The sequence below is a fragment of the Nuphar pumila genome, chromosome 6 (genome assembly GCF_984573655.1).
Source record: "Nuphar pumila chromosome 6, dmNupPumi1.hap1.1, whole genome shotgun sequence".
Lineage (NCBI taxonomy): Eukaryota > Viridiplantae > Streptophyta > Magnoliopsida > Nymphaeales > Nymphaeaceae > Nuphar > Nuphar pumila.
The window spans coordinates 48,879,524-49,023,702 of NC_143254.1; the positions used below are offsets into that span (position 1 = coordinate 48,879,524).

General features: G+C 37.0%; 3 protein-coding genes across 4 annotated transcripts in view; 2 read left to right on the plus strand and 1 right to left on the minus strand.

Annotated features, from left to right (window-relative positions):
- Positions 1-24,976: 24,976 nt before the first annotated feature.
- LOC149834800 (classical AGP protein) lies at positions 24,977-97,258 on the plus strand. The gene is made up of 5 exons (XM_090011564.1): positions 24,977-25,271; positions 47,656-47,767; positions 95,810-95,881; positions 96,393-96,613; positions 96,725-97,258. The coding sequence occupies exons 1-5, from the start codon at positions 25,162-25,164 to the stop codon at positions 96,831-96,833; spliced, it is 624 nt and encodes a 207-aa protein (XP_089867690.1). The 5' UTR covers positions 24,977-25,161; the 3' UTR covers positions 96,834-97,258.
- Positions 97,259-133,166: 35,908 nt separating this feature from the next.
- On the plus strand, positions 133,167-135,039 carry LOC149834801 (arabinosyltransferase RRA3-like). Its single transcript, XM_090010298.1, has 2 exons — positions 133,167-133,331; positions 133,756-135,039. The coding sequence occupies exons 1-2, from the start codon at positions 133,197-133,199 to the stop codon at positions 134,872-134,874; spliced, it is 1,254 nt and encodes a 417-aa protein (XP_089866424.1). The 5' UTR covers positions 133,167-133,196; the 3' UTR covers positions 134,875-135,039.
- Positions 135,040-136,119: 1,080 nt separating this feature from the next.
- LOC149834802 (G-box-binding factor 1-like) overlaps positions 136,120-144,179 on the minus strand; it is a 10,709-nt gene continuing 2,649 nt past the window's right edge. Inside the window, exons 3-12 of one of the 2 annotated variants that reach the window (XM_090011566.1) lie at positions 144,081-144,128; positions 143,873-143,965; positions 142,763-142,849; positions 141,809-141,978; positions 141,646-141,703; positions 141,234-141,273; positions 140,854-141,134; positions 140,595-140,672; positions 136,999-137,124; positions 136,120-136,491 (exon numbers count right to left, since the gene is read on the minus strand). In XM_090011566.1, the coding sequence (XP_089867692.1) occupies positions 136,291-136,491; positions 136,999-137,124; positions 140,595-140,672; positions 140,854-141,134; positions 141,234-141,273; positions 141,646-141,703; positions 141,809-141,978; positions 142,763-142,849; positions 143,873-143,965; positions 144,081-144,128 (1,182 nt within the window). In that variant the 3' untranslated portion in view covers positions 136,120-136,290. Of the gene's footprint in view, positions 136,492-136,998; positions 137,125-140,594; positions 140,673-140,853; positions 141,135-141,233; positions 141,283-141,645; positions 141,704-141,808; positions 141,979-142,762; positions 142,850-143,872; positions 143,966-144,080; positions 144,129-144,179 lie in introns of both variants that reach the window. The other variant, XM_090011565.1, reaches the window with a different exon arrangement.

Sequence of the window (144,179 nt, forward strand, 5' to 3'; positions counted from 1 at the left end):
GGATATTGGATGAAAGAAATATCACATCTACAAGTTATACTTGAATCTGAACAACGATTTTAATCAACAAAAATCTTGATTCGACTTTGTATTTTTCTGACAAGGTTCCCGAATCCCAAAGCTTCTGATTTTTTTACAGTAACTCACTAACACATCCATGGATCACATTTAAAAAATTCAAAAAAAATTAGCAAATATTCAAATAGGAAATAACATGAGTTTTACAGAACTAAAATCCAAACACACGAAAATCTAAGAAAGCCTAAAAAAACACGATTTAACCATGAAAAACAATAAAAAATACCTAAACAGCAAAATGAAGTCGATTTTAATATTTAAACACATGAAATAAAATACTAATATGCTAAAAAAGAAAAAAGAAAACAGGGAATTCATGGCTGGAATTAATTTTACCTTTGAAATCATGGATTTAACCCATTTAACGCGTAAATCGCATATTTCATTGGTTAAGAACGTAGAAAACATACCTCTCATCTATTCTAACGGATTAGAATCCTGGAAAACATCCCCAAATTGAGTCAGATCACTTTCTTCAGTCGATTTTAAGGTTCTTGGAAGAGAATCCATGGTTAAAACTATGAAAGAGGGAGCACCAATGCAAAAATCTATTGAAAAACACCAAAAACATAATAAAAACTATAAAAAATCACTAAGGAATTCTACCTTGGATGGTGCAACAATGGAGGGAGCATCTGGGAGGAGAGAGAAGATCCAAGAACTGCTAAAAAAACCTTAGGGGTCGACCTCCCCTCTAGCCTCTTTAAATAGGAAAAATTAGGTCTTGATTAGGGCTTTTACTTAATTCCAGATTTACCCCCTTTTAAAACCTATCTCAAGTAATTAGTGGGGGTGATTTTTCCTAATTTGATTTGACTCTTGACCTTCCTAATTAGACCCCTAACTAACCTAAAACCCCTAATCCTATTAAAATGACTCCAAATGTGGTGCCACCCTCTATGGGCCCACATCATTTTTTTTTTAGTTTTAATTAAAACTTTTAAAAACTAATAGTTAAAAGCCAAAGTTAAAATGGATTTTCAAAATGGATTTTGACTCTTATAAACCCCTAATATAACTAGAACTATGACTAACCCTAGTCTAACCCTGACTTTATCAAATGTGGCGTCACCCAGAGTGGGCCCCACTTGAATTTTCAAAAACGATTTTAAAACTTGAAAATGAGAAGTTTTTCAAAGGAGATTCAAAAGTGAACTTGATATTGAAGGTTTTGAAATGATACAGAGTTCTGACTGGGTCAAAACTCCTCCAGATATGGCACCAACTGGGTGGGCCCTACATCGAAGTTTTGAAAATTTTGAAATAAAGACTGAAAATGACTTTAAAAAGGGGTTAAAATCAATAAATAAAATTCAAAGGCTTGAAAATAGGATCCCAATCAAAATGGTACTCTGGACTAGAGTTCTGGAATTTTAGGATTTTAAAAGCCAGATAAAAAAGGTTTTTGAAAGATTTCATCAAACTGGTAAAAACAAGTCGAAAAATACAGTCAGGGTTAGAGTCCTAACTCGATTGAAACTCTAAAATAGAGTCCTGAATTAACTGGACTCTACAAAATGACCTAATTTTTTAAAAACAAATGAAAAAGAATGAAAATGGAAGTAAAAATAGACTTCAAACTAGACTCCTGACTGGATTAGGACTCTGGGATAGAGTCCTGATCGGACTAAAACTCTAAAAAAAATTGGTATTTTCTAAAAAACAGATAAAAGAACTTGTGAAAACAATAACAAATATTGAAATCAGAATAGAGTCTTGATCCAACTGGGACTCTGGGGACAGAGTCCTAATTAAACTAGGACTCTCAGATTTTTGGATTTTCTGATAAACAACTGAGGGTATCTTGAAAAACAGATGAAAACAGGATAAAATTGAAGTTTGATTTAGAGTCCTGATCTGACTAGGACTCTGAAAAAGAGTCCTAATTTGACTAGAAATCTGAAATTTTTTTGGTTTTCTGAGAAGTAAATCATGAGATTTAAACAAAGATTTTGAAAACCAGTGAAAATAAAGTGAGAAAACAAACTTTGGATAGAGTCCTGATTCGATCAGGACTCTGGGATAAAATCCCAGAATTTTGAAATTCCATGATAAAGGTATAACAATTTTGATTTCTGAAGAGATAAATAGAAGGATTTTTGAAAGATTCTCTCAAAATTGAAATAAGAGTCAGAGTCTTGATCCAACTGGGACTCTTCAAACAGAGTCTTGGTTCAACTAAAACTCTGAGTTTTTGTTATTCCTTTAATTTCTTTTATTTAATCACTGCTGAAATCTCAGAAATTGAAATTCTTATTCCAAAGTTTACATTTAATTTACATCACTAATTGAATTTAAATAAAGGAAATTAAAGGAAAGTAAAGTCTTCAATATTCCTGCAAAACTAGAAAACTTGTTAGTGAAAATATGTTGGCTTTTCTAGATTTATCCAATAATATCTGGAAATTACTAGATTTTGCTATATATAAGCCTTTTTCCATGATTTCCTTAGATAAACATAATGAAATAGGGAATAAAATTAAAGAAACATGAAAATGAGATTTGAAAATTTGAAATTAGGGTCAAAATGACAAAAATACTCTTGATAACAAGACTATGGCCTTGAAACCAGGGTTTTTCAGAAAGATATTTTGTAAAAATGAGGTTTTGGAATTCAAATAAAAATAAATCAAACATAAGGTGATGTGTTATGATTGAAAATAATAAAAACCAAGTTAATAATTTCATAATTGAGGTCAAATAACCAAAATGCTCCCGATAGCAAGACTATGGCCTTGAAATCAGGTTTTTCAGAAAATATTTTGGTAAAAACTTTGGGTTTAGGATTTAAATAAAATCTAATAACAAGAAAATCGACCATAAAGTGTCCTAACATGATTCTAAACATTAACAAACCCTAAAAACATGAACTTATACACGAAAAACCAAAAATATCACAAAAATCATGATTTTGGCAATGTTTTGGGATCCTACGGGCACCCTGTTTTGCAATTTGGCTCATCCAAGCATTAAATGAGTTCTAAAAATTCATAAAAAAATGGCATATTCACTTATTATCACTCTAAAATTAGATTGGAATCATGAAAATATATTTTGGCCATTATTCTAATTCGAAAATTTCATTAAAACCCTAAAATATGCTATTTTTACCCGCAGGCACATACTAGTTTCAGTGTCAGACCTAAATCAGGGATCAATTCACTATAGAAATTCATAATATTTTATAGAAACAAAATAGACAAAAAAACAAAGAATCTCCTTTTTACAGATCAGAAAAATCATCTTCGGTTGGGGAGATATTGTATAGGCAATCTGGACTTAAATTTAACGATTATAAAATTGATTAAAACAGACATTTCCGGTTGCAAATACAGAACAAAATAGCAGACTTCATCAAAAAATTCTGAGATTTCAGCAGTGATTAATAGACAGATAAATAATTAACGTCCCATTTTACATATCATAAATCGAATCTACGGTTAAGGATCTATGATAAACACAAGTTGGATTAGGGTTTTAGTAAATCATAACGAGTTTTAAAACATGGATCCGACTTTCTGACAGAGGAAAATAATAAAACAGTGACAAAAAATTATGAAAATTTTATAGTAAATATCTGATATTAACACAAAGTCACTTCACTTTACGGATCTCGAATCGGATATTGAATGAAAGAAATATCACATCTACAAGTTATACTTGAATCTGAACAACGATTTTAATCAACAAAAATCTTGATTCGACTTTGTATTTTTCTGACAAGGTTCCCGAATCCCAAAGCTTCTGATTTTTTTACAGTAACTCACTAACACATCCATGGATCACATTTAAAAAATTCAAAAAAAATTAGCAAATATTCAAATAGGAAATAACATGAGTTTTACAGAACTAAAATCCAAACACACGAAAATCTAAGAAAGCCTAAAAAAAACACGATTTAACCATGAAAAACAATAAAAAATACCTAAACAGCAAAATGAAGTCGATTTTAATATTTAAACACATGAAATAAAATACTAATATGCTAAAAAAGAAAAAAGAAAACAGGGAATTCATGGCTGGAATTAATTTTACCTTTGAAATCATGGATTTAACCCATTTAACGCGTAAATCGCATATTTCATTGGTTAAGAACGTAGAAAACATACCTCTCATCTATTCTAACGGATTAGAATCCTGGAAAACATCCCCAAATTGAGTCAGATCACTTTCTTCAGTCGATTTTAAGGTTCTTGGAAGAGAATCCATGGTTAAAACTATGAAAGAGGGAGCACCAATGCAAAAATCTATTGAAAAACACCAAAAACATAATAAAAACTATAAAAAATCACTAAGGAATTCTACCTTGGATGGTGCAACAATGGAGGGAGCATCTGGGAGGAGAGAGAAGATCCAAGAACTGCTAAAAAAACCTTAGGGGTCGACCTCCCCTCTAGCCTCTTTAAATAGGAAAAATTAGGTCTTGATTAGGGCTTTTACTTAATTCCAGATTTACCCCCTTTTAAAACCTATCTCAAGTAATTAGTGGGGGTGATTTTTCCTAATTTGATTTGACTCTTGACCTTCCTAATTAGACCCCTAACTAACCTAAAACCCCTAATCCTATTAAAATGACTCCAAATGTGGTGCCACCCTCTATGGGCCCACATCATTTTTTTTTTAGTTTTAATTAAAACTTTTAAAAACTAATAGTTAAAAGCCAAAGTTAAAATGGATTTTCAAAATGGATTTTGACTCTTATAAACCCCTAATATAACTAGAACTATGACTAACCCTAGTCTAACCCTGACTTTATCAAATGTGGCGTCACCCAGAGTGGGCCCCACTTGAATTTTCAAAAACGATTTTAAAACTTGAAAATGAGAAGTTTTTCAAAGGAGATTCAAAAGTGAACTTGATATTGAAGGTTTTGAAATGATACAGAGTTCTGACTGGGTCAAAACTCCTCCAGATATGGCACCAACTGGGTGGGCCCTACATCGAAGTTTTGAAAATTTTGAAATAAAGACTGAAAATGACTTTAAAAAGGGGTTAAAATCAATAAATAAAATTCAAAGGCTTGAAAATAGGATCCCAATCAAAATGGTACTCTGGACTAGAGTTCTGGAATTTTAGGATTTTAAAAGCCAGATAAAAAAGGTTTTTGAAAGATTTCATCAAACTGGTAAAAACAAGTCGAAAAATACAGTCAGGGTTAGAGTCCTAACTCGATTGAAACTCTAAAATAGAGTCCTGAATTAACTGGACTCTACAAAATGACCTAATTTTTTAAAAACAAATGAAAAAGAATGAAAATGGAAGTAAAAATAGACTTCAAACTAGACTCCTGACTGGATTAGGACTCTGGGATAGAGTCCTGATCGGACTAAAACTCTAAAAAAAATTGGTATTTTCTAAAAAACAGATAAAAGAACTTGTGAAAACAATAACAAATATTGAAATCAAAATAGAGTCTTGATCCAACTGGGACTCTGGGGATAGAGTCCTAATTAAACTAGGACTCTCAGATTTTTGGATTTTCTGATAAACAACTGAGGGTATCTTGAAAAACAGATGAAAACAGGATAAAATTGAAGTTTGATTTAGAGTCCTGATCTGACTAGGACTCTGAAAAAGAGTCCTAATTTGACTAGAAATCTGAAATTTTTTTGGTTTTCTGAGAAGTAAATCATGAGATTTAAACAAAGATTTTGAAAACCAGTGAAAATAAAGTGAGAAAACAAACTTTGGATAGAGTCCTGATTCGATCAGGACTCTGGGATAAAATCCCAGAATTTTGAAATTCCATGATAAAGGTATAACAATTTTGATTTCTGAAGAGATAAATAGAAGGATTTTTGAAAGATTCTCTCAAAATTGAAATAAGAGTCAGAGTCTTTATCCAACTGGGACTCTTCAAACAGAGTCTTGGTTCAACTAAAACTCTGAGTTTTTGTTATTCCTTTAATTTCTTTTATTTAATCACTGCTGAAATCTCAGAAATTGAAATTCTTATTCCAAAGTTTACATTTAATTTACATCACTAATTGAATTTAAATAAAGGAAATTAAAGGAAAGTAAAGTCTTCAATATTCCTGCAAAACTAGAAAACTTGTTAGTGAAAATATGTTGGCTTTTCTAGATTTATCCAATAATATCTGGAAATTACTAGATTTTGCTATATATAAGCCTTTTTCCATGATTTCCTTAGATAAACATAATGAAATAGGGAATAAAATTAAAGAAACATGAAAATGAGATTTGAAAATTTGAAATTAGGGTCAAAATGACAAAAATACTCTTGATAACAAGACTATGGCCTTGAAACCAGGGTTTTTCAGAAAGATATTTTGTAAAAATGAGGTTTTGGAATTCAAATAAAAATAAATCAAACATAAGGTGATGTGTTATGATTGAAAATAATAAAAACCAAGTTAATAATTTCATAATTGATGTCAAATAACCAAAATGCTCCCGATAGCAAGACTATGGCCTTGAAATCAGGTTTTTCAGAAAATATTTTGGTAAAAACTTTGGGTTTAGGATTTAAATAAAATCTAATAACAAGAAAATCGACCATAAAGTGTCCTAACATGATTCTAAACATTAACAAACCCTAAAAACATGAACTTATACACGAAAAACCAAAAATATCACAAAAATCATGATTTTGGCAATGTTTTGGGATCCTACGGGCACCCTGTTTTGCAATTTGGCTCATCCAAGCATTAAATGAGTTCTAAAAATTCATAAAAAAATGGCATATTCACTTATTATCACTCTAAAATTAGATTGGAATCATGAAAATATATTTTGGCCATTATTCTAATTCGAAAATTTCATTAAAACCCTAAAATATGCTATTTTTACCCGCAGGCACATACTAGTTTCAGTGTCAGACCTAAATCAGGGATCAATTCACTATAGAAATTCATAATATTTTATAGAAACAAAATAGACAAAAAAACAAAGAATCTCCTTTTTACAGATCAGAAAAATCATCTTCGGTTGGGGAGATATTGTATAGGCAATCTGGACTTAAATTTAACGATTATAAAATTGATTAAAACAGACATTTCCGGTTGCAAATACAGAACAAAATAGCAGACTTCATCAAAAAATTCTGAGATTTCAGCAGTGATTAATAGACAGATAAATAATTAACGTCCCATTTTACATATCATAAATCGAATCTACGGTTAAGGATCTATGATAAACACAAGTTGGATTAGGGTTTTAGTAAATCATAACGAGTTTTAAAACATGGATCCGACTTTCTGACAGAGGAAAATAATAAAACAGTGACAAAAAATTATGAAAATTTTATAGTAAATATCTGATATTAACACAAAGTCACTTCACTTTACGGATCTCGAATCGGATATTGGATGAAAGAAATATCACATCTACAAGTTATACTTGAATCTGAACAACGATTTTAATCAACAAAAATCTTGATTCGACTTTGTATTTTTCTGACAAGGTTCCCGAATCCCAAAGCTTCTGATTTTTTTACAGTAACTCACTAACACATCCATGGATCACATTTAAAAAATTCAAAAAAAATTAGCAAATATTCAAATAGGAAATAACATGAGTTTTACAGAACTAAAATCCAAACACACGAAAATCTAAGAAAGCCTAAAAAAAACACGATTTAACCATGAAAAACAATAAAAAATACCTAAACAGCAAAATGAAGTCGATTTTAATATTTAAACACATGAAATAAAATACTAATATGCTAAAAAAGAAAAAAGAAAACAGGGAATTCATGGCTGGAATTAATTTTACCTTTGAAATCATGGATTTAACCCATTTAACGCGTAAATCGCATATTTCATTGGTTAAGAACGTAGAAAACATACCTCTCATCTATTCTAACGGATTAGAATCCTGGAAAACATCCCCAAATTGAGTCAGATCACTTTCTTCAGTCGATTTTAAGGTTCTTGGAAGAGAATCCATGGTTAAAACTATGAAAGAGGGAGCACCAATGCAAAAATCTATTGAAAAACACCAAAAACATAATAAAAACTATCAAAAATCACTAAGGAATTCTACCTTGGATGGTGCAACAATGGAGGGAGCATCTGGGAGGAGAGAGAAGATCCAAGAACTGCTAAAAAAACCTTAGGGGTCGACCTCCCCTCTAGCCTCTTTAAATAGGAAAAATTAGGTCTTGATTAGGGCTTTTACTTAATTCCAGATTTACCCCCTTTTAAAACCTATCTCAAGTAATTAGTGGGGGTGATTTTTCCTAATTTGATTTGACTCTTGACCTTCCTAATTAGACCCCTAACTAACCTAAAACCCCTAATCCTATTAAAATGACTCCAAATGTGGTGCCACCCTCTATGGGCCCACATCATTTTTTTTTTAGTTTTAATTAAAACTTTTAAAAACTAATAGTTAAAAGCCAAAGTTAAAATGGATTTTCAAAATGGATTTTGACTCTTATAAACCCCTAATATAACTAGAACTATGACTAACCCTAGTCTAACCCTGACTTTATCAAATGTGGCGTCACCTAGAGTGGGCCCCACTTGAATTTTCAAAAACGATTTTAAAACTTGAAAATGAGAAGTTTTTCAAAGGAGATTCAAAAGTGAACTTGATATTGAAGGTTTTGAAATGATACAGAGTTCTGACTGGGTCAAAACTCCTCCAGATATGGCACCAACTGGGTGGGCCCTACATCGAAGTTTTGAAAATTTTGAAATAAAGACTGAAAATGACTTTAAAAAGGGGTTAAAATCAATAAATAAAATTCAAAGGCTTGAAAATAGGATCCCAATCAAAATGGTACTCTGGACTAGAGTTCTGGAATTTTAGGATTTTAAAAGCCAGATAAAAAAGGTTTTTGAAAGATTTCATCAAACTGGTAAAAACAAGTCGAAAAATACAGTCAGGGTTAGAGTCCTAACTCGATTGAAACTCTAAAATAGAGTCCTGAATTAACTGGACTCTACAAAATGACCTAATTTTTTAAAAACAAATGAAAAAGAATGAAAATGGAAGTAAAAATAGACTTCAAACTAGACTCCTGACTGGATTAGGACTCTGGGATAGAGTCCTGATCGGACTAAAACTCTAAAAAAAATTGGTATTTTCTAAAAAACAGATAAAAGAACTTGTGAAAACAATAACAAATATTGAAATCAAAATAGAGTCTTGATCCAACTGGGACTCTGGGGACAGAGTCCTAATTAAACTAGGACTCTCAGATTTTTGGATTTTCTGATAAACAACTGAGGGTATCTTGAAAAACAGATGAAAACAGGATAAAATTGAAGTTTGATTTAGAGTCCTGATCTGACTAGGACTCTGAAAAAGAGTCCTAATTTGACTAGAAATCTGAAATTTTTTTGGTTTTCTGAGAAGTAAATCATGAGATTTAAACAAAGATTTTGAAAACCAGTGAAAATAAAGTGAGAAAACAAACTTTGGATAGAGTCCTGATTCGATCAGGACTCTAGGATAAAATCCCAGAATTTTGAAATTCCATGATAAAGGTATAACAATTTTGATTCCTGAAGAGATAAATAGAAGGATTTTTGAAAGATTCTCTCAAAATTGAAATCAGAGTCAGAGTCCTGATCCAACTGGGACTCTTCAAACAGAGTCTTGGTTCAACTGAGACTCTTCAAACAGAGTCCTGATCGTTTTCAAAATATTAAATCCAATGAAAGATAGAGTCCTGATTCAATTAGGACTTCGAGAAAGAGACCTAATCCGGTTAGAACTCTAGAATTTTTGGCTAAAATGGAAAATTTTGAAAGTCAGATGAGAAGGTTTTGAAAACAAATGAAGAACAGGAGTAACAGACGAAATCGGGATAGAGTCTTGATTCAATTAGGACTCTGAGAAAGAGTTCTAATTCGACCGCGACTCTGGAATTTTGGCCAAAAACAAAGAATTTTGATAGGTTTTCTCAAAAATAGGTAAAAAGGGTAGTAAAAAGTAGAGTTCTGATCCGACTAGAACTCTGGAAAAAGAGTCCTGGTCCGACTAGAACTCTAAGATTTTGACCAAAATGACAAAAATATGCAAGGATATGACCACAACTGGTTTAAAATCAGAATGAGATTTTAAAAAGATTCAAAAAGATGAAAATACAGAGTCATGATCCAACTAGGACTCTCAAATTTTTAAGATTTTTGATAAATAAAGGAATCCAGAAGCGACACCACCTAAATGGGTCTCATCTGAGAATTGAAATTAATTGAAATTGAGTTTAAAATGAATCCAAATTATTTTCTGAGGAAAACATTTCAAAATATAAGATCCTAGGGGTTGGCAAATGGCAAAAATGTCAATTTAAAACCCAGATTTTGAAAGAAAAGTTTTAAACACTCAAATCTGGATTTAATATTTTGAAAACGATAATTCTGGATCTCGATAATGAGATGAAATGACATGAAATGTTATGCAATGCAATGAAATGATATGTCAAATGTATGCAGTGACACGTGAAATGTAAACACTGGATGAGGGTAAAAATTTGGGGTATTTACAGAACCAAAATGTATTTTATTCTTCAAATGAATTTAAATATGATTATTATATAATATATTTTATGACCATAGTCAGAAATGTATTATATCTTCAATCGTATTTTAATTCATTCAAAGAATGAAATATGATTTTCAAATTCAACTTTCAAAATTCTTTAATTCATTCAACGTTTAGGATAGAATTACATCATATTTTTCAAAAAAAAAAATCAAAATCCAAGTGATTTTTGAGACATGTTTTCAAATATCTTCTTCACTTCTCAAATCAATTTTCAACTCTTATAAATTCAAATTCTTCTTTCTATTCTCAGATTCTATCTTATTTCAAAATTTCAAACTTCAAAGTCCAATTTGACTTTGAAATTTCAAATTCATTTTTACATTCAAAATTCAATTTCCAAATCAAATTAAATTTCAAAGTTCAATTCAACTTTGGAATTCCAAATTCATTTTCAAGATTCAATCTCAAATTCAATTTAATATCTCAGATCAAATTTCAAAGTTCAATTTAACTTTAAAATTTCCAGATTCATCTCCTAATTTCAAAACTCAAGCTTAAAATCAAGCTTATTCTTTATTTTTCAAAATCTCCAAAGTTCTATCTAAAGATTGAGTCTTGATTCTCAATTCAAAATCAAGGTTTTGAGATTGATTTTGAATCTCAAAATTTGATTTTCCCTAAAGTTTAAAGCCCGCTTTTAAATTCAAATCTGGATTTCCAAAATCCAGATCCATCTTCAAAATCCCATTTGGACTCTCAAAATCCAATTCCATTTCAAATTCCATCAGGATTTCTCAAATCCAAATCCATCTTCAGATCTCATCAAGATTTCTCAAAATCCAGATCCACCTTCTAATCCCATTTAGGATTCCAGACTTCGGATCCAATTTCATTTAGGATTCCGGACTCCGGATTTCGGATTCAATTCCATCTTGGATTCCAAACTTCAGATCTAATTCCATTTAGGATTCTAAATTTCGGATTCAATTCTGTTTTGGATTTCGGACTTCAGATCTAATTCTATTTAGGATTCCAGATTTTGGATTCAAATCTATCTTGGATTCTTGACTTCGGATCCAATTTCATCTAGGATTCCAGATTTCAAACCCAATTCCATTTTCAATTCCTATTTCCAAAACCATTTTCAAATCTATTTCTTAAAGTCTAAACCCAAATTCAATTCTTGTTTCAGGTTCTGAAATTAAGAATTTCTTTTTCAGAATCGATCCATCCAAATTCAAAGTCCATTTTGACTTTGAAACTCTATTTTTTTTCAAACTCTATCTCACGTTCCAAAATCTCCTTTTCTTTTTATCAAAAATCTATTTTTTTTCAAACTATGATTATTCCAAAACTTGGAATTTCGAGTCTCTTCTTCCAGATCTATTTCAAATTCTGAGTTAGATTCAAAATCTAACTTTTTCAAATCAATTTCAACCCTTTGAATCATTTCTTCACTACATTAGCAAATTTATTTCAGAATCACTTGGAAAATCTCCAAATTTCTAAACTATTTTCTAAAAAGTATATATTTTCACATTTGCATTGCACAAGCCTGACTCTTTGTGCATTTAAACTTAGAATAAATTCTTAGATGATATTTAGGCAAAGGAAAAGGCATAAATTCGATCATTGGTTCGATTACCCTTGGTAAAGGCACCAGGAACGGTTGAACCTCGTACCGACGAGCGAATCCCGTCTCTCCATTTTCCTGTAAATTTTCAAAATGGAGGCAAGTAATTTCAAAACATTTTTTTTTAAAAGGTCAAGTGAGACCATTGCAAAATAGTTCATCTCTCTTCTTTCTTTTCTCTTCTCCCTTCTTTTTTGTCTTTTATTTCCCCTTCAAAAAGGGAAATAGAGGTTAGAAAGGCTAAGAGAAGGAAAAGAAGGATACAAGAGGAAAAAATTTGCAATGATCATAGGTGTTGGTGATCGAGATGGGACCCGTCTCCGTCCGGTCGAATTTGTGCCTTTTGCTTTGCTTTGATATTTTCTAAGTCTTTATTCTCTAAAATGTCAGTTTCATTTCCATGCAAACCTTAGGAGCCTAGATTTTGTCCTAGCTGACATAATGCATATAGGATTTAAGTATGGTTTGGTAGGACCATATTGAGGAGATCTATGCATGCTCACTTAGACTTAGGTCTGAAATACAACTCTCCTCAATTTTTGGGATTGAGTGTAAACAATGTATACAAGTATATGCTTTTCTTCATTTAAATTCTATCTCTTTAGGACTTGCATTTAGAGTCATCTGGTTTTATTGCATGTTGAACATGTTTTCGAAAACATCCATACCTATATTATCATGGTCTTCACGTTGCTGGGTTGTCTCACTAAACCATAGTTTAGAAGAGAGTCTCACAACAGGAACACTTATTTGGGTTAACACCCCCTACCACGTACCTAAGGGCCATAGTCTGAGGTATATTGATAGATGCTCAAGAATGTTGGGAGCCATTACCTTAGAACCGGAGAATATTTCTATGCCATGTACTTCGAGCCTCGGCTTGAGTATATCGGCATACCTTGATTGGAATCAGATGATTTGAATCATAGAGTTAGGATTAAGGTTCTACAAGCCATTTCAAATATTGCATTTAAAATCAGCCTTTAGGGAGTGCTGTATGCGCATCCTTGTTTGTGAAGCTGTGATTATGCGATGTTTCCTGGTATTCTCCTATATATATCAAACCTTTTCCAAACCTTGGGTATATTATTCAAAATTTCTCCTTATTTTCAGAAACCCAAGTGTATATGTTTCCTCTATCTACATTCTTTTCTCTTTTGTATCAAATTTTCTTCAAAAACCCTGAAAATCCCTTTTCTAAATTCCCTCGATCTTTCAAAATTTTCAGGATTTGTGTCTATTCTTTTTTCTTCAAGTCTATGAGTAAGTCTTGCATTCTATCTGATCTTCATTCCTCTTTGCCTCAGTATTATTCCAATGGCGTTCAATTCCCTCGATGTTGTCTTTCCCAGAGATCATATCTTCTATCAGATAAGGGATGTATCCCCAGATCATCGGGTTATCCAGACTCATTCCTTCTTCTCCCAGTGGTATTATTCTTGGTTTGCCACCTTCTCGCATATGTTCTCAAACTACTTAGATGACTGTGGATTGAATATAGCATTGGCAGTGGGCAAGCGGACGAATTCAATGATATCATGGGATTGCCAGAACCAGCTGGTCAGCCAGATGATCCCGTTGAGCAGCAATTTTTGATCAATATCAAAGGGGTAGATGTTCGAGAAGCTTTAGCTAGAGCAACAGGGAGCAAATCTTGGCATCTCACCGAGATCAGTGGAAATCAGTTCATTGATCTGTTTGGACTCTATTGCAAGTACGAAGCTTATGAGGAAATTGACACCTTGTTCCGAGCAGCAAAAGACAGAATCCAGCATGACATGGTTCTGTGCACAGTGGGATTAACATTCTTTCAGGACAGTCAAAATTGTGTTGATATCTGAACTGTTCAGCTTTTTCGAAGATGGGGAAACAAGCATACCCGTCATCTTTCAGTTTCTATGGCTGCCTTAGCCTTTCTCTACCGAGGCTTGACTCGCTTTGTTCTTGGAGAAACCATTTTGGTAGAAGGATGCACCTATGCCTTACAGACGTGGTTTCTGCAACACGCGCCATAAAAGGCCAGTTCCTTCAGGTTCAACAGTAAGAAGCCAAAGTCTGTCATTCAGTGTCGAGCTTTGATTGAGGGTTTGCACCAGGAGGAGATCATTTGGATTACTTCAACCGGCAGAAATCAAATCCTCGCTACACTCATGCCCGTGACAAACGTTACAGATTGTTGGGGCCCTTCTTCTGTGTCGACTATCAGCCAGAGAGGTGTCTCAGACAATTCTCACAACGACAAGTTCGTGTCAACACTCGATTTCCAGCAGGCAACATGCCAGAATTCGATCTGCAGTCGGATCAGTGGTCTGGGGCATACCATGCGGCCAAATACACTTGGGACTCCTTCATTTCTCTTTCGGTATTTCTTGGACCCAATGTATCTACTGAATATCAAGAGTGGTAGCAAACTGTCTGTCCACCCTCTCTTTGTCTCTAAATCTATTATCAATAAAATTTACTTTTTATTCTACTGAAAAGCATTTTTGGGGCCAAATATTATTTTTAAGCATAAATAGCCGCGATGTTTATGGTGACCTTATCCCCGGCATTGGGGACATTCTTTTAAATATCTTCCTCATTTATCTTCAGTATCTTTTATCATGGTTGATGACCTCGCCTAGGTAACAAGGCACATTTTTTCAGTTGTCATAAGAATGATGATGCAATTGTTACAAATCTTGTGACAACCCAATCCCTGGTAATGGGATAATCCTTTCAATTGTCTACCATGTCCTCCATTTTTTTCTTTCTCAAAATATTATTTTGAAAAAGTCTATTCCTCTCTCTAACCATTCCTTTATTCTGCATAAAGCATTGACATTGTCAAAATGGTTCATACAAGGGCTGGAAAGGAAACGGTTCCTCAGCATAGTGACAATGAAGCGAAAGGAATGGACTCTTTTAAATTAGTCAGAGGATAGAGTCAGAATAAGGGAGATGATATTGATCCCGCTATGTATGGTCTATTTCAGAAGATGATGGCCAAGATGATGTCAGAGCAAGCCGAGGCCAGTCTGAAAAAGGTAGTTTCTAAGAGCAAACTGAAGAAGGTTGTGAAAAAACAAGTCAGGATCATTAGAAAGAAAGTTCAACAAGACAATACTTCTGAAGATACAGAATCAGCAGAAGAAGAGTCAGAGGAGGAAGAACAGTTCGTCTTCAGTCAGAATCCTCTGCGGCAGTTTGTGAAGATAGCAACTGAGGGGCCTGAATCTGTGAACAAGCCTAAGTATGGGACTTCAGCTGAGGATCCAATGCATGAGCAATTGAGGAAAATCACTTGAGCAATCAAAGATATTCAGGCCAAGAGCAAAGGCAAACAGACCTATACTGGCGAAGATTTCTACGATGGCCTTGACAGAGACGATGATCTGGAAAATCTTTATTGTAAATTCCTCAAATTTGATGGAATGAGCAATCCAAAATCTCATTTGGCCACCTTCTATACAGAATGCAGCCACTTCGGAAAGAACAATAGGGCTTTATTCATTTGCTTTCCGCACAGATTGGAAGGAGTAGCAATCAGGTGGTATGCAGACCACATCAACCCTATCGAACTATAAGAGTTCGATAAAGTAGTAAACTTGTTCATTGAGCGCTTCATGTTCAATGGTGAGGCCTCGCCTACTCTCAACCATTTATATAATTTAAAGCAGAATGAGAACGAGAGAGCATGAGAGTTTATCCATAGGTGGAGAAGCACCTGTAACAAAATGAAGATTCTCATTCTAGAGGAGCATGTCTTGCAAATCATCCTCAATAACTTTTCTCAACCTCTAAGGAATCTCATATTCATATCTCCTGTCAAATCCTTCATCAAGCTGATTGAGAGAGCCAAATGGCTCGAAACAGGGTTAGACAATGGCCTTTATGAAGGTTACACTTTTGTTTGAGGTAACTCTGAGCAGAAAAAGAAGGCACATTTCACCTATTCTACAGACATTTCAGGCAGTAGCAGCGGTTCTAGCAGCAAGAAAAATAAAAAAAACCGCAACAAAAACTCAGAAAGCTCTGAGAGAGCAAACTCTGCAGCCCAGAAAGGGAAATTCGTCAAGCCACAACCTGTTTAGCCGATGCCACAGCCTGAAGTGAAGCAGCAACTAAAGCCAAAGCATGATGGCTGGAGTTATGACAAAGAGTTCACAACTCTACAGCAATTTCGGGAAGATGTTCTGGAATATATGTTGTCAAAGAGGATGGTCAAACTCCCTAAGGTGGTCGATCCTCCAGTTGTTATGGGTAAATTGATGAAAAAATTCTGTAAATTCCACCGAACTGTAGGACATGACACAGAACACTATTTTGTCCTTAAAAATACCATCCACGATTGTATCAACAAGAATCTATTGATCGAGGATGAGAACGAAGAGCAGCCTGAGATCTTGTCCAAGCCTTTCTTCAAACATTCAGCTTCAGTTATTTCAGAGCAAGCAGTTTTTCTTCAAAACAGTATTCAGTCATGTTCTAGCCAAAACATTTAGGATCAACATCAGGTCCTAGTGCTGCATCAGGCACAGTCTTCCACCAAGAGGGTGGATATCACTTCAATTCTTAACAATAAGAAACCAGTCAATGAGCCAGCAAAGGTGACAGTAGAAGCCACCAAGCAGATTCCCAGGATTCCAAGATGCTTCATCAAGCCAACTTCAAAGAAGGATGAAGATGCTAAACGATGCTCGACCAGTTTGGGATCTAAGCCTGACATATCCTCATAAGTCCAAGCAAAGACTTCTTGATGTTGCTTGAGAAAATGGATGAGTCTTTCCTTCTCATCTGAACTTAAGCTGGAGCCAACTTTGAGGATCTTCGGATCATTTTCTGAACCAATATTGACATCCTTCGTCGGATCCTGAACCAAAGGCGATGGTTCATCTTGCTTTTGAATACTGGGAAATTCTGGCAACTCTTGAATCACTGAATCAAACTTTGCTAGCTCTTCAATCTGCTCTGCCACTTTGTTGACCCCTGCCCTTGCCTTTGCCTTGTAGATTCTGGCCGATTTGAAATTATTTTGAGAAAAATTGGGATTGATGATGAGCCTTTTGAGAAATTTAGGAGCCATGATTTGACAATCCTGAAAAGCGCAAAGAAAGTTTTTGAGAAAAAGGTAAGAGATTCAAAATAGCTTTTTGTACAGAAAACAAAGAATGATGATATAGACAAAAATGTAAGCAGAAAATGATATACGCCAAGATGTGAAGAGAAGATCAAAATTTCATTAATTGATTAAAGCCAAAAACAACAACTTGATATTTACAGATGATTCGACAAAAAGAAAGAAAAACTGGGATTGAGTTGTTCCTACAAAATGATAGAAGAGTAGGAAAGAGAAAACAGAAAACAAAGACATTATCCTCATTCTACCCCTTTGATGAAGGTAGTTCTTCTGCCTGATGACTGACCCGTAAAACCCAAACCTGCACCGGTAACATGTTGGGTGGGAACGATCGGCTCCAAAATGCCATCCTCATTCTTACCAAGACCCCTGAAGGGTTGATAGTCATGCTTCATCAGAAGATCGAATCCCTTCTTGGCTTTAGAAAACTGAGGGAAAAGAGGGTGACCTTTGAGAGAAACATAATTGAGGCACCCTCCCAGTTTGAAGAAATAAGGTCTCTGCCACTGAACTAATGCTACTACGTTCTTTGTTGGTTGGACTTCCTTCAACTTTAACATGTCCAGACTTTCACTAAGATTGATTTCATCAACTTTTTGGATGCTCGGGATGTCGGCGGTGAAAGTAGGACTGGGAATCATCGGCTGCAGAAGTCTTTCCTCCGGATCTTCTCACAAAATCCTGGTGATCATGCCTTCCTTCGACCATTTGATGCATTGGTGAAGAGTGGAGGGAACAACGTTGGCATTGTGAATCCATGTGGGCCCTAGCAGAAGATTGTATGTGGGCGGCACATTAATCACGTGGAACAACACAGTGTGCACTGAATAATTGATGAAAACCTCGAGGAAGATTTTTCTCTTGGCGGTTTGCCAGTGGTTGTCGAAGTCGTAGATCGTTATGGGATCTGGGGCATACTCTTCTTCTTTCAGGCCCAAGGCCTTATATGTTATCTCCGGGCAGATGTTGAGGTTGTTGCCCCCATCAACGAGCACATGCGAGACTGTCATGTCTCTGGTTTGCACCACTATATACAAAGCATTGTTGTGGAATGTATGAGGCTTTGGCAAGTCCTCAACTGAGAAAGTTATTGGTGCATTTGTCATGACTTGGTTGACTATTTGCGCCATGTCTTGCGGAGTCGTGCTCGGTTTGACCTTGATTTTTCTTAGCAGATCATCCAGGACCTGCTTATGTTCCACGGAAGCAAGGGCCAAATCCAGAATTCTTTATCAGTATTATCAACTTTTTAATCAGTTTTTATCAATTTTATCATTTTTTATCAATTTTCATCAAATTCTCATCAATCTTTATCAATTTCTATCAATATTTATTGATTCTTTATCGATTTTTGTCAATTTTTATCAATTCGTCTTATTTTCCTCTCAGGTTAAGGGATAAACTTGAACCTCGTTCATCGAGTGTGATCATTACAAAAATTTTCCTCTTGTTCCCTCTTTTCTTTCTCTTTTTCCTTTCTAGCCTCTATTCCCTTTTTGAAGGGGAATAAAAGATAGAAAAAAAAGAGAAGAAAAAAGAAGGAGAGAAAGAGAGGAACTCTTTTGCAAATGTCTCACTTGACCTTAATTTTGAAAAATATTTTGAAATTACTCGCCTCCATTTTTGAAAATTTATGGAAAAAAGGGAAAGATGGGATTCGTTCGTCGGTACGAGATTCAACCATTTTTGGTGCCTTTACCAGGGGTAATTGAACAAAGGATCAAATTTATGCCTTTTGCTTTGCCTAAATATTGTTTAAGAACTTATTTTAAGTCTAAAATGCACAATGAATTATGCTTGTGTAATGTGAATGCAAAGATGTATGCTTTTGAGAAGAATAATCCAGAATTTTTTTTGGGGTTTTCAAGTGATTTTGAAATAAGTTTGAAATTACTGTGAAGAAATAGTTTCTGAAAGTTGAAGATTTAACTTGGAAAAAGTTAGATTTTGAATCTAACTTAAGACTTGAAGTAGATCTGAAAAAAGAGACTTGAAGTTCTAGGTCTTGGAGTAATCAGAGATTTTGAAAATAAATCTTGAATTGAAGAAATGAAGAGAAGAGGAGATTTTGAACTGGTATAGAATTTTGAAGTCAAAATGAATTTTCAAAGTCAAAATGAACTTTAAATTTGAATTTGATTCTCAAGAATTGATTTTGAAGAGGGACCTTTGATCTTGAATTTTGAATTCAGAACCTGAAATAGGAATTTGAATTGGAAATTGAGTTTAGACTTGAAAAAATAGACTTGAAAATGGAATTGAGTTTGGAACTTGGAAAACAAATTGGAAAATGGAATTGGATTTAAAAATCTAAATCCAAGATGGAATTGGTTTTGAGATCTGGAATTCCAGATGAAATTGGATTTGAGAAATCCAGAATTCAAGATGAAATTAGATTTGAGATCTGGAATTCAAGATGAAATTGGTTTTGAGAAATCCAAAATTTAAGATAAAATTGAATTTGAGATCTAAAATTCAAGACAAAATTGGATTTGAGAAATTCAGATGGAATTTAAAGATGGATCGGATCCAGATAGAACTTTGAAAATGGATATTGAGAAATCTAGATTAGATTGAAAAATGAGATTAGATCTGAGAAATCCTAAATCAATTTTGAATTTGGGAGAAATTGATTTTCAGAATGAATACCAAGTTCTGATTTTTAAAGTCTGATTTAGGATTTAAGAGATAAGACTTGGAATTTTGGATTTTTGAGAAAAGAACAATGCTTGAATTCAGAAATTGGAAGATGATTTGAAAGATTTGGGAATTTGAAGTAAAGAATAAAGAATAAAACTTGATTTTTGAAATCAGGAAATGAGCTTGGAATTCCAAAGTTGAATTGAACTTTGAAATTTGATCTGGAATAATGAATTGAATTTGAAATTGAATCTTGATCCTGAAAATGAATTTAGAATTTCAAAGTCAAATTGAACTTTGAAATTTGATTTGAGTTGAAAATTGAATTTTGAATCTAGAAATGAATTTGAAATTTCAAAGTTGAATTGAACTTTGAAATTGGGATATTGAAGTCTGAACTTTGAAAATAAGATAAAATTGGAAATAGAAAGATGATTTTGAATTTACAGATAAGAATTAAAGATTGATTTAAGGAGTGAGAAAAATATTTGAAAATATATCTCAAAATCTCTTGGATTTTGGAGATAGCTTGAAATAATTTGAAAGAATAATACAATTCTATCTTAAATGATGAATGAATTACAAGAATGTTGAAAATTGAATATTTGAAAAAGCATATTTCATTCTTTAGGAGAATTAAAATAAGATTGAAGATATAATACATTCATGACTATGGCCACAAATGTATTATAAAATAATCTGTATTTAAATTTAGATAAATAATAAAATACATTTTGGTGTCTTTATAGAGTTTAAAATGAAATTAACTTTCAATATATCCTTACTATGGCCATTGATATATATTTTAAGTTAATTTCAAGTTAAATTTTGATAAAGAAAGAGAAATTCAGAAAATATGATGATTTTTTGAAAGAGATCCAGTGTGGATCTAATGTTATTCCATAAAAGATAAAAATCTTAAGCATTGTCCACATTTTGACTATGGCCATCAATGTTGGTTATTTGCTTAGGATTAATTACCTCTTATTAGAATGGTGCACGTGTCATTCGTGTTTCACCATTGTGGATTTTTAGAAATAAAAGAAGAATGATACGAAACAAGTAATTTTATGAAAAATGCATGCTCATACATTCTAATCTAGTACATGAATGTAAAGTTTCTCATTGATCTAGCTATTACAAGTTTTGAAATGAAATTGAGATTCAAATTCCTAAACTAAGAAGGAGAATAGCCTTTTCTGCCTAATTCTTGCAAAACTCAAGTTAGCATAAGGTAAAAGATGCACATACAAAGAAAAATCATATTGTATGCAAATGATGGAATGAATGCTAAGATGCACACTAAGCTAATGAGAACACGAGTTTTATGATGCACACGATTGTATCTATCCATGATACTTATACTAAATGAGAAAGGTTTATGAGTTTGCTTAAAATGCCTATGGAAAACAAATATGTGTGCTTAATGGGAAATGCTTCATGTATGCCTAAAGAACTACAACAGCCTTGAGAATTGTTATGAAGGCAAGTCACAACCTGTTATGAATGCATGAGGTGGTTTTATGGAGATGCAAAGGAGATGTGTTGGTATGTGCTGAAGCTTGTGCACAAGTGATTGTGATAGTGCTAGCCATTGCCAAGTGAAGGCAGCTGGAGTGCAGGGATTCAGTGCAACATGGGTTACAACAATGTACATACAGCAAGGTGGAGTATTGACATGCTGGGAGTTGTGTAGTAGTGAAGGCTAAGTGCAAGGCATGAGTGGTGTTGAGAGATACTGTGAGCTACAACAAGTGTTGTGAGAAGTGTGGGCAGTTACATTGATGTTACACAGGGTGCTATGTAAGTGCTGAGGGGTGCTAATGTAGAAGAAGTAGTAATGTGCTAGGAAATGGTGGCAGCAGTGTTGTTGTAGTGTGGAATGAAAGTGGAGTAGGTGCAGCAATACTATCAATGAGCTATATATAAGTGAAGGCACAAAGGTATTGTGCAGGAGATACTGTTGGTGAAGGGACGAATGAAGTGGGGCAGTGAACAGGTGGGCAGCTAGGAATGACAGTGATGTAGATAAGTGTGTTGTTGTAAGGTAAAAAATACACAAGAAAGTGATATTGGAAAGGCAAGTGTGGTGGAGTGTTACACATGCTGAAGGTGCAGCAGGGTGTGTTGCAAATGGTATGATAGAGATGCCAAGAAAAACAGACTATATACAATCCCTTCCCAGACTCTTGCTAGATCTCAAGGCTTCCTTAGCAACAATCAAAAACTTGAATTCTGATCCAGATCCAGATTCGAGATTCAATCCCATTCTCTGAACTAGATCCAAAATCAAAATCCCAATTTTTATTAAGAATTTGGGGTTTTTCCATTTTTCAATTCTTCAGAAATCCATATTCAGGGTTTGATTTCCATTTGAACCAATTTTCCTTCAAATCAAGATCCAGATCCAATCTTTTTCAAAACTTTGGATCCAGATCCTTTTTAAAATTCGATTTTTATCCTAATTTCAAAATCAATTCTTGAATTTTGAATTCAAAACCACCATTTTGCAAAATTCTTTTGAAAAATACCCTGGATCTAGTTCAAAATTCAGTATGGATTTTGAAATATAAAAATAGATCCAGATTCAGTTTCAAAATCCAATTTTTATTCAAAATCAATTTGGAGATTTCAAAATCAAAACTAAAATCCAATTTTTATCCCCAATTTCAAAAATATCTTTAAATTTTAAAATCCAAAAACAGTATTTTTGCAAAATCTCTCAAAATTCAGTCTGGATCCAATTTTTGCCCAATTTGTATTTCATAAACCAAAATTGGATTTTTGAATCCAGTTATTTTTAAATTTCCTCTTTTCAATTCTAATATTTCATTTCCCTTTTATCTCAATTTCAAAATAAAAAAAAATGTTGTTTTCAAAGAGGGGCGCCATTTGGCATTTTCAAGATTCGAAATCAAAATTGTTTTTTAGTAAGCTTTTAAAAACCCCTTTACTTTTAAAATCACAGATGAGCATCACTCACAAGCTGATGCCATGTGTCAAAATTTCAAATAAAGGTCTAGTTTGCCCATCTATAAAATTAAAAATGACACACATAGGCACCCTCTCGCAAGAGGGTGCCATGTGTCAACTTTATTTGGCAAAAGGGTATTTTTGCCCATGTAACAAAGCACAAAACCCACATGGAGTTGGCGCCAAACCCTTTCCCATGTGAGCCTTGCCACATTAGCCCTAAGGAGCCTAAAAATATCTTAATTTCCTATCCCCTTTTTGCCCCCACCTTGGTTATAAAAAGCCCCCATGTGGGTGGGGGGGGGGGGGCGAGTTTTACAAGAAGAAATTTGGTGGAAATCCCTCTCTCATCTCAAGTACTCCTCCTCACCTCTCTTGGTGGCTGAAAGGAAGAAGAAGAAGCCAAGGTAGGTCTCTCTCTCCTCTTTTTTTATTTTTTTTCTTTTCTCTCTTTTTCTCCAATTTCTCAAAATCGCCCCTCCTTTCTTCTCTTTCTTTTGTAATTTCTTTTCAATATCATATAATAGCAATGTAGATCTAGCTTAATTCCATGTTAATTTCTATTTTCTATAATTTAATCTATTCAAATTGCTATTTACTTTGTGAATTTTCATTTTGGCCATTTAGAATTGAGATTTGATCTTCAATAGATCAAATCTCACATTCAAAAGGTAAAGTCAATTTTAATTTATGTCCCAATGCCTTTGATTTCATGTTTAGATGGTTTATTTTTGAATCATTTTTATCATCATTTATGATGTAGAATGATAGATCTCATGTTTGATCATGGGATTAATTCATTTATGAGATTCTATTCTATTCAATTATGTTGATATGATATTTTTTATTACATCATTTCACATATAATTAGGCATCATTTTTATCTGAAAATTTTACTGCATCTTTATGCATATGTTGTCAAGATCTCCACCAAAAATTAGATCAATCTGAGTTGATTTTGTTCCTCAAAAAAATCAGGATTTGGACCCTATCATTTGGCCTAGCCTGAATTTGTCTCGAAATTAGACCAACTTGTTTGAGTGATTTCTCCTTAACCAGAGATGATCTTTTAAATCCGTAAAAAAGGATGTTTCTAGCATTAAATCTAGTTTCTTCATGTAATTTTTCATCAATTTCTATGATATTTTCATATCTGATTTTAGTAAAAAACTATGACCATTGAAGACTTAGATATTGATGATGACGAGACACATGAAGAGCCTATACCCAAATTCATATCATAGGGCTATGGGCATTTATACGTTTTTTTGTGTCTTTCATTTGTACTTGTGAATGTTAACACTCTTATTTTGAAGAGTTTGGACAAATATATTAACATTTGGTTGTTAATGCTAACATGCATTTTCTAATTATGACATGATATTGTTAATGCTAATATGCATTTGGTTTTAGTGTTAAATTTTCATTGAATGAATGCTCATATTTTATTTCTTAGATACTTACATAGATCAAGTTGTTGCATTAATGTTACTTTTACATGTTAATCTCGTATCTTTTTAGTATTTATTTGAGATTTTTTATTTTTTTGGTTGTTGTTTCATCAATAAAGCATTTTTTATTTATTTATAACTTTAGATATTTTTTATAAATTTTTTCAAGTTTTCAAAAAAAAAAAAATGGAAGCTTACTATAAGCCTCACCTCAGATTTTGGTGAAGCACCTCGCTAGGCTTCAACCCTTTTCACACCATTGCTTCGTATCATTTTCAAACCAAGTTTGTGTACTCAAGCTCAACCGATGGTAGCTACACAACACTTTTGCAAGTAGGGATTTCACACTTATCACGGTGGTCACTTTTAAAAGAGAGCTTTAATTCAGGTCACAAGCTAAATTACAACAGTCAACTTTTATCAGGATATTTTTTTATGAGAATGAATTGTATTTTTTAATTTGTAAAGAATACAAGGAATCACATTTTTCAATAGATGTTTTTTAATATTGTCGAAGTCCTAAGGTCGGACCCGAGGTGGGGCCCAGACGGATGTGGGAGAGAGGGTTCGAGGCTCTACGCGAGAGAAACTTGTCATAAATAGGTGAACAGGGTTACGATCCCTTATAGCCGAGTGGACGATCGGTTGAAGACGATCCCGATCTACGAGCGGGGCGGTTTCCTTTTCTCTCTTTTTTCTCTCCCTCACCCCTTGCCTCTCCCACCCTTAGCCTCTCCTCTCTGTTCCACGAAGTCCCTTTGATTCATACATAGAAGAAAGTGAGAGAGACAGAGAGATCCGAGGAGCTAATGGCACTCAACCCTCAGTTGTTCGGAAACTGCGTTCCTGTGCCCTTCGTGAACGAGATGTTTGTCTTATCACGCGACGGAGTGGAGTTTGAGATCGATAAGATCCCATCGTAAGCCCTCAACTCTTTTGGCCACATCGAAATTCTGGACTTTTTGTTTCCCGATGCATCAATCATCATTTTTGGTAGGGTTAATGATTTACTGATCTGTGAAACAATAGTTTCTGCTCTCACGCACCGGTCTTTCTATTTTTCCACGCACTTTCTTTTGCCTCTACGTTGTTGATATGTCTAGGTTTTCCCTGGTCAATTTCTATTTGGGGCTGGGTGCTGCGGGAATAAGGAAAGCGAAAAATCATCCCGAGTTATGGAGTTCTTATCCCCTTTGGCTCTTTTGACAAGTCTTCGTGGAGCAAGGCTAATGGTTAAAGTGCCCAATTTCATAATTGGAAAATTTGTCTATTCAATTCCTGCTGGATGCTCGTGAATTGGAATGTTTAATAATAAAATTGTCTTTGTATCAACAGAATCTCATTACCCATGCTTAACTAATTGGTATATTCATATTATAATAATAAGTTAGAAATGGTAGAAACAATAATAATTGTAATATTGAAAGATACTTTAACTCGTATGGAAGAAAAATGATTTATGCACGGAATCACTTTAGATTGCACATTACTTTTTCATACTAAATGGTCAAACCCGTTGGGGAAACATGCCCGTTCCTGCGGGAGCTCTTCCCCCATCCCACAGCTTAAACAAATGGGCCATAAAGAGTATTTGCTGAAGAATTGATATATTCATATTTTTTTTGCTGAAATCTTTAGGATTTGCGACCATTTTGATCATACACAATGTAACATGAGTGCTACTAGTTCCCCTATACTGGTGTCATACTCGTGTTAGTACTAGTTACTTTCAAACTTAACTCTACCCATTTTATCCAATTTATGATTCAATCAGTGTGTAGTCTACGCTCAACATCAAAATTGTCTAACTGTTAATTTTATATTTGTTGATCATTATATGTTAGTTAACTATATACCTTTGTCATGCTTTAAGCTTTTAGTTCCTAATTGACAGTCTGTAACTTCCATATCTAAATCATTTTGTAAAATTTAGCAATTTTTGCATATGTGCATACACACACACACTCTACTTATAAAGGAGTGATGAGAGGTATTAGGGAGCAAAAAATTAGTTGCATTGTAACCTTGAAATATCGATAATCTCACAAATTTTTTGAAGTGTCAGCAAAATCGGCGACTGTGATTTCATTAAACAAAGATATTAGTAAAGCTACTTGCATGGGATTTTATGTGTGTGTGTGTGTGAGAGAGAGAGAGAGAGAGAGAGAGAGAGAGAGACCTATTTACATGGGATCCTATGTGAGAGAGAGCTCATGCATGTATTTTTACTCATCATGTTTGATCTACCAAAGCTCTGAGATGTAAAATTGCATTGGTAGGGGAGTGTTTCAAATTAGAGTGAAGCATCCACATGAGTAGGTGTGGACAAAGCGGAAGCGAGAATATCAACTTGAGTAATGCAAAAATGTGGCTATGGCTTATGAGTAGAATTTTTTGCCTCGTGGAGCGTGCAATAGCCTCCCGGATTGGATCTCACATTGATCCTACAGAGAAGAAGAAAGTAGAAGAAAAGAAGAAGACGAAGTTGAGAGAAGAAGAAGAAAAAGAAGGGAAATTGGGGATGTGCGTGAACAGGAAAGAGGGGATCAAAGAGAGAGGGGGGCGTGCTGTAGAAAGAAGTTAAAAACCAAAGTTGTCAGTCGAAGAAGCGGGAGCAGGAAGCGATACGGGAAACGAAAGCGGGAAGCGGGAAGCAAGGCACTTTTAAAATTTTAGGAAGCAGGAAGCGTCTTGGAAGCGACCTAGGAAGCGACTCGAAAGCGACCTAGGAAGCGTCTTGAAAGCGACCTAGGGAGCGAACCGGAAGCGACCTAAGAAGCGAAGAAGGAAGCGACATAGGATTCGAGTGAGAAGCGAAAGGGAAACGAATAAGAATTGAAAGAAAAGCGAAAATGTAATTATATATTTTTATTTTATAAAAAAATAAGATTTTTGTCATCATTAACAAAATAAAACATGTATCTAAGACAATAAATAATATAAGTTATAATTATCTAACAAATGCATCATATTGCAACTGTCAAGCATTTAAAAAATCATACATCAAGAGAAGATCATAATTCACATTTTTATTGCAACCATTTAACAAATGTATTCAAACACTAAATAATGATGAAAAATCAATAAACTCAAATATTATATAGAGATATGGTTAAATTTTTAAGCTATAAAGTTCTAAACTGTAAATTATAAGCTACAAAGTTCTAAACTCTAAACTTAAAATTAACATAATCCACTACTTCACTTCATCATGCAAGATTCAAAATAAAAGTATATATCAAACCAACAAAATATTACAAGACCATGACAAAAAAGTAACATAAAAGTTTTTAAGTTGGACTACTCTAACTATATCATCAAAAAAGTAATTAATAATTCAAGAGTTCATTAATCTGTCATCTTTCTCTTCCCCTTCAAGTCAGCAATAGATCGCGAACTTTCTGCATCATCGCGTGCTTCTTGTCCTCCACGACCATGTCTTCTGCTCCTTCCTTCGTTTCCTATAATGAATACGTTAAAAAATTAAAATGTTCAAAAACCATAATTTAAAATATAAAAAACACAATATCAACATACCTTGCCTAGGTCTCCTGCTAAAGAAACGATCAATCTGACCTTGAGGAACTGATGGTCACTCTTGTATATCTGCAGTTCTACTAGCTCTGTAGGATTGATTTGTATCATCTTCAAATTCATTTGTACGTATGATTATTGGAGGTAATAGAGCTTTTGGTTGTGCATCTTTATGTTTGGATTTGGAAATAGTGCTTGATTGTTGTGCACTATCATCCAAATCTCTCAAATACATGTCCTCTAATCTCAACGTATTTTCTTCTACAATAGGAAGTTCTGGATTGATATCCCATTTTCGACTAGGTCCTTCTTTGTAGCGATTGTTGCACCTTTTTATAACAAGAATATAAAATATGAATGATAATAAATAACCAATGATAGAAAAAGAGAAAAAAAAACACCAAAACAAAAATACAACATGATTTAATCATACATATCAATCAATCGAAGATTGGAATGAATATACACCAAGGTATCATCACGATCTTCATTGAGCCTATTTCTTTTAACATTGTGAATGTAACTATAGGTGCTCCACACTCTTTCTGCAGAAGATGTGCTAATAGGTTGAGATAAAACCTTAATGGCTAATGCTCTCAACTCAGGTGTATCACCACCATAAAAACGCTACAAATTAAGCACCGACATTGTAGGATTCAATGCATTTATTCTTGCTGCATTTCGGCTAAATCTTTCACTTCTTGATGCAAAAGCTACAAGTTGTGACCTATAAAGTGTAGAGAGCTCTTCATTTCCAGCAGATATCACTTCAAGCGCGAGCATTGCACCATCTAAGATATTATTATCCTTTTCTGCAAAAAAAATGTTTAGTAACTATAATAAGAAAATGCAAATGAAATAAAAAATAATTAAATCATTAAACTTTAAACTTTATTAAATAGATATAATAAAATTTTTACCAGGAGAAACTCGTTTGACCCCCTCTTGCTGCTAGGATCTTGAGATACTCTCACTCGTAATATTTTGGAGTAAGCATGTGGGCTAGACTGCGGAGAGGCACATTCATTCTATCCCATCTATTTGAGACAAGCTTATGAATCTTTTCATACAAATCTGGTTGTCCTTTTAGATTGTCTTTGATTTCTCCCAACATGTTGTCCATGCCTTCATACACTTCATCAATTATAGGGCCTTTCTGATCACAAAATTTAATCATTTTATAGATGAGTTTTGTAATCAATAATGCTAAACGTACAAAATCTCAATATTCTTCATCAAGAACAATTGTTTCTATTGTAACAACCATTTTTTTCATAGTTTCATCCGTGTATGATTGCTTCCACTCGCTTTATTTATCTGAAATTACTGTGAGCCTCAAGCTCTCCCTCACATCAAGCAAACACTTCAAAGTAGTATGAAGCAAACCTTGTTTTTGCAATCTTTATTAGCTCTAATTTTTCATTGCTTCTAAAGATTGCTAGTGCTTTTGAATGATTTGTGATATACTTCACAATTTCTTTACTCTGCAAATATGTTTCTTTCAACCAATGAAACTCATGTGCTAAATCCTTGAAGATCAAATTAAGTGTGTGCATGATACAAGGTGACCAAAAAATATACTTATACGTTTGTTTTAATTCCTTACCTGCTAACTTGTAATTCGCTGCATTGTCTGTAATCACTTGCACTACATTAGAAGGCCCCACAAGTTTGAATCCCGTCTTAAAAAACTCGGCAATGTTTGCAGCTGACTGTTGCACATTAGAAAAATCGCTTGCATATAAGAACATCGAGCCAAAATAGTTTGATGCTAGTATATTTATCAAGTGTTTGTTCTTGATATTTGTCCAACCGTCCGAGACAATGGAAACTCCAAACTCTTCAAACTTTTCTCGAAATTCATTTAACTCTCTGTAAACACACTCTTTCTCACTGTCAAACAATGTTATTCTCGCTTTTTCATATGTTGGGGGTTTATATCCACGCACTTTACTAACTGCAGATATCATCTCTTCCCAATATGGTGATCGAAGCACATTGAAAAGTATGCCATTTGTATACAAAAATTTGATAATTTTATGATCTACATTATCTCTGTCTACCTTTTTAAAGGTATCACCAATATCAACTGTGTTTCGGCTTCCACTAGATGATGTAGTCATAATAGGCTTCTTTGGTTTATCAACTCTTGATCTCCTCAATTCAAATGCACTTGATGAAATTTTCACTCGTCGAACTTGCCTCTTAATTTTTTTTTGCCAATTCTGCATTTTTTGCAACTACAGGACAAAAGGCAATCCCAACACTTTGTCCCTTTATAGCTCTCATGAGATGTGCAAAAACTCGAGTATATGACCCATGATAAATATTTTTGCAGTGCCTGCACATAAAAACCTGGGTTCCACCTTGCTTTCTTTGCCCACTTTTCTTTTGTTTCAATACATGGCGCCATAGCAGAGTTGTTTTATGCATGCTAGGTGGTTCAACATCTTGGTCATCTTCAGAATAGTAGTCATCCAAGTCATGTTCTTTTTCGTCTTCCTCATCAAAACAATTTTCATTTCTCTCCTCAAACTGATATGGACGATCAGAAAACCCCTTGCCCTTTCTTGCATCGGCACTCCCAACACCACTAGATGATTCATGCTCCAAATTGTACAAAGAATCATCATCGTCATCATAATTGTCGTGATCATAGCTTGTGATGGTCATTAATGAAGCAAAGAACAGGCTAATATACCTTCATCATAAAAGTATAGTAATCATTTTAGAACACTTTAAAAAAGCTATTATTAACAGCAAATGATGGAGAGTGAATAACACAAATCATTATTCTCATAATTTACCAATTAATAAAACAAAAAAATAAACATCATTTAAGGAGGTGAAGATTTATGATTCTATAATATACTATGATAAAGCAGACAAAATTAAAAAGAAAGAAAAAAATATTTTGGACGATTGATTTTTTGAAAGTTTTAAAAACATAATCATGTCTCAGACTTCAACATTTCAAGAGCTTAGAAAATGGTTTTGATTAACCTTTCTGCTATTGATGCTTAGAAAATTCTAGAGGGATGAATGAAGAAGATGAGTTTTGGTAAACGTGGTTTAAAAAAAGACTTGGTCCCAAGTTTGAACTATAGACAGCTTAACCAAGGCCCATCAACTTGTAACACTATTAAGTATGAATTACATAAATAGGTACTATCTTTGACATTCCCAACCATTTAAATTATGAAATCAAATTCTTGTTGACAGGCCTTTACATTGAAAACCAAATAATGGCATGTGTTGAAAATTTAAATAGCTCCTGTTTCCACAAGCTGCTGAGACAATGAGATTACATTTATCTCAATGTCACATGGATATGGCCATATATAAGGGATATAAACATTTTATGCATTTGGTCAAAATTAATATTTACAATGCTGTACAATATTATTGTCTGGCTGCCACACCGAGTTTCACTTGGCCAAAATTGGAGTCAAGATTAACTATATAATTTCCACTACAAAATGTAAAACTACGTTAAATATTCTTGTTATCAGTTACATGAAATAAAAAGGACAAGAGGAAGGGGGTGTCACGGGCTAACTTTCCAAGGCCAAATTTTTCGCATTTCAAGCCAAGGAAGCCCCGTGCGGCACTAGGCCTCACGACCTAGTCAGCCTCACAGCACGTGTTTCCCACACGTAACTTTCTTACCCAGCGGAACGTCAACTTAACAAGCTCTTCTTTTCAAGAGATCCTTCCGAACATGGTCCATCGTGCATCTGATAGCCACTTACGTGCATAGCCGTCCCATACCGGCTAGCACCTTCAACCACCAAGCCAAACGTGCCTTACCACTCCCACAAGCAAGCGCACGTTGACAAGGGCTGAAACGTGCCTTCGCAGTACTACCGACTTAACCAACATCCAACACGGGTCATGGGAGCATAACGCATCCCAAAGCCTTTACCGATGCATGTCATAACTCCAACCATCATTGCAAGCCACCTTTCCTCAAGCCCAACCATCCGAGCCAACAACGCACGGATGCCTTAGCCTCGCGTGCCATGGAGCAGATAGCAGCCCCATGGGCACGCCCCCAACATAACCTCACCATAGAAGGGACAAGATCTTTCGACCCCCAGTCCGCAGACTAGTTGATGATTATCTGCCATAGCGAACAGCACCACCCAAACTCGTTCGCCGGCGTTGTGCACTCTCTTGCACAACCCCATGCCACTTGGCATGGTTGGGACCGCATCGCCGCACCAAGGGCCGCCTGCCTACGCACCCAAGGTCTTTGCCTACGCCCCATGGGGGATTTGAACTACACACGGACACCCCCATGCACTCCCAGTGCTGCCCGTGCGATATAGGGGGTGCCTATGCCAAACTGCTGCAACATGTGCCAAACAGCTCAAACAGGAGGTCCCCTATATAGGTATTTTAGGAGCCAGGCCCTTGCCAGCAAGAGGAACCCGAATAACACTTGGGGAACCATAAATTTCTCAACTTCGGAATTCTTCAAATCCGCCTTCACCCACGTGTTCCCCATAGTTCATTTACACGGTGAATCTTCGATCTTGGCCCCAAGCAACTTTAAATGCTCATTGGATTATCGCCTCAAAGATTGTGCACGCAACTGTGCCCACACTGCGCACATTGCTGCACATGCCAAGCTCTGACCATGCTCACCGCAACTGCGTGCCCACCGCATGCTGTGCTTCGCACGCCACATGCATCATGCATGACAATGATCTGTGCAACACACGACACCACTGTTATGCATGTGCACCAAACTCTGCACACATGGGCAAGGCCTGTTTGCCACGGGGTTGGCCCGACTGTCTCATGCACGCCGCAACCAACCAATCCATCACTCTTGGGGCACTTCCACCGCACTTCACACACATCCATGCATCTGTTGCCGCATCTGCACTGCACCACACCAGGCACATGCCACACTCCTTGCACAGCCCTGTGCCCCACTCCAGCACACGACACCATCTGTGGCATGCTCGTGCCTCTTATGAATGTGCACTGCACCTTGCCAGTGCACATGTCACACACTCCTTCCACTGTCTAGTGCCAAGCTCAGGCACATGACGCAATCAGTGACATGCACACACCTTTTTCAGCACCTGCATTGCACCAACCCGTGCACACGCCACACCCCTTTGCATAGCCCAGTGCCAAGCTCAGGCACACGGCACTATCAGTGGCATGCACACGTCTCTTCAACCCCATGCACCGCACCCAGTCCCATACCTATGGCACGTTGCAAGGCTCTCCGAGATTTTGGGTGCAACATTCTCCCCCACTCAAGCCATCGTCGTCCTCGACGATATCTTTGCTTAACATCTATGGAGTTCCCTTCGACAACGCAATTCATCCGGATGATGTGCATCTTCTCATTCAGTTCCTTTTCTCTTTTCATAATCACGGGACCCCAGCGTAGTCCCCATTCTCAAGCGGATCTCCATGCCCGCACAGCATCTTGCTGTCTCAGCACCTTACACGTGTGCCCTCATTGCTCATTCGATGGCTCGGTCACTTCAGGTCATGCCTCTTTGGCCATACCTGGTCTGCACACCACCAGTCATCCTGACTGTGGTCCGTGGAGAGTGTGCCGGCACACACGAGCAACAATCAAGGCACTCCATATCGTGTTGCCTTCAACACAGAGTAACAGTCGAGCTTCTCCTCGCACTGCCCTCACCACACAAGGCACCCTTGAATCCAAAGGTGTGCCTACACTTTGGTTTCAACCCGCAGTTACTGCAGCTTTCGAACACACTAAGTCCCATACCTTAGCATGTCTCCAGCAACTCCAACAACGGTCCACCACATTCTTCAGCGACCTTCTGCCGTGCATAAGCCCTGATTTATAGGGCACCTTCTTGGTGATTGTTGAGCTCGCAATAAGCAACCACTGCCCTTTCAGTGTCGCATCGACCCAAAGGATTCATTTCTTTTTAAACACACATCTTGTATGCCACTGTGCCTCGCAAGCTTTCGAGGCATGAAGGAAACCAACGATCGTTTTCGTCCACACAGAAACTGCACATTGTTGTCCTGAGCTGACTATATAGTTGGCCTTCCACATAGCCAATCCCACTCCAACAAACCAGCCTTCATGTTAACTCCACCATGAAGCATCACACTCCGACTTCGGTGCTCCGAATATGCTTTGGCAACATGAAGAGAAACCCGGCCAAAGGCTCTCCAACACATCCACCACTTAGGCACTCGGATGCTCCTGCTCTGATACCAGTTGTCACGGGCTAACTTTCCATGGCCAAATTTTTCGCATTTCAAGCCAAGGAAGCCCCGTGCGGCACTAGGCCTCACGACCTAGTCAGCCTCACAACACGTGTTTCCCACACGTAACTTTCTTACCCAGCGGAACGTCAACTTAACAAGCTCTTCTTTTCAAGAGATCCTTCCGAACATGGTCCATCGTGCATCTGATAGCCACTTACGTGCATAGCCGTCCCATACCGGCTAGCACCTTCAACCACCAAGTCAAACGTGCCTTACCACTCCCACAAGCAAGCGCACGTTGACAAGGGCTGAAACGTGCCTTCGCAGCACTACCGACTTAACCAACATCCAACACGGGTCATGGGAGCATAACGCATCCCAAAGCCTTTACCGATGCATGTCATAACTCCAACCATCATTGCAAGCCACCTTTCCTCAAGCCCAACCATCCGAGCCAACAACGCACGGATGCCTTAGCCTCGCATGCCATGGAGCAGATAGCAGCCCCATGGGCACGCCCCCAACATAACCTCACCATAGAAGGGACAAGATCTTTCGACCCCCAGTCCGCAGACTAGTTGATGATTATCTGCCATAGCGAACAGCACCACCCAAACTCGTTCGCCGGCGTTGTGCACTCTCTTGCACAACCCCATGCCACTTGGCATGGTTGGGACCGCATCGCCGCACCAAGGGCCGCCTGCCTACGCACCCAAGGTCTTTGCCTACGCCCCATGGGGGATTTGAACTACACACGGACACCCCCATGCACTCCCAGTGCTGCCCGTGCGATATAGGGGGTGCCTATGCCAAACTGCTGCAACATGTGCCAAACAGCTCAAACAGGAGGTCCCCTATATAGGTGTTTTAGGAGCCAGGCCCTTGCCAGCAAGAGGAACCCGAATAACACTTGGGGAACCATAAATTTCTCAACTTCGGAATTCTTCAAATCCGCCTTCACCCACGTGTTCCCCATAGTTCATTTACACGGTGAATCTTCGATCTTGGCCCCAAACAACTTTAAATGCTCATTGGATTATCGCCTCAAAGATTGTGCACGCAACTGTGCCCACACTGCACACATTGCTGCACATGCCAAGCTCTGACCATGCTCACCGCAACTGCGTGCCCACCGCATGCTGTGCTTCGCACGCCACATGCATGACAATGATCTGTGCAACACACGACACCACTGTTATGCATGTGCACCAAACTCTGCACACATGGGCAAGGCCTGTTTGCCACGGGGTTGGCCCGACTGCCTCATGCACATCGCAACCAACCAATCCATCACTCTTGGGGCACTTCCACCGCACTTCACACACATCCATGCATCTGTTGCCGCATCTGCACTGCACCACACCAGGCACATGCCACACTCCTTGCACAGCCCTGTGCCCCACTCCAGCACACGACACCATCTGTGGCATGCACGTGCCTCTTATGAATGTGCACTGCACCTTGCCAGTGCACATGTCACACACTCCTTCCACTGTCTAGTGCCAAGCTCAGGCACATGACGCAATCAGTGACATGCACACACCTTTTTCAGCACCTGCATTGCACCAACCCGTGCACACGCCACACCCCTTTGCACAGCCCAGTGCCAAGCTCAGGCACACGGCACTATCAGTGGCATGCACACGTCTCTTCAACCCCATGCACCGCACCCAGTCCCATACCTATGGCACGTTGCAAGGCTCTCCGAGATTTTGGGTGCAACAGGGGGAATCTTCTGAGAATGTCAGCAATAAAAATTAACTAAAATGGCATGATTTTCTTGTCCAATATGAGGATCAATATAAATCATGTCTGTGTGTCTTGTTACCTATTCCAACAAAAAAAAATGACCATTAAAAGATCATGAGCAAAATATGAAGCACGACATGGACCTAGGAAGTATAATAAAAAAACTTTGCTGATGGAATATTTAATTATGTGGGATTCTGTGGTGATAATAGGAATAGGAGAAGAGAACTACCTGTCTTAGCAGGGTCATAAGATCTCCACCAACACAATATTCTAATACCAGCCATAAATGTGCCAAAGTTTTATACCGATTACTTCTGGCAGGCCAACAGGGCCATTAGCAAGGTGGGAACTCAATCCCACCTGACCGATTACTGTTGGCATGCCAACACGACCATTAGCAAGGTGGGAATGAGCTTCCCAAAAAGCCAGCCTGGGGTCAACATGAATGAAGGGGAACACATCGGCAAGTCTGATAGAAAACCCATGCCGACCCCTTTTCACCAAGGACCCAGCAGAGAGAGTGAGAGAGCGTGAGAGAGAGGAGAAAGAAGAAATAGAGTGAGAGAAGAGAAGTGTGCGTACCTGAATGGATTCATCGCCAGAAGTAGGGAGGAGGTCGCTGGAACTCGGAACTCGCCGAAAACTCGAGAGAGAGAGAGAGAGAGAGAGAGAGAGAGAGAGAGAGAGAGAGAGATGCGTAAAAAAACAAAACCCTAAGCCCTTAGGGTTTTGTTTTTTCACGGGTTTTGTAAAATGCCGATTTTACCCTTAGTTAAAGGGCATATTCACGTGTTGATTTTTAAAGCACACGTATAATTTTTTTTAAGGGCAAACTAGTCATAACCTTGAAACGCGTCCCCTTTTAAAGGGATACGCGTCCCCCTTTAAAGTGACACACGTACCCCTTTAAGGGGGGACGCCCTTCCCTTTAAAGGGGGACACACTTCCTTAATGAAACATGCGCTTCCCCACGCGTTTCGGAAGCGTCGCGTTTCGCGCTTCCGAAGCGCGTCTTGGGGAATGCAAAAGCAATTATACAACAACAACAACAACAACAACTACGCCTTCATCCCAAAACAATTGGGGTCGACAATATGAACCAAAAAAGAAAATCATTCTGGGTCTTCCACATGAATCCTTCTCCTCCAATCATTTCTATCCAATGCGATGTCCTCGGTGAGGTTCAAAGCATTCATATCCTTTCCTATCACCTCCATCCATGTCTTCCTAGGCCTACCCCGACCTCTTTTAACTAATATATTTTCCCATTTCTCCATCCTTCTAACTGGAGTATCATTAGGCCTTCGCCGAATATGTCCAAACCACCGTAAGTGATTCTCTCTCATCTTATTTTCAATGGGTGCAACGCCTACCTTCTTACATATCTCCTCGTTCCGAATCTTATCTTTTATTGTATTTCCACACATCCATCTCAGCTACACTCATTTTTTGAATATGATGTCTCTTGGCAGCCCAACATTCCGTACCATATAGTAAAGCGGGCCTAATAGTCGTCCTATAAACCTTTCCCTTCAACCGCAATGGCATTCTACGATCGCACAATACTCCAGTTGCACTTTTCTATTTCATCCACCCAACCTTTATCTTATGATTTACATCTCCATCAATTTCTTCATACTTTTGAATGATAGATCCCAAATATTTGAAACAATCATCCACCGGTATTTCTTGCTCACCAAGCTTCACTACACTCTCATCACTACTTCGTTGCTTACTAAACCGACATTCCATGTATTCTGTCTTACACTTACTCAACTTAAAACCTCTTGCTTTCAATGTCTGTTTCCATAATTCTAACTTAGCATTAACCTCAGCTCTAGACTCATCAATCAAAACAATATCATCAGCAAACAACATACACCACGACACATTTTCTTGAATTGAGCTCGTAAGTTCATCCATCACTATAGCAAATAGGAAAGGGCTTAAAGCAGATCCTTGATGTAACCCAACCGTTATAGGAAAATTGGTTGTCACCCCTCCACAAGTGCGAACATTGGTTACTACTCCTTCATACATATCCTTAATTATACTAATGTACTTGAGAGAAACACCTTTCTTCATTATTGTCCACCAGAGAACGTCCCTAGGTACTCTATCGTATGCCTTCTCCAAATCAATAAAAACCATATGCAAATCTTTGTTCCTCTCTCTATTTCTCTCAATAAGTTGTCTAAGAAGATGTATAGCTTCCATAGTTGATCTTCTAGGCATAAAATCAAATTGATTCTTCGATATCATGACAACCTTCCTCAACCTAGACTCAATCACCCTCTCCCAAAGTTTCATAGTATGACTCATGAGTTTTATACCACGATAGTTTAAATGCAAAAACAATTATATATTGTGAAAATTTTGCTTTAAAAATGCCTAATTTTACGAGTTTTAATAAAATTCATACATGGATAGAAATTTTTTGAGGTATACAAATTTAGTGTACGTTTTAGAAAAAATATTTTTTAAGGGATATTTTCAATAAAAACGTTTGTGTAAACCGAACACCCAATAATAATTGCCTTGAAGATCCGAGCCAAACTCAGGGAATGAGACAAAAAATTTATATTCCAAACAAAGCACGCCTTTATTGCCTTGAAGATAAAAGAAAAATAAATGTAAAACCCTATTACAAAGTCTCGAACACAAGGAAAATTAATACAACCCAAAATGTGGCCTAAGACCCTACTTAACTAAAAATAAAAAGAAAAAAAAAGAAAAAAATGACGAAGCCGCCTCCGCTTGCAAACCACGTTCCATACATGGGTGTCGATATCTACGTGCGTCCACTTAAAACCTAACTAATCAGATGAACAAAAAATAAAAATAGATTAATATCCTAATAATCAGAACAAATAAAAAAATTTAAAAAATAAAAACAAAAACTAAAAAAACCGCTATGCTAGATCTATTTGACGGCTTGAATTGAATGATGGTCGATTCAAGTCGTCGATCTATCTTTTTTATTTTTTTTTTCAATAAAAATAAAGAAAGATAAATAAATGAAAAAATGAAGATTAAATGTAGATCACTAAACTTAATCTAATCTGATCCATAAAAAATCAAAAGAAATAATAGCAAAAAATTTAAAACTAAATTTGCAGTAGAGAAGTGGGAGAAGGAGATACCGAATTTGCAGATGCGGTGTCGCCCGACGAATTGGGTTGAGAAGAGAGTGAATTCTTGCCTTGTGGAGGGTGCAACAACCTCCCGGATTGGATCTCACGCTGATCCTGTAGAGAAGAAAATAGAAGAAAAGAAGAAGACAACAACGAAGTTTAGAGAAGAAGAAGAAAAAGAAGGGAAATTGGGGACATGCGTGAATAGGGAAGATGGGATCAAAGAGAGAGTGGGGCGTGCTGTAGAAAGAGGACAAAAACTGCCTCACGCCCCTCTATGGTTAGTTTTTATATTAGTTTTTTAGGTTTTACAAAAATTATAGAAAGAGTTCAAAAATTTAAAACTATTTCAAACCACTACCTAAACCAATTCTAATTTACAAAAAGAGGTGGCGCCAAGTAGGAGGGGTTTGTTTTTGAGATTTTAACAATGGATCTGAGTTGAATGGGCTGCTGATAACGTCTGGATCAGATCCAAGATTCATCAGACGTTATTTGGACTGGATCAGGAGCTGGTTCTCTTTGAAATTCGCTCCAAAACCATAAAATGGCCATAACTTTGTCGTTTTAACTCCGAATTGGATGAAATTTGAACCATAGCTCAATGACACCTGAAACAACATAAGCATAGGCATCAAAACCATAAAAGACTCATAAATGCATGAATTTATTAATGGATATGAATGCATTATCACGTATATAAATACATGCATATATAATAACATATAATATCTATCACCAAAAACACATTAATGCATAATAGGCATCAATTTTCAAACAACATCAATACCATGAAGAAATAACTCACAAAAGAGATTAAATCACAAAATTCCTCAAAAGTGAGTGATGCTGATCCGACAGTGGGTCGATGCACGATCTAAGATCCAATTGGATCTTCACGCGCGGAAGCTAAAAACAAGTAAACTAGGTTTTGGCAGGATTCAGTCTGGGGTTGTTTTGACCCAATTACGTGCTTAACAAGCCAAATGTGGCAACACAAGAATTGTAGGACATGCTTTCGACTTTCTAACGAACCTAGGTTTGCAATTTTTTGACCACAGGAGGTCGAGAAACAAGTCGGTCACCAGGACAATGGATTGGTTTTAAAATCCGGTACCTCTGGAACAACCCAGTTGAGACAGACCAGAACGAGGTTGATTCTTAAGGAATCTATCAAAACTCCGAACACAAAAGTTTTAGAGAATTTGGTTATGGATCTAGGGAAACAAAAATCAGGTTGATCGGAGGTCGTATGATTCAATCAATGGGTCAGACTGGTACAATCCCGAACAGTCATTGCGGGACTGTTCACTCTACAATGGACAACAACTCAAAGGAGATGACAACGAAGGCCGAGACAAATTGGTCACAACAGCAGCATCCCACTTCTGGTAATGTCTTCAGAAAATCTCCTCAACATCGTGAGACACAACAACAGGTAACCCCACTAGTCACGAGCTGTGTCACATGGACTCGACCAACTGGGTGTCACACTCGCGTTGACACAACGCGATGCTGGTGCGACACCCGATGCGGTCAACCTGACCCTGGGTGCGTTGACCTCATCAGGGTCATTTATGTCCAACTTTGAGACTTTATATATATTTGCCGCACCCCCGCACCCAAGTTTTTTGAAAGTGCCACACCCCCGCACCCATGTGACATAGGTCACAAAGCTCTCGGACTAAGGACAATAACTAGGTTTCAACACACACAGACTGGCAGCAAGGACTTGAACAACAACAAGGTTCACACGATCGGGCTGACAACAACAAAACCTTCACTCCTCAGTAGTAGCTATTGTCTGCACTAAGGTCTGGCGGCAACAAAGCTTCAGAAGAAGTCGTCCAAGGTAGGAGATGACTAAGGCACTTCCACCATTGTTGATACTTCACCAATTTTGTTTTTCAAAGAAAACTAAGAGACTACTTGCATGATTTTTCCAGAGGTATTAAAACTCAACCCATGTTGAGTTAACATGAGGAGAAGGTTTCCAAGGCCACCTCCAACGTGGCCAATGAGGTAGCACCATTTGAAATGAGCTTGTATTGTCTTCTTTTAATGATAAAAAAAATCTTTAAGGCTACACGATTTTTTTCAAAGAGCTCTTAACCCATTTCACGATTTTCTTGGAGCCTCATAACTCCCCTTACATGTCTTTTAGGGCTAGTCAAGGGTGACATAAAATAGGTCCATATTGGTCTAGCCCCAAGGGTGCCAATATGGATCCAATGTTTGAGGTTTTGGATCTTTTGCAAGATCAAATACTTCAAAACTGGATCTCAAAAAATTAGGTGACTTTAGATCCGTAAATAAAAACTAAAAAAATAAATAAATATAAAATCTACTCAAATATCTCCATACATCCTCTAGTGCCCAAAATAAATCCTAATGGACACCAAAACTATCCGGATCCGTAGAATCCGGTAGCTAAAAAAATAATAAAAAATAAAATAGAAAAAAAATACTAGAATGATTCCAGCATTCACAAAAATGGAATAACAATATAAAATATATTTTATGAGATGAATGAAGCAAAAATCTCAAAAAATTAAATGCATAAAATGATCAAAATACCCCTCAACCCCGAATGGACCCAAAATGGGCAATTTCGACATGGGGTCACGGGTCTTGCAATCTGGATCGGGTCTTTTGCTCCTCGCTAATATTCAGATGCTCTACGTCATCCCCTTCAAGGTCGAAATGCTTCGTCCTCGGAGCTTGGTTTTTCTCAAGCTAAGCTCCATAATCCCTACAAAAATTCAAAATAAAATCAATGTAGAATCTGTCCCCAGGATTAAAATATGAACTATGCAATGCAAACAAAATTAGATATGTGCAAAAGTAAGTATGTACGCAATGTAAATTTCGCAAAATCCTTTCAATCATGGACCATACAACATACTTTTTAATCTTCAATGCATCAAAATTTTTATAAGATAATGCAAAATTAATTGGATATTCACACAAATATTCATGCACACACATCCAAATATCCAACAGAAATATACGCATCAATATTCTTTCCAAGATTCAATGCATAAAGACTTTCTTCTGGAAGCAAAATTTCATCCAAGACATGATCCTTAATAATTTTGCTTAGAGTTAATGCTCTAACAATTTCATAAAAATTTGGATCAAGCTATAAAATTTGTTTATTTAGCATTTCACATAAAAAAATAAAATATCTTTCTAAGTTTACTATAAGGTGCGCTTTCTTTTTGAGAGCTAGAAATGAAACATATCGTATAAATCAACAATGCGAACTTACTACATGAGTTTTCTCTAGATGCAAAGGCAGTATGAAAATCATTTTCAACCTCAATCACATCTTGATGAGCTCAAAAGAATTTTGGGGTTTTTACGCTTGAAATATTGAATGTGTTTGACTTACATTTATGAATAAAATGGATAATTGTACGCTCTAAAGGCTCAACATGAGAAATTTCTTTATCTAACTCCTAAATGCTCGGCCAAATGATTTTCTTGTTGATCCTCACTATTCTCACAATAAGAAAAAATAGATGGATCCTGAACTTCATGCATAGATTCCTTGCGAACCTCATTAACTAATAGGACCTCTTTAAAAATAGGTAGGGATTCTCCTTGGACTTTCTCATCGCCATAATCGAATATTGGATTGTCAAAGATGACACAAGACGGTTGTTCACGAGTCTCTTCAACTTCCTTATCGATATCATCAAATATTGGATTGTCAAAGATGACATGAACCACATGTATGAATGTAACAACATCCTTAAATTTAGGTGAGGGTTCTTCTTCCTCTTAACTCCTCATCGAATTGGGGATCTACCTTGAGATCAACACCAAACTCGACTCCTTTACCGTTTTCGTTCTTATCGAATAGTGGATCCATGTGGGACACATGTTTCGGCTCCTCTGCCTCAACTTTTTTTAAGACCTTAATTTCCTCATCAAACTGAGGTTCTTCTTCGAGTTTGACTCACTCTCAAGTCACCCTCTAACCTACCCCTAGATGATACAACAGACTCATATGTGGATGGGTTGGGGAATGGATGATGATGGAGATGCATTGGATGATGACGATAGTGGTGGCAAATCCTTAGAAGGTAATAAATGTATCTTCTTTCCCTCGTAACTAAATAAATATGTGTTAGTCCTACCATTATGCATGATAGACCTATCGTACTGCCATGGCTTCCTTAAGATCAAATGGCTCACATTCATGGGAAGTACATCACACCAAACCTGATCAAAATAGGTGTTTCTTATCGAGAACTTGACCAAGCACTATTGGTCGACTCAGACATCTACGCTCTTTTGAAGCCACGACATTTGATAGGGTCTAGGGTGAGTTCTAGTGCCCAACTTCAACTTTGATACGACTTTCATAGAAATAACATTTTCGCAGCACCCTGAATATATGATGAATCTATAAACCTTACCATCAATGATACATGCATACTCAAAGATATTGGTTCTAAGCCATCTATCATTCGTATCCTGATGAGTGTATCCTGATGAGTGGCCAAACACACTCTCCTCTAGATGAGTGCCTCTCCTCTATCAGGCAACAACAAATCCTCCTCTTTGATCTCTTCAATTCTTTCAACTTTTTCATCCTCCATGACATATATAGGATCAGACTCTGGATCAAATCCCGAGTCTTCTTCTTCATAAATACCCTCAGTAAACAGTGTTTTCCCACGACATTCAGTGAATTTATGGCCCGGTTTTCTATAAGTATAATACTTAATGGGGGGCACTCGAACTTGCCGGCCTGAACTGGGATGGACCTATCGTATTCTGGCTCGCTGTCCTAGGTTGAGAAGTGGCATTGGGGTGTCGGTAGGGCAGGACAGTCTTGCTATTCGGGGCCACTGGTGCACAACTAGGGGACTTCACTGGCGGACCAACCCTAACTAAAGCCTTCCTTTGCGAAGACTTCTCCCACTGTCTAGCTCTCTGGTGAGCTTATGACACAGTTCAACATTCAACAAAATTTAACTTATCCTACAGATGAAAACTTAGTCCACCAATGTATTTGGACACTAATTGGTCTTTGCTCTTGCGTATATCGTTCCTAGCAATTAGATCATGGAACTCTTCAGTGTACTGGTCAACTGACTTCATACCCTGCTTCAGGTTCTGGTATTTCTGATATAATTCTTAATGATAATTGAGAGGAAGGAATTGAGCTCAAAGCCTTTGTTCCATATGCTTCCAATGCTCAATAGGTTTTTGGCCTGGATGTCTATGGGTCTGCTTAAGCTGTCTCCACCAAGCTGCAACCCTACCAGTCAACATAAGGGCGATTAAACCAATACGTTTTTTCTTGAAGGACTTCCTTGAATTCAAGTATTTCCTTAACCTCACTTATCCAATCTAAGTATTCTTCAGGGGTACTCCATCCCTTGGCTTAACCAGCCAAAGGTGCCAACACGAGAATTGTAGGACACACTTTTGACTTTCTAACAAACATAGGTTTGTAATTTTCTGACCACAGGAGGTCGAGAAACAAGTCTGACACCAGGACAGAGGTCTGGTTTTAAAATGTGGTACCTCTGAAACAACCTAGTTGGGTCAAACCAGAACAAGGATGATTTTTAGGCATTTTGCCGAAACTCTGAACACAAAAGTTTTAGAGAATTTGGTTATGGATCCAGGAAAACAAAAAGCAGGTTGATCGGAGGTCGTATAACTCAGATATGACTCAATCAATGAGTCAGACTGGTACAGTCCTGAACAGTCATCGCGGGACCGTTCAATCTGTTCCGGGGAGTTCTTGTCGGAATAGACTCTGGAATCAGAAAAAGGGCTGAACACGAAACTTGTAGGCATGTACAATAGCTTTCCAACGAGCTATTACACGCAGAGTTTCGATACTGAAACAAAGAGTTATGATTCAAACAACGATGACTTGTTCTTGTAAATAGAGTTTCGTGAATCAAATACACATTCATACACTTTCTCAAACATCAAATTATTTAGGCCACTTAATTTTCTTTGGTTTACAGTTTGACCTGCACTGACAAACACTTCAATGGTGGATTCTACAATGTGGTTTTTCCCTTCACCCTAGAGCAACTCCGGTTAGTCTAAGCAAAGAATATCAAACACACCACAAGCAAATCTATCTAAGCAAGATTTTTCTAATCAAGAAACAATACTTAGAAATCGTTTTTTCTTCGGACAAGAGATGCACAAACTATAATAAACTGAAACAAGTTCTAGTCAAACCAGATTTGCAAACAAAAGATAAATGGTTCTAGTCGATTGCGTCTAGCAAGGACACAATTTAGTTCAAGAGGATGGATGGCAATGGACAACAACTCAAAGGAGATGACAATGAAGGCTGGGACAAATTGGTCACAGCAACAACACCCCACGTCTGGTAATGTCTTCAGAAAATCTCCTCAACAACGTGAGACACATCAGCAGGTCACACCACTAGTCACAAAGCTCTAGGACCGAGGACATCAACTAGGTTCCAGCACACACAGACTGGCAGCAAGGACTTCAACAACAACAAGGTTCACACGATCAGGCTGGGATCCCACAACAACAAAACCTTCACTCCTCACTCTGCACCAAGGTCTGGCAGCAACAAAGCTTCAGAAGAACTCGTCCAAGGTAGGAGACGACTAAGGCACTTCCACCGTTGTTGATACTTCACCAATTTTTTTTCAAAGAAAACAATGAGACTACTTGCACGATTTTTCCAGAGGTCTTAAAACTCAGCCCATGCCAAGTTAATGTGAGGAGAAGGTTTTCAAGGCCACCTCCAACATGGCCAATAAGGTAGCACCATTTAAAATGAGCTTGTATTATCTTCTTTTAAAAGTCAAAAAAATCTTTAAGGCTATACAATTTTTTTCAAAGAGATCTTAACCCATTTCACGATTTTCTTAGAGCCTCATAACTCCCATTACACGTCTTTTGGGCTGGTCAAAGGTGACATAAAATGGGTCCAGCCCCAAGGGCGCCAATATGGATCCAATGTTTGAGGTATTGGATCTTTTGCAAGATCCAATACTTGCAAACTGGATCTCAAAAAATTAGGTGACTTTAGATCCGAAAATAAAAATTGCAAAAAAATATAAAATCTACCCAAATATCTTCATACACCCTCTAGTGCCCAAAATAAATTATAACGAACACCAGAACTATTCGAATCTATAGAATCCAACACCTAAAAAAAAGAGAAAAAAATACAAGAATGATTCCAACATTCACAAAAATGGAACCATAATATAAAATATATTTTTCTGAGATGAAGCAAAAATCTCAGAAAATTAAATGCATAAAATGACCAAAATACCCCTCAACCCCAAATGGACCCCAAAAAGGCGATTTTGACATGGGGTTGCAGGTCTTGCAATCCGGATCGGGTCTTCTGCTCTTCGCTAATATCTGGACCCTCTGTATCAGAGGGTAAAATACTTGTGGATAGATTTTCTTTCAAGAACAAATCATTTTTAAACAACGGAAGATATAAGAAATGATTCAAGTCATTTAATAAGGATTTAAAAAGATGTAAATAAACATGGATCAATTAGAAACAATATTAACCAGACAACTAATGCATATATGAATGAACCATGCAATAGTTTAAAATGAATGAAAAAGACACTTATGGTGCAAATATAAGAAAACTTTTTAAGAGAAAACAACTTACGGAAGAAATGAGCAGAAGATAAATATGAGCCAAATAAGGGCATACAAAAACACAATTCAATGTGCACAATCACAAGTCCACTAGGGACAACACGAAAAGCCAACAAAGGGCTTACAACACATAAAAATATAGGATTTTATTGATTACAATATGCTTAGAAAAAAACATTAATTATGCAAAACACGCAAGACAATCAACATGGAACAAATTTTAAATATCTTTAATCATACAATTAAAGCCTATTCGATGCAAAAATGCATGAAAATACTTCAATAACCATTTTCCATACAAGGACAAATGAGTAGTAAAATTTAAAAAATTTATGGAGAGATTTAAAAATCCCACATAACATAATGAATGATATTTGCAAATCTCAACAATAGTTTGACCACCGCACACAATCACTTCACTAGACCTCCAAACCTCAAAATTAAAGTGTATAAGCGACTAGAAAAAGAGCATAATCATAATACCAATAATGAGCTAAAAAAACACAAAAAGTGTGAATAACCAACATCTCTTGTCTTCATAAAATGACACTTAAAACAAGTGTATCAGTGACTAGAACAAGAGTATATTCACCGTGCCACTTATGGGCTAAACAAACACACAAAAGTGTGAGTAAACATCTCTTATCCACATATAATGACATTCAAAATGAGTGTATCAACTACTAGAACAAGAGTATAATCACAATGCCACTAATGGGCTAAAAAACACACAAAAAGTGTGAATAACCAATCAGGAGAGAGAGAGAGTCCGCTTTTGTGTGCATGCTAGGCAGACAGGGTTATGTTGTCACAGTTGAATGGTGTTATCTTTTTTCTACTCCTGATCTGTTTGTGCATGGTAAGTCTTCAGTGATTGCATGTCTGAATATTTGTGTAGATATGAACATGCCTTTGTTGGCAATAAGTTGTTGATGCACACTTGCATATATGTATGCATGTTCCGTGTGTGTGCTTTGTCAGTTTGTTTACAATTCTGGTTTAATATTCTGCTAGAGCTCATGAAGGTAAAGTGAAGGCAAAGGGCACCATTTTTTTGTCAAATGTACGAATCGTGTTTGTCGCAAGTAAACCAGTTGGCAACTTTTTGGCTTTTGACATGCCTCTGGTACGTTAACTTTCCAACTTCTACTAGCCTTGTATGAAAGAGTTTCTTTTTCTGAATGGTGAGCTATTAGTTGCATTTCCTGGATTTCTTTTTCATTGGCCTAGTTATTTTGATTATTTATAGGATTGTTGAGTTCATGCATTCTATATTTGTCATGATACTTTTATATATATCACACACAAGCACATGCAATTGCAGACACAGGTATGCACATGCATGTTTTCACAGCCCTACCTTTCGAATTCTGTTCAGTGATATTAATGGATGCAGGAATTGGTTTTATGTTTTGGACTGTGTCAGTTTAATGTTCTCATGTACTGGAATGGTGAAATTTTCTCAGGATTGTCAATATTGAACATATGCTATTTTGACATGAATCTGAAATTTGTATTTGTTGTTTGTAATTACTTGAATGGTAGGAGAAAGAGACTAGTAGTGATTGTTTGATATTAGTATTCTTTATTGGAGACTATCAATTATTTAATGACAGATTAGAGTCATGTATCGGTTGTAATGAAATAAGGAATGGGCCCACACATCTCACAAGAAACACAAACACAAGCCACAATAAGGCACAAGCACAAAAGCCACTAAGGGCCAAGAAGAGTACACTCAAACAATTAAAAATAAATGATTTATTTAATAATAAATCCACACAAAATGGATAGGAAATAAGGGACAAGAACTCCCTTAATTATACACACTACAAGGAGTAGAGGGGACCACTAATAGCTGTTGGGAAGCCCCAACGACTATAATGGTCTTTTGACCATTATACCCTTAATGAAACTAAAAAATTACATATGCTGCCCTAAAATACATTGTAAAAGTAAAAGATAAATAAATATGTATATATATATATATATACTAATGGTCTCCTTCAAACTCATGACATCACAATCGAGAGTTTGCCAAGAAGAAAGTGAAAACATGGAGAGGGAAGAGCCTTAGTGAAGAAGTTCGTCAATTTAAGTCACACGGACTCGGCTATAAGGTCGACGCACCCGCGTTGACACGCCCCAACACGGGTGCGGCTTTGAACACGGGTCAAACACGGTCAACCAAGTGTTAGACTCTGTCAACGCACTGGGGACGAGTCCGTCCATATTTTGGACTTGGTCAACTTTGACCGAGTCTATTTTTGTTCATTTTAGGGCAAAAGATGTATAAAAACTAAAAAAAAATCGATCTTTATATATATATATATATTAATATATATATATAGCCGTGTTCCCTAATGGGCACAACTTTGACCGAGTCTTATTATTGTTATATATATATATTTTAAAAATATATATACATATATATATATATATATAGCCGTGTTCCCGTGTCCAAAATTTTTGAAATTGCTCCGCACCCGTGTCGCACCCATACCCGCACCCATGTGACAAAGTCGTCAATTGATACTCAGATGTCACATACGACAACATGAAGATCTTTTTCAAAAATTCTTCTTGAACATAGTGGCCATCTATTTTTATGTGCTTAGTTCTTTCATGGAAAGTATGATTGCTTGCAATGTAGATTGCACTTTTGTTTTCACAATATAATCTTGAGGGTCCTGGTACGTGAACTCCTAAGTCTTCTAGTAGTTGCCTCAACCATACCATCTCATAACCCAGTATTATGCTTTTGTAGAGGATAGGGATACCTTCTGATATTTTTTGCATTTCCACGATATTAATGAGTCACCTACAAAGACAAAAAAACTTGTGATTGAGCGTCGGTCATTTACATCCCCTCTCCAATTAGAATTTGAATAAGCAGTTACTTTAAATGGGAAGGAAGATGATAAAAATAATCCATGATTAATAGTATTCTTAATATATCTAATAATCCCTTAAGGCAATTACTTTCAATGAGAAGGACAACCATCAACGCGTGCCGCACGGATATCAACTCCCTTAAGACACAAACTTGTGGTTTTCCAATGGTTCAAACTAGTCTTCAAGTGAGGAACACCTACTTGCGTATCACCCCAAAGCGGTCTTGCAAAGCGTCTTCCTGGGCACTCATCCTCACAAAGGGCAACACGTCCAACGGTGTAACTCTCATCCGGAGCCAGCACGTTGCAACTCTCATCTGGAGCCAGCAAAATGTTCTCGCAGGAACTAAACCGACGAGCCACGAACAACAACTTTTTTCGCACACACAATTCATAGAGGAACTGTCAAGTCAAGGGACCAAAATAATGAGCATTCTCCTCAAAATGGGCACTCCGCTAACCCACAATCTTGGGAGAGAATATAAAAGTTTAGTTGGATCTCCCATACCCAAAGATGCAAATCCATCTAGCCGAATCCAACGTGTCTTCTCAGCATATAAAAGACAAACATCATGCACCATCTATGAGCCTAACACACAACTTGTAGGAATCTTTGGCTTATCCACGTTCCCTTAGCCATCTGAACAACAACCTTATACTTCTGCTTGCCATCGACAAGATGACCCATACCACCCTGCCAACATCTTACTTTTGTGCTAGGTCAATAATACTTCAGTTGCGCAAATTTGCGTAACCAGGATAAACCATCACTGTCTTTTTCAGTGTCGCACTCAATGAACAATAAGGTCTCCGTGAATCTTTCTGCTATGCCAATTTTTCATGGGCCTACTTTTTCAATAGGCTAGTGCGACGCGATGATCCTTCCTTACTGCCGCAAGCCTTCCTGTCGCTTTGTCATGGACATAGATTTTTTCGCAAACCTGCGATGGCGCAAGACTGCCTAGTCTCGCCAGCCTAACGGCCAAAGGCCGCACAACAACACTTTTGTGCTGAATCATTTCATTGGCCTTACACACCACCTCGTGCGCAATTGCCTAGTGGAAGCTGGTCAAGCCCATTTTCAAATGCGTATTCTATCTAGTCCATGCCACTTAGTGCGTAGCTGTCCCATATCAACTATCACTTCCGAAAAGGGCATAAACTTGCCTTTAGCCTTGCGTGCCATGGAGCGTATTGCGACTCTATGCGCACGCTACAACCAAACCTCGCCACTGAAGGAACAAAACCTTGTGCCCCCCAGTCCGAAGACCAGTTGATGATTGAACACCATAGCAAAGAGCACCACCCAGACTCATTTGCCAGCACCTAGGCATTTACTCGCCTAGCCCCGAGTCACCATACTCAGTTGGAATCACCTAAGGTGATCCCTGGGGGAATTAACCCTAACCCACACCCACCCCCGTGCGTCCAAACACTACGTGTGAGAACTCCAAGCCACGAGGTCTTTAACCAAATCTTTAAAGGCAACATCCTCTGATTCGCTGGCACTGCTTAACCAAACAACGCTCCACGTCTGTGTCGCCATACAACGATGCACTAACGACGATACCGTTGCCTATTGCGTGCCGTGCTACCACCGCACGTCACCGATCAAGCCAACACACACCGCGTGTTCCTACACTCTATTTATTTTCTTCTCAGTAGAGATCCGTGTTAAATAATATGTAATTTCCTAGGCTAACTAGGAATTAGGTTTTCTTTATCTTAGCTAGGATAGTTTAGTTAAATAGGATTACTTTACTTTTTACTTTTTATTTTTTGTACATGTATGACCTTTTGACTAGTCAATATTTTGACTAAGTAAAAAAGGTAAAGAGATTTAGGGCCGTTGGGAGCCCAACAACTCCCTCCTCTTGTCATTTACATCTTGTATAAAAATGGGGTAAGATTCCCTCACAATGTAAGCTTTCAAGTGGGGTTTTCCCAGCCATTAATATATATATTTTTCCTTATTGTTTTATAACCTTTTTCGGGTATTGAGATTGAACCCTTGTGGTTCATATGTGTGATCTTTTGATTAAGTCTATTTGAAGTCTTATTTGTTGGTAATACAAGAACTTGTCTTCTTACATGGTATTAGAGCAAGGTTGAAGCGATCAAGCTGTCTTTTCGGTGCATCGAGAAGCGTGCCATTCGAAATTTTGGAAAAGAAGTGAAGTTTTTTTCAGTGTATGTTAAATTGTGATCGTGTAAAAGCTTGGAAGATTGGAGGAGCACTCGTAGTCGCCATCCGTGGTGGAGTAACCATTATTCTTTTCTCCCTCTTATTTTCTATTCTTCTTCGTTCTTCTCTACTTTATTTCTTTTCCTAGACCTTGTAAAATGAATGACAATGATAATGTCACCATTAAACCCATTAAACTCAACAATTCAAACTATGTTACATGGGCTTTAGTTACGAAGCGCCTTATATGGGGAAAGGGGCTGTGGGGATTAGTTGATGAGACCGATTTGGAACCTAAGCTAATCCTTACAATGATTGAAGGAGAGAAAGAAATGCCTCTCACGGAGGTTGAGAAAACCAAAGCCATTACCACTTACGAAAAAAAGTGGAAGGAATGGAGAATGAAACATGTTAAGATAATCTTGGCTCATAAGTAGTGTTGACATAAAAAAATGTTCAAGCCTTGCAAAATTTGAACATGCCAATGATGCTTGGGACTATCTTAAGAGAATGTATTCTCTTAAAGACATTACACATGTGTGCAACTTACAAAACAAAGTTCGAAATATGGTTCAAGGAGATAAGAGTATTAGAGAATACTATAATAGCTTATCCAAATTATGGGAAGAGTTGGCTCTTCTTGAACCAAAGTGGCATTGTCTACAAGATATAGAACTCCGCCAAAATTAAATAAATGCGGAGCATTTCTTTCAATTTATTAGTCGACTAAGATCGGAATTTGAATCAACCAAGTGCGTTCTTCTTCATCGAGGAAAGGTGCCTTCAATAGAAAACACAATAGAAGAATTAAGCATGGAAAAAAATAGGATTAAGAATAGAATCACCAAGTGTGATGATGACTCGGTTTTAGCCGTATCTAAACCGGAAAACCATGTTCGCACATACAAACCCCCAAACTATGAAAGGACAAATGATGAGAAACAAGAAAATGAATTTGAGAAAATGAAGGTCATTTGTTACTATTGCCGCGAACGAGGACATGTGAAAACTTATTGTCTAAAATTGAAGAAACCTTATGAGAAGAAGGTTGCCTTAGTCGGACCTCCAAAAAATCAAATGAACCATCCATTGGAAGCATGTCTTTAGCACAATTAGTGGAGACACTTCAACCACTACTCAAAGGATCATCTTCTTCCACTGCAGCCGCAGTCTCTTCCGTTAGTACCTCCGATTTCAGTAAATCTCTTTGGCTTCTTGACTCAGGTGCTTCTTTTCATATAACACCAAACATTAATATATTATCTGAATGTCATAACTCAAATGGGTCAAATGTTTTTACCGTTGATGGAACATCACTTGAAATCAAATGAATAAAATTTTTTGAAAATATTTCTCAAAACTCAAAGATTTTATATTCCACAGATTAGATATATCCCTAAACTCAACCTCAATCTTTTATCTGTTTCTCAATTAACTAACCATGGATATAACATTTTCTTCTTTTTTCATGGTTGTCGAGTGCAGGATCACCGGTCTGGGAAGCTGATTGGGAAAGGCCATAGAGAAGGAGGCCTATATTGTAATGGAATTGGATGTATGACACGAGACTTCCTAGTGTATCCAAGATCCGATTTTTTCTAAAGATGAAAAACTTTTGTAATTTTGTGACCTTTACATGTAAAAAATGTATTCTTGAAAAAATGAAGAGATTACCTTTTCAATTTTTTTTTGTTTCTTTTCAACCACTTGAGTTAGTAGATTCGGATGTGTGGGGCCCCGCACCTGTTATATCAGAAGGTGGCTTTACGTATTGCGTAATCTTTATAGATGACTTTACAAGGCATATTTGGATCTATTTTTTTAAACATAAATCTGAAGTTTTTTCACATTTTCAAATATTTCATAACTCAGTTTAAAGATTATATTTTAATCTTTCGCACTTATTCAAAGGGAGAGTTTTTATCAAAAGAATTTAAAGATTATCTGAATTTACATGGTATTACATATCAAAGATCCTGTACTCTACAATAAAATGATTTAGTAGAAAGAAAGCATAGGCATTTTATAGAAACAATAAGAACTCTACTAATTACACATCAGTTTCCAATTTTTTTTTGGGCCAAAGCTATGCTAACTGCAATTTATCTTATTAACAAAATGCCATCCTCTTCGTTAAACAATATATCTCCTGTTGAAAAACTTTTCAAACAAATTACAGATTATTCTAGGTTAAGGGTCTTTGGATGCAAATGTTTTGTCTTTTCTAACAAAAATGACAAACTCTCCCTTCGTTCTATCCTGTGTGCATGTTTAAGCTATGCAAACCCCCAGAAAGGTTATAGGTGTTTTGATCTTAAAACTAAAAAGTTATGTGTCAAGAAATGTATCATTCTTGGAAAAAAAAAGTTTTTTTGAAAATGAGAACTCTAAAGAAATAGATGAGTACTCTTTTTTATTGGACTTAGTTCCAAAGATTGATGAATGCGATATTGATGAAAACCAAGAAGATGAAAATGACATAATAAGTACCGAATCATTTCATGATAGTCAAGACTGTATTTAATACTCCAGATGGGGTAACTTAGAACAACCATGTGCTCTAGAAAAATATACTAAACGGGATCAAATACCAACAAGAAGATCATCTAGGGTGTCAAAAGTCCCCAGAAAATTTGTGTCCTATGAGTCTTTTTCACCAAAATATCAAGCCAATATTGCCTTAATACACTCCTACATCGAGCCGCCTAACTATGCTACAACAAAGGAACAGTCTGAATGGGTCGAAACAATGACAACAAAATTAAATGCCTTAGAAAAGGCGAATACCTGGACTATTCAAGATATTCCGCCAGGCAAAAAGCCTATAGGCTGTCGATGGGTGTAATAAGTTAAAACCAAAAGTGACGACACTCTTGAGAGGTTTAAGGCCCGATTAGTTTCCAAAGGCTACTCTCAAGAATATGGAATAGACTATGAAGAAATCTTTGCACCAGTCACTAGAATGACCATAGTTAGGACCCTAGTAGCTCTTGCCTCTGTAAAGAATTGTCATATATATCAAATGAATGTAAAAAATGCATTTCTCAATGGAAGCTTAGCCGAAGAAGTATATATGGAACCACCACATCGCATTAGTATTTCTAAAAGAAAAACTCTTCATTTAAATAAGGCTTTGTATGGTCTTAAGCAAGCCTCAAAGGCTTGGCATGATAAATTTAGTCAGGTTATGTTTGATTTTGGTTTTAAATCTTGTCTTACTGACACAATTTTGTTTATTAAGAATTCTGATGCAGGTATTATTATTCTTCTCCTCTATGTAGACGACATGATCATCACTGAAAGTGATCAACAGGGAGTTGCTAATATTAAAAAATTTCTCAAAACAAACTTTAAAATGAGTGATTTGGGTTTTTTAAAATTCTTTCTTGGTATAGAAGTTGCTTATTCTTCTAGAAGCTATTTGCTAACCCAATCTAAATTTGCTCTAGATATTGTTGACAGGTCTGGAATCTCAGATGACAAACAGGTCGACACTCACGAAGTTGTAAATATCAAAATTAAGATTGATGATGGAGAACCACTTGAAAATCCAACACTGTACAGACAACTTATCGGGGCACTGTCTTATCTCTCCATCACAAGACCTGACATTGCGCATGCCGTTCACACAACAAGCCAATTTCAGCATGCTCCTACCACTGTTCATATGAGATTTGTTTTACGTAGTATTAGATATATTAAAACCTCCATTTTTAGAGGAATTTTCTTGTCTGCCTCTTCCTCTTTAGATTTAATTGCTTATACTGATGTAGATTGGGGAGACGATCCCAATACTTGACACTCAACTACTGGTTTCTGTGTTTTTTTAGGTGAATCATTGATATCTTGGAGGTGCAAGAAGCAACAGAAAGTATAAATTACAAAACTATATATATGTATATGTGTATATATATAACATGTTTACGGTGTGGTCACTGAAAGTTTGTTGAAAAGAAACAAAAAACGAAGTGCAACAAGAGTAAGCTGATATTCTAATGTGAAATACTACAACTCAATAGTTCCTCTCAAGAACTCATCACGAACATAGTGTCAGTCCATTTCAATATGTTTAGTATGCTCATGGAAAGTGTGGTTGTTGGCAATGTAAATTACACTTTTATTATCGTAACACATCTTTGAAGGTTTGGAGATGACAACTCTCATATCTCTGAGAAGATTTCATAACCATACAAACTTCATGTTTGTTGTGGTCATAGCTCTATATTCGGCTTTTGTTGATGATAGCGATACCTTCTGCTGCTTTTTGCATCTCCAAGCAATCAATGGATCTCCTAAGAAAATACAAAAACCGGTAGTTGAGATTCTATCAATGGTACTTCCTCCCCAATCTGCATCAGTATAAGCAAATAAATCCAAAGAAGAAGATGATGATAAGAAAAACCCTTTAGTTATGGTATTCTTTATATATCTGACCATTCTTAATACAACACTCATATGTACTGTGGCTAGAGCATTGGCAGAATGACTTTCATGAATTATGTCTGGTCTGGTGATAGACAAGTAGATGAGTGACTCGATTAGTTGCCGATAAGGTGTGGGATCTTCGAGAAGAGTCCCATCTTCAAGCCTTAATTTTGCGTTGATTACTTCAGGTATCTCCACTTTCTTATCATCCGAAACGCTTGACTTTAGCATAAATATCGGCAACAAGTTTCAGTTGAGAAAGAATATACCTTCTAGGAGAGTAAACAACTTCAATACCTAAGAAATATCTTAAAAAACCCAGATCATTCATATCAAAATTTTCTTTTAAAACATTTTTAATATCACTAACTCCCTGTTTGTCACTTCCAATTATTATCAAATCTTCTATGCATAGTAGAAGAATAACAACCTTGGAACTTGTACTTTTGTCAAAAAGAGCAGTATCAGTATAACAAGAATGAAAACTTAGATGAGTCATTACATTACTAAATCTATCTTCCAGGATTTAGGAGTCTGTTTAAGGTCATATAAGGCCTTCTTAAGTTAAGAGTTTTACCTTTTTTAGTACCAAATCTCGATTCAGGATTCATAAAAAACTTATTTAATTCTCTATTGATAAACACATTTTTAACATCAAGTTGATATATGGGCCATTTTTTAATAGATGCAACGGCTAGGAGAGTCCTAACACTAGTCATCTTAGCTACTGGTGCAAAGGTTTTCTCATAGTCAATTTTGTATTTTTAGGAATATCTTTCTAGGGTCCCATTGTTAAATTATGTAATCAACCATGTATGTAACCCAATATTATATATTTTATATAAGGTAATACATATACATATATATGATATATGTATATGTATCTACTCTATTATATATATAAAATATATATCTTCTATTATTAGCCATAGGGGTAGTTTAGTCATTTTACTATTTTACACATATTCATTTTCTTGAATATGTCTTGTATTTTATTTTTTCTTTTCTCAATTTCTTTTTTGTATTTAATGCATTGTACTTTGCCTTGGGGGGACAACACTAGTCGTTGGACCCCTCCAACAGTCACATTTGTGACCGTTGGAGGGGCTCCAACGACTAGGTGTGGAGCCCCTCCAAGGCCCATTCAATGCCCTATAAATATGGGCTGTTCCTCTTGTATTTGTTAAGGGCTTTGGGCCTATAGCCCAACCTTTTTTTGATGCTTATGAATCTTATGAGTGCATTTGTACATTTGTGAGTTTATGTGTTGTGCGTAAGTGTTTCAAGTGTTCTTGTTGTGCGTATGTGCACATATTCGTTTCCAAGAATAGTGTACTTTTGATTGTAGTATCTTGTTGAAGATACTTTCACATGGTATCAAAGCCTCGTTTGAAGGAGGATCGTGCGTTTCTTCTCTTTTGAGTGCCTCGAAAAACATGCCTTCAAGCTATTGGAGTTTAGAGTGGATCATCTCCTTCGGACAACGTTTTAGAAGCCTCTTTTGTCAAGAAAGAGTTGAAAAGCCTTTGAGGTACATGCTGTTTCTCATAGTCTCTCATCTCTAATGGGTGAAAAAGACTCCAATTTCTCTCTTGGGTTCAAACTCAATGGGTCCAACTATCATGTTTGGGCCGGTAGCATGGAAGTTCACATCAAAGGAAAAGGGCTTTGGGGATATGTTCAAGGCTCGATTCTCGAACCGGAACCCAAGATAACTTCAATAGAAGGAGAGATAAAGATTCTTGAAGGAGATGAAAGAACCAAGGCCCTTGAAGAATATACGAAAAAGCATGAAGAATGTGAAATGAGGAATTTTAAAATCCTCTCTTGGATATTTTCATCCGTAGAAACGAGAATAAATGCAAATATCTTAAAGTTCAAGAAGGCTTCTCAAGCATGGGAATATCTTGAGAAGATGTATACTTCTAGGGATTTATCCCATAAATATTATCTCCAAAAGCTAGCGCTAACACTTCAACAAGGAGAAATGCCTATTAGAGAGTACTTTGCCGAGCTCTCTTATATTTGGGATGAGCTTGCTATGCTCGAACCCAAATGGAGTGGTGAAGCCATAGAGCTTCGTCACAAACAATTGGAAGAAGATAGATTTTTCAATTTCTTGAATGGGCTTAGGCTCGAATTCGAACAAATCCGCTCTTCTCTTTTATCCGCCTTCTCTTCTCCCCCTCTCGAAGATGTATTAGCTAAATTAAGTGGGGAAGAAACTCGGATGGGTATAAACAAGAATAACCCAAGTGTTTTAGCAACACCTTCCAATAATGAAGATAATGAAAGTGTAAATGCCGTTTCAAGACCGGGGAACAACTTAAAGACATACAAGCCTCCTTATTTCAAAAATCAAAATCCAAGTGGACAAGGAGGAAGAAGGAACTATAGCAAGCTTAATTGCTACTTTTGCAAAGAACCGGGGCACATCAAACCCATGTGTCCAAAGTTAAAGAAGCTTCTTGCCATGGCTACTACATCTCAAGAAGGCCCATCATCTTCAAATGAAGCTCTCTCTCTTCAACAAATCGTAGAAGCTCTTCAACCCCTTCTAAAAGGGGCCACCTCCGGTGTGGCCATGTCAACCTCCTCTCCTCCCGTTTTGACTTCTTGGCTTTTGGATTCAGGTGCTTCTTTTGATATGACTCCAAGTTTTAATTCTTTTTCCGAGTATACAAAAAATTCCCTTCCATCCTTTGTTTCAACCGCGGATGGAATGTCTCTTGAAGTAAAAGGAATGGGTAACTTTGAAAAACAAGGATTCTTTATTCCAAAAAATAGATTTATACCCAAATTAAACTTAAATTTACTTTCCGTTTCTTAACTCTCGGATCATAATTCTCATCTAACAAATGTTGGATACAGGATCACCAGTCCGGGAGATTGATTGGGGAAGGCTTTAGGAAGAGTGATCTTTACTATGTCGATTCCCTTCAAGTTCTCAATAATCCTTTTTGTAATGTTGTCCAAAAAGATATTAATGTGTGGCACAAAAGACTTGGACATCCAAATATTGTAAAAATTTTCCATTTGCCTTTTGTCAAAAGTTTATGCAAAGGTGATTTCACTTGTAATGATTGTATACTTGAGAAAATGAAAAAATTACCTTTCCTTCAAAGATCTATGTTTACAACTAGACCGTTTGAAATTGTTCATTATGATGTATGGGGTCCGGCACCAGTTTTATCAAAAGGTGACTTTGCTTATTATGTTATTTTTGTTGAGGATTATATGAGATATTGTTGGATTTATTTTCTTAAAAACAAATATGAAGTTTTTTCAATTTTTAAAACCTATCATATGATGATTAAGAATCAATTTAATGGGAATCTCAAAATTTTTAGAACTGACTCAGGTGGAGAATACCTTTCAAATGATTTCAAAAATTACCTTGAAAATTATGGTATTTTTCACCAAAGATCTTGCCCAAAAACCCCTCAACAAAATGGGTTAGCCGAAAGAAAACATAGATATATAATAGAGACAACCCGAACTTTGTTGATCTCTCAAAACATCCCAAAAGGTTTTTGGGCTAAAGCTGCTCTTGCATCTTTCTATCTGATAAATCGGCTACCCTCTAAAAATTTGAACAATATCTTGCCTTTTGAAAAACTTTATACTAAAGAGCCTGACTACAGTCGATTAAGAATATTTGGTTGTAAATGCTTTGTTCTTACTAATAAGAACGATAAGCTCCCACCTAAAGCAATTCCCTGTGCTTTTCTTGGATATTCCGAAACCCAAAAAGGGTTTCGTTGTTATGATATCAAGAATGATAAGTTGCATGTTTCCAGAAATGTGAGTTTTCTGGAAAATGTTAATGGTTTTGAAAAAGGTGAATGCCTTTAAGATAATATGGATTATTCTTTCCTATTTGAAATGTTAGCTCATGATGATGTCAATGAGGATAGTGATGATGACTTTGCTCCTAATGACATCAATGAGAATGAAGATAGTTCCCCTCCTCTTCCCTTGGTACCTCAACATAGTAATGAAGAAGGTTTAAGAGAACCCATAACATATACCCATAGAGATAGAAGTAATTTCAGGAGTGCTATTGAAAAATACAGTGAACCTAGTAGTTCTAACTCAACAAATGATGATCTACGAAGAACTGAGAGAAGTAGAAGAGTACCCTCTAGGTTTGTCTCATTTGATTCTTTTCACCTAGATATAGGGCTTGTCTTAGCGCTATCCATTCTTTGAACCAATGAATTTTGAGGAAGTTAAAAAATGTATAGAATGACAAGATGCTATGCAAAATGAACTCACTTATCTTAGGAAATCATAGACATGGGAATTCCAAACTCTACCTACTGGAAAGAAAACCATAGGCTTTTGTTGGGTATTTAAGGTTAAGACTAAGAGCGATGGATCTCTGGAAAGATACAAGATTCGCTTAGTAGTTAAAGGGTATAGTCAATAGTATGGAATTGACTATGAAGAAACTTTTGCGCCCGTTGCCCGAATGGTAACTGTCCAATGTCTCATTTCTGTTGCATCTATCAACAAATGGAGCATCTATCATATGAATGTTAAGAATGCTTTTCTGAATGGTGATTTGAATGAAGAGGTTTACATGGATGCTCCACTTGGAATGGAGACTTCCAAAGGGAAGGTGCTTCGCCTTAGGAAAGCTCTTTATGACTTAAAACAAGCTCCTAAGGCTTGGTATGAAAGGTTTAACTCTGTAATGTTAGAAAATGGTTTTTCATCTTGCTTTACTGATACTGCTTTATTCGTTAAAAAGTCTAATGTAGAGATTGTTATTTTGCTTCTATATGTGGATGATATGCTTATAACCGGAAGTGCTAAAGGGGTTAAAAGCATAAAATCAATTTTAAAGGATAAGTTTGAAATGTCTGACTTGAGTTTTCTAACTTATTTTTTGGGTATTGAAGTAGCTTACTCTTATAGAGGGTATTTTTTGTCTCAAACGTAGCTTGCATATGAGATTATTGACATGTCAGGTATTACTGATGATAAGGTTTGTGAAACTCCTGTTATAGTAGGAGCTAAAATGAAGATTGATGATAGGGGTGGCAATCGGGTCGGGTTGGCGGGTTGGCGTGTCAGCATACCTCAACCCGAACCCGACCTGTTTATTAAACGGGTCAGCTGTGGCAAACACGAACCCGACCCGTTTAATAAACGGGTAACCCGACACGACCCGCCAACCCATTTAATAAATGGGTTGGGTCGGGTAAACGGGTTTTCAGGTTGGCGGGTCAGGTTGGCGGGTCGGGTTGGCGGGTTGACGGATCGGGTTGGCAGGTAGTCAGGTTGGCGGGTCGGGTTGACGGGTCTGGTTGTCGGGTCGGGTTGGCGGGTTGGCAGACGGGTTGGCGGGTTGACCCACCCGCCTAACCCGTTTATTAAACGGGTCAGCCGGGTTGGCGGGTTGGCATACCCCCAACCCGAACTGTTTAATAAACGGGTTACGCGGGTCGACCCGTTTATTAAACGGGTTGGCTTAAGCCCAACCCGAACCCGCCTAAGAGGCGGGTTGGCGGGTCGTGTCAGAAATTGCCACCCCTAATTGATGATGGTGTTCCTCTCTCCAATCTTACTCCTTACAGACAACTTGTAGGATCGTTGATGTATCTGAGTATTACCAGACCAGATATCTCACATGCGGTTCATGCGACAAGCCAATTTCAGCATGCACCAACCTCTGTCCACATGACTGCCGTCTTACGGGTTGTAAGATACATAAAGGGTACTCTAAATAAGGCAATTTTCTTGTCCTCTTCCTCTGATTTAAAATGAATTGCATACACTAATTCTGACTGGGGAGGTGACCCAAATGACCGTCACTCCACCACTGGCTTCTGTGTGTTTTTAGGTGATTCACTGATTTTATGGAGATGTAAAAAGCAGCAAAAAGTATCTCTGTCCTCCATTGAAGCTTAGTATCGTGCCATGACCACTACTACCATGGAGATTGTGTGGATCCATAAGCTTTTGGAAGATATGGGAATTGTCATAAAAGGACCCACCAAGCTATGCTGCGATAACAAAAGCTTTATCTACATTGCAAAAAATCATACTTTTCACGAGCGGACCAAGCACATCGAGATGGACTGTCACTATGTTCGTGAAGCTTATCTGAAAGGAGTCATTGATCTTCCATATGTAACTTCAGAATATCAATTGACAGATTTCTTCACCAAAGCATTGTGTGCTCCGCGGTTCAACTTTCTTCTTGGCAAACTTTCGGTCATCCTGCCCTAAGTTTGAGGGGGGGTGTTAAATTACGTAATCAACCATGTAACCCAATATTATATATTTTATATAAGGTAATACATATACATATATATGATATAGGTATATATATCTACTCTATTATATATATAAAATATATATCTTCTATTATTAGCCATAGGGGTAGTTTAGTCATTTCACTATTTTACACATTCATTTTATTGAATATGTCTTGTATTTTCTTTTTGTAAATTCTTTTTCCTTTTCTCAATTTCTTTTTTGTATTTAATGCATTGTACTTTGCCTTGGGGGGACAACACTAGTCGTTGGACCCCTCCAACGACTAGGTGTGGAGCCCCTCCAAGGCCCATTCAATGCCCTATAAATATGGGCTGCTCCTCTTGTATTTGTTAAGGGTTTTGGAACTATAGCCCAACCTTTTTTTGATGCTTATGAATCTTATGAGTGCATTTGCACATTTGTGAGTTTGTGTGTTGTGCATAAGTGTTTCAAGTGTTCTTGTTGTTCGTATGTGCACGTATTCGTTTTCAAGAATAGTGTATTTTTGATTGTAGTATCTTGTTGAAGATACTTTCACACCCATCACTCTTAGTCTTGACCATAAAAACCCATCTACAACCTATAACTTTCTTTCCTAAGGGTAATGAAGCTACTTCTCAAGTCTTGACTTTTTAAGGGCATTTAGTTCTACATCCATGGCTTCAACCCAATGTGGAAGGTTTTTGGCTTCATTACAATGTGACGATTAATAATAAAAGTGTAAAGCTATTAAACATGCCCTATAATTTGGTGTCAAAATGTCATAAGATACGAACCTACTTGGTGGGATAGAGACACGATTGGATCTTCTAAGTGGGGTTTCTTCTATAGAGGAGTTATGTGTGTATTTTTCTATAGCACTTGAAGGATTTCTTTGCTCATGCGGGTATATATTTGTATGGGTCTTTCAATAACATCATCATTTCTTAATGGTGATTCGACATTCTTATCATTAGGATGCTAATTATCATCACCAAATAAGTTTTCTTCGTTATCATTCAAAGAAATATCGTAAGAAGAACTAACTTCTCTTGGTAAGAGATCAAATAAAAAGGTTTAATCTACTTTATCTTTCTGCTTAGTTTTATCAAGTCCATTTTCATTTTCTAAGGTCACATCCTTAGAAACATAAAGTTTATTATTCTTAAAGTCAAAACATCTATAGCCTTTTTGGTTTTTCCAATAACCAATGAAGGCACGTTCAATGACTTTTGGAGATAATTTATCTTTTTTATGTAAGAGAACAAAACACTTACAACAAAAAACATTTTAACACTTCAAATCGGGTGTTCTTTCAAATAGTTTTTCACATGGAGAAATATTTTGCAAAGATGGTGAGGGCATTCTATTTATCAAATAAGTTGATGTTGGAATGACCTCGGACCAAAAACTTTTTGGAATATCTTTAGAAATAAGTAGGGTCCTAGCGGTTTCCATAATATGCATTTCTTTTGGCTAGCCCATTTTGTTGAGGAGGTCTAGGGCAAGATTTTTTGTGACATATCCCATTTTATTTTAAATAATTTTGAAATTCATTGGATAAGTATTCACTACCTGAGTCAGATCTAAGAATGAAAATATTGCTTTGAAATTGATTTTTGACAACCATATGAAATTCTTTAAAGAAGAAAAGTATATCGGATTTGAAATTAAGTAGATCCACACATATCCAGTGAAATCATCAATAAATGTAACATAATATGAGTAGCCCCTTTTTGATATGACCGGGGAAGGTCCCTATACATCCGAATGCACTAATTTAAAAGGTCTTTTAAAAACGAAGGTTCTATTAGGAAAATGAAAAAGATTTCATCTTTCCAAACATATAATTTTTGCAAATTAAATCTTTTTATTACAATTTTTTTTCCCAAAAAGGAAGCGACATATCTTTGAATAGCTTGGATGTTCAAGTCTTTTATGTCAAGTTTCAATATTTTTATCTTGGACATAATTACAAAAAGATTTTGAAGGTCTCATGTGTCCCAACTTATTACAATAGTGACATAACTCTTCGACCACTACTATAGTTATTATTACCACTGTCGTTATTTTGCCTCCCAAAGTGTGAAGGCTTGTAGAACTTTACATGCTTGCCGGACTTAAACACCTCCAACACTTCTCCTCCTTTAATCATACAAAGACGAGTTTTTTCTTGGCATATTTCAGCAACCTCATCTTTCAAGGGAAAATGTTTAGATCTATGGAGAAAAGAAGATCTAACTTGTTCAAATTCGGGGTCATACAAGAATTGAAAAAATTGTTCTCTTTCCATTTGTTGACGCCTAAGTTTCACATCTTCAATGGCAATCCACTTAGGCTCTAATAGTGTCAATTCATCCCATAAAGGGGATAGAGCACTAAAAAAATCTTGGACGCATAAGTCCCCTTGCTTGGTAGTCCTAATTTTTTCTTGCAAGTGATATTGTCTTGCAAGATCTTTTTTGGGTATACATATCCTTTATTAGCTTATTAGCTTTACCAAATTTTGCAATATTGACACATATTTTAAGCTCAACATTATTCATAAACCATGCAAGATTTTTCGCATGGATACTCTCTCAATGTTCTACCTTAGATTGATGATCTTCAATAGCGTTGATTCAAGCATCTCCTTCTAGAGCCTTCTCTTGATTTGAGCATCATATATCCCAAAGCTTCCTTTGAGGTTATTTTCCATAGCGGATGCCCACGTCACGTAGTTAGAACCATTAAGCTTGAAGGAGAGATCAATTTTGTAATCATGCTTCATTTTGAATGATAGAAGAGAGAGAAAAAAGTGGAGTGTGAAAGAACACATCCACTTGAGTCACTGTAAGTACCATGAACACACAAACACTTGTAGATGCTTTCCCACAATCACAAACACTTGATAGCCGCTTTCCACATGGGCAAGAGTACTATGGCTCTGATACTATGTAATGAAGTGTGTGGAATTACAAAATAAAGTGCATAAGCACGTACATAAGTCCAAAAAAGGACAATACAAAGGCACCAAGGCACTACACAAGCACAAAGTGCATACAAAGACTTCAAAGAGTCAAGAACATAACCACAAAAGTGTAAAAAAATATTATCTTTGTTGACTAAAAATGCTTAAGAAAAGCATTGAGAACAAGAGGGGATTAACCCCTATTTATACATAATGAGGGGCTTTGGGCTCTATTGGGGAGCTCCCAACGGTCACAAATGTGACTGTTGGGTAGCTCCCAATGACTCTGTGGTCTTTTGACCATAGAGCCCATGTCCTTTAAAATAAAAGTAACAAAAGTAAAAATAAGATTAAATAAAAAATAAAAAGGGAAATTTGTTCCTAGTGAACAATACTATTACATGAAGTGAAAAGATCAAAATGCCCCTGAGGGGAAATATAAATTACTAGACTATATATATATATGTATATATAACATATTTTAACAACGATACGGGCATGTATCGTGTGATACGAGTGCATATCGTATCATTTTTCTATATAGTAATGATACTGAAAAGAAGACATTATTATCTTCATTATATGTCTGACCCGATCCATTTGTATAATGGATCAGGTCCAGATCCAATTCATGTATTGTAAATTATTATTTTGTAAAAGGGTATTTTCGTACCCTAATGTTTACACTTTATGTTAAATAGAATGAGAGGGCAGTCACGATGGATTGAACCCTCCTTTCAGCTGGAAATCTCTCTCTCTCCCTCTCTTCTCTTCTCTCATCGTAGATTAGGGTTTCATTCTTTCATGGTATCAGAGCAGGGCGTGGATCTGCGTGAAGAAAGCACAACGTGTGCATCAACGTGGATCTGCATCAGCTATCTGCGTGAATCTGGGTGTGAATACCCAGCGTAAATACCCAGTGAAGAATGTCTGGTCGTGAATCAACGTGATTTCAGCCTGCGTGAAGAAAGAAAGCCCAGCCTGCGTGAAGAAAGTCCATCTGCGTGAATCTGCGTCTGCGTGAAGAAAACCCAGCCTGAGTCTGCGTGAGCAAATCCCAGCGTGAATCCACCAGCGTCAGCAGAGTGAACTTATCAGCCGTGAATCCCAGCGTGAATCTACGTGTCGTGATTTGAATCTGTGTGGTAAATCTCTGTGAATCTGTGTGGTATTGTGGCCCTCAAATACCTAGCGTGAATCTGTGTGAAGAAAATCTTTGTGAAGAAAATCTGTGATTTCTTTCAGCCGTGTGTTACAACATCAATCTGTGTTTTCTTTTCAGCCGTGATTGCTTCTTTGTGAAATTAGGTTCATCTGCTTTTTTTAGAAAATAATTTTTTTTACTATAAAAAACCCAAGGAAGTTGTAACGCCCCAAAATTTCGAACCTTATAAATTCCTTGAAATAGTTGGAAAATTCCTTTTCTTTACAGAGTTTATTTCTAAATCAGCGGAAACGATTTCTTTTAAAAGAAAAGAGGACGTGTTTGACAACCTTGGGCACGTTAGCGAGAAAACAAAGATTTACCATGGACGAACTGCAATAATACTTAGGAAACCATTCCTTCTATTTGAAGAGAGTATCAAGTTTGTACAAAATTTGGGTTTCCTCAAGGGAAAACCGTATCAAAAACCAAAAATGTCCAGAAGAAGCACTACGAGCAGAAACAGTGGATCCTTAAATCATCTCGCAGTCGCGCCATCGCCTGATGCACCTAATCGTCACCTGTGCCCATGAAATGGGTTAGTTTTGCGAAAAACTAGCAGGAGAGTACAAAGACAGAAAGAACTAAATTAGGCATAGATAATTTATGCAGCAGGTAGTAACGAACGAACTAAGCAGATAGACTGGAGGAATAAGCTAAGTACAACAAACTGAAAAGGTGTGCATGCTCAATTTAGTTATTACTTGATAATCGGCCATGCGGGTACATACATGGCACGTGAGTCGAAACAGTCGAGTCCAAGCCGAGTGTTCATTATGTTAAGTATTTTAATATACCTCGGTTGTCTGACTGAATCCTATTCCTATGGAGACGACCGATGGTCGAGAGAGTAAGTCCCCAAGGCCTGATAGAGATGCATCCAACTTCTGCAGAAGTGTTAGGCTAACTTATGTAGCCCCTATCCCTCCCCCTAACCTCCGATGACTGGGGAAAAACGGGTCTTTTGCCCTTCTTGAAAGCCATAAATGGACTGTCCATCGGAGTTGGTACCCTTCGTCCTCTCTCTTGACGAAGCAAGGTTGAATTGAGCGCGACAGGGTTTCTTAGCCGTTGCCTCATTCTTCATGCTCTGGTCCATTAGACCGAAACGAGCATCTTGCCTATGAAGGCGATCCCACTCTTATATGTGTTTTCAACAACCTGCACTAAGCATTAATCGAGGTCATAAGACTCTCTCATCCAATCATCGTAGTACTAACATGTCTCGCATGTTTTAGAAGTACGCTTACGAGAAAAGGGATACAGGTCCTTAATAGGAGCCCCGGGAGTGTGTTTCGCAAAGATATAATGTTTTTAAAAACTATTTTAACATATCAAATCTTGTGAAACCACACACAATCTTGTCAGCATAAGGCATGTGATTTTCTCGAATCTGACATCGGATGATGCAGTGTCTGGGTGCTATGTAAGTCACGACACTGGTTTTGGTAAATGGGTTTCACAAAGGAACCTATCACCCAACAACTTGGTCTTGCTCCAGATCAAGGGTTTTCCCAAAACATATCGGGTGGAAAGAGGAATAGGTATTCCTCTCGAATACACTGAGTCTATGGCAAGGAAAAGAAACAAAAGATAATAATGCGAAAAGGAAGTGCCTGGGCGCGAAGCGCGACGGCAAACAGGAACTGCGAAAGCAAGGGACAAGGATCGCGAAACCGCGTCCTTGAATTAAAAGACAGTAAGTAGTAACTATGAAAGCAAAAGCCTGGGCGCAAAGCGCGACGGCAACAGAAACAGAAAGTGCGTAAGCAAAGGACAAGGACCGCGAAACCGCGTCCTTGAATTAAAAAACAATAAGCAGTAATTACGAAAGTAAAAGCCTGGGCGCAAAGCGCGACGACAAACTGAAATGCGAAAGCAAAGGACAAGGATCGCGAAACCGCGTCCTTGATTCAAAAGTGTACTTCTATACATATAAGTATATAAATATATCATTAAGTCCTTTCGATTATCAATTATTTAAGCTTGATCTAATTATTTAAGTCCTTGTGCAACTTCTCCTACCTTGGAGTATTGCGAGAATGAAGCCGTCTACGAACGTAAGTGATCGTCGGTTTAGTTCGCGGGGCGCGAACGGGCTCCGTTGCGTAACACTGCAAAAGTACGTAGTTTAGCATGTATAAAATGAATATAGGTAAGGAGAAAGCTCGGTTTCTCCGCAACTCAATGCAGGGGTCATCGGCCCCTACCGTTACGAAAGAGAACGGGGTAGGGTCCAATGACCCATGCCACTAAAAGGAGATGGGTGCAGGGGCCATCGGGGCCCTTGCTGGGTTTTTAAAAGGAGGGGCAAGAGCCTTCGGCTCCTGCCAGCCTTCTTAAAAGAAAGGGGCAGGGGCCAATGGCCCCTGCCAATGGAACGAGTAGGGAGGAGGGAGCGCAGGGGCCAAAGGCCCCCCTGCGGCTCAAAAGGAGAGGAGGTAGGGGAGTGCAGGGGCCAAAGGCCCCTGCCGAGCCCTTGCTCGACAAAAAAGAGACAGGGGCCTCTGGCCCCTGTCGGTTAAAAGAGGGGCAGGGGCCAAATGGCCCCTGCTTGGTTTCCGAGGGGTGGGGCAGGAGCCTTCGGCTCCTGCCTCCTCTCTTAAGGAGAAGGGTAGGGGCCATCGGCCCCTACGTGGAAAGGGAAGGGCAGGGGCCATGGCCCCTGCCGGAAAATTAAAAGGGCAGGGGGCTCCGCCCCCTGCCTGCTAAGAAGAGGAAAGCAAGGGGGGCGGAGCCCCCTTGCTTGTCGAAAAAGAGGAAGGCAAGGGGGCGGAGCCTCTTGCCTGTCGAGATAAGAGGAAGGCAAGGGGGCGGAGCCCCTTGCCTGTCGTGAAAAAAGAGGAGGAAGGCTCGGCAGGGGCCGCCGGCCACCTGCCGGCCTTCCGGCGAATCAGGGGGAGGAAAAAGGGGGAAAATGAGGGGGGAAAAGGAGGGGGCTACCTGGGCTGCCGTGAAGGGGGGTTCGCCGGAGAGGGTGGCGCCGTGAAGAGGGGGGGGGGGGGTTGTCCTGCGTCGGCAAAAAGGGAGAGGGAGATGGAGTCGGGGGAAGAGAGAGCAGAGGGGAGAGAGATGAGAGATGAGAGAGAGAGTCGGGGGGGGGGGGGGGTCGGGGGAGGCTCGTAGGCCCTCCCCTCTCCCCTCTCGTCTTTTAATAGGGAGGGGGCGCACACAGGGCCCGCCCCCTGTGTCGCCGGAGAGGCCCCCTGCCGTGGGCTGCCAGTCCCCTCGAAAAGGGTTTTCGAGGGGCTGGCACAGGTTGGATCCGGGTCGGGTCTGGACCCGACCCGGGTCCGATCTTTGTAATTTTTTTTAACTGGTTTTTACAGAAGTAACTGAGTATTTTTTCTTGCTTGACTTTCTTTCAAAACATGATATTGATGATTTGTGATTGTGAGATTTGTCATGATACTAATAAAAATGTTGATGAATCAAGAGATGTGATAAATGAAATACCTGATAGTGATAAAATCTATTTGCAATATGCTAGACACAGGATCAAAGACCTCCATGTGCACTTGAAAAGTATTAAAGGATTGAAAGTGAAGATAATTTACAAACTAGGCGATCATATCGAATATCCAAACCCCCAAAAAAATTTGTCTTACGAGTCCTTTTCCTCTAAGTACAAAGCATGCCTTGCCCTTATCCATTCCTATGTAGAACCCTCGTCCTATGCCCAAGATAGAGAACATCCAAAATGGGTAAAAGACATGAGAGTAGAAATAAAGGCCTTAGAGAAAGTCAAAACTTGAAAACTTCAAGATCTTCTTTAAGGAAAGAAACCTATAGGATGTAGGTGGGTGTATAAAGTAAAAACTAAAAGTGACGAGACTCTTGAAAGGTATAAACCTGGGTTAGTAGCCAAAGAATATTTCCAAGAATATGGTATATATTATAAAAAAACTTTTATCCCTATTGCTAGGATGACCATTGCTAGTGAAATGAAATAGGGATCTTCGAAACACGAGCTTAGATTCACAAGGGAAAGTGTCAACAATGACACTAAAGCATAACCCTTAAAAAGGGTATAACTGGAAACAACATAAAAATAAAAAAGGTATTCTTTATTGATATGAAAAACCAATTGCTTAAGAAGCATTGGGATACATACAAGAGGGGCTGCACCCCTTTATATACACAGCTGAAAGAGGAGGACTCAATAGAGCTGTTGGACTGAACACAGTCCAACAACTCTATTGCTAGTCAAGTTTGGTCAGGATTTGACTAGCAACTGTCATCCTAGTTCAAACTGAACTAGATGACATACAGACAACAAACAACAACAACAACTACGCCTTCATCCCAAAACAATTGGGGTCAGCGATATGAACCAAAAAAGAAATTCATTTTGGGTCTTCCACATGAATCCTTTTCCTCCAATCATTTCTATCCAACGCCATGTCCTCGGTGAGGTTCAAAGCATTCATATCCTTTCCTATCATCTCCATCCAAGTCTTCCTAGGCCTACCCCGACTTCTTTTAACTAATATATTTTCCCATTTCTCCAACCTTCTAACTGGAGCATCATTAGGCCTTCGCCGAATATGTCCAAACCACCGTAAACGATTCTCTCGCATCTTATTTTCAATGGGTGCAACACCTACCTTCTTACGTATCTCTTCGTTCCGAATCTTATCTTTTATTGTATTTCCATACATCCATCTAAGCATCCGCATCTCAGCTACACTCATTTTTTGAATATGATGTCTCTTGGCAGCCCAACATTCCATACCATATAGTAAAGCGGGTCTAATAGTCGTCCTATAAAACTTTCCCTTCAACCGCAATGGCATTCTACGATCGCACAACACTCCAGTAGCACTTTTCCATTTCATCCACCCAACCTTTATCCTATGATTTACATCTCCATCAATTTCTCCATACTTTTGAATGATGGATCCCAAATATTTGAAATAATCATTCACCGGTATATCTTGCTCACCAAGCTTCACTACACTCCCATCACTACTTCGTTGCTTACTAAACCGACATTCCATATATTCAGTCTTACTCTTACTCAACTTAAAACCTCTAGCTTCCAATGTCTGTCTCCATAATTCTAACTTAGCATTAACCCCAGCTCTAGACTCATCAATCAAAACAATATCATCAGCAAACAACATACACCACGGTACATTTTCTTGAATTGATCTCGTAAGCTCATCCATCACTATCGCAAATAGGAAAGGGCTTAAAGCAGATCCTTGATGTAACCCAACCGTTATCGGAAAATTGGTTGTCACCCCTCCACAAGTGCGGACATTGGTTACTACTCCTTCATACATATCTTTAATTATACTAATGTACTTGAGAGAAACACCTTTCTTCATCATTGTCCACCAGAGAACGTCCCTAGGTACTCTATCGTATGCCTTCTCTAAATCAATAAAAACCATATGCAAATCTTTGTTCCTCTCTCTATATCTTTCAATAAGTTGTCTAAGAAGATGTATAGCTTCCATAGTTGATCTTCCAGGCATAAAACCAAATTGATTCTCCGATATCATGACAACCTTCCTCAACCTAGACTCAATCACCCTCTCCCAAAGTTTCATAGTATGACTCATGAGTTTTATACCACGATAGTTTGTGCAATCTTGTATATCACCCTTATTCTTATATAAAGGCACCAAAGTACTCTTCCTCCACTCATTAGGCATCTTATTTGTTCGCCAAATCAAGTTAAAAAGATTTGTCAACCATTCTAAACCTTTCTCTCCCAAGCATTTCCAAGCCTCGATAGGTATACCATCTGGGCCAACTGCCCTTCTTGATTTCATTTTCTTCAAAGCCTCTGCAATTACTTTCTTTTGAATCTTGCGCATGAAGTCACGATTTATCTCATGAAAAGGAATGGAGAAGTCTCCAAGATCTTGAGCATGACTATCATTAAATAGCTTATCAAAATAATCTTTCCATCTCTCCTTAATCTCCTCATCTTTGACTAAAACCCTTTGCGTTTCATCTTTGATACATCTAACCATACCCAAATCCTTCGATTTCCTATCTCTCATCTTTGCAAGCCTATAAATATCCTTCTCGCCTTCTTTGGTATCCAACTTGTCATAAACCTCCTTATATACCTTAGCCCTCGCATTTCGAACAACTTTTTTAGCTTCTTTCTTTGCTATCATATACTTCTCCAAATTCTCATTATCACGACTCTTACTTAGATTTCTATAACACTCTCTTTTAACCTTAATAGCTAATTTGACATCCTCGTTCCACCATGATGTATCCTTACCTAGTGGTGCACCGCCTTTAGACTCACCCAATACCTCCTTAGCTACTTTTCTCATACCATCCGCTATCTTATTCCACATTGATTCTGAATCCTCTTCGAGACACCAATCAACTTCCTTAACTACCTGCTCTACAAACATTCCTTGTTTAGCTCCTTTCAGTGCCCACCACTTAATTCTAGGATCTATCCTATGTCTATCCCTTTTGCGGCATTGTCTAATTCTAAGATCTAAAATTAAGACTCTATGTTGTGTAGCTACACTTTCTCCTGGTATAACCTTACAATCGATGCAACAACCCCTATCTCTCTTTCTAAGTAGGAAAAAATCTATCTGACTCGTATTAACCCCACTTTTAAATGTTACTAGGTGAGACTCCCTCTTCCTAAACCAAGTGTTTGCTAAGATCATATCATAGGACAAACAAAAATCTAAAATCCTTTCTCCACTTTCATTTCTTTCTCCTATACCATAGCCTCCATGGATATTCTCAAATCCATCCCTACTAATGCCTACATGTCCATTAAGGTCACCGCCGATGAAAAGCTTTTCTCCATAAGATGTCTCTTGTACTACTCCATCTAAATCTTCCCAAAATTGATGCTTAATGGAATCATCTAAACCTACTTGAGGTGCATAAACACTAATAATATTAATAATATCCGTACCTAATACTAATTTAATAAGTAAAATTCTATCACCCTTCCTACGGACCTCAACTACATTATCTATAAACTGACGACTCATAACAATCCCTACTCCATTCCTATTCCTATTTATTCCTGTATACCAAATCTTATATCCCCAAGGTTCTATCACTTTAGCTTTCTCACCTACCCATTTGGTCTCTTGAAGACATAAAATATCAATCTTTCTCCTACACATAACATCTACTAACTCTACCAACTTACCAGTTAAAGACCCTATGTTCCAAGTGGCTAACCTAATTTTATGGTCTTGGACTAACTTCTTTACCCCCACCCGTCCAACAAAGTGAGGGAACCCTTGCCTATTTGACACCACACCCGGGCGCTGGTGTGACGCGTCGCTTCTGGGCGACGACCTAGCAACCCTTGCCCATTTATCACTGCCTCCGGGCCTAGAGAGCACAGCGCGTCGCTCAGTAGGTAACGCTCCAACGAAATTCTCATATTGGTTCATTTTCATAGGGTATGACAAAGTTTTTATGCTGGCTGTCACAGGCCTACCGCAACCCTCCTCCTTTATCCGGGCTTGGGACCGGCAGTGTATAACTAAACAGTTATACACAGGCGGAGTTGAGTTTCACATACTTTGTCATCAGAAATTCCTGATCTGTCAATAATCTCACAAGCAAGCTTAGACTGTGATAGAAAATAACCACGTTGCGAATAGGCAACCTCAATACCAAGGAAATATGTCAGAAAACCCAAGTCTGACATCTCAAATTTTGAAGTCAAGACGGACTTAATACCCTTGACTCCTTGAACATCATCACCTGTAATTAGCATGTCATCAACATAGAGTAATAGAATCACAATTCCTGCATTAGATCTTCTAGTAAATAGAGCGGTGTTAGTATAACATGAGGAAAAACCATTTTCCAACATTACACTAGTAAATCTATCATACCAAGCCTTAGGGGCTTGTTTCAAACCATAGAGGGTTTTACGAAGACGAAGAACTTTATCTTTAGGAATCTTCATGCCTGGTGCAGCATCCATATATACTTCTTCGTTAAGATCACCATTTAAGAAGGCATTTTTAACATCCATTTGAAAAATATTCCAATTTTTAATAGATGCAATAGTAATAAGACACCTAACGGTAACCATTCGAGCTACAGGGGCAAAGGTTTCTTCGTAATCAATTCCATACTCTTGCCCATACCCTTTTGCAACTAAGCGAGCTTTATACCTTTCTAGAGAACCATCGCTCTTAGTTTTAACTTTAAAGACCCATCGACAACCTATAGTTTTCTTTCCTATAGGTAGAGTTTGGAAATCCCAAGTTTCTGCCCTTTTAAGAGCATTAAGTTCATTTTGCATGGCTTCTTGCCATTCTATACATTTTTTAGCTTCTTCAAAATTTCTTGGTTCAAAATAAGAGTGAATGACACTAAGACAAGCCCTATATCGGGGTGAAAAAGAGTCAAAGGATACAAAACGAGTTGGAGGTCTCCTATTCCTTTCAGATCTTCTATGGTCAAGAATAGGAGAAAGCCCACTATATTGATCAATAGCACTTCTAAAGGTGCCTTGGTTTCTACGAGAGTAGGTTATTGGCTCACTTGAAACTCTACTTTCTTGTTCATTGAGTGGGTTATGTTCACCAATATCTGCATCATTTTCCTCATCATGGTTTAATGATACCTCATCATCACTAGATATATCATCATTACTAGTCAATAAGTCAAATAAGGAGTAATCAAAATTTTTTTGTTGAGAAACATTTTTTTCAAAACCACTCTCATTTTCTAAAAAAGTTACATTTCTAGATCATAACAACGAAAACCTTTTTGAGTTTCGGAATAACCAAGAAAGGCACAAGGAATAGCCTTGGGAGAGAGCTTGTCGTTCTTATCCGTAAGTATAAAACACTTACATCCAAAGACTCTTAACCTATTATAGTCAGGTTCAAGCTTATGTAATACCTCAAAGGGAGATATTTTTCCTAATATCCTAGATGGTAAGCGATTTATTAAATAAAAAGAAGCAAGAGCTGCATCAGCCCAAAAGTTTTTAGGAATATTTTGAGATATAAGAAGGGTCCTAGTGGTCTCAATAATGTGCTTATGTTTTCTTTCAGCCAACCCATTCTGTTGAGGTGTTTTAGGACAAGACCTTTGGTGAATAATTCCGTGATCCTCAAGATATACCTTAAATTGATTGGAGATATATTATCCTCCAGAGTCACTTCTAAAAATCTTTATGTTGCTGTTGAATTGATTCTTAATCATTGAATGAAAATTTTTAAAACATGAAAACACTTCATGTTTAAACTTAAGAAAATATATCCACGAATATCTGGAAAAATCATCCACAAATATTACATAATAAGAAAAACCTCCTTTTGAAACAACAGGTGCAGGTCCCCAAACATCCGAATAAACAATTTCGAAAGTTTTAGAAGAGAACATAGTTCTTTGCTCAAAAGGTAAACTTCGCATTTTTCCGAGAATGCAGTCATTACAAGAAAAAAAGCTTTTACATAGGTCTTTTGCAAAATGTAAATATGATAACTTGGTGATATTGGGATGACCAAGTCTTTTGTGCCACACATTTATATCTTTATGTCGGGAAACATTACACAAAACTTTTGAAACTTGAAGAGATTTCATATAGTATAAATTTCCTCTTCTAAAGCCTTCCCCAATCAATTTCCCGGACTGGCGATCCTGTATTAAGCATTTATCACAAGAGAATTTAATATCGCAGCCATGGTCCGTGAGTTGAGAAACAGAGAGGAGATTTAAGTTAAGTTTAGGTATAAATATGATTTTTGGAATAGAAAATTCTTGAGTTTCAAAATTACCTATTCCTTTAATTTCAAGAGAGGTTTCATCAACAGTAGAGACATAAGATGGGGAACCATTTTTCGAATAATCGGAAAGTGAAAAAATGTTTAGGGACATATGAAAGGATGCACCGGAGTCCAAAAGTCAAGAGATTTTACCTGGAGAGGAAGAAGTGGATACGGCTGCACTGAAGGTAGATCCCTTAAGGAGAGGTTGAAGAGCTTCCACTATTTGATTTATAGAAAGGGTTCCACTCGAAGATGCCTCATCCTTCTGCGGTACACCAGTGGTAGCCATGGCTAGAAGTTTCTTCCATTTGGGACATACGGGTTTGATATGCCCCGGTTCTTTACAAAAATGACAAATAGTTTTGCTATAGTCCCTTCTTCCTCTTTGACCACCATTTTCACCTTGATTTTGAAATTTAAAATGAGGGGGACGATAGGTTCTTACATTGTTTCCGGGTCTAGATACGACATTGACCTCACTATTTTCTTCAATATTACAAGGGACCGCAAGAACATTTGGTCCTTGTTTACATAAATTCATACGAGTCTCTTCACCACTTAATTTGGTGAGAACATCTTCAAGAGAAGGGGGAGAAAAAGAGGAGAGAAGAGATGACCTTATTTGCTCAAATTCGGGCCTTAGCCCATTCAAAAAGTTGAAGAACCGATCTTCTTCAAGTTGCTTGTGACGGAGCTCAATTGCCTCTCCACTCCATTTTGGTTCAAGCATTGCAAGCTCATCCCAAATAGAGGAAAGATCGGCAAAGTATTCCCTAATCATCATTTCACCTTGAGTAAGGGAGATAGCCTTCTTTTGAAGGTAATACTTATGAGAGAGATCCCTTGAGGTGTACATTTTTTCAAGATAATGCCAAGCTTCCGATGCCTTTTTGAATTTAATAATGTTGGCATTTATCTTGGTTTCCACGGATGAGAAAAACCATGAAAGAATCTTGAAATTCTTCATTTCTCATTCATCGTGTTTCTTGGAGTATTCTTCAAGGGCTTTGGTTCTTTCTTCTCCCTCAAGAATCTTGATTTCGCCTCCATTTACTACGATAATCTTGGGTTCCGGTTCCAGAATTGTGCCAAGTACATATCCCCATAGGCCTTTCCCTTTTATATGAGCCTCCATATTTCCGGCCCAAACATGGTAGTTGGACCCATTTAATTTGAAACCAAGAGCAAAATGGGACTCTTTTTCGCCCATTAGAGAGTAAAGAGGTAGAGAAAAAAGCGTACCAACACAATATTTCCAACACCAACTTTGCACAAGATTCTTCTAAAATATTGGAGAAGAAAGATCCACCACTTCAAACTTCAAAGATCGGAAGGCACGTTTTTCGAGGCACTCGAAAATGGAGAATCCCACGATCTTCAATAATCAACTTTGCTCAGATACCATGTAAAATTGTCTATGAAAAGACAATACGCAAATGAGCACAAATAATATAGAAAAGATGTGCACGAAGGCACTCTCACAACACTTGAACAAAGTACGCAAAAGCGTAGAAATAATAAACATGCACAATGACATGTATTTTATAGAAAGAACCAAATGCTTGAGACTCTTGAGAAATACAAGGGGGGAACACCCCTATTTATACAAATGCAAGAGAGTGCAAAAGGGAGGCTCCCAAAGGAGTCGTTGGGAGCCCCCAACGGTCACATTTGTGACCGTTGGGGGCCCCCAACGACTCTATTGGGAGACCCCCAATGCACATTTAATAAATATAAAAAAGAAAAAAGAAAAAAAGAAAAAAAGAAAAAAAGAAAAAAAGAAAAAAAGAAAAAAAGAATTACAAAAATAAAATAAAAAGAAATTTACAACATATTCCAAAATGGAATATATGCAAAACAGGAAATGACAAAAATACCCTTTTGGGTAAATATATATAAATATATATATTTATATATATAGAGATATATGTACATATAATATATTATATGTAAATATATCTCTATGTATATAAATATATATATTTATATTTACAATTAGAAGATACATTTTAACAACATGACCAATACCACCAGCCCGCCACTTATTTGCATAATATTTTGGATTAAGAGAATGTGCCATGCAATGCAAATGAGTGTTGCTCTTATCCCATCTTCTGATTAAAATTGAATGAATATGATTAAAAAAATTTGAATCATCCAATGCAAGATTTTTTTAATTTCTTGAGCCTTGATATCATCAACACGATAGAATGACTAATTTTCATCAGTCACCATGTTAATTAAAACATTATTCACTCTTTTAATCCTCTTTAGCATCACAATGATGGACGCAAAACATGTTTCATCGACCTTCAACAATTTCAAGTCAGAATGCCTATTAAATATAGCATTAGCACGATGGTGGTTAACAACAAAATTCCTAATGCTTTTGACATTTCTTTCTAAATTTTCAATCCATGAACATAAAGCATATGCTTGTAAATTTTCTTCTTCTTTGGGGTTGCAGATGCTCTTTAGGGCTAGATTTAAGTTGTGTGCTACACAGAGAGTCCAAAAAATATGAGAGTACTCACTCTCCAAACTCAATGCTGCACTTTTACAAACTGGAGCGTTGTCTGTAATTATTTGTACCACTTTCTGACCACTCACTTCTTTTATCACTTTTATAAACAATCCCTTCAAATACTCTGCATTTTTATATTCCCAGATGCATCAACTGCTTTAAAGAATATTGAGCCACTAAGCGAACAAATAATGAAATTGATTAATGGATGCCTTTGAATATTTGTCCATCCATCAGAAATAATAGAAACTCCATTTTGCTCCCATGAATATTTTTTAATGTCCAGCAACCTCTCCACATTTGCCCTCTCTTTTGTTTTCCTGCTGTTTTTCCTATATTTAATATCTTGATCTGTGGTTTAATCCCTGCTAACCATTGTTAATCTCTTGATCTGTGATTTCCTTTTCCTTTCTGCTGTTTTTCCTGCTAATCATTGTTAGCCATCTGTCATATCTTATCTGTCTTTTTCTGTTAGCCGAGTTCTTTGTTCTTCATACCTAAGTGTCAGTTCAAGCATATTCATCAAATGGAATTTACTCACGGGCAATCATGCCTGTCCTCAAGTTTTCTTGGTCAACTAGTCTCTGAAAAATTGAATAACTGTAATTTCTTGACCTGGAAAAGACAGATTATTCTGTTTATAAAAAGTCAGGACCTTTCTGGTCATCTGGATGGATCGGTCCCACCGCCTCCAGAATTTCTCTCGCAAGAAAAAGTGGACGATAAAGGCGAACAATCTGTTGTTCTTCACAGGAATCCAGAATATGTTGCTTGGATGAAGAGAGATCAATCGCTAGTGGCATATATCACTTCAACTCTTTCACAGGAGGTCCTTATTGCTCTTCCTGATGATTGTTCGGCAAAGGAACTGTGAGATATGTTAGTTCAAACATATTCACAAATTTCTGAGGCAAGAATTATGTTTCTTAAGCGAGAATTTCAAATGCTGAAGAAAGATTCCATGTCTATTATGGAATACCTGAATAAAATGAAAGGCATCACAGATCAGTTGACGGTTATTGGGTGTCTTGTCAGTGAAAAAGATAAAGTACAACAAACCTTGAGTGGATTGGGGCCAGATTATCATGTTATGACGACAACCTTACTATGCTTACCAGAACTTCCAAAGTTTGAAGATCTTCGTGCAAAACTGTTGCAATATGAGATGAATCTGAAAGGTTCCTCTGAAGCCTTTCATGGGAATTCCGGAACACAAGATGTGCTGGCTATGGGAATGAGTTATGGTCGAGGTAGAGGAAGTTCTTTTCGAGGAAAAGGAGGACAAGGGAGAAATAACTATGGAGGTCGTGGCATACTTCCAACACCCAATGTTCAGGGACAAAGACCCATTCCCACCTGTTTCCTATGCAACAAGAAAGGGCACATTAAAGCGAACTGTTGGTTTAATCCTCAAAACAAAGGGAAAGCTCCACAAGCAGAGGCTAGAAAGGATGGAGAAGTAAAAGAGTTGTTGTTGGCAGCCTTGGCAGGATTGAATATGAAACAAAATGACAAAGGAACTTGGTATGTCGACTCTGGAGCAGCTACTCATGTTACAGGTGATGTAGGTAAACTCTTGACTCTTACACCTTATGTTGGAAAGAATAGCATTGTCACAGGAGATGGATCACATCATGCCATCTCACATACTGGAAATGCCATTATACACATGTCAAAGTCCTCTCTTAAACTTCCAAGTGTCATCCATGCTCCTAATATTTAAAAGAACATTGTTTCTGTCTCAAAGCTTGTTGATGATGCAAATGCTTCAGTTGAATTTACTCCCTCTTCTGTTTATGTCAAGGATCTTCGCACGAGGAGGACATTCACTGAAGGAAAACGATGGGACAACATGTACATCTTCCAAGAAGATCCTTCCTTCATTCATCCCAACTATTCATCCTTGAAGCCTCACCAAGTCTTTGATTCTGATTTTTTATTTAATGTTTCTGAAAGTAATAAGCCAAGACTTTGGCATAGTCGTCTTGGCCATTGTGGTCGCCATTTTATTGAAAAACTTGTCATGAATAATCTTATTCCTAAGTCCAGTCTGAGTTCAGAAGTCGTTGATACAAAATGTTCTAGCTGTCATCTATGTAAGAGTCATGTCTTACCTTTTGCTTCCATTAATAAAAGAGCTTCAAGGCCATTTGAGGTCATTTGTTCAGATGTCTGGGGTCCTGCTCCAATTACTTCTTTTTCTGGCAGTAAATACTATCTTATTTTCGTTGATAGTTATTCACGTTATACTTGGATATTCTTTATGAAGCACAAATCAGAAGTTTTTGGATTGTTCCAGAAATTCCACTCTTTCGTTCAAAATCATTTCTCTACCAACATTCTTGATTTCCAGTGTGATGGAGGAGGTGAATTCTCCTCGAGTGACTTTGTTAATTTTCTTCAACATAATGGGATAAAGAGAAGAGTGTCTTGCCCTCATACACCTCAACAAAATGGGATTGCTGAGAGGAAGCATCGACATATTGTTGAGACTGCAATGAGCATGATGCACGGGAGCAATCTCCCTACATCATTATGGACTGAGGCCTTCCACTCCACAGTTCATGTGATAAATCGCTTGCCCATGAATATCTTAGAAAATAAGTCACCATACTTCTCTCTTTTTGGCATACAACCTGATTATCATGAATTACGTGTGTTTGAGTCTGTTTGTTATGTGCACATTGATAGCTCACTCAGGCACAAGTTTCAAGATAAAGCTTTGAAATGCAGGTTTATAGGATATGCCGAAGATTACAAAGGGTACAGGTGTTATGATCCCCTGAGTAAGCGTGTCAAAATATCAAGGAATGTTATTTTCGATGAAATGAACTTTGCTGATCAGGATAATAATTCAACTATGGTGGATACTGATAACTCAAGCTCCAGCATTGAGGTATACTACCCATGGTTAAATTCAGAACTCTTCTCCAATGGTACAGTAGAATGTCCAGAAAATTGCAGTCAGAATGAGCCACATGAGGATTCAGCCAATGAGACTTAAACGGAGGAAACTGTCACATATGACTTGGAGCCAACAAGGTATAAGGGAATTGTGTACACTCGGCGAGAGAAAGAGCCCTCATTCACTTCTTGTTCGAACACGGATCCATCTGGATCATCCGTTTCGCAGCAAATGGATATCAGAAGATCTTCACGGATTCGACATCCACTTGACAGGTGGGTAAGTTATAAAAATTTTTCAATGGATTTTCAGTTATTCTTGACATCCATAAGTAAAGAGGATGAGCCTCTTATGTTCTATCAAGCTGCGAGCTCTAGAAGATGGGTAGAAGCAATGAATGAAGAAATGGAGGCCTTACATGAATGTGGCACATGGGAGATTGTGCCTAGACCACTGAACAGAAATGTAGTTGGGTCAAAATGGGTGTACAAGATAAAATATAAACCAGATGGGAGCATCGAAAGGTACAAGGCTCGACTGGTAGCCAAGGGATTCACACAAGAGGAAGGCCAAGACTTTGATGAAACTTTTAGTCCTGTTGTCAAGATGGGGACTATTCGTATTGTGTTGAGTCTAGCCATTAAACATGGATGGACATTGAGCCAGCTGGATGTGAAAAATGCTTTTCTGCACGGGGATTTAAAAGAAGAGGTCTACATGGAACAACCCACTGGATATGCAGAACGAGACGCCAAAAAATATGTATGCAAATTAAAGAGAGCACTCTATGGTTTGAAACAAGCTTCTCGTTCCTGGTTCGACAGTTTTTCTCTAGAAATACAACGACATGGCTTTTCTAGGTCTCTTCTGGATCACTCATTATTCATTCACAATGAACAAGGAGTTACTACTCTTCTGTTGATATATGTAGATGATATCATCATCACAGGGAATTGTAAAAGCCACATTGAGCAGGTGAAGAAGTTATTAAATCAGAGATTTAAGATGAAAGATTTGGGAGAGCTGCGATATTTTCTTGGGGTAGAAGTTGATAACAAGAATGATACACTTACCCTTACTCAACACAAATATACGCTGGACATTCTCGGCAGAGCAGGCATGACAGATTGTAAGCCGTTAACAACTCCAAGTGTCATTCATCAGAAATTGAGTTCGCAAGAAGGGGATATATATGGAGATCCCACTAAGTATCGCAGTTTAGTTGGCATGTTGCAATACCTGACTTTTACTAGACCTGACATAGTATATTCGGTTAATCAGGTATCCCAGTTTATGCATGAACCTCGTGTGTCACATATGGAGGCAGTCAAACGTATACTTCGCTACCTAAAGGGTACAGTGGGTGATGGGCTCGTATACAAAGGCAAGGAAGAATTAGATCCAGGTGGGGGCCATGAGATTATTACTTATGCTGATGCTGATTGGGCGGGGGATCCAGACGAACGACGATCAGTATCTGGTTATTGCAGCTTCATTGGGCCAAACTTGGTATCCTGGAGCAGTAGAAAACAAAAGGCAGTTGCTAGATCGAGCACTGAGGCCGAATACAGATCAATGGCCACTGCCACGGTCGAGGGTACATGGATAAGACATCTTCTAACTGAAATGGGAGAGCCGATTGTTCGATCACTGTTGCTGTGTGACAATCAAAGTGCCATCAACATGTCATTCAATCCCATTCACCATAGTCGAGCAAAGCACATTGAAATAGATCAACATTTTATCAGGAAAAAGGTTGAAGACAAAGAGATTGAGCCCATGTATGTGTCAACAAAAGAACAAGTTGCTGATATCCTCACTAAAGGGTTAACAAAGGATAGATTTTGGTTTTTGAAGAACAAGTTGTTCATGGTCCAACACCATGCACAACTTGAGGGAGGCTGAAAAGAAGACATTATTATCTTCATTGTATGTCTGACCCGATCCATTTGTATAATGGATCAGGTCCAGATCCAATTCATGTATTGTAAATTATTATTTTGTAAAAGGGTATTTTCGTACCCTAATGTTTACACTTTATGTTAAATAGAATGAGAGGGCAGTCACGATGGATTGAACCCTCCTTTCAGCTGGAAATCTCTCTCTCCCTCTCTTCTCTTCTCTCATCGTAGATTAGGGTTTCATTCTTTCACATACAACCTTGCAATAAAGGACAATACAAAAGCACATGCACTATACCAACACAAAGTGCATATACAAGACTTTAAAGAGTCAAAAGAAGAACACAAGAGCATAAAAAATATAAGCTTTATTGAGTACAAAATGCTTAAGAGAAGCATACATGAATAGGGAGAAGAAGTCCCTTTAAATAGGCTACACATGAGAGAAGGGAGCTCCCGACGGTCATATTTATGGCGGTTGGAGCTCCCAACTCTATTGTCCAAATGACCATAGAACCCCTTCACAATTACAAAAGGGTAGAAAATAAAATAAATTACAAAACTTTCCCTAGTGGATAGCACCTACTCTTAAACCAAGAACGAGAGTCTTGCTTCAATCCATAAAGAGATATTTTCAGTTTATAGACATAATCCTTGAGTTCTCCTTCAGCATATCCAGGAGGTTGCTCCTTGAAAACTTCCTCCAAATTTTCATATAAAAAGGCATTTTTAACATCAAGTTGGCTTAACTGCCAACCATAATCAACAACCAGAGATATAACAACCCATATTGTTCCCATCTTAACAACAGGATTGAAAGTTTCGTCATAGTCTTGCCCATATTCTCGTGTGAAACCACGTGCCACAAGTCTCACTTTATATATTTCAATATATCCATCAGGTTTATACTTAATCTTATAAACCCATTTGCACCTAACAACATTTTTCTTTTCAGGTCTAGGAACAATTTTTCAGGTTTGACATTCATGAAGAGCTTCCATTTTCTCATTCATAGCCTCTATCCATTTATGCGATTTAATGGCTCGATGAAAGTTAACAGGTTCATCATGCTTCTCTACTCGAGACATGAATAATTGAAAATCCATGGAAAAATTATCATAGTTGATCCATCTTTGAATAGGATGACATATCCTTTCCGATCTTCTCAAAGAAGGTTGACTTCTATCCTACTCAACATTGTTCGTGACATTATCTCTTGCCTTTCTGACATAAACTTGACCATAAAATCTTTGAAATTCTCTAGGCACTTCATTTTCAAAAGGATGTGAAGGTTCGAGATATTGTTCATTTGAATTCAATTCTTGGCTAACAAGATCTCTTTTCACTCTCAAACAGTTCAGCACTTAACCAGGGATGCTTTCAAAATTTTGTTCATCAAAGACAACATTTCTGGAAATCTTGATACGCTTGGTTACGGGATCATAACATCTGTATCTTTTATAATCATCCACATATGCAACAAATTTGCACTTCACAACTTTATCCTGAAATTTATTACTCAAAGATTTGTCAGTATGAACATAACAAACACAACCAAAGGTGCACAAGTTATTATAATCAGGATGCTTTCCAAGAAGGGTAAAATACAGGGACTTGTCTTCTAATATTCCCATGGGCAGATGATTAATCACATGTACTCCAATATGAAAAGCTTATGTCCAAAGATTAATAGAAATGTTACTATCATGAAGCATACTCATGGCACTTTCAACGATATGTCGATGTTTGCTTTCATCCACTCTATTCTGTTGAGGAGTGTGTGCTGCTTATCCCATTATTTTGAAGAAAATCAAGAAAGTTATTTGAAGAATATTCACCTCCACCATCACATTGGAAATGCATAACATTGGAAGAAAAACGATTCTTAACAAGGGCACAAAAGTCTTGAAACAATCTAAAAACTTTATACTTGTGTTTTATGAAATATATCTAGGTGAAATGAGAATAATTGTTAATGAATAAAACATAATATCGACTTCCATATGAAGAACATACAGGAGCTGCCCCCATACATCAGAATACACAATTTCAAAAGCTTTTGAGGCTCTTTCATTAATATGATTAAAAGGGAGGACATGACTCTTACATAACTGACAACTTGAACATTTTTTAACATTTAAGATAGAATGTAGACTGGACTCTAGAATCAAATTTTCTGACATAAGTTTCTTAATGAAACCATGACTACGATGACCCAACCAACTGTGCCACAAATTTAACTTATTACATTGAGAAAGACTAAAAACATTTTTATGACAAGGCTCAAGACTCTGAGATGTCTGCTTCAAAAAGGTGACTTCAAGGTAGAAGAAGAATAAGAAGTTGGATCCTCCTTGAAGATGTACATATTTTATCGTCGCTCCCCCTCAACGAACGTCTCCTTCGTTTGAAGATCCTTAATATACACAGAAGAGGGAGTAGATTCGATAAAAGAATTTGTATCATCAACAAGTTTAGATACAGAAACGATATTCTTTTTAATATTGGGAGCAAAAAGAACATTTTATAGGTTAAGAGAAGTAATAGACAAAGGAATTTGTGTACTTCCAACATGAGAAATGTGATGATGTGTTCGTTCCATCTCCAGTGACTACTACTTCTTTCGAAATAAGGAGATAAATCCGAGACCTTACCAGCATTACCAGTGACATGAGTGGCCGCTCCAGAATCCACATACCACTCCTTGATCATTTTGCTTAAAATTCATTTGTGATAAAGCTGTAAGTAAAAGTTGTTGCATATCTCCAGAAGATCTTTGTCCATCAGATTCCCTTTTGTTTCCTGGTTTATTATTCTTTCATTTGTTTTGAGGATTAAACCAACAATCAACTTTCACATGTCCTTTCTTATTACACTGAAAACATGTAGGCACTCTTTTCTGATTCCGTGCATTGAAAAATCTTGGTGTGCTCGAAGTAGAAAGAATACCACGTCCTCCTTGACCAAAACGACCTCGACCTCTACCACTTTGAAGACTGTTACTTCCTCGCCCAAAACCATGAGATATATCGGATGCCAAGACATTATGTGAATATGCATGATCACTTCCTTCTATCAAGTGTTTTATGCTCATTTCATACCGAAGAAGTTTAGCTTGAAGATCCTCAAAGCTGGGTAACACAAGTAGAACCGATAAAGAAGTGGAGAGAACATAATATTCTGGACCCAGTCCATTGAGAGTTTGCTGCACTTTTTCTTTGTTAAAGACACCACTTCCAACAATAGCAAGTTGATTAGTAACAAATTTCACCTTGTTTAAAAATTCCATTAGTGACATTGAGCCTTTTTTAATAGTCTGGAATTCCCTCTTTAGAAATAAAACCCTTGCCTCTAAAATCTGATAATAGGTTTGCACAAGTTTGTTGCATAATTGACTAGCAGTACAATCATCCGATATAGATATTAAAACTTCCTGAGATAGAGTGGAAGTAATATATGCAACTAATGCCTGATTGCGCTTCATCCATGCAGTAAATTCAGGATTTGAAATAAGGTTAACCGAATCAATCTCCTTTATCATCCTTTGATTCCTGTGAAATGAACTATGGTGGGACTGGAATAGATCCATCCGGATGCCCAAACAGATCTTGGATCATTATAAAAGGAACAATTTGTCTCTTCCAGGTCAAAAACTTTGAATGATAAAGTTTTTCATAAGCAGCAGCACAATAAAACAGATTAGATATGGTGCAGGAAATAATATAAAACATGCCACCATTTTTTTTAAAGGGCACTATTCCGAACTCAGTCCGATTCCGGCAACAAACTAGCAAATCACAATATAATGTTGCTAATATGCATATGCCGACTGAAAGTATGGGAAACAATGGAGAGGAATATTGGAACCAAAGAAATATAGGATTTCAGATTCTAGAGAGTAAAAACTGCACAAATAATGGAAACCATATTTTTTTTATTAGGGAATATCAGAACTAGATTTCGGATAAAGGTATTCGAAACAAATGACCTCTATTTTGATGTCAAATACATTTTCCTTTTTTTTTAGTTTGATGGCAAAATAAAAGGAGCACATATTGGGTAGAGAAACCAATGGAGAACCTGCTGTCAGTAAAAGAGAAATTGACAGTATAGAGAAATAGGGGAAAGAAGAAAGATTAGAAGAGAAAAGAAGAGAAGAGGGGATTTTGACCAGAAGAAAATAATATTCGATCTAAATGGTCATACCTTTTGGAAAAAAAACAAAGTCCCTCTCTGATACCATGTAAGAAAATGCCTCAGTTACATTCAGCTGAAGGTGGAGAGAGGAAGAAAGAGAGAGAGAAAGGGATGCTCAAAAATGGCAGCCAAGCTAAAGAGATGCCTAGCCCTAATCTCATATATGAAACACGTATTACAACTGGTTTATAATACAAAGAAATTACATGATTGCCATTACACAAAAAATACATTCTTAATATGAATAGATGCACGAACATTTTATCAGAAGGTTCATCCTTCTCACAATGAGTAATGTTGACCCGTACATTTTCGAATTCGGGTGTAAGTCCTTGCATAAATTGCAAGAATTGCTCTTTCAAGACTTGCTTCTTTTTTGAGCATCATTAGTGGTATCCCAAATGAGCTCAAATTTGGTCATTTGGTCCCAAAGTCTCTTTAAAGCACCATTATATTCTCGCACACTTTTGTCACCTTTAGTACATTTGTGGATTTTGTTATTGATTTTCCATTTGTGAGCGGCATCCTTTTGGGTGTAGGTTTGCTTGATAAAAATCCAAGCTTCATCTGCTCTTTCAAACTCTAAAATATTTTCACATGGTTCCTCACACATGCTCTTCATGAAAAGATATAGAACTTTAGCATGTTCTACTTCCCATACTTTATAGACCTTTTTGTACTCCAAGAGAGCATTTCCCCAATCTTTTAAGAGTTTCCTCTTTAGTCGCACCATCTTCTCTTTCTTTTTACCGCGGTGGCCCACAAGTTGTAGTTGGTACCATCAAATTTGATGGGGAACAACGGTAATAACTTTCTGTGAAAGTATCTCCAATAAGATACTAATATCAAGACCTTAATATTCTTGATATTAAACCCACCACGAAAGCACAATAAGAACACTTTAGAACACTTGTGCACAAAAAGCACAACCCACAAATAACTCACAAATGCACAAAGGCATAAAAACAATGGAATCGATTTATTGAGAACTTGGGCTTTGACTCAAAGCCATAATAAATACAAAGGGGTGAAACCCCTATTTATAACAACACAAGAGGGGCCTTGGAGGGGCTCCACTCATAGACGTTGGAGCCCCTCCAACGGTCACAAATGTGACCGTTGGAGAGGGCCCAACGTCTATGTTAGTGGGCCCCCGAAGGTATTGTGACCGTTGGAGAGGGCCCAACGTCTATGTTAGTGGGCCCCCGAAGGTACCTTTTGGTACTTTACATAAAAGAAAATAAAAAAAATAAAAGAAAAAGAAAACGAAAATAAATTACAATCACATTCATAAATTGAATGTGCGTAAAATGGAGGAAAAGACTAATCTACCCCTACGGCTAAACAAAACAGAAATATATATTTTATATATATAATAAGTAGATACATATACATATATATTAATATATGTATATGTATTACTTTATATATATAAAATATATATATTACATTGAATGATTAGGTATATAATTTAACACCCCCCTCAAACCTAGGGCAGGATGACCGAGAGTTTGCTAAGAAGAAAGTTGAAACGCGGAGCACACAAGGCTTTAGTGAAGAAGTCCGCCAATTGATATTCGGACGTGACATATGGAAGGTCAATGATTCCTTTGAGGTACGCCTCCCGAACGTAGTGACAATCCATCTCTATGTGTTTGGTCCGCTCATGAAAAGTGTGATTCTTAGCAATATAAATCGCACTTTTGTTGTCACAGCAACGCTTAGTAGGCCCTTCAATAGTGATCCCCATGTCTTCCAACAACTGATAAATCCAAACAATTTCCATGGTAGTAGTTGCCATGGCACGATATTCCGCTTCAGTTGATGATAGAGACACCTTTTGCTGCTTCTTACATCTCCATGAGATTAATGAGTCACCTAAGAATACACAAAAACCAGTGGTGGAGTGACGGTTATTTGGGTCACCTCCCCAATCAGAGTCAGTATAAGCAATTAATCTTAACTCAGAAGAAGAAGACAGAAAAACTCCCTTATTAATAGTGTGCTTTAGATATCTTACGACACGTAAGATAGCACCCATGTGAACAGAAGTTGGTGCATGCTGAAATTGACTTGCCGTATGCACCGCATGTGAGATATCTGGTCTGGTGATGCTTAGGTACATCAACGATCCTACTAGTTGCCTATAGGGAGTAGGATCGAAGAGGGGAACGCCATCATCAATCTTCATTTTAGCTCCTACTATAGCAGGAGTTTCACAAACTTTATTATCTGTAATACCTGACCTGTCAATAATCTCAGATGCAAGCTTAGTTTGAGATAGAAAATATCCTCTATGAGAGTAAGCTACCTCAATACCCAAAAAATAAGTTAAGAAGCCTAAGTCAGACATTTCAAACTTATCCTTTAAAATGGATTTTATGCTTTTAATCCCTTTAGAGTCGCTCCCAGTTATAAGCTTGTCATCCACATAAAGTAGTAGAATGACAATCCCTGCATTAGATTTTCTAACAAACAAAGCAGTATCAGTAAAGCAGGATGAGAAATCATTTTCTAACATTATGGAGTTAAACCTATCATACCAAGCCTTGGGAGCTTGTTTTAAACCATAAAGTGCTTTCCGAAGACGAAGCACTTTTCCTTTAGGATATTCCATTCCAAGAGGAGCATCCATATATACTTCTTCGTTTAAATCTCCGTTTAAAAACACATTCTTAACATCCATCTGATAGATGTTCCATTTATTGATTGAAGCAACAGTTATAAGACATCGGACGGTGACCATTCGAACAACGGGGGCAAAAGTCTCCTCATAATCAATCCCATATTTTTGACCATATCTTTTTGCAACTAAGCGGGCCTTATATCTCTCAAGAGACCCATCACTCTTAGTTTTGACTTTAAATACCCATCTACACCCTATTGCTTTCTTGTCTTTAGGAAGGTCTTGAAACTCTCAGGTCTTTGCTTTCTTTAGGGCTTTAAGTTCATTATTCATAGCAACTATCCATTCCGGGCATTTTCGTGCTTCCTCGAAATCCCTAGGTTCTATGTATGAGTGAATGGCGCTTAGACAAGCTCTATATTTTGGTGAAAAAGACTCATATGAGATGAACCTAGAAGGAGGTCTTCTTGATCTTTCGGTCCTACGAAGATTTCTTCACTTGGAGGGATAGACTCACTATCATATCTTTCGAGGGCACTTCTAAAAGTACTCCTATCTCTATGAGAGTAAGTTATAGGATCTCTATGTGGTTCTTCATTGATGTGTTGATCATGATTAGTTTCATCATTTTGATTAGTTTCATCATCACTAGTATCATCATCTTCAGTTAATAAATCAAACAGAAAAGAATAGTCAATATTCTCGTCATTGGTTTCAAGTTTTTCGAAACCACTAACATTTTCCAAGAAGCTTACATTTCTGGAAACATATAGTTTATCATTCTTAACATCATAACAGCGAAAACCTTTATGAGTTTCAGAATAACCAAGAAAGGCACAAGGAATGGCCTTAGGAGAGAGTTTGTCATTTTTATCAGTAAGGACAAAACATTTACATCCAAAAACCCTTAACCTGCTATAATCAGGTTCTTTTTCATATAATTTTTCAAATGGGGAAATCTTGTTCAAGTTTTTAGATGGAAGTCTATTTATGAGATAGACAGACGTAAGAGCGGCCTCCGCCCAAAGTTTTTTCGGAATATTTTGGGAAATAAGCAAAGTTCGTGTGGTTTCAATAATATGCCTATGTTTTCGTTCAGCCAACCCATTTTGTTGGGGGGTTTTGGGACAAGACTTTTGATGGAGAATTCCATAGTTTTCAAGATAGCTTTTGAATTCATTGGAAAGGTATTCACCACCCGAATCGGTTCTAAAATTTTTTAAATTTCTATTGAATTGATTTAAAACCATCATATGAAATGTTTTAAATGTTGAAAAAACTTCATGTTTATGTTTAAGAAAATATATCCAACTAAACCTAGTGAAATCGTCCACAAAGATAACATAGTAAGAGAAACCTCCCTTGGATATCACCGGAGCCGGACCCCATACATCGGAGTGAACAATTTCAAAAGGTTTTGTTGTAAACATGGATCTTTGAGGAAAAGGAAGACTTCTCATTTTTCCAAGAATACATTTATTACAAACAAAATTTTCATTACAAAGATGCTTAATAAAAGGCAAATAAGAGATTTTAACAATGTTGGGATGACCCAATCTCTTATGCCATACATGAATATCTTTGTTTTGAGCAACATTACAAAATTGATTCTTGAGAATTTTAAGAAAATCAACATAGTAGAGGTCTCCTCTCCTAGAGCCTTCCCCAATCAATTTCCCGGACTGGCGATCCTGTATCCAACATTTATTAGAAGAGAATTTTATATCGCAACCACAGTCCGAGAGTTGAGAAACGGAAAGTAAATTTAAGTTTAGTTTTGGTATAAGACGAATTTTTGGGATAAAGAAGTCTTGTTTTTCAAAATTGCCCATTCCTTTAATTTCAAGAGGGGTTCCATCCGCCGTTGAGACAAAATATGGAAGACAATTTTTAGAATAATCAGAAAGAAAACAATGGCTTGGAGTCATATGAAACGAAGCACCAGAATCAAGTAACCAAGATGTCTTACCAAGAGAGGAAGAGGATGACATAGCGGCTCCAGAAATGCCTCCTTTGAGAAGAGGTTAAAGAGCATCCATAATTTGATGAAGCGAAAGAGGTTCATTTGAAGTTGAAGGCCGTTCCTCCGATTGGGATGCTAAAGCCGCGGCAAGAAATTTCTTCCATTTGGGACAATTGGGTTTGATATGTCCCGGTTCTTTACAAAAATGGCAAGTTAATTTGCTATAATCTCTCTTGCCATACCGATCATTTTGCCCTTGATTTTTGAAATGGGGCGGTTTGTAGGTCTTCAAATTATTTCCGGGTCTTGACACGGCATTAACCACTTCATAGTCACTTTGAGAAGGTGTAGCAAGGATGCTTGGGTTATTTTTACTAATCCCCATACGTGTTTCCTCACCACCTATGTCACGCGGGTGCGGGTGCGACACGGGTGCGGCGCAATTTCAAAAATTTTGGACACGGGGACTCGGCTATATATATATATATATATATATATATATATATATATAAGACTCGGTCAAAGTTGTGCCCATTAGGGGACAGGTGATGAGTTATGAAGGCATTCTGTACACTTTCTTCATACAGGAATAATTCACTTTTGGGCACTTTCTTCATACACTGTAATAATTCACTTTCTTCATACAGGAAAAAACCACAAAAACTTGAGTTGTGCCCATTCTGTACTTAAAACTTGAAAGTGTACAGGTTTTTTAGTTGTGATGGGTTTTTTTCCTTACAGATGTAGCCCAGAAAATTTAAAAAAAAAAATTCAAAAAAAAAAAAATCCAAAAAATGGACCAAAATGACCCTGGGTGCGTTGACCACACCCAGGGTCGGGTTGACCGAGTCCGAGCCGCACCCGTGTCCGCACCCGTGTCGGTGCGTGTCGACGCGGGTGCGACGACCTTGGAGTCGAGTCCGTGTGACATAGCTCACCACTTAGCTTGATGATGACATCTTCAATAGATGGGGAGGTGAAAGGCGATAGAAGAGATGACCGAATTTGCTCAAATTCGGGTCTAAGACCATTTAGGAAGTTGAAAAATCGATCTTCCTCTAGTTGTTTGTGCCTTAATTCAATAGCTTCTCCGCTCCATTTTGGTTCGAGCATGGCAAGCTCGTCCCAAATAGATGACAATTCGGCAAAATATTCCCGAATAGATAAATCATTTTGTTGAAGAGTCAAGGCTTTCTTTTGGAGATAGTATTTGTGAGACAAGTCCCTTGAAGTATACATTTTTTCAAGGTACAATCAAGCTTCAGAGGCCCTTTTAAACTTAATGATGTTGGCATTGATCTTGGTTTCTACGGACGAAAAAATCCAAGACAATATTTTGAAGTTCTTCATTTCCCACTCATCATGCCTTTTGGAATATTCTTCTAAGGCCTTTTGTCTATCTTCTCCTTCAAGAATCTTAATTTCCCCTTTCTCTATAATAGAAAGCTTGGGTTCGGGTTCCGATATGGAGCCTTGAACGTAACCCCAAAGGCCTTTCCCTTTGATATGGGCTTCCATATTGCCGGCCCAAACATGGTAGTTCGAACCACTAAGTTTAAACCCAAGGGAGAAATGGGAGTCTTTTTCACCCATTAGAGAGAAGAGAAGATGAAAAATAATGCGTACCTTAACGGATTTTCAACCTTTTCTTGACAAAAGTTGCTTCTAAAATATTGCCCGAAGTAAATGCTTCACTCAAAAACTTCACTAGCTTGAGGGCACGTTTTTTGAGGTGCTTCACAAGAGACGAGATGCATGATCCTCTTTCTTCCAACGAGGCTTTGATACCATGTGAAAGTATCTCCAATAAGATACTAATATCAAGACCTTAATATTCTTGATATTAAACCCACCACAAAAGCACAATAAGAACACTTTAGAACACTTGTGCACAAAAAGCACAACCCACAAATAACTCACAAATGCACAAAGGCATAAAAACAATGGAATCGTTTTATTGAGAACTTGGGCTTTGACTCAAAGCCATAAGAAATACAAAGGGGTGAAACCCCTATTTATAACAACACAAGAGGGGCCTTGGAGGGGCTCCACTCATAGACGTTGGAGCCCCTCCAACGGTCACAAATGTGACCGTTGGAGAGGGCCCAACGTCTATGTTAGTGGGCCCCCCAAGGTACCTTTTGGTACTTTACATAAAAGAAAATAAAAAAAATAAAAGAAAAAGAAAACGAAAATAAATTACAATTCACATTCATAAATTGAATGTGCGTAAAATGGAGGAAAAGACTAATCTACCTCTACGGCTAAACAAAACAGAAATATATATTTTATATATATAATAAGTAGATACATATACATATATATTAATATATGTATATGTATTACTTTATATATATATAAAATATATATATTACATTGAATGATTAGGTATATAATTTAACACTTGTCGGCCATTGAGGTAGAGAGAAAGAGGTAAAGAGGGAGGAAGAAAAAAAGAAGGAAGAGGTTGAAGAAGATAGATGGCCTGCTTCCCGAAGCAACAAACTGATGTTTCTCCGATCTTCACGGTCCATCACACAATCTTCAAACTCAAAAAACAACAAGAGAGCACCAAGGCTTTGATACCATGTAATGAAATATAAGAAATACAAAGAAATGCCGAGCTTGAAAAATATACAAGTAGGAACACCACTGAGGACCACTTATGGGTCAAGATACAAAAACAAGCACAATGCCACTAATAAGCAACACAAGAGCATATACAATGTGTATTTGTATTCCAAAGAGAGCTTGAAACAAACATACAATAAGGGGATTACTCCCCTTTATATATTGAAAAGAGGCCATATAGAGGTGGACCACAACCACACACTCTGGAGACGTGTCAAAGGCTCCAAAAGCTTGAGTCAGGGCAAGTCCAATGGCAAGGGGCTAGGCTAGCCGCTAACGGCTTCAACTACCCAACAGCTATAAATATAGTTGTTGGGGAGGTCCCAACAGCTCTAATGGTTAAGGACCACTATGTCCTTAGCTAGACATAAAACAATAAAAAGAAAGAAGCAAAAAGTAAAAATACTAAAGTGCCCCTAATGGGCACAACCTATTACACAGTGAAATGACAACAATATACCCTTAATGAGTATTATATATGCATCTACAACCATATTATACACCTATATATGTGTAATTTAACGGAAGCATCATATCATGACTTATTGCTAAATGCCATTCCATGACTGACATGATGGTGTTTTGTCTCTTAAAATTTTTGCTAAACAATGCCATTCTATGAATGACATACTGGTGTTTTGTCAGCATATAAAAAATTTGGAGAATGAAGCAGCATATCATGACTTATTGCTAAATAATGCCATTCCATGAATGACATGCTGGTATTTTGTCTGTTGAAAGTTTTTATTATTTTTTTCTTTTCAGCTTTATGTTCATGATGAAAAATTCAATCAGCCAATATTCTTCTGCAACAATATCTCTGGGCATGTTGAGCCGGTTAGTACAATGAGCAGCCTTCTTCTATTTTTCTCTTTTCATTTACAGGTAACCATGCACAATGGAAATGGACTTTGGAGTGTAGTAACTTATTTCAAAGTAACCAAACTGCACATAAACGGGTTGGTCCACTTAATGACCATGCATGCTTTTCCAAGGGCATGGAGTGGAAATTCCTTCAGAGCACTTTTGTCGCCTTGGATTCCAATATGGGATTTAGAAATTTGTACCAGCTCAGTGTTTGGATTGACTTGAGATTTGGAAATTGCTGGCAAATTCCCAGTGATGTCAAATTCCAGGTTTTAATACCCCACCAAATATGTTGGAGATCAAAATGTTGGACTTTGTAACACAACACCAAGGTCAGATTGTCCAAGTTTTGAGTTTTGATGGTTTATGGGAAAACATCTCTGGTTCCAGTAAACCTATCCAGATGTTCGTTATCTCATTATATTTAGTGTTGTTTCTTCAGATAACATTATTAATTTTCTTAGGAAGCTTGTTGTTTCAGGTAGTGCCTGAGGGCGAACATCAGGCCCTCTACTCCACTCACTCGTTCAAGGTACTATTCAAGGAAGGTGGTTGCGGAACATTCGTCCCTCTCTTTTTGAATCTGATCTCCTCTGTAAGACGATATAACCAGCACTATGCAAATGATGCTTCCAATAACGCACTGCACGTGGATCCTTTACAAGCTTCTCAAACGCCAGTTGATGAAATGATGAGACATGCGTAAGTAACATGACTGTTGAGGCACAATCTGTTGGTGTTCCTCCTGACCGTCAGATTGTGGCTGCAATTTTAACATTGGTCCTCATTATTAACCTTATTTTTCTCTCGCAGGTATGTTGACCCAAACGATCCAACAAGGATCTTCTTGCAGCAGCCGACACCAGAATCACAATTGAGGAGGCGTGCATATCATTCCCCGACTGCAGAAAATACAATTTGATGTGGTATGCTTGTATATTATGTCTGCAAATTAAATATAACCAATGTCATGGCTGTCAAGTAGCCCTCAGGCGCTGCTAATAACAATAGAGACTGGATTGTGACACACGTAACTGGTGTTTTAGCCCCTTCTATGTTGTGTACAACCTATATAAACAATTTGGACCTGAAGCTTGATGTCTGTCTAATAGAACTTGGTACCTCGTCTCCACGGGAGGCCTCACGTTGCCAGAATTTGTTTGTGTTAATTACGCTGGACTGTTTATCTGAGACGAGGGTTACTCTGCATTTCAGTGGTTGAAGTTTAAGGCCACTCTAAATGTACTAGGCATTCGTTCAAACTACAATCTTATCATTAAAAATTATAGTTGTTGAACCCACTTACCAGATATGTTGGTAATGGAAGCTGAATGGGATCTTGTGCTAGTTGGGAATGTGTTGTAATTTGTGCTGGGGTTGTGTTTGACTGTTCAACTGCAATTCATACAAGGTCCCCTTTTGAAGCATTCGCGTAGATAATGCTCATCATCTAGCATACCCAATTGTTATAGGTTGGCATAATAAGATCAACGAATGGCTACATCTCTTGTGAAAGGTCTCATGACGAGTGTTAAAAGGCTGAAGATTGCAGTGTAGCTTGTAAATCGTCAAATTTAAGAGGCCAGAAAAAAAGAGACTTGTAAGTACATTTACTCTCAAAATGCCTATTGTTTCAGTACGTAGCTTTACTAGTGCTTCATGAGTTTGCTGTTTATTGGCTTCAACCGTGAGCCCTAGAGACCAAAGGGGTTTGGCGTAGTGGGATGGGGCTTAGGCCACTCGTCGTGCAGTCTAGCTTCAAATCTGAATTCTGGCAACTCTATGGGGTTGAGGGGTAAGCCCTTGGAGTTTTACCCTTAAAGGACAATGACTAGGTATGGCAGGCTGAGCTAGTGCAATTCTCTCTGCGTCAAGTAAAATAAAAAAAATAAAATAACCCTGAACCCTAGACTTGTCAATTAATTATCGTTGCCCACGGATACTCAAAATGAGTAAGAATTTTTGAGGTCAAGTAGGGTTTTTAGGATAACTTAATACACAAGTTGTATTTTATTATTGAGTTTCAAACTTGGCTCTCGATGAATATTAAGAATCAACACCATTCATCGAAATATTGAAAATCAATAACCAATGTCGAGACACTATGAAAATCAATAGCCATAATGCTACTTTCTTGGTATATCAAAACAACAATTGTGTCTATACACCACCTCCAGGCAAAGTGGTGGACTATCCTTAAAATCATGGCCAGAAGAAAAACCTCAATATTGGGCTCAAGGGCAACAACAACGCACATAGAGTTTTAGTATTTTCACAGTTTCTTCAAAACTGCAATGTTCAAGATTCTCACACTATAAAAAAGACATCAAGAAAACGTAGATTACACTGATCTTTAATTTCTTTTATCTTGTTATTAATTCATCTTCTTTTATATTTTGTAATTCAACATGCAAAATCAATAACACAAGCTTGCAAATCAACATGCGAAGCTCTTCACAGGATAACAGCCTGTGGCAACATAGAACAGTGCAATAAGAACAATAATATTACATATTCAAATTTTGCAACGCATAAAATAACTAAAACAAAGAGCAACACATGCTCAAGGCTTACACAACCCATAATGATCTATTTTGTTCATCGACACATTCTTATGCAAAAATCATGAATAACATGTCACTATGCATTACTTTTAAATGCTTCTCAATGCACATTTATGTATGCAAAATTTTGAGATATGCATGCAACTATAATATTCATATGCATGAGTTCACATATCCAGGTAAAATGCATGCTTTCATTCAATACACATATTCATGTCCAATGCATGATTTCATTTAATACACGTATTCATGTCAAATGCATTCCTTGAATCATGAATCCTTTTAATTAAAACATGTGAACACTCATGCGATATTTACACACAATAACATATTAATTTCACATATGCTTATGCATAAGAAAACAACCTTACATCAACACTTTAACTCAACATAAAATATCTAGTTTGAGCATGTGAACATTTATGCGATTACTTACATGCAAAACACACCGATTTCAAGAATGCACATGCTCATAAGAATGATTGTGTATTAACACTTCAATTAAGCATGTTTTATAAGTGTGCAACATACGATTTTTTTATGCTTTTACAGGCATACAACCAAGCCCAATTTTAAAATAACAAATCTGGGAATTAACATTCACATTGAATATATATATATATATATTTTAAATACCCTACCTAGTCGACAAGGGGCTGGGTCCTCGCAGGCCAGCCAAAACTGGGTTCGGTTGGGCTGGCAGCCTGCCCAAACACGCATGCCCAACCGACTCAGTCGGCTCTGACTGGCCCAAAAGCCCCCAAAAAATAAGTTTTTTTTTGACAGATGGAGTCTGGCAGCACATGCCCAACCGACCCTAACTCAGCTGGGCTTACAGTTGGTCTAGCATGAGCACCTAAATAAAATGTATTTCATCTTGCAAAACATATATGCATATTTCCAATTAGTTTATCATGCAGATACTGATCCATACTTCAAATATATATATATTCAAACTTCATTAAGCATGTATCTGCAATTAAAAATTTAGGTACTCATGTGAATGCACCTACAAACTCAACGATACATGTATTAGAAGTTCCACCATCAAGAAACAAATATATGTCAATATTTTTTTTTCAGTTTACCTTATTAAACACCCTGCCAGCCAATGAATGGCAGGGCCTAAATGAGATGCCAAGTTCTGACAGGCCAGCCGAACCTAGTTTGGCTGGGCTGCTAGCCGACTCTCAACATGGATATACATACCCATTCACAGCCATACTTACGCAGATTTTTTTTTTGTAAGCACGTATGAACAAATAACTTACAAATATGTATGCACATATCAATTTTACAATCAGCTTTTACATAACCCCATTACACAACTATTTGTCATGAAATATGCCTTTAAACATACCATCATAAAAAATTCTGTTTTAATATAAAAATGCTTCTACATATATTTTGTTCCAAATTAACTTTCAAAATGAAGAAAATACATTGATTTCAACCATGGATCTTAGAGTAAATATTCAGATTTACTCTTTTATCATGGGTTTCACTAAAATCATGCATGAAATACAAATTAATGCTCTTTTTTTTATTCAAAACAAGAGAAAGACCCATACCTTTACCATAGATCGAAAAAGAAATATGGATTTGATGGTGAAAATGATGGATGATCGGAGAAGGTAGCCTTCTTCTTCTTCCTCTTCTTATCTTTTCCTCTCCTTTTCTCTCTTTCTCTCCCTTCCTCCCTTTTTTTTCCTTCTCTTTCTCTTTCTTCATTTTTTTGAACTATTTATAGGCTCTAGGGGGTGTTATCATCGCAAAATTTTTACTTTTGCAAATCAAACTGACATTTGAAAAAGATTTTGAAAATAACTCGCCTCCGTTTTAAAATGCGGGATAATTTTGAGGAATGGGACTCGCCTGTCGGTACGAGGTTCAACCATTCCTGGCGCCTTTACCAGGGGTAATTGAACCAAGGATCAAAAGTGTGCTTAGCTTTGCTCAACTTGTCTAAATCGTGTTCTATTTCCTAAATGCACAAAAAATCAGGCATGTGCTATGAATTTCTGAAAATGCAGATTTGAAAACATGATGTTTGCTTCTAAAATTTGAAATACTTGGAAAATTCTTGGAAAAGATGTCACTTGGAAAATCGTGAATCATGGTGAAAGAATATTTCTGAGGAAAATGAAAATCGATTTCTGAAGAATATAGAGTGTTTTGTGAAAATGGATTTCTGAGGAATTTCAAGTAACTTTGAAAAACTTGATTTTTCTAAATTTAAACTTTGAGATTGAATATATAACTTGTAAGATCATGATTTGAACTTGATAAATACTTGAAATATCATTTGAAAGCTCAAAATTTTGAGAAAATCAATTTCTGTATTAAACTTAGAAAATTTTGAGAAAATCAATTTCTTGGAATTGGAATTGAAATTGGAATTTACAAATGAATGAAATGAATGAATATGGATTTTAAAGATTTGATTTTGAGGAATTGAGAAAGTCATTTTGTATTTTTGAGAAATGCAATGCATTTTGAAGTTAGCCTAAGAGTGTAGGCTGAATGTGGCTAATACGAAGATCACAAATCTGTGTCTCATTCGTATTCTGACTATGGCCATAAATACAAATTCCACCGAGTTTGTCAACTCCATAAGAGCTAGTGAACGTGTCATTCGTGTAGACCATAGTGGATTTGTAATATGTGCATGAATAATGCATTCATCAGATATTAAAATTTGCAGAATTAATCTATATGCAATGCAAATCCTAATCTAAGCAGAAAATGTAAATCTTATTCCAAATATTACATTTAATTTACATCACTAATTGAATTTAAATGATTGAAAATAAAGTCTTCAATGTCTCTGCAAAACTAGAAAAATGGATTAGTGAAGATATGTTGGCTTTTCTAGGTTTATCTAGCAATATCTGGAAATTGCTGGATTTTGCTAGATATAAGGCTTTTCCCATGATTCCCTGATATAAACTTAATGAAATATGAAATAAAACTAAATAATAAATAAAGATGAGATTTAAAAATTCGAAATTAGGGTCAAAATGACCAAAATACCCATGATAGCAAGACTATGACCTTGAAATCAGGGTTTTCAAAAAGATATTTTATAAAATGCAAGTTTTAAAATTCAAATAAGGATAAATTGAATAAAAAATGATAGGGCATGATTAAAAAAAATGAAAATTAGGGTTTAGAATTTTGAAATTAAGGTCAAATGACCAAAATGCCCCTGATAGCAAGACTATGGCCTTGAAATCAGGGTTTTCTGAAATAGATTTTGGTAAAAACTTGGGATTTATGATTGAAATAAACATAAAATCAAACATGAAACATCCTAATATGATTCTAAACATGAAAAAACCCGAAAAACATAAACTTATACATGAAAATAAAGAAATATCACAAATATCATGATTTTGGCAGTGTTTCGGGATCCTACGGGTACCCTATTTTGCAATTCAATCCATTCAAGCATCAAATGGATTAAAAACTTCATAAAAATCGACACCTGCAGTTGTTATAACCCTAAAATCAGATTGAAATCATAAAAATATATTTTTGACATTATTCCAATTAAAAAATTGCATTAAAATCCTAAAATAAGCTATTTTCAGCCATGTTCATAGACCAGTTCCAATGTTAGACCCGAATCAGGGGTCAATTCACCATGAAAATTACTGAAATTTTATAGAGGTAAACTAGACAAAAAAACAAAGATTTCCTTTTTTATAGATTGAAAAAAGCATCTCCGTTTAGGGAGAAACCCTTCCAAAAATCTGGACTAAAATTTAATGAATATAAAAGTGCTTAGAACAGGTACTTCCGGTTGAAAATACAGAAATAAATAGCAAACTTAATAAAAAATTTCTAAGATTTCCGAATTTAATAGTAGATAGAAAAATAATGAACCTCCTTTTTTACAGATCATGAATCGGATCTATGGTTTGAGATCTATGAGCAGTACAAGTCAGATTAGGGTTTTGGTAAACCCTAACGAGTTTTAAATTTTAAATCTGCTTCTCTGGCAGAAGAAAAATACCAAACAGAGACAAAAAATTATCAAAATTTCACAGTAAATAGTTAACATCAACATGAAGCTACTGCACTTTACGGATCTCGAATCGGATATCGGATGAGAGAAATAACAATCTGCAAGTTAGGCTTGAAATTAAACAACGATTTTAATCAATAGAAATCCTGATTTGACTTTGTATTTTATTAACAGGGTTCCCGAATCCCAAAACATCTGATTTTTCTACAGTATTTTACTGACATATCCGTGTATCACATATAAAAAAATCAGAAATTTACAGTGAGTACTTCAATAGGAACTAACATGCTTTTTACTGATCTAAGTTTAAAACACACAAAAATTTAATAAAACTCAATAAAACATGCTTTAATCAATGAAAACAATAAAAAAATACTTAAACAGTAAAACAAAATCAATTTCTATGCTGGAATACATGTAATAAACATGAATAAGTAAAAAAATAAATAAAACACAGAGAATCCATGGTTGAAATTGCTTTTACCCTTGAAACCATGGATTTAATCCATTTAATCGGATAAATCTCATGTTTTCTTGGTTAAGAATATAAAAAATAATGCAATAATCAATTCTAATGGATTAGAATCATGAAAAACAGCATGGAACCGGGTTAGATCATCTTCTTGAATTGAACTTGAGGTTCTTGAGGTTGAATCCATGGTTTAATCCATGAAAGGGGAGTTTCCATGGTGAAATCTATTGAAAAAACATAAAAAACTAAAAAAAAAAAAAAAATTTAAATAACTCACCTTACGGCTGCAGCTGCAATGGAGGAAGGTGAAGGTGCTGGAGAGGAGAGAGAAGCCACGAAAATTTGAGAGAGAAAAGAGCTCTCTTTGACCCCCTTTAGGTCCCCTATTTATAGATTTTTTTTTTGGATTTGTTTAGGAAGAGTTTTGATTTTTTGGACTCTTTTTAATTGTTTTTGATAAACCACATGGGGAGGACAATTTTTTTGGAGAATTCTAACCTAAATGGACTCTAATTAATCCCTAATTAATACCTAATTAAACCCTAGAAAGTCCAAATGTGACACCACCTAGTATGGACCCACATTTGGTTTTTAAAACTTGAATTTAAAACCTTTAAAAACCAATGGTTTAAAACTTGAATAAAATAGATTTTTAAAATTGATTTTGACTCCCTTAAACTCCTAACCTAACTAGGACAATGACTAACCCTAGTCTAACCTTGACTTCTTCAAATGTGGCGCCACCCCGAGTGGGCCTCACTTGAATTTTCAAAAACGATTTTAAAACCTGAAATTGAGAGGTTTTTTAAAAGAGATTCAAAAGTAGACTTTGAGATTAAAAGTTTTGAAATGGTACAAACTCTTGACTGAGTCAGAACTCCTCTGGATATGGCGCCAACTGGGTGGGCCCCACATTGAAGTTTTGAAAATTTGAAATAAAGACTGAAAATGGTTTTGAAAAGGGGTTAAAATCAATAAATAAAATTTAAAGGATTGAAAATAGAGTCCTAAGCGAACTAGGACTCTGGGCTAGAGTCCTGAAACTTTAAGAATCTGAGATTTTGGGATTTTAAAAGCCAAATAAAAAGTTTTTGAAAGATTTTATCAAAACTGGTAAAAACAAGTTAAAAAATGCAGTCAGGATTAGAGTCCTAACTCAACTGAAACTCTGAAATAGAGTCCTGAATTAACTGGACTCTGCAAAATGACATAATTTTTGAAAACAAATGGAAATAAATGAAAATGAAAGTAAAAACGAATTTTAAAACAGACTCCTGACTGGATTAGGACTCCAGGACGGAGTCCTGATCGGACTAAAACTCTAGATTTTTTTTGGTATTTTTCTGAAAAACAGATGAAAGAACTTGTGAAAACAGCGAAAATAATAACAAATATTGAAATAAACCAAAGTTCTGATTCAACTGAGACTCTGGGGACAGAGTCCTAATTGAACTAAGACTCTTAGATTTTTGGATTTTCTCAGAAAACAAATGAGAGAATTTTGAAAAACAGTTAAAAATAGGATGAAATTGAAGTTTTGGTTCAAAGTCCTGATCTGATTAGGACTCTAAGAAAGAGTCCTGATTCAATAAGAACTCTAAGAATTTTGGTTTTTTGATAAGCAAATGATGAAATTTGGGCAAAGCTTTTGAAAACCAGTGAAAATGAAGTATGAAAACCAATTTTGGATAGAGTCTTGATTCGATCAGGACTCTAGGGTAGAGTCCTGATTTGATCAGGACTCTAGGATAAAACCTCAAAATGTTGAAATTCTTTGATAAAAGTGTAACAGTTTTGATAGATGGAAAGATTTTTGAAAGATTCTTTCAAAATTGAAATCAAGATCAGAGTCCTGATCCAACTAGGACTCTCTGAACAGAGTCTTGTTTTGACTAAAACTCTGAGTTTCCGACTCATTTTGAAAGATTTTATTGAAAATAGATAAAATAGCTGTAAAGGATTAGAGTCCTAATCTGATTAAAACTCTGAAGAAGAGTCCTGATCCGTCTGGACTCTTGAAGAAGAGTCCTGATCCAACTAAGACTCTAAAATTTTGGCCAAAACAAAAGATTTTAAAAGGTTTTCTCCGAAAACAGGTAGTGAAAAGTAGAGTTCTGATCCGACTGGACTCTGAAAAAAGAGTCCTGATCCAACTAGGACTCTAAGATTTTGGCCAAAATGGAGGAAATGGACAAGGGATATGACCATAACTAGTTTAAAATCAAAATAGAGTTTTGAAAATGTTTTAAAAAGATAAAAAGATAAAAAGGTAGAGTCCTGATCCAACTAGGACTCTGAAATTTTTGAGAAATTTGATAAATGAAGGAATCCAGAAGCGACACCACCTAAATGGGTCTCATCTGAGAATTGAAATTAGTTGAAAATTGAGTTTAAAACGAATCTAGATTGTTTTCTAAGAAAAACATTTCAAAATATAAGGTTCTGGGGGTTGGCAAATGACAGAATGCTGATTAAAAACCCAGGTTTTAAAAATATTTTTTGAAAGAAAAGTTTTAAAACCCGAATCTGGATTAAATATTTTGAAAACAGGAGTGCTGGATCTCGAAAATGAGATGTAATGCCATGCAATGCAATGAAATGGTATGCCAAATGCATGCAATGACACATGAAATATATAAACACTGGATGAGGGTGAAAATTTGGGGTGTTTACAGATGCCTCTCTTTGCTAGTAAGCCGGTTGTAAGCTGAGCTTAGTGGCAAAGAAAATACATCAAATTTGGACTATATATATAAAAAAAAATGTCCCAGTTAGGAGAATTTAACTGGGTGTGAAGGAATTAATTCAGATGATGATGGTGGATATATAATGGAGAACAAAGAAGAAGATTCACCTCATCGAAATGAGGCTCACGCTTAGCCCTTAACCTGGATGGGGCGGGAAATGAAATACCTCTTCACAATGAGGCTCAGGTTTAACCCCTTGACCTGATCGGGAAAATGGAATACCTCATCAAATGAGGCCCAGGTTTATACCCTTAACCTGATTGGGCGGAAAATGAAATACCTCATCAAATGAGGCCCATGTTTATACCCTTAACCTGATCGGGAATAAAAATGGTAAGTTGGATGACAAATAAGACGAATTTCTTGAAGAGGAATAAGGCAACTCTTTCGACAACGCGAAAGATGAATAAGGTGATGGAAGACAATTCTTTTGACAATGCAAAAGATAAATAAGGCTATCCTTTCGGAGAAAAGGCTAATCTTTTAACAACGCGGAAGATGAATAAGGCGATTCTTTCGACAATGCGAAAGATGAATAAGGTGATCTAAAGGAACAGGGTGATTCTTTCGACAACACGAAAGATGAATAAGGTGATCCTTAGGAACAAGGCGATTCTTTCGACAACGCGAAAGATGAATAAGGTGATCCAAAGGAACAAGGCGATTTTTTTTACAACGCGAAAAATGAATAAGGTTATCCTTTTGGAGAGAAGGCTAATCTTTCAACAACGCGAAAGACGACAAAGGCTATCCTTTTGAAGAGAAGGTTAATCTTTCAACAACGCGAAAGACGACAAAGGCTATCCTTTTGGAGAGAAGGCTAATCTTTCAACAACGCGAAAGATGATAAAGGTTACTCTCTAAAGGAGGCAAAAGGTGATGCCAAAATGTATCAAGATGGGTATTGAGCTTTTGCCAAAATGTTAAAAATTGTTTGTTGATTCAAAATACTAAACAATGATGTATATCGGTACGAAAATATTTTCTCTTTTCTACCCAAAGTATTACCTCCAATTGGGCTAACTCCGTAGAATCAAGATTCAAATTGCTTACAATCGGCTTTCTTTCAAGGAAGCTATCAATTTCCTTGATAGGGACGGAAAAGAAAGTATTTTTGATATTGCGAGAGCTATTGGTGAAAGAATATTGATAAAAGAATTTCACAAAATTAAAGAAAATTCTTGATAGATTCGGCAGTCTGATATCCTGTGATTCTTTTGTCATGATGATCTTTCTGCACTCTCTTTTTGACAGAATTGGAGCTTTCTTGGGTATTCGGGGATTACATCATCCTTCATTCTGGAGATGTCCTGACTTTTCTCTCTTTCTCTTTTTTTTTTGGAAGGGTACGTCACAAACTCCTTCATCTCAGAGATGTTTCGATCCTTCTTTTCTCTCAGGGATTATATTGACGATTATTGGCTCTTTGGTTGAAAATCTCTTGATGATAGCAGAATTTAAATATCTTTTAGGGTTTGTCGGGAGGCTCATCGCATCTGCCTTCATCTCGACAGTGCTTTGGACTTTCCCTGGAAGGATCCATCACAAACTCCGTCATCTTGGAGATGATTCAAATCTTCTTTGGCCTCGGGGGTCTAACTCACATAATTCGTCTTCATCTTGACGACAATTGAGAGATCCCTTTTGCAGATATTTAATTGCAGCTTAAGTGATTGAGAAGATATGGAGATTGAGTGGATTTTTTTGTATCACTCAGGATATGTCGACTGCTTTCTTTTCCAAGAATGATCTTTAAAAATGTGCCATTGACTGCGATCAATACCGATCACTTTATGGCTTTGCAACAACATTGAATTTCTTTTACTAGCCATATCGCTGATTTATTCTTCATCCTTTTGGTTGGCCAATAGAAAGATTTTGAATTTTGATTTCTTCTTCGCAAAAGCTTTGTCCTTTTGAAAGTAATATTGAAGGTAATTTTGCGGTAATTCTTTTATGCAATAAAGATTTTGAAATCAACAAATATTTAATGACAAATTGGCAAAATATTCTTGGAATCTTTGGTGAAAGAAATTGTTTGATATCCGAGTTGACACATCAGTGGGATTCTGGATGAAGGTCCAACACGAACCTAAACTCTAAAGGTAAATCCAATACGAAATTGGAATTCTAAAAGTAAGTCTTAGCACAATGCTGGATTTTGAAGGTAAGTCCAACTCAGAAGTTGGTTTTGAAAGAACGACCGAGTCGAAACTCAGATCCTGTAAGGAAAACTGGAAAGTTCGAGTCGTAATCCGAGTCTTTAAAGGAGAACTAGAAAGTTTGGTTTTGAAGGAAAGAAATTTTTGAGTCGAAACTCAAATCTTTGAAGGAAAAAACTAGACCCATTTGGATTTAAAGGAAAGGAAATTTGAGTCAGAACTCGAACCCTAAAGGAAAACTTTATCCAATTTGGATTTAAAGAAAAGAAATTCGAGTCGGAACCTGAATCCTAAAGGAAAAACTTGAAAAGTTTAAAAGGAAAGGAAATTCGAGTCGGAACTCGAACCCTAAAGTAAAAACTTAGACCAATTTGGTTTTAAGGAAAAGAAATTCGAGTCGGAACTCGAATCCTAATGGAAAACTAGATCAATTTGGAAGAAAAAGAAATTCGAGTCGGAACTCGAATCCTGAAGGAAAACTAGATCGATTAGAAGGAAAGGAAATTCGAGTCGGAACTCAGATTTTCTAGACCAATTTGCAGGATAGTTTGAGTAGAAGTTCAAACTTTTAAACTAGGTAAATTGGATTTGGAAGAAGATTCAAGTTGGAACTCGGATCTTCTAGACCAATTCTAGAATCTGAAGAAAAGAAAATTGGATGAATTGGATTTGGAAGAAAATTTGAGTCGAGACTCAGATTTTCTAGACCAATTCTGAACTGGATTTGGAAGAAGATTTGAATCGGAACTTGAATCTTCTAGACCAATTCAAGACATTTGAAGGAAAGAAAACTAGATGAATTGGATTTGAAAGAAAATTCGAGTCGAAACTCGGATTTTCTAGACCAATTCTGAATTAGATTTGGAAGAAGATTCAAATCGAAATTCGAATCTTCTAGACCGATTCAGAAGGGAAAGAAATTCGAGTTGGGACTCAAATCCAGGAGGAAAGAAAATTCGAGTTGGAACTCGAATCCCGCTAGAAGACTAGACCAGCATGGATTAGGTTCGAAAACATTAACCAGTAAAATCAGATTTAGAAAGTTTGACCAATAAAAATTGGATTTTGAAAGTCCGACCAATAACAATTGTATTTTGAAAGATGCATCAGTGTGAATACGGGGTTTTGGAAATGAACCAGTACAAGTACTGGATTTTGAAAATGGATCAGTACGAATACTGTTTTTGGAAGAATTTGGCATATTGGGTACGTCAAACATGAGCTTCTGGAACATCCTAATGTAATCTATCAAGGCTCCAGTGTGCTTCAATTCTGATACCACCTGATATGCTTGGCATTGTACATTCTACAACATAAAGTAATTTTGTAGCTCAGTTTTGAAGGCCTTAAAAGTATCAATGATGCAATGCCCTCTTTTCATGTCGCTATGTTTCCTTCTCCACTATGCTACAACATCTTTATCGAGTAGAACTGCTACAGCCTTCACCCTGAGGTCCTCGGCCAATACATTCTGAATATTCAGATAGTGTTCTATTTGAAACAGAAAATTTTCCATGGCCTTGCTATCTCTAGAACCATTGAACTTTGTTGACCTCGACACATTTATCTTTGATAGTCTATCGTCATTGCCGCCATTTAGGGTCACTATCATTATAGTAGGCGGTTCTTTAACTGAAGCTCTCCCTCTTCAGTTTACAGGGCAGTCATTGTTGTGGTCAGCGACGTAACCTATCCCATCAACAAGTCCACCTGCTCTCGCAGGCTTGTTACTTCATCATCCATTGTTCTGAACGACTCAACTACGCATAAAATTGCTTCCTCATGTGAAGTCACATCAGCCACTAGTCTATTGACAATCTTGGTCATCTGTTCCTGGCCCCGAGGTGAACCCATCTCCTCGGTCTCAGTGACTGCCTTACCTTTGGTGCTACACAAGTTGTATTGGGGTGCTACGATGTCTTGCTCATAAATCGTAGCCTATTGGCGCATCTCTCGACACTGACTTCAGAGTCCCTTTCTCAGCTCGATAACGGGCTCTAGTATCACTTGTCATAGACCTATTTCTTCAATAGGCCAGTGCGACACGACGGTTTTTTCTTACTGCCGCAAGCCTATCCGATCGCTCGCTTGCCGTTGCAGAAACTTTGAGTATAGAGAGTGCAAGAGAGCGAAAGAGAAGAGAGAGAGAAAGAGAAATTGCAATCACTTGAAGCTAATCATAACGAGGGTGAACAAAGAAAGCTCAACATATTTGCATTCATTCACTATTTTGCCCGCAGGCTCATTACAGTTCAAATCTACAGGCTAACTCTTCAAGGTATTGATCAACCTGAACCAAAGTATAAGGGTGAAGCGAAAAAAGTTACAAGTGACTCAACACTTACATCATGACTCAACCAAAGCAAAACAGACTCTAGCTACAACTGTACAAAGTAGGTCACAAGAGAACACATGGGAGGTTGTTAATTATTACTATTTACAAATGGATTTGGGTTCAGTCGGGTCGAACCTACCCTGCTTCACATTGGGCCAATGGGCTGGGCCATGGGCTGCTCTTCAAACCCAAGCTCGTTAAGAACCGTGTTAAAACTCAGCTTGTTAATAAACGGGTCGAGCCATCTCCGGGCCAGGCAGCACTTAAGGCCCAGTGGGCCTAGCTCTAAACAGGCCTGGCCCGGCCCTGTGCCCACCCTTATTTGAGAGACTACTGAACCAAGAAACAACGACAAGAATGCATGGATATCATGTGCTACTCTCCTAACAAACATCCTAAACCATTTTTAGTAGTACGTATCCTTTTTCGTTACTTGTATTCATATCCAAAGCGTTTACTGTTCAGGCGTATGCCAATCTTTTAACATATATATATATATATATATATATATATATATATATATATATATATATATATATATATATATATATATATATATATATAGCAAGTCCCAAAGCACACACTAAAGAAAGATAAGATTCTCTACCTTTACGATTGCGTCCAATTACATTGAAAGACTGAAGCGCCATAAGAACATGCTATCGATGTAAAGTAGAGCGAGCCATGGTGTTTGGGATCATTATTTTAGGGTATGTGATATATAAGCCTTTTTTCTCCTCCTTTCTCAACCCTTAGAAAGCAGTTTCATAACATGCCTTTCCGTTAGTTGCACTCCTTTGTACCTATTTGGGGGAGGAATCCAATGAACACATCACTTTTCATTTTAAAATTTCCACAGGGACATTGGAAAGTTTATCTTTGCTCTTTGAAGAAGAGTGTAAAGATTTAAATAAATGGACCGCAGGAATTTCGGCACACAAATCGGTTGGTTACATTTGCCAAAATGGTAAAATGAAAGAGATTATCGTGGAAATTTTGCGATACGTCGTTGGAGGTGTTCGGATGACATGATCCAGTTTTTGTGCAGCCATATTAGATCTCAACTCCACTATGGAATCCCCACCATGAAAGTCCTAGTGTGGTTCCATAAAAAAAAAAGAGCTCTGATCTTGAAACTTTTGGACGTAAGACAGATTGTGTTGATGAAAGTCCTTGCCGTGAGGTAGTGAAGGAGGATTAAGCGAAATTGATATGGAATTCATCCTTCTTTCTTTTTAAAGATAATGTCGTCAGCCCTCGAGGGACCAGTTCATCTTGCAGGCGCGACTTGTGAATGTCACCAAGCTGAAGACACACGTCACGAGCCTGAAACTCACAAATGCACGTCCCTTGCTGCAAGGCCGATGCCTATTGGTGGCATGGAATACACCATTGGATTCGTCAGTGAATAAGGTCATTTTTTCTGGTTATAAAAAAAAAAAGAGATAATGATGTTTAGCGGCCTCCCAACTGTTCCTAATTCATCGTATCCTTGCACCATTCACTTGAGATCAGGACCTTACAATTTGGCTAAACTTCAAGCAGCAGCAAAAGCCTCTCTCCAGCAACCAAAAAAACATTAAAAAAAAAAAAAAAGCGACCCTGCTGCTTTATCTAACTTGGGACTGACAATAGTAGAACGAAAGCAATTATGTGGACCCTGAATTAATTTTCAAAAACCAATGGCTTCTTAGATACACAATCTTTTTTTAGTAAAAGGAGGAAGAAGAAAAGCTTTATGATTGATATATAGTTTTGAAAACATGACATGATCATGGCCGCAGCCTACGTCCTTCACAATAACCTTTGGGATCTTGGTCCAACTAATGATTAGAGAATCACGGTGCTTTGTTAAACAGGTGTGAATCTCAACCATTAATACGGTTAAGTTACTCTTTATCTATAAAGCGAGTCTTTGTTTTTCTTAACACACCAAAAGCTATTCATCAATTCTTAAAGTAAGAAACTGTTTAATCAATTCTACCGTGCCATTTCACACGCCAGCAGCCTCTTCTTTCGCTTCGCTTTATCTCAAAATATCAAATTTAAATTTTTAACTAAGAATAGTTGGACTTGGCTGACAAACGGTTAAGCCCCCCCCCCCCCCCCCCTCCCCTCAGGTACATCAAGCTTTACTCACTGCCTGAGCTGGATTTTGTCCTGCCTCCTATTGAGAGCCAATCAAGTTTCCTTAGAAAACCATTCATGGAACCTTGAGCACCATTCATCGTAAAGATGAACGGCAGTCAGAACCCTCTCAAAACACCCACGCTTGAACAAATCTGAGCTGTTCATTTTACAGCCAAAGATGCAATTGATTGAAAGAGGGGATGGCATTGGCATGCGAACAGGTCATGGGGCCCACCACAAAAACAACATCCAATGTAGTGCGTTTTCGGTGCTGTTCGTCCTTGGCGATGAACGGTGCTCAGGGTTCCTTGGACGGTTTCTGCTCAATGTTGGTAGTATCTTAACCTCCATTAATCAGGTTACCAGCTTCGCCTATATTTGTCATATAGGTGTTGAATCGTTGATATATATGTTGTGGTTTGGCATACTTTTGGTTCCTTAAATTTATCATGAAGCCACCAAGAAGCTTACTCTTTGAAAAATATTGCAACATAGTTATGAAAACTGTGAGGGCAACACATTGGTGATATTTACTTGCAATCAAGATATGTAGTGGATGCTTACGGAGGAAATAGAAAGAGAAGGAGATAACATGGTGGATGAGAGAGAAAGCATTGACTGATTAAATAAATTTGTATTGACAAGGTAATGGTGCTTTGCCTTTTTTTTTTTTCTGAGCCAATAATTCAGTCGAGGTCAGCGATCTCTATAGGTCCATAACAATTTGATGATTTTGAAAATTATTAGTGTTTAGTCCTTCAAGAAAAAGAAAACTATTAGTGTTTATGCGCTACATCAAATTAAAATATTTGTATTTTCTATTGTTTTTTTTTTCCTTTTCCTTTTTTGGTTCTGCGGGGATCCAAAACAAGTGTCCGTGCGTTAAGACCACAATGAAAGGGATGCCATGTTCCATCCATAACTGATAGTAGCATTCCTGGGCTGAGCCAAGAATGTAAACTAGGGTGTGCACAAATGCACAGTAATGTTTGTAGCAAATATGTGTGTGAATCCAAATCTGATAAAGAGAAGCATCATATTAATAATACTAGTCAAATTTTCTTAAATCAGTTTCACATCCGAGTCCAAATCTATGCAGAAAATGTATATGGTTAGCCATCTTATGCTTACCGGATCCGGATCTAGTACTATCCTTTTACCATATGAATCTGAAATCTGAATGTGAATTCCAATTTGATTAGGTCAGACTGAATCTTTCACTTTTACATGTGTGTAGATTTGTAGTGTGGGCTTGTAAATGGGCTGGGTCTGGGTTGATCCCATTATGACTCCAATTTTGAATAAGTGGATCTTACTACAAACACATGATAGAGTTATGGATCCAGATGTGATCCAACCCCTCTTGACACTCGATTTGCAAAATATGGGTTAAATATATTGGTTTTTTCATAGAGTGTGTAAAAATGGGTCGGATGAGGTTGAGTTCCGAACATATTTATCTCTTCATTTCTAACTAAGATCTGAGTAAATCTTACACTACTCAATTTGAATCTGGCCCATTTGATAAGCAAGCCCAATTTTAATGGTCATCTATCCAAATTTCTTCACGCTTTGGGTTCATGGGGCCCTAACGGGCTCTAGATCGGGCCTAGGGTGCGATGCCTCAACATTTTAACTGAAAAATAAGTAGATTTTTTTTTTAATACGAGGTATCATCTATGGCATTGCCTTAACTGAATTGAGCTCTAAAGAGTCAGCCTGCGCAAGCACCAGCGTTTGATAGTTTCCTGTAATCAAATAAAAAAAAATTGTTTAAGTGATAAAATCTTTTATTTTAAAATCACATATACTTTAAAATTCACAGTGAAAACATTATTTTTAAAATGTTTAAACATTTTGGACAAGTTACAAGTATTTAAAATAACATTAACAAAGCATGAACTAATCTAAATAATTCATTCCATAATTAAATAATTCATATCAATGGTTCAATTAAATAAACAGTTATTAGAGTAAATCAGATCCACGGGATCTAAATCAAATAAACGAATAGGTTCACATAGTGCTCCCGCAGCATCCCGCAACCGCTCCTTAGCTCACTTATTATCTAAAATTTTTAAATATAGGGTGTCAGACTCCCAACCGAGTCTCAGTAGAATACACATTAATATTGCATACATACACAATATTAAACATACATAAGCATGTCATATAACATCACACAACACATAATAATAGGCATTCAACTCAATCTCAATAACAGTTAATCTCAGGAAATATATTAGCATAACATGTCATCATTAAATATCATTACAACATAAGCATGCTTTCAACAAAATAATAAATAAACATAATTGTGCAATGTAAAATGATCATAATCATTTAGTCAACTGTTTTTCTTGCTTAATCTTGTAGAAACCCTTAAACACAATTTTTCATCCAGTGAAGACCATTCATGCATTTATTATGCTATGTGTTTTATTATAACCCAAATGACTAACTGAACGGATTCAATAGGAGAACGGTAAGTAACCGAGAGAGAAATATTCTAAAAATAGCAGCAATAGGATCAATCTCGTAAAAGAAGATTCTGCGGGTCAAGGGACTATTGCTTAAGACAAACTAGTAGTTTGGTCCCCTAACTCCTATGACTGGGGACTATGTCAGACCTTCTGCCCACAAACAACAAAAGTGTCTCAGGAGTTTGTATCATATACCCTCCACAAGGTATACTTGGGATGCTAGATCTTGCAGTTCAACTACATTGTCAAAGTACAAAAAAACGTTTAGTGTGGGGTTATCCTTATTAAGGTCATAGGTTAATGATATATTTTCACAATTTAGTGTATAAACATCCCATGATTTTTCAAGACAACTCATGGCTAAGCGGTCCCATGTGCTTGCATGTCAAAACACATGCCTTACAATACAAAAGTATCATATGGCTCATCCCCACGATAGTGCATCTGCAAGGACATCTGCATTAGCATACGCAACACATCAATTTGGGCTCTTAAGCATTGATCGGTTCCTTGAATCGTAAGCTCTCACAAGAGCAATCAATCATGCATCATGCAAATAATGTATTATGACATATAACAACAACAATTAATCATCATAAAGCATATACATAAAATAGGTCATAGCATATGTTGCATATCATACTCATGTAAGAACATAAACAGATCATGCATTCATTTAACTATGCAATTATTATTCAGCAAGTGTATGATCATAACATGACATATCACAAATATCATTCAAGATACATACACTGGTCTCTAACTATTAGTGTGCCTACATGATTCAGTTCTGGAACTAGGGCATGTCTGACTAGTCCTCTTTTTGGACCCGAACACATGTACCAAAAGAGTTCTAACTCAAAACTGCATGGACTAAATTTTATCAGTCGAAATAAATTTTATCTCAGTTAAATTATAGTGAAAAAAAAATTGAGATGTGTTATCTAAATATAACTACAAACATTACCTCATTTGGAGTTCGGAGCATGGAGAAATAATTATTTTACTAAAACTGGTTTTTCTACTCCTGGATTGGCCTATTCTGTTTTGTCACTCCAAAGAAGCATTGATTCAGCATCCTTACATAAAAAAAAAATTATAAAAAATATTGTAGATAGAGAAATATATCTACAACAATCTTCTACTAAGATCAGCAAAAATTTTTAGGTTTCTCAGCCAATTTTCATGATTTTTAACTCACAAACCTTAATGAATATGTGCACCCAACTTTTATTAAAACTTCATCAATACATAATCTAACATACATAAATTTTTCAGCCATAATCATGGTATAGATTAAGAGAAATAAATTTGACAATATAGTACAGTCGAAATACAGGATGTCTGTCAGGACAGAAATTCTATTTTGACTTTCAAAGATTGTAACTTCTCATTTGGAACTCGAAGGAAGCCAAAATTTCTCCTGAGACTTTTCCTATGAGTCTGGAACATCTCTGTAAAATTTGAAAATTTTTGGTCAAGTCATTTGAGCATAGGATAAAGTTCTTAAAAAGTCTTTGAGATCGTGAAAATCAAGATATTGTGCCTTTTTATGAAAAAACATGTATATTTTATATTTTTTACAAAATAAACTATATAAACATGATTTTTATGATTTGATTCATCATAATACGATCAATAACAATTTACACATGCATCAACATGACTTCATGTTGTATCCAAATTAATCTAATGCATGGAATCGAAACTGAAAAAAATAAGAAATCATTAATTCGAAAATAAATATCAAATCTCGAAAAGTAAACATCAACAAGCCATCGTATACCAAAATAAATATCAAAAAAATAAAAATAAATTTTGAATTGAATATGAATCATGCACATGTATATCAGATCTAACATAACGAATAAAATATATGTTGATCATAAATAAATCAAATACATATCACAAATAGAACCTTATAAATCATATTTTTCTAAAAAAATGCTCCTATAAACCTTAATTGGTATAATTTTAATATGATTTCAATATGTTGATCACATCAAATACACATCCAATAAAATTTAATTTTATAAAGCATACTTCTTATGAACTACGAACAAGAAATAGGGTTTTCTCGAAATCGTTTTTGGTAAAAATCTATTAAAAAACCTGTAGCCTTTCAAAATCATGAGATATCAATCCAAACACATGTTTAAGACTTATATCATTCATAATACAAGTCTAAAAATTAAATTCAGCAGGCATATGCACCCTTGGTGATATGCATGCATGCAAGCCAACAAAATTGTATCTTAAATCATGTAGATCGAAAAATCATCGGATGATCGGTATTGACACGAAACTTCACCACCTTCGTATGAAAGGTTTAATGGCTGCCAAAAACCAGATGACTTTATAGAAGTCATAGGTTAGGAAAGAAAAGGAAAGAAAATAAGGAAAATATGAGAGGAGAGAGAAAATTAGAGAGAGTTTTTTGATAGATAGAATAAGAGGCATGTGAGAGGCCTTTTTTATAGGCCCTCACCTCCTTTTCTTATCACTTGAATTGAGCTCTCTCCCAAAACTGTGTGGATGGGGAGAGAGTCCCATAAATTTTTAAAACTCTTTTGACCTCTTCCTAACTTTCTCTCTTTTATTTAAGACCTTTACTTGTTTTAAAACTCTTTAAGTTTGACTTTTATCTTAATTGACTAACCAACTAACTACTAATTAAATTAACCAAAAGCTTGTCCAAACCCACATTAGATCCAGTTAATATGGTTTATATCTATATCCAATATATCTGAAATCTATTATAAAAAATATTTGAGATCCAATTACAAATTAAATTTAAAGATTTGCACACATATATTGAATAAAAAAATGCATCTTTATTTCTTTTATATTATGAAAAAATTGCAAGTGTTACATAGGGTGCACGTGTTTTGGATCAAAGTGGCCCTCTGTGGGAGATTTTTGGGTAAGTGTGGGCAGGTGCCCACCTGGGCCTCTACTTAGCTCCGCCCCTGGTAGCATTTCTATTTCAAAACCCAATGGCTTGTTTGGTATGAGCTGTTAGTGCAAGTCACCATGTGTTGGAACGTTGCAAGTTCAAAACCGAATGGTATGTTGTGTAAGTGGTGGGGTTCTGCCTAACCCCAGCTTGCCTATAAAAAAAACATTTCTATTTCAAAGGAAAAAACTGCTAGAGAGACGATATCTACAATGGTATATTTGTACTTCATCGGGATCAACCTGTTGGGAAATGGCATCTTCCCATTTTGTGTGCGACTGGATGGAGAACAACGTAGGGTAAGGCAAAAATGTGATATTTGGTATTTCCTACTGTTATCTTCTTTTTTATAACAAGGAACCCTCGTCGAGAACACGAGCACAAAGAGCCCACTAGTTAAAGGCACCCGAACATCTGGTAAGACGTTGAACATGAGACGAAGGGATTTCCTAACATTATTTCACCTTTACCTTACCACTGAAGTTGCTCATATTTTTCTGGATAATTTGTTTAATTAAGCACCATGGAATTCAAAAGACTATTATCAGTGATCATGATTTAATCTTTGCAATAAAATTTGGCAAAAATGCTTTTGCTTACAAGGGTACCCAGATACAAATAAAGTCATCAAACCATCCTCAAACGGATGGTCGATTCAAGGTTGTCAACCTATGCCTTGAGAATTACCTAAGATGTGTGACCTAACTGACGTCAACAATGGGTGGATGATTTTCACTTGCAAATTGGTGGCATAACATCACTTTCTACTCTTTCACAAAGATCACACCCTATAAAGTAGCCGCTTCCTATGCATATGCAGATTCCAATGTTGATGTAGATAAGCAACTTCAAGATTGAGATGATGTTTTTGCTCTTCTATGCAAGCATTTGAAGCAAGCTTAAAATCATATAAAACAGCTAGTCAATGCCTATTGCACTGGACATGATCTTTAAGTAGGAGATTTGGTTTATTTGCAACTTCATCCTTACCAGCAATATTTTGTTGCTTCTTGCTTGTAACTTTATGAAAATATCACCTTAGTATTATAGACCAATCAAAACTCTTCAAAGAATTGGATATCAGTTGAATATTGTTAAAAGATGATTGAATGGGAAAAATACTAGTTGTAGAGACAACAATAATAGAGAATAGGAAAAACTCGATTTTCCTCTATTGTATATTGCATAACTGTTACACGGTATATATATACATGATCCCATGATTTTGGGGATGAATAAAAGAAATTTTATCTATAACTAAAAGAGAAATTTTATCTTACAACCAAATAAGATAGAATTGATAAGGTAACTGTCAAATGCAGAGATCCTTATCGATTTTGTTCCAACATGGTCCCCTCAAGTTGGAGTGTAGGGATTTATAATGCCCAACTTGATTTTGAATTGTTTGAACTGCTCACGACCCAATGCCTTGGTGAACATTTCTGCATATTGCATTGAAGTTGGGATGAACTGTGTCTTAATCATGTCATTCTTAATTTTTTTTCTTATCACGTGGCAACCAATTTCTATATGTTTAGTACATTTGTGAAAAACCATGTTTACAGCAATATGAAGAGTCGCCTGATTGTCACAAAACATCAACATGGGTTGATGGTGCTTAGTATCCAAGTCAGTTAACAAGTATTTCAACCAAGTTAACTCACAACTGGCAAGAGTCATTGATCTGTATTTTGCTTCAATCGATGACCTTAACATTATCGTCTGCTTCTTGGTCTTCCAAGATATGAGACTTGTACCCAACATAGTACAATATCCTGATGTGGATTTTCAGGTTTCTGAACATGACGCCCAATATGAATCACAATACCCTAATAATTGTAATTGACTATTTGATGACAACAGAATACCTTGTCCAAACATGGTTTTGCGATACTGCAAGAGACATAAATTGGTGTCAAGATGGGGCCTTCTTGGTTCATGCATATACTAGCTTAGTATATGAACACAATATATTATATTTGGTCATGTTATAATAAGATATATTAATCTCTCCATTAGGCGTTGGTAATGAGTTGGATCTTTCAACAACTCTCCTTCTCCCGAATTGAGTTTTAAATGTTGCTCCATAGAAAACTCTGATGGCTTGGCTCTCAAATAACCATGATCCCCAAGAATGTCTAATGTTTATTTTGGCAGGCAGGGGTCGAAGCCCCTGCTATTTATTGTTTAGTCGGAAGGGACCGAGGTCCCATGCCGCCTTGCTGTTTTCGGCAGTGGCTCGTCCCTGTTGCCTAATCCTACCCATGCCCTCGTCGCACCATTAATTAGATTAGCATAATTAAATGTTTCACACTCTTGCAGATTTACGCAACGGGTCCCGTTCGCGCTCCGCGGCCCGACCCTCGTATCATCTACACTCGTAGACGCACACAACTGCACGACATCCCGAGGTAGGGTAAAGTCGCACAAGGGGAAATTGATGAACCTAATTAAGTTGAAATAATTAAGATGTCCATGCTAGATGTACTTAGATTTATATTGCTTCTGCATTGCATATTTTCTTGTCTGCATATTTATGAGTCGAGGTATGATTTTACTCTTTGAGTATTAATTTGCATATTTGCTTATGTGGTTGAAGGTGGTTTTGTACTTTTTGCAATACTTATGCCCTTAATTGCTTGCATATATACTTGCTTGTACGTTCCTATGGGTCGATGTACAATTTCATTCTTCGATCATTATTTTGCATAGTTGCTTATGAGTTGAGGTGTGGTTTTGTATTTCTTGAAATACATATGCCCTTGTTTGCTTGCATACTTTTTTGCCTACACGTTTCCTTTGAGTGAGGTACGACTTCGTGTCTCGTGTATTACTTATGACCTTATGTGTTTGCCTATCTAAGTGGTCAAGGTATGGTTTTGGTACCTCGTGTGCTACTTATGTGCTTTTCGCTCGATGTGCGGCATTGCAAGTCGAGAGTTGCTTGTTGTTATGTTATAATCTGCATATGCTCACACTTATGGTAAATATGTACTTACATAAATGTGGTCTTGTGCCTAACCTAATTTCAGTTGTTTTCAAAACACTAGAAGTTGCGCTTGTGTGCTATAGTTCTTTTAAAGAGGATTTCCTTCGGCAAACCTAGTGCTTTTCAAAAGGCACAACTTTTGCAAAGTTAAATTTTAAGTTTTGTCGGATTGCGAAGTCACATTTGGGCCCTCCCAGGTCCACACACTTGGGAGAAATATTTTATAACCCTGATTCGAATTGCAACCCAATTCGAATAACCCCGATCAGGGGCATGAACCTATGAACGAGTGGGGTTCTGTTGAAGGACCCATTCTTCATTTATCAATCTAGTGTCGCATGTCGTAAGAATCGTGTCGATACTAAGATAAATTTTGGGATGCAAGATTGATAGTGATGTGCCTTGTGTGAATGACTCAATGTGGCATTGTGGATTTTAAGCATGAATCGTGCCAAATGAGCACTCCTATATTCTTTGGATCGTTATGAAGTTGTGTGTTGGGTGTTCCTTTTGAGAAGCCTATACACCTCCCTTTTTCAGTATAGCGTACTTTTAGACATGCACAACATGTTAAGTACTTTGTTGATCGGACGAGAGATCCGAGATGACCTTGTATCATGAAATATGCAAAATATTGTTGAAATGAATTCAAGACTTATCTTGTCAAATTGTGTTGTGTTACTTCTTATGCAGATAATATTTGTTGGGGTTTTTTTGGTGAAACCACATCCCTTTTATCGTAGTCATACTTTTGACAAGTATGTCCGTACTTTTTGACAAGAACGTCTTCTTACATTGTGATGATTGGATGAGTAGGTTGTGGCAACCTTGATGAGTGCAAATAACAAAATGCTGAGATCACCTAAATAAGTGATGATTTCCGCCTTCACCGGCAAGATACTCGAGTTGGGTCGAAAGACCAGAGTATGTAGAATGGGTCTTCAGTTAACTACCCCTGATGTACTCATTCGAACCGCTGACTCCTGTCAGAAGAGAGGACGGGAAGGTACAAAAACTTCGATGGACAGGCCATTAATGGCCGTTACGAGCAAAAGACTCGGCTTCCCCAGTCATCGGAGTTAGCGGAAATGGACTACCATAATTATCCTAGGTGGTAGCTCTCCATGTTCGAGATGCATCCATTGTTTATGCTGCTTTGGGGATTTCTCTCTTGGTCACTGACCGTCCCCTTAGGTGCGGACTCAGTCAGCTATCCGGGTTATCTTAAAATACATAGCATAATAAACCACCGGATCAGTCTAGGTTGTTTCTAGAGTCGTGTCTTGTGCATACCCACTTGGCCAGTTAATATCAAAACATAATTTAAATCCGATCACACAATTTGTTGAGTTATGCACGTATGAAAGCTATAGCATGCAACGAGTTTCAATACTTATGGAATTGTGTGTGTGGTTGATGTAGCATCGTATTTTGCTTGCTTATGCAGTGCTTTGCTTATAATAATTAGCCTACTCGTGCCAGTGAAATGCTTGTAATAGTTTTAGCATTTTGCTCATGATAGTTACTCTATGAATTTGTTGAAATTAGATTGCTATATAATTGCCTGTCTACTTGATATATTAAATTATTTTGCTTAACTATGTTCTATATTGTCCTGTATGTGCACCTACTAGTTTTTCGTGAAACTGACCCATTTTATGGGCAGGTGATGTATAGGTGATACACTCTGCGATGGCACGATGGCGCGATGAGATCAAGATAGAGCTCTTTCCCTGATGTTTCGCTTCTGAGGATATGTTGGTAAATTTGGTATGAAGTGTATTTCAAAAATTCTCTTTTAATTAAACCTTGAGTTACTAAAACTGTTTTAGTAAACTTCTTTTTGGTTTCAACAAATATAATGAGTTGCAAAATCCCATGAACAAATTCTCAATTATTGAAACTGCATTTCAAAACCATTTGATTTCAATAGTTGTGCGGGATTCGACAAAGGAAATTTTACTCTGTAATGCGCTCAAGGTCCATTGACTTGTGGTTTTGAAAATATCATTTTTTCGCTGAAGTACTATTTAAACTCTGATTATTGTATGATTTCAAAGCTTTCTAAACTATTCTAAAAGTTACAAGTCCTGGATTTTTGGGTCGTTACATGTGTTGTGGCAAGAATATGCTTTTTCTTTATTTTTTCATCTCAATTCCCAGAAAATATTTGAGTACCCCTAGATCTTTGATGTGAAAGGCATTGTTAAGGAGGGTTTTTAGTTGGTCAATTTGTATCACATCATCTCTCACAACTATGATGTCATCAACATCCACGAGGAGGAATACACATCCTTGCTTAGTGATAAACGAAAGCAATGAGTAATCAACATAGAATTGTGTGAAACCAATCCTTTTAAGAAAGCTGAAAAATTTTGTGAACCAGTGGTGAGACGATTATTTGAGTCTATAGATGGATTTGTTAAGCTGACAAATACATTGTTCTCCTTGTCGGCCAAAGCCCGAGGGCAAAGATATGTAAATCTCTTCATTTAGATCATCATATAAAAAGGCATTATTGACATCAAACTGGTGAAGCGCCAAGTTTATATGCTTTTGTGACAAGCCAGGCTTTATGATGCTCAATCGAGTCATCTTATTTATGTTTGACTTTATAAACCCACTTACAACCAATGGGTTGTTTGCCTGGAAGAACATGAGTAACTGTCTAAGTGTGATTGTCTTCTAGATCCCAAATTTTGGCCGCCATAGTCTCCCGCCAATGAGCATATTTTATAGCTTGAACAAAGGACTATGGTTCGGGGTTTTGAACAATTGTTATAACGAAGGCACGATGAGTGGTATAAAAAATTGCATAGGTAAGGTAATAAGTGAGGGGATACCTTGTACCTTTTTTGGGAAACACTCTAGGTGTTTGACGAGCCTAGGCAGGCAACAACATAGCACTATTAATCTTTAAGATGAGCAGGTTGAGAGTGTTCTCGAGTGAAACATCTAAGGAGTTGAGATGTACTAGATTGAATGGGTTCAGCATGAGGGCTAGGTGAAACGGGTTCGACAACCGGATCCGATATAGAGGGTGATTATTTGTTGATTGTTCTTGAGAGAAATTGGTTGGTATTTGTGAACACCCCAAATTTTTCAAAGATTTGCAAAAATGACCCTTTTACCCCTAACCCCGTTTTCTGAGAAAATCAAAGCGATTTCAAAACTAAATTTCAGTCATTCTTCAGATTTTCTGAATTAAATTCCATTTCAAAATTAATTTCAGATCAGAATCCAGTACTTTAAATCCATATTTCCTCAAAATCCGGATCCAAACCCATTTCTGAAGAAATTTTCTCAAAATAGTTTTTAAATTCTCAGAAAGATTCCCTTTTGTAAATATTTTTGCAAAAACACAAAAAAAATTGGTTTTAATCTTTGTTTTCCCACAAACTTTAGGATTTTATTCTAAAAATGCAAAAAATGAGAATTAACACAAAAAAAAACAAAAAAATTGAAAAATTTACGAGAAAAACAAATGAGTTAAGCTTTTAAAATCAATTTTTGCTAAAAACCTCATTTTGAAAACCCTTTTATGATTTTTTTTTTAAAAGAACCCCCCCCCAATACGAATATTCTTAGGGTTTTTGAGAGCTTTCGACCGACTCTCTTCATCGCCCTTCTCTCTTTCTCTCTCCTCCATTACCCACCGAAACCCTCCATCGCACTCCTCCATTCCTCCTTCCCGAACCACCCATCTCTAACAACAACAATCCCTAAACCCCTTCTCGAATCATCTTCTCCACCTTTAAAAGGGGCACAGAAGGCCTCTTTTCCATCATCTGTTATCACCTCCCCATTTTCTTTTTCACGGATCGCGTTTCACCCCTCCACCCTTCTGTATATTCTCTCTTCATCAATCTTCCTTTTCTTCTTCTTATCTTCTCTGATTTTCCCAAGTAATCGAAAGGAGTTTGAACATCCCGGTGGTTACAATTTGTTTTCTTGAAAGCGTGATTGTAATGGGTGATCTGAAGATGGCATGTGTCCCGAACGATTGTGGTTTCTGAGCTTACATTCTCGTGGTGGGTCATTTGGAAGATGTCATGCATTTTCTTTTGCAATGTCTATTTCTGTGATCGACTGTTCTGGCATCGCCCCTCGTCTCTCTTTTACCATCAAGCTTAAACCGATCTCCTCCTTTTTTTTCGGCAACGCCACCCATTGGGTCTCCAACCACCAATCGGTTACATCGGTGGCTGAGGATCGGCTAAGATTCAAAAAGCCATGGAGCCTAACCGAGTCCAGCAATAGCCTGTAAAACCACGGTTGAAGCCGTCATTTGGTGGCTTACAGAGGCTCCAGAACTCCAGTAAATCACAGTGAGTATTTTCTATTCCCCTTTCCCTCTTTGCATTTCTTCTGATTTCGATTCACGATTTTCCTTTATCTTTACTTATTTACTAAAGCACCATTGATGGAAGTGATTTGTTCATAACAAATCAACCCACTCTGTGCGACATCAACGGAGTGCTCGCACTCCAACAAGTTTCCCTTCTTCTTTTCTATTTTTTTTTATATAGCTTAGATCCATTTTCTTTTATCCTGTTAATTTCTCTCTTCCGGTATTAACGATAGTTTCTGTCTAGATCTTTTTTTTTGTTTTTCTTTCTTTCTTTTTTTTTCTCCTTTCTTCCTTTTCTTCTTTTTATTGGGTTTTAATACTTGAATTAAGATCCCGCATATGACCCATGAGCAACCCTTTTGATTTGATTCACCCCTTTTATCTTCTGGTTTTGTTTGCCTTTAATCAATCGGTTATTAATAATGAACCATATTTCAATTATTTTACAGTAGTTGGCTTTGTTAAATATTCAGGGAGTTTAGTCATTTTCGTGACTTTCTTACATTTCTGTGATTGGAAATCCATGATCATTGATCCATTATGATAATCAGCATTTCTGGGCTGCATTTCCACAGATGGCGACTTGAGTTTATTAACTCATTTCTAGGTAAATGATGTTTTCCTGAAGATCATGCCTTTACAGGTTATGATAGAGAAGATGTCTTTCAATTCTTCTTATTGTTTTTATCTCAAATAAGATTATGATTGGCATTCGTCGTAATATAGGTTCATATCACTAATTGTGTGATTAGTTGAATAAGCTTGAACATTCTCATTGAGTTTCTGAATCCTTCATGGGCTCATTCTTAACTTGAAAGAGGGAAAATCCAATGTAATTCTGTGATAAAGCAACATGACAGGCGTGGTTGCAATCTGTGGTGGCATAGCAGCATCAATTGTCCCCTGAAAATGGGAATTCTCTCGTTGGGCATATGGATGAGATCCCTATGTATATCACCTGGTAACTGGTTATTCTTAATGGTGCTTGATATTTCAGATATTTTCATTTCACCTACCGAATTATTGTGACTATCCGTGGTTTTCTGAGTTATTCATCTGCTATTGTTGATATATTGATGGCCTACCATGTTACCTTGAGCATTGTATGCTCCAAGGCCCATGCTTCTCTAGCATATGCCTTCTCTTATCAAAGCCATTTCAGATCCTGTAGAGATGACCTGAAAAGGGGTGGGTACGCAGTCATCTCTGGGCATGATTCCTAATTTTCTGCAGCGGTAAGACGAGCCAATACTCTTCTATGGGGTGTAATTATCATCATATTGGAGACAAAAGCCACATCTCCTCATAAACATCATAACAATTTTATATATCCAGAAGTTCTCATTCATCCGATTGCAGGTACGAAGCAAGGACTCTCACCCTAGAAGCTGGAACAGAGTCCATTGGTCCGGGTGATATGCTTGGCTTCTAAGAAAGTAGCACAACACCAAAGAATTTTGCAGAGGTAAGCTTGAGTTTGCTTAATTTATCTATTTATAACATCTTCTGCCATATGACACGAGTTGGTGGCATTACATTATTGATTTTGTTTTTCCTGCCCATTCTCATATCAATATGTCTGTCTGCGTGTTCTAAAATCAGAATCGAGATATATTCTGTTTGGTTGCTTATGAAATTATTCGATTTCAAGATTGGTTAAAACATTGTCCTTAGGCTTACATTCAAATTTGAGGCATTAATGCCCAAGGTTTTGAGACATGGTTGCCATTGGATTACATTATGAAGGTAATATCTGAAGGCAACAGCATCACTTACTACAATGATGTGATTCTTTTTGCATTGACTTTTTACCTTGTTGTGTGTCTATCATACAACATCCCAACCCCTGCGTGACCTCAGGGCCTGTTATTTGCCCAAGTAAACCTACCTTGTTAGGTAATCCAACTAGCTTAGGGCAGCTATTCACAGGTTCCAGTGGGCTCATTCTGTCACCGCAGTCCCTATCACCATCTGCCCTTTGCCCCTTAATGTTGTGTCACATCTAGGCATATAATACTTTGTGTCTCATCCACTATTGTTGTACGTCTTCCCTACTGTCTTAGTCATTCAGTCCCTAGCACCCCGGCTATATTCTCGCTACTTTCACCTGTATATATTTGCTTACTGTACATTCAAAACATTTTCACAAACTGCTGTAGCTTCATTAGGTATACACGGCATGTGCAACTTCATCTCACTACCAGTCACATCCTTGGTGCATTCTTTATACAACATTTTCACATTCACCAAACACAGCATTCGGTGTATTATCTATGCGCCATTTTTTTTCCTTTTTACCTCTGTGTACCACCTTCACGTTTGCTGCATCTGCCTCCTAGCCTTGCCTCTGTACCATTGGCAGCATATAGGCACTTCACTTCACCTGCATATATTTCCAGGCTCATATACTACCACTTGTGTTAATACCACCTATGTCACATGCATGATATATACCTATATATATATATATGTACATATATAGAGATATACACATATATACGTATATATATATATATTGATATGCATATATATATGTATGTAAGTATACATTATCTCTCATCATCTTACATTCTAAATCATGAACATTATGGCATATGAACATCCCACCGCTTGCATCTATGAAATCCATGTGATATATATCATTTCTCTTCCATTTTTCATACTAACCAATGTTTTGCAGGAAACATGTGGAAAATATCATTACTTGGAGTTGTAAATTCAATTTTATGTGTTGTAATAATTAAGATCTTAATGAGAATTTACATCTCCTGTTTTAGATAGAATGAATGAGCATTGTAAATGTCATAAATTGCTTATTTCCATGCTTTTTGCCTTTATTTTTCAAAATCTCACAATGGTAAAACACGAATGGTACGTGCACCATTTCGTAAGAGGTAATTAATCCTAAGTTGATGATTTACATCAATGGCCATAGTCAGGATGTAAACAAAACTTAGGATTTTTATCCTTTACAAAATAACACTGGATCCACACTGGATCCTTTTCAAAATTCATCATATTTTCTTTAAATATTTTCCTCTTTTATTAGAGTTTAGTTTAAAATTAATTCAATACGTATACCAATGGCCATAGTCAGGGTATATTGAGATTTAATTTCTTTCTAAACTCTATAAAAGCACCAAAATGTGTTTTATTCTTCATTTGAACTTTGATATGATCATTATATAATACATTCAATGACCATAGTCAGGAGTGTATTATATCATTAATCTTATTTACGTTCATTTAAAAAATGAAATATGATTTTCAAATCCAATTTCAAAAATTATTTGAATTCATTCATCATTTAGGGTAGAATTGCATCATATTTTCAAAATTTATTTTTTTCAAAATTCAAAGTGATTCTTTTCTCAGATCAAATCTTATCTATAAATTCAAATTCAGTTCTATCTCATTTCAAAATTCAAAAAAATTCAAATTCAAAGTCCAGTTTGACTTTGAAATTCCAAAATCATGTTTATATTCAAATTTTAATCCAAACTTCAAAGTTCAATTTAAACTTTGAAGTTACCTTCTATTTCAAAACCAAGTTTATTTTTCTCATCTCCAAAATTCAAAATCAAAGTTTGAGATTGATTTGGAATCTCAAAAACTCTTCTTAAATTTTAAATTCAATCTGGGTATTCAAAAACCCAAATTCATCTTCAAAAGTCCCATTTGGACTTTCAGAACCCAAATCCAAAGTTAGATCCAAATCCATTTTTAGGATCCAGAATCCAATGCCACTTTTTGGATCTCAGACTTCAGATCCAAATTCCATTTAGGATCCAGAACCCAGTTCTACTTTGGATCTCAGATTTCAGATCCAAAATCCATTCTAGGATCCAGATTCCAATTCTACTTTGGATCTCATATTTCATATCCAAAAATCCATTTTAGGATCCAAAACCCAATTCTATTTTCGGATCTCAGACTTCAGATCCGAATCCATGTTAGGATCCAGAACCAATTCTACTTTGGATCTCAGACTTCAGATCCAATTCCATTTATGATGTAGTATCCAATTCCATCTCAGATCTTAAATTCCAAAATCCAATTCCATTTTCATTTCAGATTTCAAATCCAATTCCTATTTCCAGATTCTAAATCCAGAATTCAATTTTGAACTTTATTTAGAATCCAGACTTTGGATTCAAATTCCATCTTGAATTCCAACTTTCAAATCAATTCTATTTCTCAACTCTATTTCGGATTTCCCACATTTTATTTCAAAATTTCAAAAGTTAGAATTCAATTCCAATTCATCTCTATTCTGATTCAAAGTCCATTTATGACTTTGAAATTTCCTTTCTTCTCCTTTTATTTCGACTTCAGAAATCATTCCTTTCAAAGTCAAGATTTATTCTCAAACTCTGATTATTCCAAAAACTTAGAACTTTAAATCTTAAGTTCTGAGTCAAAAACCATTTCTTCACTCTATTTTCATCTCAAAAACACTTGGAAAATTTCAAAATCATTTTTCAAAAGAGAGCATACATCTTTGCATTGCACAAGCATGATTATTTGTGCATTTAGACTTAGAATAGATTCTTAGATAATTTCTTAGCAAAGCAAAATGCATGAATTCGACCCTTGGTTCGATTACCCCTGGTAAAGGTGCCAGGAACGGTCGAACCTCGTACCGACGAGCGGATCCCGTCTCCCAGTTTTTCCCGCAAATATTTCAAAACGGAGGCGAGTTATTTTTTTCAAATATTTTCAAATTAAGGTCAAGTGAGACCTCGCAAAAGAGTTCATCTTTCTCCTCTTTTCTCTTCTCTCTTCTTTTCTGTCTTTTATTTTCTCCCTTCAAAAAAGAGGAAATAGAGATTGGAAAGGAAAAAAGAAGGAAGAGAGAGAATATTACGAGAGGAAAAATTTTGCGATGATCACAGTATTAACTAAAAAATGGATATAGGTGATAGATTGAAATGGAAAAATGTGTTCATGAAAAACTACATCTCTACTGGTGAAGGTAGTATGGGTTTCAAGGTCATACAACCGATAAGCAACTTAAGCATAAGGATAACCAATGAATATGCATCTCTTGGCTCTGCTATCAAACTTATGAGAGTGGTTGATAATGTGAGCATGACATAAACAACCAAAAACTTTAAGATGTTTGTATTGAGGACTCTTGCAGAACAACGGTTCATATGGTGTTTTTTGGGCTAAGGCCTTTCTAGGGACTCAATTAATAAGATATACAACTATCAAAATGCATTTCCCCCATAATTTTATAGGAAGGTAGGCTTGAAAATGCAGAGCATTGGCCATATTTAGTCAGTCTCGATGTTTGTGTTCAACTACCCTATTTTGTTGAGGTGTTGAAACATAACTATGTTGATAAATGATCCCTTGAGATTGAAAAAATGATTGCATATCGTTAGAAAAAAATTTGCTCCCCTTTTGAATTTGGGTTTTGACCGTGGCAAAAAAGTCTTGAACCAAGGAAAATATTTCAATTTATAGTGTGTCAGGTAAACCCAAGTAGAGCGAGTATAGACATCCACGAGTCAAAAAGTAATGTAGACCAGATAACGATGGATTTTGACATCTACCCCATAAATCAATGTGTATGAGTTGAAAAGGTACTGTGAAGCTAATGACACTAATTGAAAATAGAAGACATGTTTGTTTTGCATGCACACAAATTGAGCAAACACCATCAAATTTGCTAGAATTTATTTTATTCGAATCAACAAGAGCTTGAAAACGATAATGTGAAATATATCCAAGGCGGCAATGCCAAATATGAGCAAAAGTGAAAATGGAAAGAGCGACTTCACCAGTGGCCTCAAAGATGTACAACATTTTGCAGTTTACCCACTCCAATCATTTGTTTCGAGTGTTGATCCTGAATTATACAAGAAATTATACAAGAATCATTAGTGAAAGTGACATTATATTGTAAATCTTGTGTGACTTTACTAATAGAAAGCAAATTATACTTGAAACTGAGCACATACAAGACGTTGGATACACACAGTCTTGAGTTTAAGTTGACACTTCCAATGTGGATGACAGGTGTGGTTGGTGGCACCTATATCAATTACCCAATAAGGAGAATGGCAAGAAAGAGACAAGGCTTTACCTGGTAAGTTGACTTGAGGTTCCAGTTTACCTTGAGATATGGTTTGTGCTGAGAAAAAGGCTTTGAGAGCACTATATTGTTCATAAATATCTGAGGCATGGCGGTATCACTGGTGACCGAATTTGCTTTTGGAGCGATGTTGGGATATCCATGCAGCTGATAACATCAAGCTTTGATATGGCCTAATTTTTCACAGTAATCACATTTAGGCCTTGTATATTTTTGTTGTGGCCCCATTTAAACTTCTCTCGAGTTTACATGTGGAGCCATATTTTTGCCGCCCTTTGATTCAACCGTGGCAGCCAACATGATTTGTTCACTCGATGGTAGATGGAGCATGCGCCTGTAGGTGCCGATGAACATGATGGTGCACTCACACAGATTATGAAAAAGACGGGAACAAGATTATAGAACCCGCTTTGATACCATGTTAAAAGATGATTGAATGGAAAAAACACTAGTTGTAGAGACGACGATAATGGAGAATAGGAAAACTCGATTTTCCTCGTTGTATATTGCATAACTGTTACACGGTATATACATACATGATCCCACCACGATTTTGAAGATGAATAAAGAAAATTTTATCTAAAACTAAAAGGGAAAATTTATCTACAACTAAAAGGGAAAAAATTATCTTATAACCAAATAAGATGGAATCGATAAGGTGACTGCCAAATGCAGAGATCTTATTGATTTCATTCCAACAAATATAAAGCAGGGATGGAGGTTAAAATCAAAACCCGTGTGGGGATGAAGGGTAGAATTTTGAGACAGAGCGAGGCTAGCTGGAGACCTTGTCCCCCACCCCCACCCTGGTCCACTGCCATCCCTAGGCACAAGATGAGGCATAATAGGGTGGGTAACGAGCTGAACGATCCAAACAGGGCATGTTCCGGCTCTGTTTGTTTATCGATGTATTGAGCCACTCTAAAAAAACCAATGTACTGAGTTTGTGACTTAGCTTGCGCTCATATTTAATCGAGCTCAGTTCCTCCTCTTATGAGACAAGCCAAACACAAATTGGTTTGTGTAAAAGATTCCATGTTATTTATACATGAAGTATATATATATATATATATCTTTATGCATTATATTATATATATATATAACATAGAAATTATATTTTTTACTTATAAGAACTCACTCGAGCTGAGCCAAGCCAAACACAGGGTATTTGGGCTTGACTCGTTTAAGCTAAACAAGTTGCTTGTGACTCATCACAAAGAGCCGAACCGAACCGATACTAGAGCTGTTTGGTTTTGCCAGCCCGCACAACGTTTATCCAAATGGTCAGATCATGTTGTCCGATAATAAATATGTCTAGTAGGTAGGGGTGGGCAACAGTCCAGGTGGCTCTATGGGTCAAGCCGACCCAGCCTGTCATGGGTCGGGTTTGGGTCAAGTCTTTAGGCCGGACCCATTAGTTACTCGGCCGAAACCCAGCCCGTTATATATGTGGGCTGGGTTCAGATCTGCACGCAGGCTATTGAGCTGGTCTAAGCTATTTATTAATTATTAATAATACAAAAAATTTAAAAATATTAATTAATTACATAGTAACTTGATAATTATTATTATTTACCTAATTATTTGTATTAATTTTAAGAAAACTAAAAAACTAATTAGTTGATACATGAAAACTTATTAATTATTTATTATTTACTTAATTAGTTGTGTTTGAGCCGGCCCACTTCATATTGGCCCATTGGGCCAATGGGCCGGATCATGGACAGCTCTTCAAACTCGAGCTCGTTAAGAACTGACCGCACTTAAATGCCGGCAGGCTGAGAACGGGCCCGGGCCGGCCCGATGGCCACCCCTAGTAGTAGGGTACCGTTTTAGGAATACGAAGGGAAAATAACTCGACTCACTGCAATTGAGCTGCGGTGGGTGTGGGATAGTTTTTCTACGCTCTTTTTGCTTGTTTCTCCCACTCACTATCAAAGAGAAGTGCCCGACATCCAAAACCATGAGCGGGCGGCGAGACGCGCTCCTGGTGAAAGGCAACGGCCAGCCGATCCGTCGGTCGAGAATCGTCGTGGCTATCGGAATCGGCGTTCTCATTGTCTCCATCTTCGCTTTCTTTTCCCCAAATGGCTTCCAGGTATCCTCTTTACAAGTTCTGCTCCAAGGAAACAAGGGGTTTCCTAAATTTTCAGTATCTTAGTCTTCACTGGTTTAATTTGCTCCTGTATTCTTTCAAAAAAAAAAAAAAATTGGTCTTCTGTATGTGTTTCGAGGTCTCTTCCTTTAGGATTCACGAAAATTTGTGCTTTTGGAACTTATAAATTTACACGAAATCTGTCTGTTTTGAGAATATGCTAAATCCGTTATCAGTTTTATGTATGTGAAAATTATGCCTAAAGGCGTGGTGTTTTTTCCTCTGTTGGTTAGAACTTAGTTGGGTCATCAAAGCTTCCCGAAATTTTTTTTTAGTTCGCTGCATTATTTTTGAGTTTAGATTAGATGCATAGGTGAAAGTTGGCTTAAAATGGATGGTTTTGAACTTTATATGCTTGGCCTGTTAGGTCAATTCAATCCGTTGTGCATCTCCTGAACGAATTGACAAGTTGAGCTCGGAGCTTAATTTGTTGTTAGAGAATAACGAGGAGTTGAAGAAACAGATTAGGGAGCTAAACATAACGCTTCAATCAGCAGAAAGAAGGAAGGACCATGCGGAGAGAAGGTTTCTTGAATTGGGGCTGCAGCACAAAACCGGGGCCTTGGGAACCGTTAAGAGTGAAAGGACCAATCCAACCGTGATTCCCGATTCGACCATCAATCGGAGGTTGCAGAACATACTCGAGGAGGTGGCTGTTAACAAAGAGCTCATAGTCGCCGTTGCCAATATCAATGTCAAGGACATGCTGGAGGTCTGGTTCAAGAGCATCAAGCATGTGGGTTTACCCAATTATCTGGTCGTAGCATTGGATGATGATACAGAGAGCTTCTGCAAGAGTCGGGATGTTCCAGTTTATAGGAGGAACCCAGACGAAGGTGTGGATTCCGTTGCGAAGAACGGCAACAACCATGCCATTTCAGGCTTGAAATTCCGGATTCTGAGGGAATTCTTGCAGATCGGTTACAGTGTTCTTCTCTCCGATGTGGATGTTGTCTACTTGCAGAACCCCTTTGATCATCTGTACAGAGATTGTGATGTCGAATCCATGACCGATGGTCACAACAACTTCACGGCCTATGGGCATAATGACGTCTTCGATGAGCCTGCAATGGGGTGGGCTCGCTATGCTCACACAATGCGCATATGGGTTTACAACTCTGGTTTCTTTTATATCAGACCGACCATCCCTTCCATTGAGCTTTTGGATCGTGTTGCGCAGAGGCTCACGAGTAATCGTAATTTGTGGGATCAAGCGGTCTTTAACGAGGAGCTCTTCTTTCCTTCGCACCCTGGATACGAGGGGCTTCATGCATCAAGGAGAACCATGGATTTCTATCAATTCATGAATAGCAAGGTTTTGTTCAAGAGCGTCAGAAAGGACCCCAACTTGGCCAAGCTTAAGCCTGTGATTGTTCACATCAACTATCATCCTGATAAGCTTTCTAGGATGCAGTCAGTTGTGGAGTATTATGTGGACGGGAACGAAGATGCACTAAAGAGCTTTCCTGATGGTTCTGAGCGGTGAAACCTTTACGCTGCATGGCATTCTGACCGTGTGCTTGCTTGATAGGAGCCCTTGGCTCACCGCATGAACTTCATGGTTGCTTGAAATGTATGCTTTGGCGTCCTTCGATGGCTAAATGTCATAGTTGTATTTTTTTTTTCACAATTGAGTGCTAAATTTTCATCATTTTCCATGTTACTGCAAATGCCATACGTTTCTCCCTGCAAAACTGCTTCATACGGTCCGTTGTGGTTGTTTAATGTCAGTTCAGTTAGATCAGGATTGGATTACTTGGACTTTACTAACATTAAAATCGTTGCTTTTGTACCTGACATACACGGCTGTTAAATTTGGTTGTTACCACCCTTGAACATGTAGCCTGGTTGATCTCATTCTCCTTATATGTGCCGTTGATCATATTAGTTGTGCTTGCCGACATCTATCCTAAAATCTAAACATATTTTGCTCAATCCAAACTAAGAAATCATAAAAGAAAAATCTTTTTTATCCTAATAAATCTCCTAAATACTCGCCAACGACAGTAAATTTCAATTCCCCTTAATAAAACTCGTCACACACACACACAGATTATGTTTAAGACAAAATAATCATAATTTAATATTCGCTAAGAAGTGGTTTACATTTTTAGGCTTAACAGGTTTTTAAGAAACACATTATAAAATAAATTTTTAAAGAATCGCTTTGATAGATAAGCATGCGCCAAGTTTCCTTCTTGGCGCAGTTTCAGATCCAGAAAAACTGCCACCATTCCTTCCATCTGGTGGACACAGAAAGCACCAGTATCTTCACCATTCACTAAATGTGTGTGCCCACCAGAGAGAACTTTGCAATACGAGTATGTGCTGCAAGGAGTAAAGGATTCACAGCTAATTAAGATAATTTCACAGCTTGATTGCCAAAAGAAGTAACAATTCCCTATTCAGCCTCCAGTATCTTTTCCCTTCCAAGTCCCTGCGATCATTTTCATTTTTTTAACAACAGTGCCATCTTTCGTGGAGTCCACAGCCTGATGCAGTTTAAGAGAGACATTACCAATGGTAAGGATGCTTGTGAGCTTCCACTGTCCAGTTTACTGGTAGTATAGGGGGCTTCATAAGCATCTGGACCTATTTTCAGATACCTGTGGCATCCATGACTCAGCTGGCAGCAACACATTATCTCACATAAACAGCTGCCATGCTCCTGCAGTGTTTTTTTTTAAGCGGGCATCGAAAGCTCCAGTTTATGCATGAAGAGACATGTATCTCCAGTCAAAACTCTCCTACTTCACCAGCCAATTCATTTCAAACATGATTCTCACTTACAGCGCCACAATTAAACGCATCAATTTAGAGAGACTCGAACTCTACACAATTTACAAAGCCTATCGATAGTGTTACACAGGATCACCACAATTTGATTGTGGGCAGCTGACCTTTAATTTTTTCTGGACTCAAGCTTTCCGTTGGTGTTAAAGAATTTGCTATTTTTGGGACCAGAAATCAAACTGCTTCCCTTAGACAAGTCACGTGAGTGCCCATTGCCTTCACTGCTAACCGCAGTAAAAGCCATGGAGTCTGCACCTTCTTGGTCCAACATGGATAATGCTTCAGGTCCATAATACCGCGTCAGTTGTTCCTGTTAGAGAAAGCAGACAGTAAGACCGGTTTGCCACAAGCATTTCGAATTACCAAGATTACCATAAAACCCTTCCAATCTATTGTCAATGATAGGATAACATTCCACAAAAGGCACGTAGCATGCACGCGCACACACATACATTGCATCAAGTCTGGAGTCTGGACTCAGGATAAATAGCATGAAAACTTGAGGGGCTTTAAAAGATATTGTTGCACGGAAATTGTTCAACCTCTTATGGACACAACTATCACCTAAGTACATTTTTTAGTCATCTCAAAGATGTATGTTTCATACAACCGTCTGTAACAGGTCATCCAAGTCACAGACTCACCATGCCCCTAATGACCTGAACAACAACTAACACTATCACACGACTCCACTGTAAACCATAGCTAAGCTAATCAGGTTAAATTTTTACCTGAAACATGCATACATAGAAAGCACAAGGGTGTCTACAAAGTGAAATTAAACCATTCAAAAGGAAAAACAACCAGAATATCTCACCAATATGGATGCATTTTCAGATGTAAGCTTCTCACACTCATCAGAAAGATGCTGGAGTTCAGCTTGGAGATTTTGATTCTCAGTGTTCAGTAGCTCCACCTTTGCTGCTAGTTCTTCACACTCAGCCTGTTCAAATAATGACTTCATTAAAGATGATCATAGATTTCCTCGAAAACTGAAAACCAGCAAATCCAAGCATTCTTAAGCTATCATGAATGGTTTCAGCAGGTCATGAATGGTTTCTAGGAAGAAAAGTACAAATAGTGTATGATCAATGCACCTCCTATATCCATAAGATATCACTATTGTACTAAAAATTTTGAATCATGACCTCAGAGGTTGCTTCAACCCAAATACAGCTTTCTTTAAATTGCATACTTGGCCTTTTCCATCTTCTTGAGCAAATCTAATAGGTAAGTTCATGCTTTCATGTAAACCTCTCCTTAAAGATCCCCATCAAGAAGTATGTTCTTCACATAATGTAGAATTAGCTTATTTACCACACGAGTGTTGTAAAGGTGGAGTTAAGCTTAAGAATGGTTCTTGATACTCAATTGCATGTCTAAGTGTATGGTTTCACTATAAATCTTTATACTTTTATAACTAATTCATATGGCTTGAGCTTAAATGTGTAATTTGCACCCAACACTTTCTTGTGAAAGATAGAGAAGTTAACTCTCATGTTCTACTTTTCTTTAAAGAAGCCGTATCATTCTCCATAGCCTCTTTCTACTTGGGGCTTTACAATGCCCCTACTATATTCTTGGGAATTGGAATCGAGCCTCGGTTTGCCACAAAAGCCTTGAATTTTGACATTGATTTAAATCGGAAAAAAAATGACAGGATGAGAAATACAAAGTCTTTTACCTTATGGCAAGTGTTAAACCAAGATCAGAAATGTTGTTACCTTGTTTAGGTTGATCATTTGACAATTGAACTTCATGATCAACTAATTCCAGAAGACCCTCGTTTTAGAGAATGGAATGTGAGGCATGACAGCTTTCCTCCCTCCACCAGCACACATCAACATCGTCTTAGATATCTCACTATTACATAAAGGACTAGGACTCAAAAAGACCACATAAATATAGCAATTCTATGTGTCTCAATCTTCTTCACCCCCTCGTTTTGATTAGAAAAATATTAGGGTACTTTATCTAGATCAATGAATATCTCATAAAGACAAATATGATAGCTTTTGGATCCAACTTGTCTCTAACCTTACAATCATGGACAAAGTACATGCAACCAAACACTCGAGTAACATGAAAAAAAGGTTGCTTCAGAACTTAGAATTTGCAAATGAGATTTCCCTCTAAGAACATCTGAAGGCATCCTATTAATGACATAGGCTGCAGTCAACACTGTGTCACTAGTATCTTCTAGAAGCATTTCTCTCAATAGGAATGCTCTTGCAACTTCAAAAAGACATTTTTTTCCTTTCAGCCACCCATTTTGTTGGGATGTGTAGGAACATGGAGTCTAAGGATCAATTTCATGTTAAAATTGGAAAATATATTCTCAACCACTATCAACTCTCAAATTCAAGGTAGCATTATACCAAGTCTCAAGACTCAACTATCTTATGAAACAAAAGAAAATTTGTACATACCAAATCCCCATAAATCAATGGACTAACTCAAAATAAGTAAAACACCAAGACAAGTTCACAGCATATGAAATTTTACATTGATCAGCTGTTTGACAAGTGTCACAATGTAAGACTGCATTAGTCTTCCAATTACTAGGTCATGAGTCATGACACAAAATTTGCAACTTAAATAAAAAAAGAGGCCCTAATTTCAAATGCAGCAACAAAATAGGTGCCATAAGAAATCATTACATGCCGTTTATTCAACACATTAAGCCTGTATGCTTATATCTATACTCAAATGTCTCTCCATCTTCAAATCCTGAAAAATGCAATAGGATGGGTAAAATGTCACTCAAATAACAGGAACACCGGGAACATGAAGAATAAGTATCCAAGGATAAATTTGACATATCTAGACCACCTTTCCCCTGAACGGGAGAGGGGCATCCAACTGCAAGATGTAATGTGGACTACTGAAACAAAAATAGTCTCAAAACAAGGATCCTCGCACTATTTATGTGATCCATAGCTCAAATATATGATCCAACCTCATGATTTAATAAATAGGATCAGCATGATAGAAATGGGGAGTAGAGGTAGAAGGCCCAGCAACTTCATGACTTCCAATTCTCTAATGATTCAACCCTTCATTTCTCTTGATCAAGAAGAATACTACATCCTTCTCCATGATATTTATGTATGGGCCTTACCACCTCTAGTGTTCGGTCTACTGTATACCACTTTCCACCAGTCATTTCATGGGATGAGACCATACTCCAAGACTTTTGTGAGTTTTAATCCCTTGGAATCACACTAATCTTTTTTTTTTTAACAAACATTCAGCAAGCTATGAATCCACTACTACCCTTTATAGAAGACCAAATAAAATCTGAAATAGCAGAAAGAAACTTGAAGATATCCAACTCCACAACTAACAATCCAGTGAAGCCAAAATTTTGTGGGAAAACCTTTCAGAACTTAAACCACTCATAAATGCAATACTGATTTGATGTGGAACTTCATTTTTTATATGAAACTTTGGTGATTGTGGGGCACTGGTTTTTAGATTCCTTTTACAAACATGTAAAATCAACAAAAATTCATTGATTTATCCACTACGAACAATCATGGGGACCATATATGTACTTTCATATCCACAAAAGTGAAAATATTAGAAAATCAATGGGGCTACTAGACGGTGTGATGTTATCCATAGTAGCACAAAGATTGTTACTTTTACTATATATATATATACACAAAAATGAAAATATTAGAAAATCAATGAGGCTACTAGAGGGTGTGATGTTATCCATAGTAGCACAAAGATTGTTACTTTTACTATATATATATATATATATATATATAGATAGATAGATAGATAGATAGATAGATAGATGTATGGAAGTTAATATTTTGCACCTATCAAATTTTGAAACTCTGTGGTAGTTGATAGTTCCTTACATGTTAATTGCCAGCAACAAGGGCAATTGAGTATTCATGGAAAACGCACCCACATTTATCAGTTGTAATTTGAAACATACGGGGTATAACTTTGTACATTTTATAGATTTTCTAAAATGCCCATAGCCAATGAAAATTAATGCAATACAAAAGCATGTTATTTCCAAACTTAGGGGAAATTTTGTTGAAATTTATTAACATTTTTCAATTAGTTAATACTAACAAACAATCAACCCACTTACATACATGTGTGAGTGTGGAAGATATATATATATATATATATATATATATATATATATATAGAGAGAGAGAGAGAGAGAGAACAAATTGATTTTTCATTTTTAATATCTAGACTTCTATTTAATACCACATATGGAACAATAACGTATGTGCCACTAAAGAAATTGCAAGCATTAGCAAAACATTATGAACATTTTACCAGAAAGCCTTTTGGCAAAGATGCTACATAAAACAACAAAAAATGTGTGCAAAATTTAAATTACACAAGAAACACATATAAAAACCTTCATCATTAGCATACTTGCTTACGAAGCCTTGATCTTCTAGCAGATTCACGATTAGATTGTTTTCTCCTTTGCCTCTTCAGTTCACGCTCATCCTGTTAATGTTCAAGAATCAGCAGCTAGCAAATTTAGATGATCAAGCAGACATTTCAAAACCAAATTATTATTGATTTCATGATTTAACAAAGAAAGAATCACATTGTGAAATTCAATGAACATTGGGCATCACAATCTAAGCCAAGTGAAAGTGATAATTTTTTTTACAAAGGTACATACCTGAATCCAAAGGTCGGATGGAACCCCTTCTCGGCCAATTATCGTTGTTGGCACAGCCGCTGATGAAACACCTGCTGCAGTAGATCTTGCCTTTACATTTACAGCTCCAGCTGGAGATGTATTCCAGAGATCCATCCCTATGTTAAGATTGGTCGTTGGGCCAGCAGACTTTCCAGGCACAGTCACGGGAGGGATTAATGCAGCCTGCCCCTGAGCATTAAAATATGATTCGCCAGTCGGGCCCATATATTGTGCAGCATTGTTGAGCTGAGCATTTGCTCCTGAAGTAGTAATCAAATCAATAAATCTTCTAACTGGATAGAATCTATGCATTTGAAATATATCTATGCCATCAATTTATTTGAAAGACAGTAGTTTACCATCCGCTAGCATCTGATCGAAACTCCGTTTCCTTGTGTCCTGCAACTCCTAAATGCAAGACTGAGCACATCAGGATTCATAGAATCTCTCAAATCAAAGAGCCAGATTAAAATAAGGTAACTAGTAATAAAAATACTTTGTAAAATACCAAAAATGAAAGATACAATTTCTTTCAAATGGATGGAAAAAATATCCTGAATAAGTTGAAGAAATGATCAAAGGAGAATTTAAATACAAACTGAAAAGTACTAAGAAAATAATTGCATCAATCATGTCAGCTATTGATGAGAATAATTACTTCTTGAATACTAACAGTATGCACCTAAAACATGTTAACTACTTTTCATAATGCAAATTTTTTTTAGCAAATCATTATTTTGGAGAACTATGAAAAATAAGGCAAAAGAATACATGTCGATTTTCATTATCCTCGCTGGCATCTGATGAATCTTCACTTCCACTCTCCCCACTGTTTAAAAGCATTAAGTGAAAGCATCAAGCAAAACCTTTCCAAAATCCTACATAAAGCCACTACCAAAGACGAGAAATTTATTGGCTTTCTTTAAATAGCTACCTGTGTGAGATATCCTCATTTGCCGAACCAGATCCTGTTTTTTCACCCTCTCCAGATTTTCCACTAGTGAAACCTATATTTCCAGAGCTTCCCTTTGGCTTCTTCATCAAGCCCCGTGCTTTATCATCTGAGGTTTTTCCTTCTGCTTCAGTAGCAGATGTCACTGGAACCTATCACCAAAAGAATAGATTTCATTCTGTTGAATAACTCATAAGATGAGAGAAAATAATGGTTACTTTAAAGGCTGTATTTAGCAGTCATTAAGCATAAAATAAGAACAAGAATTGCACTTTCTCAAATGCTCCTGGAAACCTCAATTTTCAGCGATCATAAACAGAAGCTCTATCAACAACAATGGCTCAATCAAGTTTCTTTAGATTCAGCAGGGAGAGCTTCTAAAACTACATAGCAAGATTGGGCTTCACTTCCGGGAAGACTCTTTCCCAAGTAAAGTCAAAGTTCAAATCAATACGAGTTGCTAAATTTAAATTAATGAAGACTTGAAAGGCTACAACTCTGCCACGTCACCGTCAAGTCTAACAAGTCTTCACCATGAAATTGAATAATAGCCACACCATTAATTGACAGGTTCAAGTCCCAACTGGTTGAATCATAATAACACATGCATAGATTTAACCTGATGCAACTTGCAGACTCAGCACACCCATGTTTACTATGGTACACCATCCCAGTAAGTAGGTGTAAACATGTTTGAACATGTACTTGCATGCATGAGCAAGACCATATCACAATGAGATTTGAATGAAACAACCACATGTCAGCATCAAATTGAATGGTAACATGAAAGAATATTTAGGTGGTTGGGCATTGAGCCATGAACAAAATTATGGGCTGCACATTGAAAAATTGGAATGCTTTAACAATCTCAGCAAAATACTTGTTATGAAATTAAAGGAAAATGCAAACCTCAAACAGTAAAGAAAATATTATTACCGGAGTCATGCTTGGATGAGCATAAATTCCACCATGTGCGTAGAGTGCAGGATATGGAAGTGGGGTCCCATAAGGTGGCATTAAGTGCTGAAAAGCAAACAAAATCCCCTGAGTGCAACAGCGGAATAAATGTGCATCAAAGTATGGCATTCCTAGTATAAATTTCTCATGTAAGCTATGTCACATGGGTGCGGGTGCGGGTGCGGGTGCGACACGGGTGCGGCACAATTTTAAAAATTTTGGACACGGGGACTCGGCTATATATATAAATATTTTTTTTTTAAAAATATATATATATATATAATAATATATCCTGTGTGTGCATATATCTATATAAATTTTGGACACTCGGCTCGTGACTCTTCCGAGTTGTCTCAGATCCTGAATTAACTGAGTTAAAATAGTAGTATAACTGGGTTAGAACCAAACTTAGCTGAGTTTATCATTGACTCGGCTGAGTCTTAGCTACCATGGGAATAAAACATCATCAAGGTATTAATTAAAAGCATTAACTAAAAGCATGTTCTGGTAAATGCATTAAACATCTTTTGCTAAAATTATAACATTAATTAAAAGCATTAAAAGCTTTTAATTTTTCAAAGCTAGATTTGAAAAAGAGAGAGAATTAAATGATCTCGGTGGATGAAAAATGTTGGTACTGGTGGATGAGAATTTATTAGCCTTTATAAGAGATAGAACTCGGTGGATGAAAAGTGTTGGTACTCGTGGATGAGAATTTATTAGCTTTTAAGATTGAGAGAGAGAATTAGATGATAATATTTAAGAATAATTTTTTATGGGGCTTATGAGAGAGAGAATTAAATGATAATTAGCTTTTTTCATGCTATATATATTTTAAAAACTATATAAAAAGATCATTTTTTTTGTTTTTTGCTATAAAAATGGACAATTTTGGACTCGGTCAAAGTTGACCGAGTCCAAAAGTGGACGGACTCGGCCTCGACTCGTTGACCGAGTCCGACTCGGCGTTGACCGAGTCCAGGCCGAGTCCGAAGCCGCACCCGTGTCCGCACCCGTGTCGGGGCGTGTCGACTCGGGTGCGGCGCCTCCCTAGCCGAGTCCGTGTGACATAGCATGTAAGGCTATTACCTGGCCTCCCCACAAGTAGGGGTGTGGTACTGAAGAAGATGGAACTGGTGATTGAAAAAAACCAGGGGGAGTAGCTCCAGAACCATAATACGCCTACATTCATGAGCAAACTTTCTGAATTTTTAGAATCCTCATTAGCTTGATAAATGGTTCAGCACAACACAAGGTTCCATTTAAGTCTTGCAAGAAAGGTTGTTGTGTAACAAACCTGCACTGGTGTAGCCCAATCAGGATAGGAAGGCGTTGATGGAGTTTCCTGCAAGAAGGCATATTCAACATACCAAGAACAGGCATAAGGAACATGGGT

What these genes read in the sequence shown, in the direction of transcription:
- LOC149834800 (XM_090011564.1), top strand. Translation starts at nt 25,162, where the DNA reads ATGGCACTCAACCCTCAGTTGTTCGGAAACTGCGTTCCTGTGCCCTTC. An exon ending in TGGCTTTTGACATGCCTCTG is followed by an intron (nt 47,768 to 95,809) that starts GTACGTTAACTT and finishes TTTTCTTTTCAG; the next exon opens with CTTTATGTTCATGATGAAAA. An exon ending in TCTCTGGGCATGTTGAGCCG is followed by an intron (nt 95,882 to 96,392) that starts GTTAGTACAATG and finishes TTGTTGTTTCAG; the next exon opens with GTAGTGCCTGAGGGCGAACA.
- LOC149834801 (XM_090010298.1), top strand. Translation starts at nt 133,197, where the DNA reads ATGAGCGGGCGGCGAGACGCGCTCCTGGTGAAAGGCAACGGCCAGCCG. An exon ending in TTTCCCCAAATGGCTTCCAG is followed by an intron (nt 133,332 to 133,755) that starts GTATCCTCTTTA and finishes TTGGCCTGTTAG; the next exon opens with GTCAATTCAATCCGTTGTGC.